The sequence below is a fragment of the Peromyscus californicus genome, unplaced genomic scaffold, assembly GCF_007827085.1.
Source record: "Peromyscus californicus insignis strain IS unplaced genomic scaffold, ASM782708v3 Scaffold_15__1_contigs__length_86483966, whole genome shotgun sequence".
Lineage (NCBI taxonomy): Eukaryota > Metazoa > Chordata > Mammalia > Rodentia > Cricetidae > Peromyscus > Peromyscus californicus.
The window spans coordinates 5316486-5460664 of record NW_026294447.1 but is presented as its reverse complement, the minus strand read 5'-3'; the positions used below and the strand labels follow the sequence as shown (position 1 = coordinate 5460664).

Genomic DNA, 144179 nt, shown 5'->3' with positions numbered 1-144179 from the left:
TTGCTGCCTTTGCTCTGATCCCTGTCCTGGAAAGATTAGACATCCTCATCATCATCACTCGATACACTGATAACGACCAGAACTCTTTGCCAGTGCTGGGCTTGTGTTATTTTAGACTCTTGTATGCTCATGTGGTGTCTGCCTGCCTGGACATTTCTAGCTTGCTCCCACTGAGCATGATATACCATGTCCTGGTTGGCTCTTTGTCAACTTGACATAAGCTAGAGTTATCTGGGAAGGGGACACTCAATTGAAAAAATGCCTGTAGGTATAGTCTATGGAGCACTGTCTTGATTAATGATTGGTGTGAGAGGACCCAGCTCACGGGGGACATTGCCAATCATGGTCAGGTGGTCTGAGATTATATAACAGAGCAGGCTGAGCAAGCCAGTAAACATTGATCCTCTGTGTCTTTTGCTCAGTCCCTGCCTCCAGCTTCTTGCCTTGAGTTCCTGTCCTGACTTCCTTCAGTGCTAAAATATGATCCAAGAGTCCTAAGCAGAAATTAACCCTTTCTTTCCCAAGCTGATTTTGGACACAGTATTTTATAACAGTAATAGAAATCCTAACACATGTGGGAATCCATTTGTGACAGTCCTAGCCATACCACATGGGGTCCAGGCTCCAAGTACTATTCCTTAACCAGAGCTAAGGCCAAACCTCACTCACCCACAAGAGCACCTCACTGGTAGGAAGGATATTCCAGTATTATACGGAGTCAATGTGGTAAGATCAAGCATGCTTTTCCTAGTCTGAGCTTAGAGGAAGTTCTTATGTTTTCACCATTAAGCATGTCATCAGCTGTGAGCTTTACTGTGTTGATATACTTTATTTCTGTACCTGATATGCTGAAGGTTTTTATCATGAGAGAGTGTTGAATGTTATAAATAATTTTATTGTATTTGTAGGGATTGTCAAATAATTTTCATTCTTCATTTTCTTAATGCGACATACTGAATTTATTATTTTAATTTTTTCTTCTCTCATATAATGCATCCCGAATGAAGCTTCCCCTTGCTCTACTCCTCTCAGTCCTGCCACCTCCTTTCTCACTCAGATACACCACTTCTCCATTTCCCTTCAGAAAAGAGCAGGCTTCCCAGTGATGACATCTCACAGTGATAGCATTACAAGATGGAACAAGGCTAGGCACATATCAAGGCTGGATTAGGCAACTCAGTAAGAGGAAAAGGGTCCCAAGAGTAGGCAAAAGAGTCCCCACTCCCACTGTTAGGAGTCCCACAAAAACTCCAAGCTGAACAACCACAGCATGTATGCAGAGGACCCAGTGCAGACCCATGCAGGCTCCACAATTGCCACTTCAATCTGTGTGAGCCCCTGTGAGCCTGCTTAGTTGATTCTGTGGGCCATGTTTGCCTCGTGTCCTTGACCCCTCTGGCTCGTACAATCTTTCCTCTCCCTCTTCTACAGGGTTCCCTGAGTTCTGTCTAAAGTTTGATTGTGGGTCTCTGCATCTGCTCTCATCAGCTGCTGAAGGAAGCCTCTCTGATTCTGATGTCAATTGGACTAGGCACCAGTCTATGAGTATAGCAGAATATCATTAGGAGTCACTACATTTGACTTGTTTTGTTTTGTCTTTTTAGTCAGTCATGTTTGCTTCTACCCTAGGTCTCTGAGTTTTCCACCTTCTAGCTCTTGGCCGTCCAGGCACGACTGGACATGGGCTCTCTCCCATGCCTAGAGCCTCAAGTTAGCAACCATTGCCCCAGCATATCTTGCAAGCAGGACAGCTTTTGGTTGAAGGTTTTGTAGCTTAGTTGGTGTCCCTGTCCCATCACTGGGAACATACTGAGTTTATTAATTTGCATATATTAAATCATCTTTATATCCTCAGGGATGAACATCACTTGAGTATAGTGTTTGATCTTTTCAGCATGCTGTTGAACTAAGTTTGCTGGCATTTTTCAGAGTATTTTTCCATGTATGTTTAGGAATGTTGTACTATAATTTTCTTTCTTTCACAGTATCTGTTTTCAATGGCTCTTAAAAGCCATATTTGTAAGTGTTTTTTCTCTTTATTTTTTAATAAGAGTTTCTAAAGACTGACAATACTAAATCTTCTTTCAATGCTTATTGGAATTTTCCAGTAAAGCCATCTTTTGGGGGGATTTTTAATTATAGAATCAACCTTTTTTATTGGTCTGTTCAGACATTCTGCTTCTTCATGATGCTAGTCTTGGTAAGATTCACATTTGGGAATGCATCCATTTTTTTTTCTGCAAAAGTGGTTTTCCTTTCAAGAATAAGATATATAGTTTGTAGAGGAGATATGTACAAAGTGACCAGATCTACACAAACAATAAAGTTTCACAAAGCACTGGCATCTGAGGCACAGATCGCCTGCTGTGTTAGTAGCCCTGGGGTCTTAAATACAGATGCCTAGAGTGGCCAAGGACCTAGGGTTCAGAACTGAACGTGCTCTGGGATCTCGGGTGCACATACTGCTGAAGTGGCTATGACGTCTATTGTTCCTGTGCTTGTGGAGTGAGTACATGTGAAACTCTAGTGCCTCTGGGGTTTGGGGTACCGGCTAACAGCCTGCAGCAGTGCAGCTAGCCTGCAGCAGTGCAGCTACTCCAGTGCATGTGTGAAGTACGACCGTCAGTGTGGAAACATGTGCAGAACAGTCACAACTCCTGGCCCACGGTACACACAGAGCGGGGCAAGAGGAATGGACTCCATCCTGGAGCTGCACTGTAATGGCTCCTCTTTGGGCAAGGGGTGGAGACCCAGGAGCATCTTTCTCTTCTGGCGGGTCTGCAGTGCCTGCCATGTTGCTGACATTACTTCTGTTTCACAGGTAACCAGTAAATTATATAAGGTAACATTTATCAAACCAACAGGCTGATTTTGTATCCCATTCTGATAAATAGAAAAATTAGGAAGATTTTCAGGAAGGAAAATATAGAAATGTGGTCTATTAACCTTCGTTGAACAAGTAGATTAGTCGAAATCAAGTACAGATCTAACTACAGGCAGTAACATTTTTTTTCTTTTTTTTTTTGGTTTTTCGAGACAAGGTTTCTCTGTAGTTTTGCGCCTTTCCTGAAACTTACTCTGCAGACCAGGCTGACCTCAAACTCAAAGAGATTCGCCTGCCTCTGCCTCCCGAGTGCTGGGATTAAAGGCGTGCGCCACCACCGCCCGGCAGGCAGTAACTTTTAAGTCTCTAATCTTGTACAGTACAAGATTTGAAGGACTGAATGTTTGTGGTAGAGATTATGATCCCTGTGACACATCTCCTGAATCTACATTTACTAACATCTCAAGAAAATCAATACCAGGCAGACAACCCATCTTAGTTACCATTCTATTGCTGTGAAGAGACACTATGACCAAGGCAGCTTATAAAGGAAAGCATTTAATTGAGGGCTTGCTTATAGTTTCGTAGGGTTGGGTCCTTATCATCATGCTGGGAAACATGGTGGCAGGCAGGCAGACATGGTGCTGAGGCAGTAGCTGAGAGCTGATATCTGAAAGATGGAAGAAAACAGGACAGGGCGTGGCAGGGACTTTTGAGACTTTAGAGCCCACACCCATGGACACATATTCCCTAACAAAGCCACACCTCCTAATCCTTTCAAAAACAGTCCACTAACTGAGAACCAACTCAAATACATGAGCCTATGGGGGTCATTCTTATTTAAACCATCATGCCATTCATTCTGGAAGGTGTGTTTAAAATGACCCCATCCTGTTTGGTCACCTCCCTCTGTACTGTTCAGAGATTTCTTTGTCCTCATTCTGGATCAAATAGAACAGTCTCCACCCTGGAACCCACTTTTTCTCCCCTTAATCAGGACTTCTCTTAAAATACAGATTTGACCTCATTTTTACCTTTTTCTTTGCTTAAATACTCTAGTCAGCAATTACACGAGGCCCTTTTTATTCAACTCTTTCCACAGTGTGTCACCCTTCCCCCAGTAATATTGAATGGAAACATCCAGAAGCAGCAACTCTGTTTCATATTGTATGCATTCCTAGTACGGTGATAGGATACTGAATCACCTGCTTCTTGCCACTCAGGACATAATCATTCCTCTGTCTAGATTATCCATGCTGTACGTGCTACCTGCCCATTAGAAACAGTGACATCTTAGTTGTCAGAAGAACTCCCACAGTATTTCAGTGATTGTGTCCAAGTAGTCCTTACATGGCCAAATGCTACGTCACAATGCTGACATTACTCAGCTCGCTGTGTGTCACCCACAGGCATTGTCCCAAATCACATCATCATAAGGCAATGACTGCAGGGTGGTATATTTGCAAGAGAGACTGTATTCACGTATCTCAGTTACAATGTCTCTTTATAATTGTTCGATTTTGATATTGGCCATTATCAGTCTCTTCTCATGACTAATTTATCACTTAAACCTTATCACACATGTACATATACACATAGCAACTATATGACATATAGCAACTATAAGACCTTTATAGTTATGATTTCAGGCATCTATTAGGAATCATAAACACAAGGAGGATCCGCTCTAATACATAAATAATAATATCAATATTCTTTTTATTTAAATTTTTTATTAAAATATTTTCCATACTATATATTTTTATCATATTCTTTCTGATCCCTGATCTCCCAGGTCCTCCTTGCCTCTCTATCCACCCAATCTCATGTTTTTTTCTCTCTTTTAAACAACCCACCCCCAAATAAAAACAAATGAAACCCACTAAGACAAAAAATACCAAAACAAAACCAAAAAAGTACGCCAAAAACCATGCACGGCATTTCTTTTGGGTTGCCAACGCCTCCTGGGCATGGTTGATAAACTTACTGACACTCCAATGGAGAAAAGTGGTTCCCCGTTCTCAGCAGGTATCAATTGCACATAGCTTCTCGGTTAGCAGTGGGACTTTGCGTCCACTTTCCCTTCTCCGTGCTAAGATTTTGTCTGGTTAGAACCTAACATCTGTAATCTTGTGGTTGTAATGTAGCTTTCCCTACTAGGAGCTCTTGCTTTATGCTCTAGCCTCGTTTCCTACAATGACGTTCTCTCCATTCCCATCTACATCCACAGTGTACCCATTCTAACTGCAAGGGTTCAGACATTTTCTTGCCTTTTACTACCTCCACAGATAAAGAGTTTGGTGTTTTATTTGTTTGCTATTATTTTTATGTGTTATGCTGAGGACAAAATCCAGTGCCTGGCACATATTATACAAGTACTCTACCACTGTGTTATATACTCCAAGCTCTCAGCTGTATTTACAATTTTTAATGGGAAATTTAGAGTTTTACTTATCTTTCATTAATACTGACTTATGTCATCAATTTCCTTCCTTTTGATTTCGGACTCTTTTAAAACAGGAAACTAAGATGTATTACTTTATGAAGTAACTGCCAGAGTCCAAAGAAAATAATGGGAATTACTACCTCATAGATATAACTATGGCAACTCCTCTTCCCTATAGACATTTAACTCCTGCAAATGGTCAGTTTAACTTTATTAGTCTCTCCAAAATCTTACAGTCATAGATCCTCAATAGAGTTGTGCTGAATTGAACCGGAACATTCCGTGCATTAGGCTCCCACAACTGATTAATGAATATATACTATTAAGTGTTTACATAATGTAGGGTGATAGAGGACAATAGAATCCTCAAACCCTTCTAAGGTACAGATGATATGGATGAAAACTCCACTTCCATAGCAAACATCCTGTTTTCAAATATTTAATTAGGTTAAGGGAAGCAAGATTATTGTGATAACTTTTATTAATATAACATATCTTATATTGTTGTTGATAATAATCACATTTATAAGAGATCTAGAGATATGCAAAGATCTGTATGATATTTAAAGTGCCAATAGCCACATGGTAGACGATTCTATACCTTTGCAATTGAAAGGCCATATGAGATTTAGCATCTGGAAATCCCAGAAGTTTGTCAATATTTTCCTTCTATTATTATTGATTTTTATCATCTTAAAACAGGACACTACTTTATGCAGTAACTCTTGGGGTCACATGAAAATAATACCAAAAGTTGCAATAAAAATAAAACAAAACCTAAACCCTGAATGGTAGAATCTGAAGGAAATTTGAGAAAAGAAGAGACAATTGCCTTCATTTGCTCTTGTCTTCTCTGGGGTATTTGTATCACACTTGTCTTTTTGGTCTTCACAGGTATTTACCACATAAAGGGAGACTAGAGACCATGGACTGAAGGCTAAATATGTTCTCTTGTCCTTACAGACCATCAACTATCATACATTATATATATATGTTATATATATAATGTATATGTATATATACACATACAAAATCATTCATCAAATATAATCTAAATATATTTATTTTACAAATGAAACAACCAAATCATCAAGATGGTATAGAATAACCCAGTAGCTTCAATTCTGTGATGATCACATTGGCAGTTTGTGGATGAATTTGACAGTTACTTGCAAATATGTATTTCTCTAGAAAAGCAGCTACCAATTCTGTCTTTAGTGTTGTCTCAATCTCTGAGGGAGTCTCTGGAATGTGACAGGAAATCCTTTGCCTCGTGCTGTCAATGATAGCTCCTGTGCTTTGTCAGCTAAGGTAGCTGCAGTGATTTCAACAATAGCCCAGTGCCCTCTCAGGGTTAATGAGCTTCCCAATGCCTAACCTGCCATGAGGGAGTAGTTCAGAATGTGGGGAGATTAGATTCTTCTTTATCATGGCAGTACTTCTTTATTTGTTAACCTAATGCCCTTGACATTTCCCACAATTATATTTCTTTCCTACGTTTTATGTGCCACATCTTTAAAAAAGTAGTGTGTGCTCACCTCCTCCCTTAACTTCACCTCCCACTGCTTAATCAGCTTTTGGCTACTTTCCATAAGCCAAATTCTGTGTTTGGGGCCTTTTGTTCTAGACTAATTCAAAGGTCTTTCTTAAGTATCTCCTCTTGATTCTTTTGTTTATTGAGAGTTTAATTATTGACTTATTTAAAACTATTTCATCATTTGGTTGGCAATTTAGACTAATAGAGGCCAGTCCTGAAAATCTCTCTACCTCACCCCACCCCCATCCCTTCCTTGAAGGTGTTCTTGACCTTGCTGACTTTACTTGTCTCTCTTGGTAAATCTATTTCTAGTGATTGCTTCCATGATCATGTTATGGCAACGAGTCCTTAAATCATGGTCTTTAGACTCCTTGTGCATGCACATCCATGCCTGTGCACCCCCAACACACGCATATGAACACATACACAAGTATAACACACGCATGCACACAAGCAGATAAACTCCTATCACATTAATTAAATTGTGCTCCTTCCCAACCTACCATGAAAATATCCAATAAATTTCTATTTTTCATGCTCTAAAGATGCAGCAAACATTATTTCTGGTTAAGGATGTAATTGTAGAACTATGGTATTACACTAATCATTATGCATGGTCTTCATAAAAATTTGATTGTTTCCTCCTCCCCTTTCCCCCCTCCTCTTTTATCTTCCTCTCTGCTCTGAACACAGAGCCTTGCACACACCAAGGGCTCGCCCTCTGAGCTGCATCCTCAGCCACAAGCCTTCAAGCTTGCTGTCGTCACCTTACATTATCCGTGCCTCCACCCACCTCCCGGTCCACAGCTTAATCTCCAGACAAACCTTCACCCTGTGACTGGTCTGTTCAGAAAGGCCTCTGAGCCAGTTTTCACATGGTAACTGTATGAAATGTTCCTCATGGGACTAAACCACCGCTCTTCCCTGACTTCCCTCTAATAAATCAAGCACGGTGCACCCAAGGTTGTGGTCTGTTACAGAAGGGTGGGAGGGGGAAGGAAATGTGAAGGGTGGCATCGGTAAACCCTAAATCAGATGCTCTAGTTCCTTTGTTTGTTCTTATTTGGGTTGGCAACTAATCCCTGAGGAATAAAGGAGGTGGAGGAAAACAGCTGCCCCCAGGACAGAGTATTCAAGAACGCCCTTGCTTTTAAGAAGAATTAATTCAGAATCTCTAGTTGTCATATCTAGCCTTTGCTAAAGAGTTACACTGCTTCCTATAATATGGAGTGTGGCTTCTCTATATAGAGGCTTGCTTTGTCTCAGTTCATCTTTCAATCTGTGGACTTCCTAGCTGTGCCTCTTTCAAAGGCCAGACTTGGGTGAGGGTGTCAGGAACAGGGATCAGCGTGTAAGCCTGGAAGAATATTTGCAGACTGCACCATTTTTAAGGCTCACTGTTTCTTAAGTGTACGGTTTCTTTAGAGATTCACCACTTAACAGAGATTGGTGAACTGCTGTTACTAAATGTCCCTGGGTTGTCAGATTGCCTCTGAGAATGCAATGCTATCCACGGCAGACACAGGCTGTGCTCTAGACTATGAGAAACAGCAATTACCAAGAATTTGGAGAAGCCTGGTAATAAGGGAAGTGTCCAGTTCTGTGGAAGCATGTGGTATTCACAGCATCAGCAGAGTTCCACTACCTGTTGCCTGGGAGATCACAATAAGTCACTTAGGGACAGTTGTAGCAGCAATAACAGCTGCTTTAAGGATTCGTTGGGACAGTTGAATTTTTACAAAGCATTTCATAATTGACATGTAGTGAATACCCAGTAAGTGCCACTTGCAATAATAGCATAAGTAATTTTATGTTGTGAATAGTTTTATTGTTTTGAGTTTCACTTCTTAAAATTCTCTTTGCTTCAACTCTCAGCAACTATGTGGTTCACTTCTGACTCAAAACTTCTGACTCAGCCGAGTCAGACAGATAAACATTAAACAAATCATCACAAAAGGAGCAGCGGAACAGCACTGCATCACAGACCGTCTCAGCATGTGTATAAATACATTTAAAGAGAAAGGTAATGGTCCTTTAACATAGCGAAAGACAGCCTGAGTCAAGCTGTGAAGCTGGAACCACCTAATCCCAGGATCATGGAAATGTCATGCTTCTCTCTAGAACCCCAGATTCAAAAATAAGCAGAGAATAAAAATTAATCTTCAAATTTAGAATATATGCGTCTGGTAAAAATTTCTTCTCTTGTTTTATTAAAGTAGATGAAGAATACCACTTATGATTTTACAGTGGGCTGTAATAGTAGTTCCAATGCAGTCACATTCCTTAGAATGCAAGTTATGCTAAGTGCCTGAAGCGTTGGAAATACTTGGATGCGCTTCGGCCTAACAATCAGGTCTACGTGGCAATGTCTTTCTTCTGTCAATGAAGGAAGCAGGCACACCAATAAACATACACGATTTATTTGATTCACTCTAGACATTTCTGCAAAGTCCTCTGGACTCTGCCTTAGCTTGAGATCTGGGGCCACTTACTAATACTCCCAGTTTCTTTGTGACTGAAGTGGGGCTGGTAAAAGTATCTCAAGTGACGGGAGGAAATGTAGCACATGATGATAATCTGATAACGTCAGGGGTGACATGGTAGCAAGGGCTATAAGTATTAGTAAAAAAAAATGTGGGCTGGGGATATGGCTGATGGGCTAAGAGTGCTTCCTTACAACCACAAGGACTGGAGTTCAATCCTTCACACTGCTGTAAAAAGCTTAATACGGCCCCACATATGTACTAGGGAATAGAGACAGGAGGGTTGCTGGAGCATAGCTCCAGGTCTAGTGAGAGGCCTTGTTAAAACTGGACAGAGGAGCCGGGCGGTGGTGGCACACGCCTTTAATCCCAGCACTCGGGAGGCAGAGCCAGGCGGATCTCTGTGAGTTCGAGGCCAGCCTGGGCTACCAAGTGAGTTCCAGGAAAAGGCGCAAAGCTACACAGAGAAACCCTGTCTCGAAAAACCAAAAAAAAAAAAAAAAAAACTGGACAGAGTAGGAGAGTAAGCAAGCAGGACACCCGGTGTCTCCATCTGGTCTCTGTAGACATGCCTATATGCACATGCAAGTGCAAACACATGTGCACACATACACAGAGCAAGAGGGGAAGAAACTGAGTAAAAAAAAATACATTTGGGGTTTGAGTTATGTGGTGGTTTAAATATGCAAAATTCCCTATAGGCTCATATGTTTGAAAACTTGGTTTCAGCTAATGGCACTGGTTAAGAAGTTGTAGAACATTTGGGAAGTGAAGCCTTGTTGGATGAAGTGGGTCACTGGAGGCAGGCAGCTCCTAACATCATACACTCCCTTTCCAGATGGACTTTGTCCTGCTGGGGAACAGAAGGGCAAACGCTCGCTTGATCTTGATTTTCAGTATGAATACAGACCGTGAAAGAGGAGCCTCACAATCCTTCAGACCTTTTGGGTTTTAAACAGGAGGTGTCAGAAAAGTTACCACAGGGTTAACTGGCTCATGGCGGCCAAGCATTCACAGGGATGTCGCTTTTTTTTTTTTTTTTTTGGCTTTTTCGAGACAGGGTTTCTCTGTGTAGCTTTGCGCCTCTCCTGGAACTCACTTGGTAGCCCAGGCTGGCCTCGAACTCACAGAGATCCGCCTGGCTCTGCCTCCCGAGTGCTGGGATTAAAGGCGTGCGCCACCACCGCCCGGCTGGGATGTCGCTTTTTGATCCTTCCATGTCGGCTCTTCTAGATGGGCTGTGTCCTGCTGGAACGCCGAAGTCAGATAAACCTTTCCTTGTTTCCATTGCTTTCTCAGGCGCTTTGTTACAGCATCAAGAATGCATATGACTGTGCAGCCAGCTTGAAGGGTTTGCCCCAGACTGAGGGTTTTCACTGGATACAGGACTTGGAACAAGTCACAGCAGGCCAATGAGGAAATCCTGATGAACCAAGGGTTGTGCTCAGGCTTTCCTACCCTCAGGTCTGTTCCCATGTTGATCTACATAGAATTTCCATGTCTTGATTATCCTATAAACCTTGACCCTCAATAGGCTATTTAGCAAATATTAGGTCCTTAACAACAAAATTTGACAAAATTGAATATTCGATGAGACAGAAATTATTTTCTAAATATTGCATTTTTTTCCCTTTACAAACACCTTGTGTAATGATCCAAGGAGAACTGGAAAGTTATAGTTAGTTGTCTGAGGGAGGGATTTTCAGGTTGACATTTATGCATTCTAGTATCAGTATCCATTCTTTATATAGCCACCTTGGGGCTCTGACAGTCTGTTTCCCACTGCAGACACCATTATTGCCAGTTTCTATGATGTTGACATGGAAAATGCAGCCACCGTGTTTAGCAGCTGTTCCAGCAGAACGTTCCCCGGCTGTCTGGGATTCACACTCCGTAGTCTGAAATAGATGTGCTTGTCAGCAGCTACATTAGTTTCAGGCTTTATGTGTCACCTGCTGGTTTGGGGTTTGGGAAACTTCTTTCTTAAAATGCATCTTTTAAAAAAATGTGTAATCTCCTACTCTGCATTTGTCTCACGAATTCAGAATCCACAATTTGCATTTTAATGCATACTTTATCTGTAAGGAAGATCGGCCTGGGGAGTCAGTACAGGACACACCCAGACACCTAATTCTCAGCACAAAGGAGATTTATTACCCCAGAGGGGAAAGGGGGGGGGGGCTGCAAAGGCAGACAGCAGGCAGCAGCAGCAGCAACAATAGCAAGCAAGCAGAAAGCAGAAATCTGGAAAAAAAAAAGGGGGGAGTCTGTGCTAGGGTGATCTGGAAAACCCTGATTGGATAAATTAGCCAAAAAATGAATTTTGATTTTGGATCTTAGTGTTTTGTCTCAAGAACAAGTCAGTGGCCCACAAGGGAGTAGGCCTTGGGAGCTAGCTTTAGGAGTGTGGTGGTATTCAGCAAGGGAGACGAAAGGAGGTAAAAACTAGAATCCTGTTAGCACCCTGTTTGCTATGCTAGGGCCTGCTGGAGCCCTTCATTATCTGTTAAATTTTTATTCTAATCCAGATTTGTCCTAATGCTATTAGAGATGATAGAAGTCTTCTGTCTTACATTTTCTAGTTGCCTCTGAGCTGGAGTATAAGAATCTCTGACGATTGGAGAAACAGTTTATCTCCAGCAAAGTGAGAGACGGCTCACAGATTATCATATCCTAGAGAAGAATAAAGACAAGTAGGCCAGGCACTTCTCAGCCTGAGTCATCCAGTCTGTCATAGTCACTGGTTCCGCACGCTGGGATAAGGCTCGTTCAGGTCATGGGCTGACCATAGACAGTCTTCTTCTGTGTTGTTGGCGTCACTGCTTCTCTGTACTCTTCATCTGACAAATGGTTCGATCTAAGTTGAAGATTTAGTAGAGCTCAAAAGTGGAATCAACATTTTTTTTTCTTGGTTCAGAGCTCTGAGAGTGATTTTTAAGCTCTAGAATTTAAAAAAAGAAATCGTTTAGAAAATTACAGTCTCATACATAGTAAGTTACATCTATTTCCAGTACCATCTTTACTTAAAAGTCCACGGTCTAACACTGAAGTATAACCTTGTAATGCAATTGTGTTTCATCAACATGATGTTGGCTTGCAGTTTACAGTGTTCTAAGGACAGCTTACTGTAGTCGGAAGTTTTCTCTGTGTCCCACCCAGCCACACGGTCCCTTGGCTGCTTATAAAATAATTGCTCACTCAGAAGCTTAATATTAATTATAACTGCTTGACCACTAGCTCAGGCTTATTACTGAGTAGCTCTTACAATTAAATTAACCCATAATTCTTATTTATGTTTAGCCATGTGGCTTGATATTTCTCAGCTCAGCCTTGTCATCTTGCTTCCTCTGTGTCTGGCTGCCGACTCCTGGCTCAGCCCTTCCTCTTCCCAGAATTCTCCTTGTCTCTTATCCCACCTATTCTTCCAGCCTGGCTACTGGCCAATCAGCATTTTACTAAACCACTGTACAAGGGCATTATCCCACAGCATTTCCCCTTTTCTGTCTAATCAAAAAAGACCACCCATCTCAGCTTTTCAACATGGTGGAGATAATTCAGTGCCAGCTCCGGGAGCCATGCTGTCTGCTGACTCTGGAAGGCAATGGGTCTATGTTTCTATCCAAGCAGCGTGTAGCCCAGAAACCTCTTTTTTTTTTTTTCTGTACTAGCAAAGGCTAAATCCACCAAGCAACTTAATGTGTGGCTTAGAGAACCTGCCATAGAGTAGCTCAAGCCCGAAGGCTAAGCTAAGTAGCTGTTTTTAGCTCCATTTTAGAATTTTTTTTAAAGCTTTCTTGGGTTTTAGGTGGAAACTCTTGCCCCACATTTTGGTGCCATTTGTAGCTGAAAGTTTTCCTCTGTCCCGTCTGGCCCACCGTCAGGACAACTCTCTCTTACCCACTGGTCCTGTAGCAGCTCAGACCCTGATAAACACACACGGCTAATATTATTTTTAAACTATGGCCATGGCAAGCTTCTTGTTATCTATAAATCTATAATTTGCCACATGGCTTGTGGCTTACACATACTTTTACATCTTGCTTCTCATGGTGGCGGCTGGCAGCATCTCCTCTGCTCTGTCTTTCTCCTTCCTCTCTATCTGTTTGGATTTTCTGCCTGCCTCTAAGCTGCCTTGCCATGGGCCAAATGGCTTTATTTATCAACCAATCAGAGCAACATATTTTCACAGCATACAGAAAGACATTCCTCCATCAGCTTACAAGCTTAAAATGTTTCTTGCAATACTTTCATTTTGTACTATTTTTAGTTTGATGGTTTGTTTACTCAATGTATTTTTTTGAGAACTGGTGGAGGGAGCAAACTCTACACAAGAAACACTGAGAAGACTCCCTCCAAACCCAGCATCACTTTGCTTTCTCTTGACACAGTCTCTTTACTAACTTGTCATCTGCTTTCCTAAGGTATGAAAGGAAACACAGACACATTTCTACTCAAGGGATATGATATATAGAGCATATGGGCTGGAGAGAGGGCTCAGTGGGTAAGAATCTGGATGCTCTTGCAGAGGACCCAGGTTCAGTTCCCAGCACCCACATGGCATCTCATAACTCTGTAACTCCAATTCCAGGGGATCTGATACACTTTTCTGGCATTCATGGGCACCAGGCACACATGTGGTACACATACATACATGTATGTAGAAACATTTATACCCATAAAATTAAAATAAATGAATCTTTTTTTAAAAAGATGTATTGAGTACAATAAAATACTATTTGAAGAGTGCATGGTGAATGGTTTCCAAGTGTGTTATTAGCTGAGAATGAAGAGAGACTTTTGGCCTGGTGTCCTTAGGGAAGGCTCCACAGAGAGGCTGGCATTTGAACTAATTTTGCAGTCTGTGAAAATTATTGGATTTGTAGGGAATTTCAGCTCTTTCCTTTTTGTGTTCATAGTGTATTGAGAATCATGGCACCCAGTGCAGACAACTAGATACATGCCAGTTACCTGCCTACTGAGTTCCCTAGAGATGAAATGTTTGCCTCTGGAGCAAAACAGTGTGGGAAGATTATGTTCCATACTTTCCCCAACTTGTTTTTGGAATAGCCCAAAGAGCCAAAGTCTGCCCTTTCAGAGCAGAGTGCCCTGGAAATGAAGTCTTGATTCTCTGTTGACCCAGTGGAGAACATAGACCAACAGATGTTACACGTTCTCACAGAACTTGTTTTCCCTTTTTCCTAAGAGGAAGAGGTGGAGCCAGGAATGTGACTCCAGTTATTGTTCTTGTTCAAGGAAATATAAAAGGAGCAGAAAAGAAGTCACTTTGTCCTTAGACATGTAAAATGTAGGATGTCTGCAGAACCCATGTCTTGAAACACATTCTCTCTTTTCTGATAAGAGAATGTGTAAGATATCAGTGTAGTCTGTCTGGTAATAGTATGACCCAAGGAAACAGTGAATCAGACAAGACATGGTGAAACCAGGGACACAGATAGAAATCTGATGAATTAGAGAGGGAGGGACTGAAGAGGAGGAGGACATACCAGGGGAAAGGCTGGGCAGGCTGAATGTTAACTGGGTCTGCAGTGGGAGAAACAGATTCCAGAATGAACTTTTTCCTCCTTTTCCAGGACTCACATATTTGTTGTGCATTATTTTATCATTTCTTAAATCAGAAGTTCTTGGGGTGAATCTATGGTGCCCACAAACACCTAGCACAAACCAAGCATTTCATGTAAATCATCCTGCATACATGGATTTTCCTTGGAAAATGAGGTAGTTGTGGGAAATTTTAAAAGGTGGGAGCTCAACAAGGAAAGCATCCACTGCAAGTTGCCTCCTCTGTGTTAGAGACAGTGGAACACGGGGTGAAGGTCTATGTAGGCACCAGCTCAAGCTCTTCATGTTGAATGAGTTGTGTGGGTGTTGACTTCTGCAGTGGGGCCTCGCTGTCAGTTTGTGGAGAGAAACCTATTGTCTTGGCAACAGCCTTGTTTCTTTGGGCCGACAACCCAGTCCTGGCACTGTAAATGTCATTTGATGATGAGAGATAGCAAGCAGGAAGGACTTCATTAGGGAGGATTGCCTCGGTATACTCTAGGAAGTTTCTACTGCACTAGGCTTCCATGCCACCCCTCAAGTGCTCTTCAGTTCTAGCTGACTCTCCCCTCAATTCCTCTATCTCCTCCCCCATCCCATCAGATCCCCCTGTTCTCATCCCCCCTCCCCTAGCACCAGTCCACCCATAAAATCTAGAGAAAAGTAAACACCAACCCGACCACAAAACCTTTAATCTACAATCTGTCCAATCTGCAAAATATACTAGTGCAACACAAACTCTGTGGGAGTAGCCAACCCTGATTTAACTTAAGGGCAACTCCAAGAAATAGAACCCACACCCGACACTGCTTGATGACCAAGAACCAGAGACTAGTTAGCTCAGAGACCTAGGGCAAAACCAAATTACTGTCTAAAAATAAAAGTAATAATAAAATGACTCCTAATGATATTCAGTTCTCATAGATTGGTACCTTATTCAGCCATCATCAGAGAGGTTTTCTGCTGTACCAGATGGGAATACATAGATTCATAGCAAAACATTATGCAGAGAGAGAGAGAGAGAGAGAGAGAGAGAGAGAGAGAGAGAGAGAGAGAGAGACCTTGGAGCACACAGTTCCAAAATAGATATCTCCATCAACTTCCTCCCCTCAGAACTCAGGGACCCTGTGGAAGAGGAGGCAGAAAAATGTGAGGGAGACAGAGGGGATGGAGCCCATCAGGAGAACAAAGCCCTCTAAAGCAACTGGGCAAAGCTCATAGGAATTCACAGAGACTGCAGCATCAGGCACAGGGCCTACACAGGTGTGTACCAGGTCTTCTACATATATACTATAGCTTCCTGTTTAGTACTTTTATAGGATTCCTGAATATGAAAATGAGTATGTCTCTGATTCTTGTATGTAGCTAAAGTTTTTCTGGTCCCACCCGGCTCCTGTGGTCCCTCAGTCCTACATCCACTCAGACCCAAATGAATACACAGAGGCTTAATATTAATTAAAACTGCTCATCCATTAGCTCAGGCTAACTACTGACTAGCTCTTACACTTAAACTCAGCCCATTTCTGTTAATCTATGTGTCTCCACGTTTTTCTTGGCTTTACCTGTGTGTCATTACATGCTGTTCCCTGGATGGCGGGCTGACATCTCCTGACTCAGCCTTCCTCTCCCAGAATTCTCCTTCTCTGATAATCCCGCCTATACTTCCTGCTGGCTATTGGCCAGCATTTTATTTATCAACTAATCAGAGCAACACATTCATAGCATACAGAGCAGCATCACCCATCACTTGTAGCTTCTCTTGGAGCTCTTTTATTTTTTATGTTGGCTTGTCTTGTCCAACTTCAATATGATGGTTTTCATTTTATCTTAGTATATTTTATTTTGTTAAAATATTTTTAAAAACTTGCCTTCTCAAGGAATGCTAACAGTTGGAGAGATAGTCCTCTCCAATTGGTTATCAAATACCAAATGATCAGCTGTGAAAACATATATATGAGTAATATTTAGAAAAATGTGTGTGTGCGTGTGTACATTTTTGCATGTAACAATAATTAAAAGATGTCATGAATTTGAAAGAGAGAAAGGAGGGATATATGGGAAATTTTAGAGGATGGAAGGGAAAGGAGAAATGATATAATTACATTATAATATCAAAAATAGAATAAAAAAGGCTGCCTTCTCAACATTTCCTCCTGAGTAAGATTCTCTTTTTATTATTTTGCTCTGCATGTCTACCCTCTACAACTGTCAGAGCTTCATTTGCTTTCTACATCTGAATGATAACCCGATCAGAGTTGATGACTAGCAACTTCATCTTGAACTCTAGATCTGTATTTGTAAGTGCTCCTAAACTGTTCACTCAGTCAGTCTAATCTGATTGAAGGCCAACATACCATATCTGACACTGGAGAGACAAGGAAGTCTTTGCTTTCAAAGATTATTTTATGATTTGTAACTATTATTTACTGAGCATGCAATATAACCTAGAAGTGTGCAAATGGCTTTTCTATATCATCACATCTTACAATATACCTATAAAGTTTTGATTTATGGAGATGATGATGTCACCCAATTAAAGTCAACTAACTACTTATCTGAGAAGGCTGAATTTGACTTGAATTTTCCAGGCTCCAGGGTCTGAGTTTTTGATCACTATAGTGTGCTGCCTCTCTCATAGCAGTTCACACTTAGAAGCAGATCTTGGCAAAAGCAGCACACACTGTGAGAAATATAGGACAATGTCCACTTGAAAACTGTGATTCTCAGTGGTCTACATGATCAAGTCCACAGCTTTAACCCCATTAATGTTTGCTCTCGGTTTTCGATTGCCAGAACATTTCCTATCTCATTCTGGCATCTAGTCACACCAAACCACTAATCTTTCTCCCAGCATATTGTGCTTGCTTTTCTTGAGTTATGATTTGAAACGGAAGTGCCTTGGACATGGTTATATTTTTAATGCCTGTTCCCCAGATGGTTGTCTATTTTGAGAGCTGCAGAACTTTTAGGAGGTGGGGCCTAGCTTGGAGAAATAGGCCACTAATGCGGGGCCTTTAAAGATTGTATCTAGGCCTTTGCTTCCTCCCTTGCTTTCTGCCTCACAGTCCACCACGATGTGAACAGTTTCTACCACACACTCCCACTGTCATGAACTGAACTTCTCTAACATGTGTTTTCTACCATGAAGACAGAAGTCCCTGGGAACCATAATCCAAAAGACATCAGTCCTCCTATCAGGCACTCTGACCACAGTGATGTGAAAGCTAACCCACACACCCCCTTTAAATTATCCCAATCAGGCATTGTGACTGATGACATGTGAAAGCTTAACTGACACACCTCCTTTTCTCGGCCTTTCATGCTACCTAGCAGGATGCTTGCACCTCCATCTTATCTTCCTAAAAGAGCTTTATTTTCAACGCCTTTTCACATGGTATACTTTATGTGGTAGTTTGAAGAGGTGTGGCCTCCAAAGACTCATGTGTTTGAATGCTTGGACTATTTGGAGTGGCACTATTAGAAGGTGTGGCTTTGCTGGAGTGGTTGTGGCCTTGCTGGAGGAAGTGTGTCACTGTGGAGACAGACTTTGAGATCTCATATATGCTCAAGCTACATTCAGTGTGGGACAGTTCACTTTCTCTTGTCTGTGAATCAAGATGTAATACTCTAAGCTCCTTCTCCAGCACCATATCTGCCTGTCACCATACTTCTAGCCATGATGATAATGGACTAAACCTCTGAAACTGTAAACCAGCCCCAATTAAATGTTTTACTTTATGAAAGTTGCCATGGTCATGGTGTCTCTTCACAGCAATAGAAACCCTGATGAAGATAATTTCTATGTACCTCACTGGGCTAAAATGAATTACTCCTTACTCTTCTGTGCCCTCACCATAGGGATTTGATATGGCCACTTATTTCCTGCAGTTTCTTTATTCCATAAGTGATGCTGATGCAGTGTCTAGGCTCACTAGTGTGTGCATAACAAGGGCTACTCAAGTTTCCTTTGCCTTTGAGGGTGGGCTTCACTGTACAGCGAAGAAACCACAACAGAACACCTTTGGACATGGACGTGGCCATGTCCTCTAGACATATGTGATTTAAAGCATATTATGTAAGGGGTCTGACTATCATTATATTTAATTTGTCATTCATGGTTTTTGTACAATCTTTTAGAAGTTTGATTTTTTAAACCTTTGATTCTTTGACAAGTTGATACACATAAAGAGAAAATTGTTCTGTTGAGGATATAAGTGAGGTGACTTTCCTAGATTACCTCCTTGATAAAGATTTGTTTTATGTAATAAGTGTGATTTTAAAAAATCATAATTGGAGGATAGAAATGACCTGGAATCCAGTGATGATCTGCTTCAAAATATGGTGGCAGTGAATAAGCTTGACCTCAGGAAACCTACAGCAGTTAACACAAAGTAGAGAGACAGGAGTCACTGGTGGCTCGGTGCAGAAAGGCACTTGCCAACAGGCCTGATGACCTCAGCTCCATCTCTGGGAACCACATGGTGGAAAGAAGAACTGTGTCCCACAAGTTACCCACTGACATTCACATACATGCTGCTCCATGTACATGTCATCCCACTCACAAAAATGTAGTAAGAATTTAAAAACCAAAGCTATAATAACTAGAACTATGAAACTCTTAGCAGAAAACATAGACAAAATGTTTGAATCTCAGATTTGACATTTTTAGCAGTGACACTACAGGCATAAGAAACAAACTAGGCAAATGGGGTTTTATTAAAGTTAAAAATGTTTGTACATCAGGAGACATTACCAGGAAAGTAAAAAGACAGTCAAGGGATGACAAATTATTTAAAATCATTTTTATAAATTTAATAAATAAACACTTTTTTATAAATATGTTTAATACCAGAATATATATCTATATTATATATAATATACTCATATATAATACGCATGTATATATATACACACATACACAATTCAACAATAAAATAATCCGATTTAGCAATTGACAAAGGATTTGAGTAAACATTTCTCCAGAGAAGACATAAAAACTACAAAAAGGTGCTTAGATCCTTAGTTATTAGGGAAATGGAAATCAAGATCATAGTAAAATATTACTGTACACTCATTAAATGACTATAGTAGCCAGGCTATGGTGGTGCACACCTTTAATTCCAGCACTTGGGAGGCAGAGGCAGGCAGACCTCTGAGTTCGAGGCTAGCCTTGTCTATAGACTGAACTCCAGGCCAGCCAGGGCTACACAGAGAAACTCTGTCTCAGAAAAATGTTTATAAAAAAGAACAGCAATGAGATTTGGCAAGAATACAGAAAACTGTGACCCCCTCTGATGCTAGTGGGAACACAGAAAACTGTGACCCCCTCCGATGCTGATGGGAACACAGAAAACTTAACCCCCTCTGATGCTGGTAGGTGGGAACATAGAAAACTGTGACCTCCTCCGATGCTGGTTGGAACACAGAAAACTGTGACCCCCTCTGACGCTGGTGGGTGGGAACACAGAAAACTGACCTCCTCTGATGCTGGTGGGAAAGTTCTCAGTGGTTCAGCCACTGAGAAAACAGTCTGGCAGCTCCTCAAAATGTTAGCCATCGTTACTAGTTACTAGAACCCAACAACCTTACTCCTACACACAAACTCCAGGAAATGAAAAGAGAAGTGTATATGTTGCTTTTCTTTGTACTATGACAAACTTCTGACAAGACATGACCATGAAGGAGCTATTTCAGCTCATGGTGGCTCAGTGGCTGTGCACAACCTTTGGTGAGAAGCTTGCACCTGGTCACCTGTAGACAGGAAGCACAGAACCCAGCTAGGCTATACCCCATAAACCTGGTGACCCATAGATGCCAGGCAGGACTTACGTCTTAAGGTTCCATAACCTCTCAAAGCAGTACCTACCAGCTATTCCATCATAAAAGCCTATTGGCGACATTTCACAAGCAAATCCTGAAAATAAGCTCACACAAGAAACTTGTACATGAATATTATTCAGAATGTCCCTAAACAGAAACTACCCAAATGTTTATCAACTGATGAATGAATGACAAAATGTGGAATATGCACACAACTAAATATTATTTGCATATTTCACTTTTTGTCTATTCATGTAAAAGAATGAAGTACTGATACATGCCATGACATAGATGAACTTTGAAACATTAAAGTAAGCAAAAGAAACTAATCATGCACACACACAATTACTGAATCCCTGTAAATGTGTTGGTCATTACACCACATGAAAATCCTATGTAACCACAATAACTATGCCAGAATTTCATATCATTATTAATGGAGCTTTAACTTACAGCATAAAAAAACCTTTCAACTGTGAGAACTAAATCATGCCACCCCATAGCATCCTGCAGACATAATATGTAGCAAGGAGCCTCTCATTCCAATCAGTGCTACAGCATGTTGTAAAGGCACCTTACACTGTAAGAAGTGTGTGTGACTATTTTTGGTTCTGCATTCCCGAACATTGCACATGCTGCACTAAATGTTTAAATGCCCTTGCCCAAACACAAATGTGGTATTAATTTGTTCTGTGACAGGTTGACACAGTATTCTCAGAGGTGACTTAGTGAGTCACAGTTGCTTCAGGAAATTCTGCTCTTCAGCATATGGGATTTCTGAGGAATAAATAAGTCTTAAGACTGTCACTTCAAAGAACATCCACATTAAATGGTTTCCCAAGTATTAACTGAACAATCTCCTGATAGACACAATCTTTCTTTTCAGTTTTAATTTTAGTTCCCAACACCAGGAAAGAGAGGAGAGGGAGGGCTGGTGTGAGAGTCTCTTGGTTCCATGGGTACAACAACAAATGGAGTTACACATAAACTGATGGAAGAAAAAAAGAGGATGGTTTTATTCCTTTAGAAGATGCAGAGACAAATAATACAGAACAAAATGTTCTGCACCTTCCCAGTCTCTCCACACATGGAGGTGGGTGTCAGCTCCCTCCCACACGCAGAGTTATCACCATATTTCTGATGCTGTTATTATAGAAAATGGGTCCAGAAACAAAAAAATATAACTCAGAAGTAATCTCTCCATTTCAGCCATAAAAATTATGTCATATAAGCACATGACTCTTCTTGGCAAATGGAAGCCTTGTAATATCTGGACACTTTGAAATATGCAATAATTTGTTTTGTATTATGTGCCCATAATTTTATGAAATATGTTTATAATATATTATCTTGTTAACATTAATAGTAACAGAATACAATGAGGTAATTCAACAGCTGCTGGTTGGCAGATGTGGCTATTTTTTCAAGAGTGTATGTATACCTGTTTGGTCTTCTCAAAGACCTAAAAGAATAAGATTTACCTGTATATCAATTAGAACTCATTGGGAGACAGTATAATCTCTGGGCATTTTAAGTAGACAGAGATTATCTACAAGGCATTAAAAGCTTACAAAATAATTGGAAAGGCTAGAGATAGAAACTCTAGGCTGGGCATAGAGAAATGTTCCCAGAATATTCTGCAATTGACTAGTAGGGGGACTACTGTTTCTGCCTCAGTGGGGAAGATGGCAAATATAGAAGTTCTTATAAAATCATCGTAAAATATCCCACCGCAATAGAATGAAAGGACCAGGGGCCATCGCAGCTGTCACTCAAGAGCCTCTCGGACTAGTGCAGAAGTCAGATGCAGAAGACTGTTACAGAAGAGCCTTTCCTCTACAGGGTCACTTAGCAGGAAGCAAGCAAGTGGCAGGAAGATGACTTTCGCCTCTGAATCTTCACAAGTGCTTCTAACTGAACCTAATCTGCTTTCTGAGACTTCAATGGAAATCTGGAATTCTATTTTCAGCCCTTTGGTCTCTGTAGTGTAGAAATGCACTTTATAAAGAAGCAAGAATGGTTACAATTGACCATACCCATCATCCAGAGATTCAAAGTTTTGGGAAATTTCTTATCTGAGGTCACGGAGCTGGCGAATGCCACAGTAACCAGCTTGAACTCCAAGATTCTGGCCCTTTGCCCAGCACTCTTTCCACTCCATCAGTCCGCAGTTCTGATTGCTCTGGAGACATTTGCCAAAGGAGACATATTTTCAAATCTTGTGCTAATTATATTTTTCACTGAAGCATTAATTCAGGCATCTGTGAATATTGTTACCTTTTAGTCTTCTGTCAAACCTAGTTTTCCTTCCAAACTTGGACTTAATCTCATTCTACAGTACTTACAGTTAAACCAACACTGCTGGGCTTTAATACCTCTGAGCATTTTTCTCAGCAGGCTTGCTGTTTAATCCTTTTAATGTCAGCACTACACGAGCTCCTTATTAGCAGGGGAAAGAATATTATCACAAGCTGCGTTAGGGGCTTTCTTTGTGCCAGTGAAAGCTACCAAGTGGCAATGTCTGTCGCTTTTTCTTTATTTTAGTTTGTGCTGTCTGCTGACCATACCCAGAAAAAGGAAAGAGTTGAGATATTAAATTGTCTTGAGTTTTAATCCTGCACAACAGAAAATAGTATGTAAGATTTCAAAATCAAATTCTCTTAGATGTATAACTTAATGTTAAGTATTATGTAATCTGCAAGTAAAACATATGGATAAAATGGAAAAATTGAGTGGACATGTAATATTCATTTTCAATTACATCATACTTTTTTGCAAATACATCTTAAAGCAACTTGTGTGTGTGTGTGTGTGTGTGTGTGTGTGTGTGTGTGTGTGTGTATGTGTGTATATGCTCAATGATGTAAGTATAAAATTTCCTAGTCTACACCTTAAAAGAAAATGTGAATTCATAGTATGCTTCTGTTTACATTTATAATCAAGCTGTTTTTGTTAGTTTGTTATATTTTTGTTATATTTAAGGCTGTTTCCTTTATTAATATATCATGGATGCCATGTTCATAGGTAATTGGGGAAATTCTGTTTAGACTTAAGTGAAATATTAGGTTAAAATTCAAGAGATGCTGGAATTTATATAAGGATTCAGTCATTCAAGTTAGCTAACAATGCATCAGTTTCCTCTCTAAAAACAAATGGTATTATTGACCTTAATTTGTTGGCAGGAGTGTATCTATTGGCTTTGTGCTATAGAACCCTTGACAGAGGAATCCCCAGTTTTTAACAATGTATGTGCTGTTAAGAATGAAGTGATAGGGCATCAAGTCACCACAGTCTTGAGTTGATTAGGTCATTTATACATTGGAGTTTTCCCAAAAACTTTAAGCAAATTGCTACTTAGTGACTTGGCACTTTAGATATAATGACAGAGCTTTTAATTGAAAAGTGTCTCATTTCACTTTCAGCAATAGTGGATTTTTCTTTTTTCTTTTGGAGAATTTGAAAATACAAGGAAACAGCTATTAAGTGGCAGCAGTTATGTACTTGTTCATGTTGCTGTGACATTTGCTTTCTTTCAAATGACTTATAATGAAGGCTTTGAAAATAAGGAAGGGTTTTGTGCCAGTAAACCACAGCCAACTTCTAATCAGTTGGTACATTGAATAAACTGTCTAAAGTATGATCCGTTTTATCTAAGGCTATTTCCTTTATGGATCTATTGTGTAGGATAGGTTTACAAGTAATTGGGGGGAAGTCTATCAGAATGTCAACTTTTATTTGCCACCCCCAAAGACAGGTTTGACGAATGAACCCCAGTGATTGGGGCGCCATGCTGCCTGACACTGGCTTCCTTTTGTCATGAGGCTCCGCTAATGCCACTTTTGCTGAGGTTAGTTTTTCACTCTGAACTCCTCTAGGGCAGCCCAAAAGAATCACAGTTTTCACTTTACCTCTTCTACAATCAAAGCATCCCAGAGGGATTCAGATTGGGGATTTTATATAAGAGTGTGTACTGACTTTTCCTCCCAATGGTGATGCGCATTAAAAAAGTCTTTTGAATATTTGGCATAAATATGACACAAGCAAGATGTGCTTCTATAGGTACATATTATGGGAAAATGACATACAAGTGTTTTAAAGTAAATATTCAAAAACTTGATTTCTAGGTTTAAATAGGTTCACGTTACCAAAAAAATTGATTTAATGTTTTTTAATATAGTTTTAATTACCAGTGTGTTGTTACTTAACTTTATGGTTTGTATGATTTTCGCCTGTGGCACATTTTCTCAATGTAAATCTATTTACTTGCTCATTTACTTATTTTCTGTAGTAGTAGAGATTGAACCCAGGGCTTTGTGCATGCTAGGCAAGCGGTCTACTGAGATGAGCCCAATCCTATGTGATTCTTTAGCATAACCAAAGAGATTCGACTCAAAGCAGAGATGGACAGAATGTCAGATTTGTCTATGGAGCAGAATAAACTGAATCCTCTAACTCATTTCTGTTAGACCTCCTCTATACATCTGGAAACTCCATCTGTGTGGAGGCGGGGAAGTCACTCAGCTCAAATTCAGAGTTTCACAGGGGAAATTCTTGCAGCTTGATTTGGAGAGAGGGCTGAGAACATGCTGCTTTTTGGAACATTTCGCTTTGGCTGTATCCTTTTCCTTAAATATGTAACTAGATCTCCTCTATCGTTAGACTTACCAATCAGGTAAAGGCAGATGTTTTTTGGATGCCTTATGGCACCTTCTTTGCATAGGACTTTTCCCAAAATGGTTACCAAAACCTGTCATTTTAATATGTAAGTATAAATCCTGACTACATATGTATGATAAAGCCTTGTTAACAAGGAAAGTACATAAAAGACAACTGACCAGTAGTTAAGGACTAATGACAAAGTATTTGTATGAAATACCGTCGGTGTTTGTTTTAGGATATTTAGATACATAAATATGAATAATTTTGCTTAGCTTGTTCTTGAATTACCCAACCAACTATACATATGTTCTTCGGCTCTTTCTGGTTAGAATAGTATGTAAAACAGATTAAGGATCACTGTCTGCAAGACTGGTTAATGCAAGTTAAATATTTCTCAAGAATATATTGCTGTGTCATTTACTATGCATAAGAATGCCTTAGTCTTTTCCAGTTTAGCAAACTTAAAAACATAGATTTTTAGATTCAGTTCCATTATCATTTATCTTTCCTTAACATCTCGAAAGCTAATACGATTTTTTTAGAATAAATTTATCTTCTTTTTATTTTCTTTCTTTTTCTTGGCTTAAATTGCAGAAAGCACATGTTATTATTTCAAGTTCAAAGGCATTATCTCTGAAGTTGAATATCTTTACAAAAATTTATCTTTATACATATATTTAAATAAAATGCTTACTAAACAGAAAATAAATCTTAATATGTGAAATATAAAGCTTCTTCATCAACTTCCCCATGATTGAAATCATATATATTAAAATAAGAGGCCCATAAAATAGAACATTAGCATTTAAACTGAAGAATGTTGGGCCAGCAGGGATGCTGGTAGGTAAAGTTCCTCACGACCAAGCCTACAGGTCTGAGTTCAGTCCCTGGAACTAACAAGGTGGAAGAAAAGTACGAACCTCCCACAAGTTGTCCTCTGACTTACACATGTATGCTCTGACACATATTTGCTTATATATATCCAGTGCCCTCTTCTAGAGAGAGAGAGAGAGAGAGAGAGAGAGAGAGAGAGAGAGAGAGAGAGAGAGAGAGAGAGGTGAATAAAACCCCTTGATTTTCCCTAAGGTAAGGAAAATAATTTTGAATGATAACAAATTATTCTTATATTTTATTTTAGGTTCTTTGTCAAGCATAATACCAATTACCATTGTCAGTCTAACCCTTATTTACAGAATACCTGAACCTCTGTTTATCTTTGTTCGTACCTTCTGACTAAGACATTGTAGTGAATACCCAAGCCAGTAAAGAAGAAATTACACATTTAGACATAGATGAGATACATAACTGCATCCTAGAATCTTCAGTGTTGCATTACAAATAAGCAATGTATAAACTGACTATGTTTAAGAAATGAATTAAAGCAGATTAGACAGCAATAAACTATATTTGAGCTGCAGTATGATCGACAAGCCCTAGAATCTAAACTTGTCTTCCTGGGCCTGAATTTTCCAGCTTCTTAAATGAAGAGTTGAACTATGTCAGGGTTTCTACCCTTTCTCTTTTTACTATATTTTAGTGTATTGATAAGTTTTACATGATTTGTAGGAAAAAAAGCAGTTGCATTTATTAAGTAGTTAGGTTCAAATTTATACATGCTTAAAAGCCTACCAACTTAGAAGCTATTTAAAAAATCATAGGCATACCTGAGATGTTTTATTTCATTCTTAATGGGATATTCATATATGTGGCATTTTACTTATAATCAGATTGGAACCATCTTTATTTTGTGTTCCACAATAATTCCCTCATTGTATTTTATGATAGCAATGTATAGAAATTTAGCCTCACACCAACAGGTCAAGAGGAACGGAATAGTTAAATGTTGAAGTTCGGACTATCTCATGTCAGTTGTGTATGTGGTATGCAAGTGATGTCTCTGATGTTGGCCTTCAAAATTTAAATGTCTATCCATTACAGTCGCCCTTTGAATTGTCATTTAGGTCACCTCAGTAGACAGTTTGGAAGGTATGGACTATGATCCTTAAAAACAAGACCAAAGAAACAAAAAACTTAAGGTGTGTCGCCTGAGAAATAGAAGGGTGTGGTCAGTACTTCTGAAGGCAGGTGGTAAAGAGCTACAGAACTGGAGGAGGAAAAAAAGCAAGTGTTACAAATGCTGGTCTGCTTGAAATAGCCTTCCTTCCCCTCTACACTTGCAAAATACCCATTCTCACTGTGAGACTGAGCTTAGCTGCTTCAGAGTGACTGCCCCAGACGAATCAAGCACACCCGTGACCCATTCCGTAGTATTCCTCAAAGCACGCATGAAAAACGCAGTTGCACAGTTACATATGCAACTCCTTGATTAGTTGTTTTCGCTTCTATTACAAGGTGGGCTCTCTGAGGGAGCCTGTCTGTCATTGCTCCTGTATCACAGTGTCTGGCTTCTTGCAGGAATTAAATACATTAGTGACAGGGATGGACACCAGTATTGATACAGAATTGGCTTAGGATTATTTATTTTAGTTATTTTCCTTCCTTCATAGAATAACTATATTTATAATATTCCTAAAGCACGCTGTTCTCATACTGGGCAAAGGAGTTGGGTGTTAATGAATTCTTATGAACAAATTATTGCAAGAAAAATATCATGTTACTTGATGACAGGCAACTGAAAATCTTTGTAGGTGGCCACAAATGACAATTTGAGAGCCATACTCTGCAGTGGTAACTGGAAGCACTGTTTTCGAGAAAGTGTCAGCTGTTTTATACTGTTGTTCGTAATAGCTCTCGGTAAAGACTGGCTTTATTAGAACACAAACTCTTAAGGAGACCTTATACTGTCATTACTGAAAAGAAATGGATTCCTGAAGTTTGGGTGTGAACATTAGACTGCTAATTTTGGCTATACAAAAATTGATGACCTAAGACTGAATATGAGAACATAGCACGATACGACTCCTAGATAATGTTTTAACCCAACACAGAAAGTATGATAGGAAAATAACCACCATCTTAAAATGACTTAAAAAACAAACAAACAAACCACCAAGAGTTTAGCACAACCCCTTGCTGTAGAGGAGCTGTGACCTGTCCAGTCAATAGACTGCTTCGTGTGGTTTACACTTTAGGTTGCTGTTTTAAGAGGAAGTTATTCTTTTCCACTTAATACATGTTGGGATAGAATGATTGTGTTCCATCTATGCAGGTGAAGAAATGGAAGAAAAGGTAACATGGAGATGTTTTGTCTGTGCCCTTGGTTTGCTGATCAATGTAAATGGTCTTCTTTCTTTGTCTGTCTATCTATCTATCTATCTATCTATCTATCTATCTATCTATCTATCTATCTATCTATTCATTCATTCCTTCTCCATTCACCTAATTCATTGCTTTAAGTAAAAGGCAACTCTCAGTAGGATAGGTCCCCCCACAGTGCCGTGTTGCTTGGGAGGCTCAGGGACGCATCAGGGACGCAGCGCTAATGCCCATCTTCCTGTTGCCACTTCCCAGATCACTTCTAATGCAAGCTACATTAAAAAAATGAAAACTACCAACCACAGGGCATACCCACCCTCCACAGCTCAGGCTAAATCCCCTCCCTGTAGCATTTCCATTATAAACTTTACCAGTCTACTCTGTCTCACTCATGCATCCTCTCTCCCTCCACCCACTACACAGGACTCAACCTCAAACAGTTGGATCACCTGCAAGACCTTATGAAGGTCATAGTCTGACTCTGTAAGGACACTGGACACTCAGAGATTCCACATTTCTTTTTGTGCCCCTCCCCTCTTAAGATAAAAACCATACTCCCTTGCTTAGACTGGCCTTGAACTTGTAGCCACCATCCTGCCTCAGCACAGCAGGTGCTGGGATGACAGGTGTGAATCACGAAGGCCCTGGTTCCCATGAGAAGATATGGAGGACTTTGAAAAGCACCTGAAGCGTTGGTCGCCTCGGCCACCTCGGCTGTCAGCAGGTCCGCTACAGCCCTGATCTCGTTTTGGTACTTTCCCACTAATATCTACCGTTCCTTATTGCCCTTTGTCTTCCCTACAGTCAACTTCCCTCCCCTTTTCTGAAGAAGTAGCATTCACTAACCTCCCCATATTATTGCTAATTAATAATTAATAATGGGCCCTCACAACACAGTTCAGACTGGTCCCTGAATCTGGGTTCTCTTGTCTGTCTTCCAAGCAGTTGAATCTACAGGCCTGCTTTCATCTTCTGCTCCCCCTGGACCCAGCCAGACCCAGCACTCCAGTGTGGGGCTCCTGAGTCCCCAGTCCTGGCGGTCCTTTTGCAGTTTTCCCAGGGCAGCAGCACTGTGCTCTCTTCTTCACTGTCCACCCGTAAACGACTTCTAAACCATGGCTCCAGCTTGTGCTTCTTGAGTTGGCCCACTCAACATCTTTTCTTAGATGGCTTAGATATATTTCAATCCTAAGAAGTATGAAGCCAAGTTTATAATTTCTTCCTGGTAGTGTGTGTCCTTATTACTCAGCCAGAAACATGGCTGGGAAAACTATTACTTTTAACTCTTAACCTTGTTCCTAAACTTAGCATACAAATCAATGGGCTTAATGAAATGCATGCATTTTCATGCTCCGGTTCTGTTGACTCCCCCAGCTCCTCGCCCCATGCCTGCTGCTCCTCCTGTCCCCCAGGAGTCCCTCTTCTGCTTTCAAGTCATATGTATTTATCCTCTTATTTCCTCTTCTCACCCCACCACAACAGCTCCTTTTCCTTTCTCATTTCCCTCTTCTAGTTTCATGTATAAACATCACAATCTAGGACCTACAAGAGAGGAAACATGAGGCATTTGTCCTTCTGTGTCTACCATGCTGAGCATAGTAATTTCCGATTCCATTCATTTACCTGCAAATGTCGTGATCTCTTTTTCCGTATGGTCCAATAAAATTCCACATTTTGAAGCGCATCTAGCCTAGGTCCACATCTTAAGCTGTTATGACTGAGAGTCCTTCAGGTATGTACACAGGAGTAGTATAGCTGGCCATATTGTAGCTGTTTTTAATCGGTGGAGAAACTCCACACAGAGTTCCATGGTGGCTGGACCAGTTTACACAACCATCGCAGTGATTAACAACCTTTCTTTCTCTACAACCTTGCCACCATTTGTGCGTCTTAGTTTTCCAGATACATCCTTTTCCCTCGCTGTTGTATAGCCTCTCTTCTAATACCTCCCCAAAATCTATAAAACAAATCAAACTTCCTCTCCATCTCCACCATCACCTCCCTGACTCCCAAATGCACTTCTCTGCCTCTGTTCTCTTGAGGTTAACAACTATCTTCCCTCCTTCATCTCTGCTCTGTTCGTCATCCCCACTGCGGTCTTGGACCTGGGACCACTTCATCAATTTTCCAACGACTCTTTCTTCATCCATTTTGCTCCCCAGTAACAGAATTTTCAGTTTCCCACAGGAACTTTCCTGAGACAGCAGGAACATCATCTTCCAAATTAAACCTTTAAAAGCCTTCCATTGCCTACAGACTGAAACTCAAATTCTTTATCAAGGCTTTAGGAATTTTTTCCTAGAAATTCTGGATATCCACTCCAGTTTTTCTCCCCAGCTCTACCAGACTACCAACAAAAGCCCCACTGATCACACCAGACTTGGTGCCCATCCTCCAATGCCTCAGCACTCCTATGCTACTTTCGAGGAAAAGATACTTTATTGTCTACTGCAGAGGTACAGTAAAAGTGGGAGGGAAGGACTATAAAGCTCTAGCTTAGAGGCCTTGACTTTGCAGGGCATTTCTGAAGCCTTCCCCACTAGAACGCTCTCTGGTCGCAGTATTTATCTACCAGCTTGTTGTAATCCTTTGCCAAAAATGAGGTGACTCAGCCCTAGGAGGAGCTAAGCTCTTTGCCTGGTACATCTCCATGTCTGGCTACAGGGGAATCTGCCTAGGCCTAATCTGGCCTCACACCCCCTTCTAGGCTGGAAAACAGGTACAGGGCGAGGACCGGCCCAAACCCAGAACCTCTGCAAGATGGCTAAGGCAGGGAGTCACTGCGTCCTGCGTCATCACGTGCTGGGATGAGGGTGGGGCCCCCCTGGGAGCCGCGAGGGGCGGGGCCGAGCAGGTGGGGCGGGGCCGGGGGCGGGGCCGGGCCGCGCAGGGTCGCGGCTGCGGAGGAGCCGGTCCGCGGCGGGCGGCAGCGCGTGTGTGCGGTTCCCCTCGACGCGCGGTGCCCCACGCGTGCTCCGGAGAGGCTCGGCCCGGGGCGAGCGCGCGGACGGGCTGGTGGACGGGCCCGGCGGCGGCGGCGGCGGCAGCGGAGCGGGGCTCTGCGCGGCGCGGCGGCGGCACACGGCGGGAGCCGGGAAGCCCCTGAGCTCCGCGGCCGCTGCCTCCTGGCCCCCCGGGACGCGGCGCGGCGAGGGTGCGGGCTCCTCCTCCGCGGCCAGCCCCCGCAGCCCCGCGTCCCCTCGGTCGGTGGCCCGCACCTGCGCGTCGCGGTCGGTCCCGCCCTCGGCAGCGGCAGCGGCGGCGGCGGCGGCGGCTCACCTGGGCGCAGCGCGGGCCGGGCGCCGCCTCCGGGACGCAGGTGGAGCGGGCAGGGCGCGGGCACCATGAGCAGCGGCGCCAACATCACCTATGCCAGCCGCAAGCGGCGCAAGCCGGTGCAGAAAACGTGAGTGACGGCGGCGGGCCGGCCGGCGCGCTCGGCGGGTGCGGGAGGTCCCCACGCGTGCTGCCAACCGGGAGCCGGGTCCAGTCCGTGCATGTGAAACCCATCCCCGCTCCGGGCACCGCACCCGCGCAGTTCGGTGACCTTCGCTGGCCCTGATTCGTTGACAGGTCTGACCTACCTAGTGCCGCTCTGGATTATTTAGCTAAGCCTGTCTTGAAATCCTCCACTCGAGATCGCCACCTTGGTGAGCTGTAGAGGACATGTAGGATCCTTGGTAGACGACAGCTCGCTGCGGCGAGGTGCTGGGTCTGAAGGAGGGGGGTCCTGTGCCTCTGAAGGAATTCCTTTCTGTTCTCAACAACTAGCTTTCTGTTTTGCTATCTCGTTTACTTACTAGGCAGCCGTTTTGCAGCGCTCTGTAGAGGAGCAGAGTGTGCAGCGGGCAGGTGTCCCGGTGGCTTGGTGGCATTCTTAGCCACCCTTCGGTGAAGCTTTCTTCCTCCTTTTGGAGTAGGTTTAGGGCCTATAAAATTAAAAGGAGAAGAAAAAGAAGAGGAGGAGGAACTGGACTTACTTATAAATTATTCTCAGCGTCTACCTGTAATTCATTTCCCCTCACTTAAAAAGTCTTGCCAATTCTAACAGGGTGATTACAGCCTTTGGACTTTGTTTCGATGTGTGAGTTGGGAAATACTTCTAAATAATTTTCCCCAGAAAAAGAGACCCATGCTTGAGACAGGTTTCCATTTAGGAGTTGGCTGTATTGTATGCATTTATTCACAATATCTTGCAGTTTCTACAAGTTTTACCATTGCCCAGTTTTTCATAAATAGTTTTAGGAACACTACCAGACAATCCGTAATGTGCATTTTGCTTAAAACTTGACTTATCTATCACACAAGTGAACCAGAAAAATAACATTTTAAGATTTACATATTGTTTACAACCAGTTGCTAGCTTAGAAGTTGTTATTTGTGAATTTTAATTTCCTTGAAGAATTTCACCTGTCCTAGTTTCTCATATTGTTAGGGTCTGCCAGAAGTCCCCTAAAGACCTCCAGTCACGATGCAGTCAGTAAGAGCGTTTATTTATACTGCGCTCATGTGGGGCCGCTCACCTGTACAAAATGGCCACGACCCAGGGAGGAACGTGTGGGCTCCTTTTAAGCACAGCTAAGGGGAGTTCCTAGGGCAGTTAGGTCATTTTAACTACAATTTTTTTTTTTTACTCAATTGGCAATCATATTAGTATGTTTCTAATTGGTTAGGGATTGCAGGGGTGGGCTAAGGCTCTAGCTTTTCCATTCTTGGGCAAGTCTGGACAAACCCCAGGTTCTGTCCTTATTTGGTTATCACCTGTTGGGGAGTGGGGGAGGTAGAAGTTTGGCACAGGCTTAGTACCTGCAGAAACTGAGGCCTAGTTCTTAACTAGGTTCGGAGCCTGTCATGATATTTGCCTGGCCCTCTCAATATCTCGACTTATAAGTTAGTATTGAGAGAAGATGTTTGTGTGTAAATAGTCGGACCAGAATTTGGAAGTTTTACAGTATAGGGGAGCGGATGCCAATATTGCTGACTCAGCAGTTTTCTACCTCAGTAGTTCCGAGGACCCTGGCTTCCAAAGCTTTGCTGTTTCGTAAAATGGTTTCTTTTATTAAAATGTATTTGCTCAATTTGACTTTGTTCCTGATGGTTAAAGTTTGAGAGGCATTCAAGTGCCTGTTCCCTGTTTTCAGTACTAACTCAGCACGAGGTGAAATGGCCGTATCTCCGATTTTATGTAGATGGACATAAAGATCTGAAGCGCCTTGTGGGTTTTTAAGTGACCTATTTTCATTGTGTCACTTAAGGACATAAACTGCTTTCTATACAAAGTTTGTTATCTTAGTTTTTCTTCGTGATAACGTTTGATGTTTTTTGTTTCTAGTTAATAAAGAGAGCTTCCTTTTTAACAACACTTCCCTTTAAGATACAACTTTTATTACTGTCTCAGTATTTTTCTTACATCCCTCACACTGTGATATACTTGTATTTGATAATTTCTTATAACTGAACTGTTGCCCCCACTCACTTAGGTTTTTTTACTTGGTTGGTAGCTGCAGTTTATCCGATCTTGACTGAGCACTGTGGATTGACTGTAACCTTTCAGGGCTTTAAAGGTCACCAACTTGCTTTGTACAAGAGCTCAGTGTTGGGAGTTAGATTATCTAGTCAAAGTTCTTACGTTTTCCCCTGAATGGAAACTAGTTAACTTTATAATGCACTTAATCTAAGTTCACTCTTAACAGTTAGGTTATTAAACTTTAGTGTGAATCTTTAAGTTAACATACTAGGTTGTGTTCAGTGAGGCTCCAAATACCCCTCAACTTCAGGGAAAACACATCTTTGGGTTGGCCATGCTTTCTCATTTTACTTAACTTGGACCCTTTACAGGATAGCTTTTTTTTTTAACTCAGAGAGCATATGCACCATTATTGTACGGTTTTTAAAAATGCCCCTTTAAATATGCAGTTCCGTGAGAATTTGGAGTAAAGTAGGTGACATGATTTTAACCTGAAGTCTTCTAATGAGGATCTGGAGGCAAAATGAGCGCCCTCTAGTGGCTGGTCTCACCATGGCAATTATCTTTAGTAGGAACTAAATTTGAAATGTGTTCAGTTTGATCCCAGTACAGTGTCCTGCATGCAGTTGACTGTGAATAATTGTTTCCTTCCTCTTTGGTGCAATGAAAGTTAGAAAATTAAAAGACTCGGAGCAGCCTTGTATCCAGCCCATATCTTCATCTTCAAGGACAAAATGTCAAAGACTGCCCCAAGAGTAGAATCTTCTGCAACATTTCTTAGCTCGCTGTCCCATACTTAGTAAGTCAGCTCCAGAAAATGAACAAATGTTTTCATTTAAATCCTGTTCTTGCTTATTCTCTTTGAAAAGGAAAATGTTTTGTGTATTTGTTTAGTTTTTCCATCTCATGAAGATGGCTGAAAAAACCTACTGTGCAATGATTATTCTTTAAATATATTTTTTGCAGCTTTAAGACAGAAATGGTCTTACTGCTATTTTAGCTTGTCATGTTTCTAGAAAATCAGTAAAACTTGTTAGCAAATAGTTGTTCAGTAAGGAAAATCTGCATTTGAAGATGAGACAGTAGTGGTGATAATCAAGACAGCCATCATCGGGTGTCAGGATAGTGGCCTTCAAGAGTTCCACGAGCTGCCGCCGAGGCTCGTCAATAACAGCTTTTACCTTATTGATGCGCTGGTGATGCTGAAGGAATGTGGAAGCCCTTCACTCTGTTAAGACACTGTGGGCCTCACCTATGTGCTAACCCTCACTGAAAGTTTGTTACATTATGTAATACTAATTTTTCCACAGAACTACGGTGTGGTGCCCTCTTCCAGAGAGCACTGAAAATTAAAAGGTCCTTCCAGATCTTTCTCTTTATCATTTTCTCTGAAGTAGTGTTATTGCGAGAGCGTCTGTGTTGAGGCTGTGGATACGCCTCACATTAATTAACCCATGGCTGGATCTAAGCGCAGGGGCTCACATCAAACTGAACAGAAGCACCCACAGATCCAAACTATTAGAAAAGGCCTAGTTTCTCACTGATGTTAGTCGGGTCAGAGTCTTTGCTGTTGTTAGTCTGTGTTATTTCTTTTCATACTGTATATTTTGATCTTATTCTTCCCCTCCTGCAGCTCATCCTGGGTTCTCCCCTGCCCCCCACTTCATGTCCTTTCCCTCTCCCTTCCCCAGTCAAGGTTCTTTTAAGAATAGCAGGACCGTCTCCTCCACTGCTGTCCTCAGCTAAGCCAGAAAACAGAAGGTCTGCTAAACTGGAAGGCTGCGGAGACCGAAGTGAAGGCCTGTTCTCTTAGTGCTGCTGGCGAGGAGTGAAGGCCTGTTCTCTTAGTGCTGCGGAGACCGAAGTGAAGGCCTGTTCTCTTAGTGCTGCTGGTGAGGAGTGAAGGCCTGTTCTCTTAGTGCTGCTGGTGAGGAGTGAAGGCCTGTTCTCTTAGTGCTGCTGGCGAGGAGTGAAGGCCTGTTCTCTTAGTGCTGCTGGCGAGGAGTGAAGGCCTGTTCTCTTAGTGCTGCTAGCGAGGAGTGAAGGCCTGTTCTCTTAGTGCTGCTGGCGAGGAGTGAAGGCCTGTTCTCTTAGTGCTGCGGAGACCGAAGTGAAGGCCTGTTCTCTTAGTGCTGCGGAGACCGAAGTGAAGGCCTGTTCTCTTAGTGCTGCTGGCGAGGAGTGAAGGCCTGTTCTCTTAGTGCTGCTGGCGAGGAGTGAAGGCCTGTTCTCTTAGTGCTGCTGGCGAGGAGTGAAGGCCTGTTCTCTTAGTGCTGCTGGCGAGGAGTGAAGGCCTGTTCTCTTAGTGCTGCTGGCGAGGAGTGAAGGCCTGTTCTCTTAGTGCTGCGGAGACCGAAGTGAAGGCCTGTTCTCTTACCCGAGGCGGCACTCACAGACATGGCTGACTCTCCCATTCCCAGCCAGTGAACTCAGTGCAGGCTTCTTCCTCTGTTTAGCTAACACCTTTCCTAGAAGTGGACACTGCAAATCTTAACAGTACTCTTCTACTTCTAACCTCTTTAAAAATTTTGTTTTGCTTAGCAGTGTAATATAGCAAAAAAACAAAAAAACAAAAAAACCTGTTTTCTTTTTTCAGTATCCTCTGAGAGGAGCATTGAACACATAGTTTTCCATATACATTCTAATTTCATTTCTAAAGTAGTGCTATGGAAATAGTATTATTATTTCTGTCATGTCACTGGGACCTAAGGTTCGCATTCAAAGTTGGTTCATGTAGTAAGTGAAAAACCAGACTTTGGGCATTGAATTTCTAGTTGTTGGCTCCACACATAATGTTCTTACCACAGGGCAGGACGGCCTAGGTGAATAGGTTGATCCGTGAGCATGATGGCCTCTGCTGGGGATGGCTTGTTACCCTCTGCGTCTTTCTGAATAGCATTAAGGCTGAAAACACTTAGCTGCCATTTCAGGACTTGGGCTGCGCTTGTTCATCTCTGACTTTTGTGTTCGTGTCTTTTCTTCTTAGACTCTTCCCCCAGCTTCCTGCATTGTTACAGACCTCTCCCTGGAAAGCGTTTTTAATAACCGTGTGGTGTTCTGTGGAGTAGCTTCAGTGTCTTCCTTTATAGGGGGCGTATGCCACTTCTAACATTTCAGTAATTTAACTGGTGTTTCAGAGAATACCCTGGATATTTGTAAATTCTTATATAAATGTGTTATTGCCATAGGACAAACCTCTCTAGGTAGAATTTGGGGGCACAAAGGTGTATAGATCCTCTTAAGGTTGAACCATGTGTTACACTCAGATATAGGGTCAAATTATAAGATTTTTATGAATTACTTCCATTGGTTATCTATGAAACATGCCTGTATCTGTGTATTTTACTTAAAAATATTACCATGTTTACAGGCAAATTATGGGGGTGGCTGAGCTTGCGTGCTGGGACTGTGCTTGTGTGCAGTGGTAGGATGTGGTTTTTGGATTTTCTCCTTTCCATATTGACTGACTTTGTCTAATTCTTCAGCTTCTTAGTTGTTCTTTCTCTCGTTTTGCACTGAATCCCTCCAACATGCATGCACATTTAAGAAGTCAGTAGCATACATGCAGTGGCATCTGGCACCCAGTGCACTGGGCATTGCCTGTGATGCTTTAGGACTTCAGCATCCCAGCTCTCCTGAGTTCTCCTCATCTCCCCTCACCTCCAAGTTTGGGATTAAATATGTTTTCAGCGCTTCACTCTTCGACTGTGTGAAAATTCTTTGTTGCTGCGATAAGTAATGTTCTGTGGTTGCATTTTCCTCCACTGGTATCCATTGATAACTCTCACCATTTCCATCATCACATCCTTTTCCATGTGTGTACAATGTCTTAGGTTTATGAGAGACAGTTTCTGCCTTTGCTTTCCTTTTTTGTCTTAGTTCTGAAAGCGGATGATAGTTGCAGAAAGTGCTGTATTCTGCCGTTGTGAGTCCGGAACGTCTTGCTTCTGTTTAACCCTGATTTAGAGGCCGTCATCTTTATGAACTCTTGACCATCGCTGCTAAACCACCTGCATCACAGAGCGATGCGTTAGACCTGTTTGCCTTGCTGTAGAATATGTTTGCTCCTGGTAGGAAAAGCAGAGCTGTTACATTTGTCTTCACAGGGACCAGAGCTTCCTACATAGTAAGTGTTGAGTTTTACTCAGCTACCAGTTGATCGCCACTTACCAGTTTCCAGGTCGTGTCTTGGTGATGGTGGTGTATTGGATCTGTTATGTGGGCTTTCGGGGTAATACTGAAAGAGAATGTGCATATGCTTGAGAGAGAGAGGAGAGAGCATTCATCCTGAACTCACGATCACCTGCGGAATCATTTCTCATTTCTAGGACATATCTCATTTTCCTTTTTTTTTTCTTTGCTATGTATTTCTTGTGTGAGCACCTGCTTTTTACACATAAACCTCTCTTTAACTAAAGCCAACAGGAAAGTACAGAATCCAGCACAACTGGAGAATGGCACAGTGGCCAGAGAACTGACTCAGTGTGACTTCTCAGAAGGTCTTGGATGCCTTTTGTCTCCTATAGGAAAATAAAACAGCAAGCTGAACTAGGCTAGCAATGAAATTCGTGCCATCTATCTCCCTGTCATTTTGAATTAGGCACATAGTTTATGATGGTTCACATTTGAAATTCTCATTCAGAGACCAATGTCCATGCACTGGAGCTGGGGGAGCACACTGAAGAATGCATGGGGTTAAGGGCTGGGTGTGTTCTCTTCATCTGAAATTGTTCCCCCCCCCTCTGTGTGTGTGTGTGTGTGTGTGTGTGTGTGTGTGTGTGTGTGTGTGTGTGTGCGAGGGCGTGCGTGCGCGCCATAGTCAGGTATCTTGTTCACTTGCTTTCCACTTTTTAAGAAAATGTTTTTCTCCAAGAATTTGATACAATGTATTTTGACCATATTCATCCCCTCCCCAACTCTTCCCCAGGTCCTCCCACCTCTCTACTTGCCCACCTCCCCCATACCCTCTCTGTCTATACCTTAAAACCCATCTCATCTATTGTTTGGTCAACTACTCTGGGTGTGTGTCACTCCAGTGTAGAAAACTTGACTTTTTTCTCCAAGCAGCAGTCAGATAACAATAGCTTCTCAGCAGGAGGTGGGGACTTCAGGCTGACCTCCTCTCCTTCCTGCTGGGGTTTTGTCTGGCTTGAGCTTCTGTAGGCCTTGGAAATTGTCACAGTCTCTGTGGGGTTGATATGTTCTCTGCCCTGGTGTCACCCACAACCTCTGACTCTTAGGATAGTTCCGCCCCTTCTTCCATGTAGATCCTTGAACATTGTGGGGAAGGGTGTCATATAAACCTCCGAATTAGAGTTGAGCATGCTTTTTATCCTCTTTTTCTTTATTTTCTACATGTTTGCTAGTTGTGGGTGTCGGCTCATGGCTATCCACTAAAACAAAAAGCTTCTCTGATGAGAGGTGAGCAACGCTCTAATCTATGGGTGTGGCAATAAGTCATTAGGAGTCATTTTATTGCTATGTCCATCGAACAGACTAATAGTAGTAGGTTTTCCCCAAGGACCCACAATCTATCTAGCCACAGTTTCTTGGGCTCATTGACAGTGTCAGGTATGGATTCCATCTCATGGGGCAGGACTTAAATCTAATAAAAAAGAGAAGATTGTGGTTCTGTATCAAGGCCATAAAAGTAACTGTAATAACAGCACAGTTAATCTTAGTCTGTGTGAGAGGATAAAGGAAAATCTTTAAGGAAGATTAAGGAAGTAGAAATTCGAGCATCAGTGCTAACCAATATGTAAATGATTGCTATATAAATCAATAAACATTATACATTCTAAAGCCAAAAGCATGTTTAATAATTTTCTAAGTAAAATTTGCTTTAAAATAAATTTTTACTTAAAGGCTCTTTCAATTATGGAAATACTTCTGTTTTAATTGTACAACTCAATGGTTTTAGTGTATTTATGCATGGATGTTGTGGACCTCTTTATATTTTTGGAAGTATTTGCTATTATCTGACTTTTTATCATAATTATGCTAGTCAGACAAAAGAATACTTGGGTGTAGCTAGTGTAGTAGAGAGGTTTATTGAGAAATACTTCAGATTTCCTGGGTAGAGAGTAGCACCCTACAAGATAAGGAGACGGGGAGCCTAGGTTCCAGGAAGTATGAAACAGGACGAGACTTAGAGCTATGTAAGCACTAGTGAGTAGACCGAGGCAGTAGGAGTAGATCAAGACGCAGAAGAAAAAGCCAAGAGAGTGAGCTTGGAATCTAGAATGGTGTCAGAAGACGCCACGTTGTCTAGGATTACTGAAACCATATGTTTGCATTGCCAAACACCTCCAATAACATTAACTTATGAATAAATCGAATTGTTCATTTTTCTCCACTTGGAGCCTAACAGATGCATATTAGACTGGTAAGTCCTTAGAGATTGTAGACACTCTGGCATTAAAACACAGCACCAGGTACCGTGAGCTGGACTTCTGAAACAAGCTTGCTTGCCTGCACTCAGCTGGAGCCTGTGATTGACAGGTGGGGACAGGATTTTTAAGGTTAATCTTTAAACAAACCATGAATTGTGTCTTTGCCTCATCAGCATCTTGTAGTCTCTCTGTCACATGTCTGAACTTCATTTCTCCTTAATCCAAGCGTACAGGTTATTCTCTTGTGTGGAACAGCTTTTATTTAAGCATCTAACGGTTGGCAAGCATGGCAGTACAGATTTAAAGACCACAGAAGAGTAAATATGCTAGCATCCCCCAGGTCTGTGCTGCTGTTACAGGATTACTGCCTCTCTATGTTATTCTGGGTGTCTTCCATATGTATGAAAATGTATGAGATATCTTTATAAAATAATTTTAGTAAATTTCTCATTATCAGTGGAAAACTAAGCCAAATGTATTGTGTCACCTGCCTGATAGTTCAAGAGCTTCAAATCCTGGGGAAACATATCATAGAGTTGAATTACTGAATCAAAGGTCCCCTTTGTAGCTGGAGAGTTTTCTTTCCGGGTTCCACCAAGCCCTTGCAGTCCAACAGCCCACTTATAAAATAAACACACAGACGCTTATATTATTTAAACTGTTTGGCCTAATGGCTCAGGCTTCTAGCTATCTAGTTCTTACATCTTAAATTAATCCATTTCTATCAATCTATACCTTGCCATGTGACTCATGGCTTACTGGCATCCTCACATGCTGCTTGTCATGGTGGCGGCTGGCAGTGTCTCCCTCCGCCTTCCTGTTCTCTCAATTCTCCTCTCTGTTAGTCCCGCCTATACTTCCTGCCTGGCCACTGGACAATCAGTGTTTTATTTATTGACCAATCAGAACATTTGACATACAGCCCATCCCACAGCACCCCTTCTTCACTCAAACTTTCTAGACCTTTCTGTGCATTTGACTTTGCGCTGGGACCTTCATATATGCTAATCTTGTCCTTTTCTGTCTCTTCTCTTGTTCTCTTTGCCCATCCCTTCCTTAGCTCCATCCCTAAATGTCAGTATTGTTCAAGCCGCCATTTTGTTCAGTGGACCTCCCATTAGGAATCAGTTCTTTTTCTAGCCTGCAAGTCTCGAAGTTGTTTACAGTCACTCTTTACTCTGTTTTCCTTACCCTTCCATTGCATATCAGTTTGGCGTAATTGGCCAATATTTGAATCTGGCTTAAATCTCTCTTTAGGTACTCCTCACTCCTCTAATCACAGCCTGGGGTCAGACTCTGATTACTTCTCTGAACACTTCTAGCTAGCAAAGATTCTTTAGGAGTCCAGTCTGTATCAAGTACTATGCTGAGCACTGAGAATATAGAAATGATTGTGTTTTCACAGTAAGAGCAACATGTGAACAAGAATATGCTGTTTGATTTAATTCTAACTTTAATAATTTTGGGAATTTGGTCCCATGTTAAACATTACATAAGGTACATGGTAATGCTTTAAATGGTAGACGCTTTTGATTTGTGTAAAGAAACAGTCTCAGAATCTAGTACAGGGTTAATGACTGCAAGGAGCCATCCCAAGACAGGGAGCGGCGGTGCTGTGTGGGCTGTGGCTCTGGGTTACTGTTACTTCTCTGTGTCCTCTCAGGGATCTTGCGACTGTTTGTTATTCTCCTGATTGTTTCATGGTTGTTACTGCAAAGCAATTAAGAGTGCATGACCAGATTGAGTATAGACTTTCAACACACATGTAGTTATTTATATGGCTTATTCCTTAATGGAATGTTGCCTAATGATTTTGGGAAAGGTTCAGCAGATAGGGGCTAGGATAGCAGTCCATTGAAAGGCAGCTCATAAAAGGCTTCTTAAAAGTCTTCCATTGTAGACTTGAAGGGAGTGAGTCAGAACGAGGAGGTGCATGAGAGCACCAAAGTACTTGCTGATAGCTGTAGGGACTTCTTAGCTCTGGAGTATAATGGTCAAAGGAGACTGTGGCCAGATAAAGCAGAGCCAAAGGGGCAGATACAAGCCAGAAGATCACCAAGGGCTCTGTTAACCAGCGGTCCAGTGCTACTAAAAGTTATGATAGAGAAACAGCGTTAGATCCATGGTTTAGAAAGAAGTTTCTCATGACGGAGTTGGAACTTAAGTGAGCCCTGCCCTGTGTCCATATTCTCTGTGACCAAGGGCAGCTTGGTCAAACACAGAACTGATAGGGTAGATCCCAGCTCAGAGCTTAAGATAACTTCAGATGTCAGAATCCAGTTTTCTACCATGGCGTTGAGGAAGCTTGCTGCTTCCTCCGTTTTCAGCCACGTGATGCTCTGCTTCATCTCTGAAATGTCTGTGCTGAAACGTCAGACAGACTCCCCTGTCTGTTACAGTCGGCACCTCCACCGGTCCTGCCTTCCTTTGCTTTAAACAGACACCAGATGCAGACATTGGATGTGGGGGCGCTGGTTTAGTTGCCTGTCCCCCAACTGCAACACAAGAATGAAGGAAAGGTGTTGGGTGCTAATTTCCCATCTGAGTGGTCAGCATCTGTACAAGGTAGGTAGACCTGGCTTCACATGTCACCTCAGCCTCACCTGAGGTCTGGGTCAGGTCCCACTGTGTGTGAATGATCCCTTTTCAAGCAGTTTCACATTTTATGGAGCTCCCACATAGCTTTTAATGTAATAGACTAATATCTTTCTAGACTGTCCAAGATAGGACATAGCTAAATAAATAATGGCAAAGTCTCTAATTAACCACTAGAGAGAGAATTACAGAATGAGGTAGATACACATTATGAATAAAGATTGAAATTTGGCTGGTTAATTGAGAAATATGGTAATTAGCTGTAACTTGAAGTTGATTGTATGCGTATGACTGGGAGAAAGAAGTAGGGAAACAGTCACCAATTTCTGCTTGATGAAGAATTATACAAACACTTTAAAGAGAGGATTGACTTCTGTCTGCATACCTCTTTACTCTTTTTTTTTACAGAAATAGTATGAATTCTAATATAAGAAAGACATATTGTTGAAGAAATTTTCTAGAGCAGTGTAAAAAGCATGTTAAAATTCTGAACTTTCGTCATCTTTCTATATGAAATATTTCTTTCCACTTATATTATTGAAGATATAAATGATCTAAAAATGCCTTTTCAATCAAATTAGTGCTATTCTGCCCAGTCAATTTCTGCTTTGTATGACACTAATTTCATTTGTTGTGTCTAAGTGGCTTTTGTTATACGGATCTTATGGAAAGGTGTAGAGATGTGGTCTAAAATTTTATTTGGTTTTCTAATTTTATTTGGTTTCTTTTAAAATGTGTGTGTGTGTGTGTGTGTGTGTGTGTGTGTGTGTGTGTGTACACACATGCAGGCCATGGTATGCCTGTGGATATCAGAACAGCATAGGGAGTCAGTCCCTCACCTTTTTCCACTGTGTGGATCCTGGAAATTGAACTCTGTTCCGCAGGCTTGGAGGTGGGCACGTTTTCCCACCGAGCCATCCCACCAGTCCATTTAATATGGTCTCTTTTAGCATGGGTGTCTGCTGATCTGTCAGTTGACTGTAAGTTATTAATTTTTACTTTGAAATCTCAGATTAGGCCTTTCTGTAAAACTCAGGTTCATCTCCTACCCGTGTCTACCTCTTTTCTTTGTTTCTTTGTGTTTTGTTTTGTTTTTTTCTCTAAAAGGAACATCATACTACATCATCAGGGACTCCTTGGCTTTTTAATTGAGATGCACATTATAAAAGCTAATCGCTATATAGATTTAGCCTAGCCGTGAAAGTAGAATATTTGACATGTAACAAACATGAATACCTGAATTCAGATTTATTCTTGTTTGTATTTAAGGACCATATCAGTAGGTAGTGGGGCATCTTCAGGTTCCAGAAGGGTGGGGGAAGCCGTTTTTGAGTGGGATGTGTACAGGAAGCAGCCAGTCCTTCTGTTTTTGGCTTTTCTGCCATCCTTGGAAGCAGTGCTAGGCTGCTTATCTGGAAGACTGCAGAAGTGTGATTTCAATACACTGTAGTAAAGAAATTTCCATTCCTTTGGCAATGACTAACTACTGTTTTTGAGGGGAAAATAAAATCTAGTAGACTTGTTCATTGGCGGTTACTACACTACAGATATGTGAAGTGAGTAAGCATTTTTGTAAGATGTATTTAACATTTCCCCATGAGTCTATAAGCTTTTAATGACACACCAATGAAGGGTTTCCCCTTCCCCTGTTTTTCTTAATTAAGATATGGAAGGAAGATTTGGGCATGATCTTTGCAAACTCCAAGTAGATCTTTAAAGTTCATTCTGCTGGAGGCATCTAAGGAGACATTTTGCTGTGTTTTCTAAGGGCTTTTGGATTCTTTGTTTTTCAGAGTAAAGCCAGTTCCTGCTGAAGGAATCAAGTCAAATCCTTCTAAGCGACACAGAGACCGACTGAACACAGAGTTGGACCGTCTGGCCAGCCTGCTGCCCTTCCCACAAGATGTTATTAACAAGCTGGACAAACTCTCAGTTCTCAGACTCAGTGTCAGCTACCTAAGGGCCAAGAGCTTCTTTGATGGTAAGATAGCAGGCAGGGTTGACTTTTCCAGCAATAACTTGTAAAATACTAATGTTAAATAGACTTCTTTTAATGTTGATGACTATAAAAACTATCCATGAGTGAAAATGTTTTAATTTTTGTCATTAAAAAAAAAATTGAGTGACAAAGCTAAATTTGTAACTATTGTTAAATTAACTCTCCTGTCTCATTCTTCAGACAAATATAGCCATTTGAATGCTATATGGTATCATTCTTTGAAAGTCATACATTTAGACGTTATATTCAGGCTTCATTTTTAGAAAGAAATAACAAAATACTTGAAGACTGTGATTAGGGCTGGGCTCTGACTGAGTGGATAAGAGGGTATTCGCTGTACAGACATGCAGATCTGGGTTTAAACCTCCAATACCCACTGAAAAGCTTGGCGTTGCCTCACAGGCCTGTATCCCCAGTACGGTGGGAGACAGAGACAGATGGGTTCTGGGCCTTTCTGGCAGCCAGCTTATCTACAGGGTTGTGAGCATCCTTGGGAATGAGGCATACATTGATAGGGAAGGACAAACAAGTCTCCCTCTGGCCTCTGCATGTGTGCACACACAGATGTGTACACTTGTATCCTACACACACACATACACATTCTCTCTTTGACACACACACAAAACAGTAATTAATATATTGTTCCCATATTTTCTGTTTTTATGGATGTCAATTCATCTAGTCTTTCAAAATTATATAGACCTCTGCTGATTTATATTAGTGTATGTTTGCATCAAGAAAATGTAGTTAAATGGTTTACAATTAGAAAGAACACTTTTTTTTTTTTGAGCTGAGGATCGAACCCAGGGCTTTGCGCTTGCTAGGCAAGTGCTCTACCACTGAGCTAAATCCCCAACCCTAGAAAGAACACTTAAATTTGGCAGTCACCAGTGCTGGATTTCACACTTCACAGTGCATTAACACTTTTGCCTTTGATCGTTCCAGGGAGCTTCCTGTGCTTCAGCTGTAACTCAGCTGCGAGGCTGGATGTGGGGCTAAGCAGCCCGGGGATGTCTGTGACATTAACCATCCAGTATTTCATCACCACAGCATTTTTAAAATGGCATTCCTATTTGAAATTAGTGTTCTAACATTTTTTTTCCTGTAAAATAATTCCTCCGTTATCTTTTGCGTGCGTTCTGGGGATTGAAACTAAAGGTGTCGTGCTTAAATGGCAAGAGTCCTTCCCTGCAAAGCCGTCCCCGAGCACCTTATTTTGTTTATAAATCAAACATTGATTTCTTAAGGAAATGCTTTTCAAAGCATCATATTCTTTCACGAACTTTAGTGAATGGGTTGATATCGAGATCTCAGTGGACAATACCTCAGCTTCTCGGCCGGGCAGTGGTGGCGCACGCCTTTAATCCCAGCACTCGGGAGGCAGAGCCAGGCGGATCGCTGTGAGTTCGAGGCCAGCCTGGGCTACCAAGTGAGTTCCAGGAAGGGCACAAAGCTACACAGAGAAACCCTGTCTCGAAAAACCAAAAAAAAAAAAAAAAAAATACCCCAGCTTCTCAAACTGCAGGGTGCTTATCCCTCACGAGGCAGCATGTTTACTGCAGTGTGCTTATCACTCGATAGGCATCATGTTAAAATGCAGATGTTTTCCCTTCTGCACACTCAGATGGTGCTGATGATGGCCGTCCAGGTCACCAGGCAGCACCTGCTCATATCTGCAGTGTGTCTAAGAAGATTGCCAAGAAAGTCACTTCCCTTCAGATTTATGTTTATGGGATTTGATGTATTTTGTTTGAGCAACTTTGATTGCATTGCATTGTTCTTTGTGTGTGTTTTAATAATTGTAGTCTGTCAATGTACAGTAGTGATTCCATGTGGTCTGCAGTGCACACTGACCCCTACAGTAGTGATTCCATGTGGTCTGCAGTGCACACTGACCCCTACAGTAGTGATTCCATGTGGTCTGCAGTGCACGCTGACCCCACAGTAGTGATTCCATGTGGTCTGCAGTGCACACTGACCCCTACAGTAGTGATTCCATGTGGTCTGCAGTGCACACTGACCCCTACAGTAGTGATTCCATGTGGTCTGCAGTGCACAGTGACCCTACAGTAGTGATTCCATGTGGTCTGCAGTGCACAGTGACCCTACAGTAGTGATTCCATGTGGTCTGCAGTGCACGCTGACCCTACAGTAGTGATTCCATGTGGTCTGCAGTGCACACTGACCCTACAATAGTGATTCCATGTGGTCTGCAGTGCACACTGACCCCTACAGTAGTGATTCCATGTGGTGTGCAGTGCACACTGTCTCCTACAGTAGTGATTCCATGTGGTGTGCAGTGCACGCTGACCCTACAGTAGTGATTTCATGTGGTCTGCAGTGCACGCTGACCCTACAGTAGTGATTCCATGTGATCTGCAGTGTACGCTGACCCCTACAGTAGTGATTCCATGAGATCTGCAGTGCACACTGTCTCCTACAGTAGTGATTCCATGTGGTCTGCAGTGCACGCTGACCCCTACAGTAGTGATTCCATGAGATCTGCAGTGTGTACTGACCCCACAGTAGTGATTCCATGTGGTGTGCAGTGCACACTGTCTCCTACAGTAGTGATTCCATGTGGTGTGCAGTGCACGCTGACCCTACAGTAGTGGTTCCATGTGGTGTGCAGTGCACGCTGACCCTACAGTAGTGATTCCATGTGATCTGCAGTGCACGCTGACCCTACAGTAGTGATTCCATGTGGTCTGCAGTGCACGCTGACCCTACAGTAGTGATTCCATGTGATCTGCAGTGCACACTGTCTCCTACAGTAGTGATTCCATGTGGTCTGCAGTGCACGCTGACCCTACAGTAGTGATTCCATGTGGTCTGCAGTGCATGCTGACCCTACAGTAGTGATTCCATGTGGTCTGCAGTGCACGCTGACCCTACAGTAGTGATTCCATGTGGTCTGCAGTGCACGCTGACCCTACAGTAGTGATTCCATGTGGTCTGCAGTGCACGCTGACCCTACAGTAGTGATTCCATGTGGTCTGCAGTGCACGCTGACCCTACAGTAGTGATTCCATGTGGTCTGCAGTGCACGCTGACCCTACAGTAGTGATTCCATGTGGTCTGCAGTGCACGCTGACCCTACAGTAGTGATTCCATGTGATTTGCAGTGCGCACTGACCCCTACAGTAGTGATTCCATGTGATCTGCAGTGTACACTGACCCCTACAGTAGTGATTCCATGAGATCTGCAGTGCACACTGTCTCCTACAGTAGTGATTCCATGTGGTCTGCAGTGCACACTGTCTCCTACAGTAGTGATTCCATGTGGTCTGCAGTGCACACTGTCTCCTACAGTAGTGATTCCATGAGATCTGCAGTGCACACTGTCTCCTACAGTAGTGATTCCATGTGGTCTGCAGTGCACGCTGACCCCACAGTAGTGATTCCATGTGGTCTGCAGTGCACACTGACCCTACAGTAGTGATTCCATGTGGTCTGTAGTGCGCACTGACCCCACAGTAGTGATTCCATGTGGTCTGCAGTGCACATTGACCCTACAGTAGTGATTCCATGTGGTCTGTAGTGCGCACTGACCCTACAGTAGTGATTCCATGTGATCTGCAGTGTACACTGACCCCTACAGTAGTGATTCCATGAGATCTGCAGTGTACACTGACCCTACAGTAGTGATTCCATGTGGTCTGCAGTGCACACTGACCCTACAGTAGTGATTCCATGTGATCTGCAGTGTACACTGACCCTACAGTAGTGATTCCATGAGATCTGCAGTGTATACTGACCCCTACAGTAGTGATTCCATGAGATCTGCAGTGCACACTGTCTCCTACAGTAGTGATTCCATGTGGTCTGCAGTGCACGCTGACCCCACAGTAGTGATTCCATGTGGTCTGCAGTGCACACTGACCCTACAGTAGTGATTCCATGTGGTCTGTAGTACGCACTGACCCCACAGTAGTGATTCCATGTGGTCTGCAGTGCACAGTGACCCTACAGTAGTGATTCCATGTGGTCTGTAGTGTGCACTGACCCTACAGTAGTGATTCCATGTGATCTGCAGTGTACACTGACCCCTACAGTAGTGATTCCATGAGATCTGCAGTGTACACTGACCCTACAGTAGTGATTCCATGTGGTCTGCAGTGCACACTGACCCCTACAGTAGTGATTCCATGAGATCTGCAGTGCACACTGACCCCACAGTAGTGATGCCATGTGGTCTGCAGTGCACGCTGACCCTACAGTAGTGATTCCATGAGATCTGCAGTGCACAGTGACCCTACAGTAGTGATTCCATGTGGTCTGCAGTGCACGTTGACCCTACAGTAGTGATTCCATGTGGTCTGCAGTGCACACTGACCCCTACAGTAGTGATTCCATGAGATCTGCAGTGCACACTGACCCCACAGTAGTGATTCCATGTGGTCTGCAGTGCACGCTGACCCTACAGTAGTGATTCCATGAGATCTGCAGTGCACACTGACCCTACAGTAGTGAGATCATGCATAGCACTGACCCCACAGTAGTGAGATCATGCATAGTTTCATAGCAGTTCCATCTACTCCGCCCTTCATCCTGGCTCCCTGTGCAGTGCTCAGCGGTGTGTTGGAGCGTCCCTCTCTGTGGTGGCCTCCCCTCTCTGCAAAGTCCGGAGAACTTGTGCTTATCTCTGACTCTTGAAAGTGCCGTCTCCAGACACGCAGCATCAGCCCTGACGGGGCTTGTTAGGAGCCCTGGACCTGCAGGATCGGTCACTGACTGAGGGCAGATACTGCGGCCACTTTGGAGCCACCGCTGTGTAACCTTGTGCATGTGCCACGGCTCTGCACCTGACCTCAGTGTCTGCATGCACCCCGTCCTCACGGCTCTGCACCTGACCTCAGTGTCTGCATGCACCCCGTCCTCACAGCTCTGCACCTGACCTCAATGTCTGCATGCACCCCATCCTCACGGCTCTGTCCCTGACCTCAGTGTCTGCATGAACCCCGTGCTTGCTGCTGCACCCGATCCCCTCACTCATCCCTGACCTGGGAGGTATCTCTGCCCTTGGAGAGTTGCATGTCCAGGGCAGGGGGCTTGTGTCTCAACTCCGAGAAATGGTTGGTGTGTGTGTTTGTAAAATAATGTATGTTTGTGTGTGTATATGTAAGAAAAAATATATATTGTCCCCTGTTTAAAAGTAGGAGATGACACTAAAGCTACTTAGATTAATTACTATGCCATGTAAGCATTACATAATCACTATCTTTAAGATATATGATTGCTTAAGATATATTTATGTTTACACACATGCATGTGTAGACATGTGTCTTGTTACCCAAGTCTGCCGTATTAGCAAAGCTGTAGTGTGCCAGGCATGTTTAAAGTATTTTTTCAGCCCTTCATTAATTAGTTGGGTTTTTATTCAGGTTTAATACCTATTTATATTATTCCTCATCAATTATATTATCCTTAATTTTAGACCATCTTACTGGTTTCACACTTAAGTGTGCGTAAAACTTAGCTGGAAATTTTGTTAAAATATGCCTCCTAGAGAATGCTTGTTCTATGCTGATTCGGTCACTTTTACCAAGGAATCAGTATTTGAGCAAATGTACCACAAAAGTTGTGACAGTGTTTTAGTTTGGCCTCCACTATGCCCAGGGCTAGTTTTTAAAAGTTGTTTGCTTTGCCTTTGAAAGGAAAAACCAAAATATACAAAATTTCAGGAAGATTATAAAGTGTGTATGTGTGTGGGGGTGGTGGTGGTTAAAATGGTGCGTATACACTTTGAGCAGTATCTTGAGCTGTTCCGTATAGGAACACAGTTAGATGGAAAGTGAGGGGCATAAAAATCAGTTAAAACCAAGATGTCCACACATCTTCTGTGGGCCATCAGGGGTCCCGCAGTGTGTCAGAGTAGAGCTTAGTACCTGCATGCACAGAACAGTGCTGTGCAAACCAGGTGATGTGGAGCTTCCGACCGTCCTGAGGCTGCCGGTCCATGGTTGGTCTCACCGTCCCTCTATTAAGGAAACTGTGTAGCGGAGCGAAGGGAAGCTCAAATGAATAACAGGATGCAAACAGGGGGTGTGTAAATTCCTGCGGAAAGAACAATATAAACGAGTAATCATACAATCTTGCTAGAAAGGAAACTCAAGTTTTACTATAACAATAGATATTTTTCCAAGAAAATACATCTATTTATTGCAAGTTCAAATAATCCGGCTCGAATTGATCTTCTTAAACTTGGGAGCCATGACTGCGCTGTCACTACTGTCTGTAAAGCAGCAGTTGGATGTTAGGTAAACATTAATATTTATCCATTCCTAGTTAGTGGAAACATCCCAGAGTTCAACTTTTAAGTACTTAGTACTGCTTAGTCATGTTGTAGGTAGGGTGAAGTTTGAAGTGGTTTATTTGAAACTATTATCTATTATGTCTGATGCAGAAAATATTCAAGAAGTTCAATGACTGTGATCACTTGGAGTTTAGTTCTGGAGACTAGGATTTGAGTGGCTGCATCCAGGTCTTGGAATTGACTGACTTTAACAGGAAGGTGTTTCTCCTGGTTCATATCTCTTACACAGTCACCAAACAGGAGATACTATGATTCTTGATGACCAACTCATTAAGGGTAACAGTTTATTTTTACTTATTTGTCTATTTAGGTTTTTCGAGACAGGCTTTCTCTATGTAGCCCTGGCTGCCCTGGAAATTGCTCTGTAGACCAGGCTGGCCTCCAACTTAGTGATGCGCCTGCCTCTGCCTCCTGAGTGCTGGGACTAAAGGTGTGCACCACCACCACTCCAGGCTAACAATTTATTCTTAAGAAGAATAATTTTGGCATTTATAGTTTGAGTGAAGTTTTCTTACTACCTATTAAAAATTTCAAGATAAATAATTTGTTCAAATTGCTCTGCATTTAGACATTGTCTTAGGGTTACTATGTATGTGATAAAACTTCATGATCAAGGCAGCTCATAAAAGAAACATTTAACTGGGAGATTGCCTACAGTTTCAAGGGTGAGTCCATGATCACTTTGGCCGAAGGCAGCACCATGACTTTTGAGCAGTGGCAGAGAGCTCACACCTGATCCGTAAGTTGTCATTAGAGAGACAAAGACTGGGCCTGGTGTCGGCGTTTGATACCTCCAAGCCCTCCTTCAGTGACCCACCTACTCCACCACGGCCACACCTGCTCCACCAAGGCCACATCTCCTAATCTTTCTCTAGCTGTTCCACCAACTGGGGACCAAGCATTCAAATACATGAGCCTATGGGGCCATTCTCATTCAAACCACCACAGTCCACTCCCTGACCCCCATAAGCTTGTAGCTATAGCATAATCCAAAATGCATTCAGTCCAACTTCAAAAGTCAACCTAGTCTTTCACAATGTCAACACTATTTAAAAGTCCAAAGTCTCCTCTGAGACTCAAGCTAATATTTTAACTGTAACCCTCTTTAAAATGAAAACAAAAAGGCAGATCTCAGACTTCCAACATACAATGGTATAGACGATACACCACCATTCCAAAAGGGAAGACAGGGAGTGGAGTGAGGAAATGGTGTTTAATGAACCTCAGTTGTCCACTGTGAACTTGTTTTTCTTGCTTCACATTTTCCTACATGATGTGGGGTGCGTCTTATTGTCGTGTGACAGAACATTCCAGTGATTCCTGGTCATGTCTCCTCTGCCCCGTGGAGGAAGCACACAGCAGAGGATCTGTGCCTTAGGATGGGAGTGAGCAGGCTGAGGAGGCACACGTCACTCGTCACTCCGTGGACTAGTGTTTTCTTTGGAGAGGACCTTTCATCTTCCTGTGCCACATTGTGGACAGTCACAAGGCTTTCCTGCTCTGAGGTCAGAAATGGCTTGAGGCTGAAAGGAAGGACTCTGTGAGTGAATTCTATAATTAAAATTGTTGTCATGTAAACTATACTCATTTCTTATGGGATATGGACAGTTTGTTTTAATGGAGAACTTCCTTGTTGTGACTGAATATGTCTAGAGACCTTTAGGGACCCAGAGTTAATGTCCCCTAAGAACTCCTGTGTTGAAGAGATGCTGCACTTTAACTCAAGTGGGACTTGGCTAATGAGCTCTTCACAATCTCTTAGTGGAGTAGGTGGCCATACCTTGCCCCTGATGTTTTCTCTTGTTAGAAATGGCACATTGCTCAAGTCTAGATATGCTCAGAGAAGAGAGCTGTTACTTGTTTGGGAGGCTGTGAGCCATGGATAGTGTGTTTGTGTATTCACCCCGTGGGTCAGCTTTAATGGGGTGCTGCCTTGGTAAAATTGTTGAGGTTATCTCCGAATGTTCATATTAGTAAATGTACGTGCTAAGCCTATAATAACTTCAGAAAAAATGGGAACCCGGAAGATTTCTAAACCATTTCCTAAGTCCAGATAGTCTGTCACTGGTCTTCAGAGAGAGGCGTGTGGTGTGTAGTGTTGCCAGGGAATTGTCGGTGCAAACTGTGGATGCCGTCTTCGGGCTCCTGAGTCCGAAGTTGACAAGGACCAGTCTTTGAATTAATATGCTTCCAGGTGACTCTACTGTCTGTGAAAGTTTCACAGTAACTGGTATAATTTATTAGTCACATTCTGCATTTCAAAGTCGTGTTTAAATTTCACTCTTGTATGTAAATGACAGTGTGACACAGTAAGGTTAATGGCCCTATCAAAAGCCCCAGACTAACAGACACTTCTGCCTTTGTTGCATTAATGCAGGGAGGGACTACACAGAAGAACTGCATCTAACTGAATGGGTAACATGAAGTGTGATACCTAGATCTTGGGAAATGAGTTTTCACTTGAAATTCAGAATGGAACTAACTTTTAAAGCCATTTGCATTTTGAAAATGATCTGCTAAAAAACAGTAACTTTCCCAAACTGCTATCACAAGCACAGATGTAGTCCCCACCGTGCCTCAGAGGAACACACTGTAGGGGTGCAGAAATGGCTCTGTAGCTAACAGCACTTACCGTTCTTCCAGATGACCCAGGTTTGATGCCCAGTGCCCACATGATGGCCACAAATGTTTGTAATTCAGTCCCAGGGGATCTGAGGCCTCTGAGAGCACCAGGCATGCTTGTGGTCCACAGACACACCTGCTGCAAAAACACCCATACACACAGTAATATATATATTTAAAAAGAACACCCTTCATATACAGAAGAAAACTTTACAATGTATTAAAGTAAAATGTATCTTCTATCTCAAACTATATCGAAAACTGCCTTTAGGTATACTTGATGTATTATTTGGAAATTTATTGATTCATACAAACTAAGGTGGGGGTATTTTTCTTAAATTAATAAAAACCGTGTTTCTTAAACAAGTCTATTATGTATAAGCTTATGTGTTTTGCTGATTTTAAGCTTATGCTTACATCAATATTGGGATGGAATTTAACTTTCCCAGTCAAAGTAATAAAGGAAATAATAAATATTGTAAAATACATTAAATTAATAGCAGTTATTAGAATAAATAAAACACATATAGTTTTCCCTTACAAACTGTATCATACTACATTTCAATTTAAAAGGAAATTTGTAAGAATAGAGTTCAAGATGTAGTTTACCACAATCCAGTATTTTGTCTTATGACTTTTCCTTCCTTAACAATTCAAAATAATATACAAAAGAGGAAAGTACTATGTTAGAAAATGTAAATTGGGTAAATGTTGGTTGGATTAAGATTGGAGTCCTGGGTGCTGGGATCTGGCTAAGTACGTATACACACTAAATTCCATCACTGAGTAAAATCAGTTCTTTGTGCTATGTAATTGCTTCAGATACCTCCAAATGGAGACATACTTGAAATACCCTGGCATTTGCCTGTCTTTATTTTGTGCTCTTTTTCTATTCCTGTCACTCAGAAGGAGGTATATAACCTATTGCTGAGGAGGTCTAACAGATGTCTGTTAAACTTCGGCAGGTGCTGCTCAGGTGGTACAATCAGTGACATTTTGGGATACTATGTTTCATTTCTACAAGCTGTCACATATTCCAGAGCTGTTAAGTTTCAAGGATCAGATACATTGGATTATATACATAATTTGTGCACCACTTAACATTTGAAAGATTTCAGGTGCCATATAGTCATCATAGGAATTCTAGTTGATGTTCATCAGTGTTCTCCATTAAAAGGTGTGGAAATGGTTAGCCTCCGTGCAGTTTACTGTAAGTTTTTTGTAGTGGTCCCAGCATCTGTAAACACAGGGAAGGGTTTATTATCTCTGCCCTTGACTGTCCCTGAGTAGGCTGCATGTTATTTTACGCTCACCAGAATTCATCTCAAGTGATAGCATTGCTCTCATTTACAGGCAAGAAAACTAGAGGTGAAAAGAAGTTGGCTCAGTGTGAGAACTGGGGGACGAGTAGGTCATCGCCTGCACACTGGGGGCAGGCTGCCTGGATTTTCATCCAGCTTCACCTCTTTTTTTTTTTTTTTTTTTTTTTTTTGGTTTTTCGAGACAGGGTTTCTCTGTGTAGCTTTGCGCCTTTCCTGGAACTCGCTTTGGAGACCAGGCTGGCCTCGAACTCACAGAGATCCACCTGGCTCTGCCTCCCGAGTGCTGGGATTAAAGGCGTGCGCCACCACCGCCCGGCTCAGCTTCACCTCTTAAAGTTTGGCAACTCGTACCAAGTTTCTTCATCTCCTTATGTCTTAGTTTCATATCATATCAAACAAACAATACCACTCGCATAAGGTTGTTATGGAAATTAAATGGGACATAATAGTTTGGAAGTGCTAGGCATAGATTATAGCCCCAAGATCATACATTATTATTCAGTAAATAGAGTAATTTGAATGGTAGGAAGCAATTGCTGTCTTCCGTTGATTTCTTAAATTAAGCAACATGAACACAAGAAGAAAGAGTATTAATATAGAGTATTAATATAGCATTTTTTTTTTTTTTTGGTTTTTCGAGACAGGGTTTCTCTGTGTAGCTTTGCGCCTTTCCTGGAACTCGCTTTGGAGACCAGGCTGGCCTCGAACTCACAGAGATCCGCCTGGCTCTGCCTCCCGAGTGCTGGGATTAAAGGCGTAATATAGCATTTTAAAAAGGGAGAGATAATAGTTATGAGCCTGAAACTTCCAGGGATACATCATAAAAGGTTAAAATGACTTAGTCTGGACTGAGAATTGTAGGCATAAAGGATGTTTTCTAAAATGTCACAGAGGTGTCTTGTGGGGACCTTGGGAAGTGAGTGTGCACACTGTTTCTGGACTTGCGTTTGTGTAGTTGTACTTTAGGCCTTCACTAGGGGCTAAACAACAGAAGTATCAGTCTGGTCTGTTTCATCAAATATTGTGCTTCCAACATTTAAAACTCCAAGAGTTACTACGCCTTTCGAAAAGCTTGCTCTTATTTTTATCATCGCAACACTTTCTGTGATGCTTTGTGAACCTATTCTGACTCTTGACTCTGACGTTCTCCTCTAGTTCTTTATTTCTGTAGCTTGTACATCATCCTTAAAGACTGGCCAAGTCTAATTTCCTTAGTTACTAACCTCAATACAAGCCCATTAACAAGTGGTACATGACTGAGACAAATATCTCTAGTTCCTCAGTCACTATTCTGGTGATTCAGAATGTATGTAAATGCTGAGCTGTTATTTTCTCCTGTCGGTGACTCTAGTTGGTACTGACATGACTTCTGTTGATTAAAAAAATTAATGTGAAGAGATTCCAGTTGATAATCAAGGTCTTTTTGTCTAACACTATATCTGTCCTGGTTTAGACTGCTACTGCTTATTTTGTAAGAATGTGGGGGTTTGGGTTTGGGTTTGTTCCCATCTTTTGACAGTGGGTCTTACTTGGTAAAATCCTACACTGTTCTTTCTGTGGAAGCACTTGGCGCAGTAGCCGAGTCTTTATTTAACATTGGCGTTGTGCGCAGGCCGTGCTTTCCCGTAAAGTTCCCCATGAAGTAGGCAGCAGCAGCAGCTGCTGCAAAGACCAGAAACGGCCATTCCCTGTCTGCGATTCAGTGAGAAGCACTGAAGCATTTCCTTTCAGTCTTGATTAACAGCTAGATCAATTTAACTTACACTATTTTTTGGCCTGAGGAAGTCTGTTCTGTGGCCTTTTGAAATTTTTACACACAGAGGCCACGCCCTGGCCTCTTCTCTCACAGCGATATCTGGCAGCTTCTGCAAAAGCAGGTGGGAGCTTGGCATGAGATCCTGGTGTGACACACGCCTCACTGATGATTTACCAGAGAGTGTAAATGTGAGAATGGTTCGTGTGATGCTCTGCTCACTAAGAAAGCTTTCCCCGAGCCAGGGGAACATAAAAATACAATAAAATAATTCTTGAGGACTGTGAGTCAGTATTTAAATATCACAGGTTAGAAAGGGATCAGGAAAGATAAGAATTTGAGGCATTTAGGAGATTATTCTTTCTAATAATGCAATCCTTCAGCTCTTGTAAACACTAATTAGAGAGACTGTTTATTGAGCTGTTGGTCCGCCGTGTCAGGAACTGCATGTACATTCTCATTGCTCTTCACCGTAGCTTTGCAGGATGGACTGTTTTAAACTGCCCTTTCACAGTCTAGTTAAAGCAGGCTCAGGAGCTGAGATGTTTGACAAACGGCAGAACTGAGATTTGCAGCTGACTCGGCCAGATACATGAGCCACGTATTTTCAAATGAAACTTGTTAGTGCCTGATGAAATGCTGAGGTGAAGGGGGGCCATAATGATTCTGTACAGTTGTGTTGCCTCTCACTACCCACGCTGCACACAGTGTTTCAGACCGTCCCTTTGATGGTTTTTATTCTAGTCTTTTAGTGTTGGTTGTTTAAATATGTACCTTTTGTACCATTACTTCTTCCTCTTTCTCCCATAGTTGCATTAAAATCCTCCCCTGCTGACAGGAATGGAGGCCAAGATCAGTGTCGAGCACAATTCAGAGATGGGCTGGACTTGCCGGAAGGAGAGTTCTTATTACAGGTAATCCTAGTGATGCAGTTCCTCCCAGTAGTGCTCACAGGTGGGAGGTTCACTGGACCTGATTCCTCGTCGTTGAAGACTCACTGTCCACTTTCATGTGAATTGCACAGTGGTATTCTCCAGTACCTGGCAGGTGGGATTATGAGAAGTGGATTGATCAGGTCTGAGCACCCTGGGACTATGGGGACTGGATTGATCAGGTCTAGTCATCCTCCCTGTTGCTTGATGGATCTGTGTGCCCTTTCAAGAATGTTGCCCATGTAGAGAATTAAAGCATGTGTTCAATATAAAAACATTGTTCTTAATCTGAATTTTATTTTTAATATGCAATATTGTAACATATTTCACTTTAGCAGTGATGTGAACATGTTACAGATTTCCCCAACAACTATAGGCCCTCATTTTGTGCTTTAGAATTTGGGAGTTTCTAATAGGTTTGCTGTGGATACATTCTTAAAAGCTTGAATTGTATCTTCTTAGAGGGTACACTGTGCTTGGTTCTTACAGTGTGAGCAGATACTCAGTGATTTTGTGGAAATAAAATGGAAGGCTTGAGTGTGCTGTGATAGTGCTGGAGCCGTTCCCCGACTGTGCTCAGCCCCAGCCTATTGGTGAAATTATAAAGGCCACTCCACGTAGTTAAAAGGGAGGTTTATTTAGTGGCGTAACTCACAAGTGAAGGGATAGGTAGGTTGCAGGGTCTGGGAAAGATGTAGTGCAGTCCTGCTGTGTTCCCTGGAGAACTCTGCTCGGTCTACCTCCAGCATCCAGGGTCCAGGAACCAAAAGAGCTGGCACATCCGGATCTTGGGTCTTCAGGGCTCCTGTCTTGGCCCCGCCTTGTAGGCGTGACAGTTACCGAAGCCTCAATGGGGGTTGGAACTTCAGATCAAAGCTGGAATGGCTACCCACTACACCAGCCCATGAACTGAGCCAGCCTGGTGGAGGTTCTGCTAACTTTGTTGCTGGAATGGGGCTGTGGCAGTTCTTTTCTGTTGCTGTAATGAGACACCATGACTAAAAGTGACCTACAGAGGGAACAGCTTACTTGGGCTCCCAGAACCAGCAGGCTAGAGTCCATCAGGGTGGGGAAGAATGGCAGGAAGCAACGGGCAGGTCTGCGGGTGTAGCTAGAGCTAATAGAAAGAAGGAGCATATATAAGATAATGCACTGAAACACGAAAATATTCACAATTAGATTCGATGTTAATAAATTTATGTGTTTTATAGCTGAGAATTATATTGATTTTTTGGATGCTACATTTTATATGCATTGTGCTTGCCAATAAAAGTTTTAATATCTTTAAAATTCTTTGAAAGCATCTCAATTTCAGTCAGTGCCTGAGGCGTTTTGGCTGGAAATCATGCTGTCTTCTGCTTAGATTTCTCCACATCAGGTCCAATAAGCCGTTTTTCCTGCTGTCCTCCCTAAAAAAGAAAGGCATGTGATTATAGTGAATGTTTTCTGTGCAGTTTATTTTATCAAAAATTAGACACAGTGTATTTAAAAGAAGAAATCTGGAGTGTAAGGAAAATGGAAGACCTGATATCTTATTCATGTACCTGGTTGGACTTTAAATTTAGCTGTAATTTTCCCTCAGCCCAGTGGAAGGGATGGGTAGGTTTGCCCCGGTCCGTATGCCGTGAGCCTGTGTTTGGGGAGTGTAAGAATCCTACTCATTTTGAGGAGAAGGTGTTCATAGATAAAGAGACAGCTTCTACCTGACAGTGGGTATTTCTGAGTGACCGTTCTATACTTCCTGTCCTGCAGGCGCTGAATGGCTTTGTCCTGGTTGTCACCGCAGACGCCTTGGTCTTCTATGCTTCCTCGACTATCCAAGACTACCTGGGCTTTCAGCAAGTAAATACATTTCTCTTATACCATTTAAAATGATTACTTATAGAAAGCGAACTTTCTACTGTTTTATCTGTTTTCCAATGTAAGATCAAAGTTGGCCATTTCTACACAGAAAGTCTTGACTAAAGTGTGTGCTATAAGAGTTGAAAATATATTTTAGGCTATTGCATTTTTTCCAATGTTGATAATGTGTAACACTGATGTTTTGTTTCATGGTTATTGTGTTTCTTTTGCATCCATCAATAATCATATATATATGAAACTTTCAGGACCCTGCCAATGTATCTCTGTGCTGTATAGTACCTGCTATACTAGGTTCAACTGTTAGCCTGGCAGGAGCGGCCAGGGGGGAAACTTTAAGGTCAGGGTTCGAAGCAGACAGAACATTTGCCATTAGATGGCATGAGCTACAGAGTAAAACGGTTACGAAATTATTGAGATGCTATGAGGAGGCACATGTAAAATGCTGTGGTGTATACTTTTAGTTCTGATGCATCTGGATTATGAGTATTGCCTTGAAAGAAGGGTATTGAGAGTGAGTGAAAGCATGTAGAGTGCACAGATGGTTGGTGAGGGAGCATAAGGGAAGAGAGAAGTGTGTTAGCAGTAGACAAGAAGTTCGTGAAGGAGGTGAGTGCTTCCTATGCATAGGCAGTCTTGAATGGATGGTGTGTGTGGTGGCCCCCAAGAGAAAAGTAACAAGGCAGTGTGTTAATAGAATTATGAAACGTTGGTGTATTTGAGGGACGGGAACATCCGATATGATCTGAGAACAGGCCAGAAGTACACTTGAATGCTTGCTGTTCTTATGTATCTGGTTCTCACATTGTAATGTCATAAGCATCACCTGAAACACTCGATAAGATCTTTGGGCTCCATTCCCAGATACTCCATTTCAGTAGGTCATAGTGTGGCCCATGAGTTTGCATTTCTGCGGATCTCACAAGGCTGCTGGCCTGCACACCCCAGACTGTTTCACACACATGTGTAGACTCGAGGTGGGTGCTTAGCTTTGTCCCAGATCACCCTGGCAACTGTGTAATGGCTGCAGAGAGATGACTGTAAATTTAGTTCCCAGAGACTTAAGGGAAGACGATTACAGTAATGGAGTTTGGCCACTGTCACAAGCCTGAATCTTAGTTTTCTTCATTTTAAACACTGTACTGTCTGTAGAAAGCCTGTTTGAAACATAGTGAATCACTTAAGGTTTTAATGAAGATACTATGATTTCTATCAGTTAAAAAAATCTCAAATAAAAGAAATTCAGGTGTGGTGACGCCTTTAAACCCCAGTACTAGGAGGCAGAGGCATGCAGATCTCTGTGAATTTGAGGACAACCTGCTCCACATAGTGAGTGCCAGGACAGCCAGGCTGTATAACGAGACTCTGTCTCAACCACACAAAAACATGCAAATGAAAATAAACTAAGAAATGAGCTATGTTCCAACTTATTTTTCTCATATATATGCATACCTTGTATATTCTCTTTCTGATGTGGGATTAAGAGTCCAGTCTTAAAAATTAAAAGTTGTGACATATTAGTGAGAAATAATTCAGGCAATACAGTGGATAGGAATCGAACTTCCTCTTTCAGAGCTTAGTATGCAATCAAGTAAAATGATAATGTTGGGTATTATTACAAATAAAGATGTTACCTGGAACTTTTCTGCATGTATATGTTTGTGTAGGATGGATGGAAAATGCATTAGATGCTGTGAGTTTCAGTGGGAAAGATAAAAGAAAGATTCTACCAAAGACCAAGCATTCAGCACTGAAGTCAAGGCTGAGAGACATCAGGGGTGAGGGGTGAGGGGTGAGAGGGGCAGGTGCCATAGAGGCTGTGTCTCTTGGTGCGGAGTCTATGGAGTCTACTTGGAAAGAAAGTTACTATAAAGAAAACACACATGAAACTGCCAAGGAGATACTAATGAAATGCTGTTAAGATTAGAGAAGACAGAATGAGATGCTAAAAGAGGGATTCGTGGGTGACATAGGATCTGGAGCAGAGGTTCTCAACCTTCCTAATGCTGTGATCCTTTAATACAATTCCTCATGTAGTGGTGACCCCCAACCATAAAATTATCTTGTTGCTGCTTCATAACTGTAATTTTGCTGCTATTATGAATTGTAATGTAGATATCTGATGTGTGACCTCAAAGGTGTCACAACCTACAGGTTGAGAACCACTGGGCTATAATGTCATCAGCTGGCATGAAATGGACAAGGAATGTGAGCAGATCTTAAACTGGTACATTTGAAGAACAGAAAATGCCTTATGAACCAGAGTATTCATGTCAGCAAGTGATGGCAGATAATTTGTTGAATCAGTTACAGGGCTGGTCTGTAAGTTTTCCTATTGTGAATGACTTGGGGGCTCTGCAAACCATCATTTGTATTCAGTTCATCATCACTAACAGGTGCCTACTGATCTAGACATTTTGAAACTGTTTACTAAAGCTTACCATGGTTTAATCAATACTTTATTTTCTCATGCTCCTTTTATTTAGTCTGATGTTATACATCAGAGCGTCTATGAGCTTATCCATACAGAAGACCGAGCTGAATTCCAGCGCCAGCTTCACTGGCCTCTAAACCCTGCACAGTGCCCAGACTCTGCACAAGGAGTGGATGGTAAGAACGTTTACCAGAAGGCCGTGTTGATGCTTTCTGAATATCTGTGAAGGGAGGCTGAGAAGGTGTATTGATGCTTTCTGAATATCTGTGAAGGGAGGCTGAGAAGGTGTATTGATGCTTTCTGAATATCTGTGAAGGGAGGCTGAGAAGGTGTATTGATGCTTTCTGAATATCTGAAGGGAGGCTGAGAAGGTGTAGGGCGTGAAGCTCCATGCTGAAGAAAGGGAACTAGTCAGGTGGTGGGAGCATGTAGCCATAGATCAGAGCTGGACTGCAAGAGGATCTGGAACTAAGGAAAATTTAGCAGATGAGAGAGCCATGAAGAATGTCAAAAATCAGAGGGTTGGCACTGCCAGCAATGTGTGTGTCTGTGCCCACTTGTGTGTACATGTGTGGAAGTCAAAGGTCACCGACGTTGGGTGTCATTCTTTGTACGCCCTCCATCTTATTTTTCTTAAACAAGATCCTTCATTGGCCTGGAGATCACCCAGAAGTCCAGGCTGATGGAGCCACAGGGACCCTACTGTCTGCACCTCCCCATCACTGAGATTACAAGCATGTGCCCCTGTGCTTGGCTTTTCTTGACATGGGTTCTAGGGATCAAACTCAGTGTCATGCTTGCATTGTAAGCCCTTTACCAATTGAGCTATGACCCGAGCCCAAAGCAGTGCTATGTTTTATAAAACCAACTGGGGTACCACGTGAAAGATGGAGGAATATACAGGGTTGCAGCTGAAGAGTGCAAATCATCCTTACCAAAATGTATCCATAAAAACATACACCAGCCTGTGCAAAAATCGAAGGGTTTTCCTGACGTCAGCGTTGTTTTAAGATATCTGTGCAGCTGGGAGGAAAAGAGAACCACTGTTAGAAACACAGACATAGTTGGCAGCAGCAGCTCAGAAATACAAATAAGAAATATGTCAAGTTCTCCAGCATGGATATGTCAATAAGTTTGGGCTTTTGAATTAGTTTTGAAATGGTATTTTGAATTCCAAATATAGACTCCAGTTTAAAATTTGTCACAGTTTCAACTATAGAAAATCTTAGTTTTACAGCACATGTAAGGTTGACTGCTGTTTCGTTTCTACAGAAGCTCATGGCCTCCCACAACCACCGGCAGTCTATTTCAAGGCAGACCAGCTTCCTCCAGAGAACGTTTCTTTCATGGAGAGGTGCTTCGTGTGCCGCCTGAGGTGTCTCCTGGATAATTCATCTGGTTTTCTGGTGAGGTGCAAAATCTTAAAACACCGGCTTTTGAAATGACTTAGTATGATGAAAGAAAGCAACCGTGAAAAATTAACATTTCAGGGCCAGTAAAAAGGCTCAGTTGGTAAAATGTTTGCTTTGCAAGAATGGGGACCTGATTTGGACCCCAAGAACCCGTGTAAAAGCCTGGTGTGGTGATCTGCACCTGTAATTCAGTAGATGAAAGGAGAAAACTGGAGCATCCTGGAAGATTATACCCAAACACCAGAAACACATATGTATTCATCCACATGCACACACACACACACATAGACACGCACCACAAACCCACACCACATATGCATACACACACACAAATTAGTATTTTGGGTTTTGCGGGGGGGGTGGGGGGGGTGGCGTCTTTTGTAGCTCATAAAACCCTATCATTTAAGATGAAGTTGTAGAAATTGAGTAGCATAGCATGGAACTTGTACTTTGAGTGTTTTGAAACATTTTTTAAGTCTAAGAATTAGCTAGCCACTCTTCAATAGAATGCCTAGCATTTGGGGGTTGTATGCGATCCACACAGGAAATGCATAGATGTATCTGTGTCTGGGATAAGTGCAAATAAAATGCTCGTATTTGTGGTTCGGAGTTACCATCTCATAGGAACGCTGCTACAAGAGGTAGCCCTGGGGAGCCACCTGGCAGGGTCCAGACAGCAGCACCATCTCCAGCCATAGGCCGAGAGGGGTGACATCTTAAGTTAAGCCTCACGAATCGGTGCTTTTTGCTAGTGTATTATGCTTTAGAATTGTTTTGCTGACCTGGAGTTAGAGCTGTGTACTGAGGTGACTAAGATCGGTTAGCGGGGTTAGATGAGATTTCTGTGTGCGAAGGGTTTCTTCTACCATGTGCTGTATCAGAAGTGTGTTCGAGAGTCTCACGGGCTCCTGGGCCAGCTAAGTTTATCACACCCGTGTTGAAATTCTCTTTGGCCTGTCTTCTAAAATCATGCTTTATCTTTGATCTCTGCATTTATACAGTTTTATAAGGTTCATTCTACTGTTTTAATAAAATTGTATTTTTTTCTCAGGAAAGATTATGGCGAGCTATGGCATATAGATCATGAAAGTCTGAAAATTACTATGCACCATGTGACTTGATCACACTCTTCCCTTTAAGATACATGTTGAGTGCCTGGTGTGCAGAGAGCCGTGGAGGGGAAACCGGTCAGGCAGTCTCAGGCACCAAGAGGACAGGGCTCTCCTGTCATGACGCTGGGGCAGGGGGTCTTCACTCAGCAGCCCTCACGTCCCCACTCTGCCCTTGGAATTCTCATGGGCTTTCTGTAGAGAGCAGAGTGGAAAGGGGTAGCAGTTCTAAGCCTTGGGAACCGCCCTACAGTACCAAGAACCCCAGAAGAGCCAGAATGGAAACTTTGAAAATGAAACTGTTCTACACTGTTAATTTTCATGACTCTTTAAAGGCGATGAATTTCCAAGGGAGGCTAAAGTATCTCCATGGACAGAACAAGAAAGGGAAGGATGGCGCCTTACTTCCCCCACAGCTGGCTTTGTTCGCGATAGCGACCCCGCTTCAGCCACCGTCCATACTGGAGATTCGAACCAAAAACTTCATCTTCAGGACCAAACACAAACTGGACTTCACACCTATTGGTTGTGATGCCAAGTAAGGGAAATCTTTTCACTCTTATTTCATGAAATGTGTACTTTATTTTAGCAGTTCTCCGATTGTGTGGAACGTTTGGCTTAGATTCTAAGGTTATTTACTACTATGTTAGCAATTACTCGTTTTCTTTCAGTATAGCCTACTAAAATAAGGTAATTTCATCAATCTGACAATAATCTTACTATTTTGTATTATTTATCATAATGTAAGACTTAGTCTTAGGACATTGGTTTATCTTACATTTTGTAAAAATATTGTTTAATTTTTAGATTTAGAAATGAAATCACTATCTATAGTTAGTTAGTTAACTAACAGGAATTTATATCAAAGCATTTTAATTTTTCTCCTTTCCTGTGGGGAATGCAGTGCAGTGACTTAGCAGACCCTCTCTGAACTCAGTCTGAGCACCCATGGTTTTAGTTTTAGAATGTGTTTTACTTTTATAGTTAACGCTGCTGGATTCATTTTCGACCATCCTAATTTTAATGGCCTTATTCAAAAGAAGAAAATAGGCTAACAATGAAAATTCATAGCTAGAAGTAAGAAAATAAATTAAAATTAAAAGGGATGTTTTCTATGTACTAACGTGAAAACTTCGAATGTCAGCTACACTGTTTGTAGAAATAATGTATAGCTGGTGACTGTGTCGTGATTCTGTTACAATGTGATGCTTTTTTAAACAGAGGACAGCTTGTTCTGGGCTACACAGAGGTAGAGCTGTGCACAAAAGGCTCAGGATACCAGTTTATTCATGCTGCTGACATGCTTTACTGCGCAGAATCCCACATCCGAAGTGAGTTGGAGTTCTTACGACCTGCCTGGCAAATGGCACATGGACTAGAACATGTTAAACTTTTTAAAACATTTACTCATTCTTGTGTGTGTGTGTGTGTGTGTGTGTGTGTGTGTGTGTGTGTGTGTGTGTGTGCATGAGGTGGTCAGGGACAACTTGTAGGAGTCAGTTGTCTTCCACTTGGTGGATCCCTAGGATCAACCTCCAATAGTCAGGCTTGGTGGCAAGCACCTTTACCTGCTGAGGCATCTCCCCAGCCCTGTGATTCATTAACCAGCTTTCCTTTTTATTTCCTAAATCCTCTCAGCTGCCCTGCAGTAACATAGTGGTCTAATGAGTATGAAAATAACTATTTTTGCCATTGGTTTTGCTCAGAGGATCTTTAATGGCATCTTTAACTCATACATGTATGTTAATATAAAGTCAGGACATACTAAAAACATTGTTCATTTAACATGAAAAGTCCTCATGTTTACTTTTCTCCCAAGCTAAGCTCTTCTCATGTGTTACCAAAACTGTCTGGCCTACTCTTGATATTACTCTTTATATTTTTACATGCTAACCTTCATCTAAAATGGGAAAGCACCAACTCTGAAGAAATGTTTCCTTGCCTTTCACTGTGTTTACTGTGTTTAAAAGTTTTTGAGATATTATTATAATTGCTGGTTAATGAAATATGTCAAAATGGCTTCTTAAAATTTTTGTTTTATGTTTTAATTGTGTATGTGTGTTTGTCTCTGTGGGAGTATGTACACATGGATGTAGATGAACTTAGATGCTGTAAGAGGGCTTCCATTCCCCTGGGGCTGGGTTATAGGAGGTTGTGAGCCACCAGTGTTGCTGCTGGGGACCAAACTAAGTCCTCTGCAGGAACAGCAAGTGCCCTTAACCAGTGCGCCATCTCTTCAGCTCTGCAGAGGGGCTCTGTTGCAGGAATTTTCTATATTGATATGGGGTGTAACCTTGTTTTAAATGTTCATTTTTAGTGATTAAGACTGGAGAAAGTGGCATGACAGTTTTCAGGCTTCTGGCAAAGCACAGTCGATGGAGGTGGGTCCAGTCCAATGCACGCTTGATTTATAGAAATGGAAGACCAGATTACATCATCGCAACTCAGAGACCGCTAACGTAAGCTTGCTGAGGGCATGTCCTGGTTTTGTGTTTTCATAACTCTCCTTCCATGTAAAATTAAAAACAATCTTAAGGCAGTTGAACCTGTAACTAAAGTTAAAAAGTTAAAAGAATGTATCCAGAGAGAACAGGGCAAAGGTGAGAAATGCTGAAAAGCAAAAGCGACAAGCTTCATTGAGCAGCCAAGCAGATAAAGCCAAAGAATCCGACTCCTCTTCCAATTTAAGGGGAGATGACAAGTCCAAGACATCTTTACAGTAAAAAAAAAAACTTACAAACACTATGGTGTGTACCCAGTGGTCTGGAAGATTCTCACGTCTTCCAGAAAGGAGTCTTTTGTGAAATGTTTGCATTGTGAGGGCTCTATCCATGAGAATTGCTTCTCTGGGTGCAGCTGAAGTAGGAATCCTGACCGATCTTTTCCTTTTGAATATCAAATTGACCAATAGAATTTATTAAAGAGACAAACTCTTGAAGACCTGTCTAGGCCCACTGCTCTGCCTTGTCAGAGTGGCCTTTCTTCTTGTTTCTTGAGTTGCTAGTCCCGTCCCTCTGTCTGTCTCTGTTATCACATCACCTGAATGTCCTGTCTTTATTAGCAGTTTTGATTTGTGAATGCATGTCTTTATTTTGTTTTTGTATAGATGTTATTCTCATTCATGATTGTTGACTCTTCATTACACTTTGTTTCCAAATGCACTTTAGAATTCATTGTAAATTCCCAACAACAATGAAACTGATGGGATTTTGATGACATAGTTCTTTGGGAGAAGAATTAACATCTGTCCAGAACTAAGTCATCAACCCATGGCCATAGTGAATGTTTGTGTTCTCCATAAGAGTACATGGACGTGTGCTTCACAGATCCATTGACTGAGAGAGCAAGCAGACCTCGGCCTTCGTTAGTCTCTTCCAGGCTCAAGCATTTCGTTTATTGATTTTACTATTGTCCATTTGTCTTCTATTTCATTTATGTCTCCTAGTTATTACTTTGTTTACAATTTTTCAGTATTTATATATTTTTCCTGTATAGTTTTAGCTATATTCGCATAACAGTAGTCATAAGAATTCGTTTCAAAATAAAATCCATGTTTTGTGTTGTCAGGCTCTGCTCCAGTACGTTTTAATTATTTTTTTTCTCCTTTTAAAAATACCTTGCTTAACGCATGTCTGATGCAGTGTTAATGTATGCGGACGTTCTTGCCCACCCTGTTAGGGAGGAAGAAGGAAGAGAGTACTTACAGAAGCGAGGGACGATGATGCCATTCACGTTTGCTACCGGGGAGGCTGTACTGTACGAGATCTCCAGCCCCTTCCCGCCCATGATGGAGTCCTTACCAACCCAGACCAAAAGCAGCACGAGTGGGAAGGACTGGGCTCCCCAGTCAACCCCAAGTAAGGATTCTCTCCACCCCAGTTCCCTGATGAATGCCATGATCCCACAGGATGAGTCCGTCTATCTCTGCCCTGCTTCAGGTCCTGCACCGTTAGATGGCCATTTTCTCACAGACTCTGCGAGTGAATGCAGTGGCTGGCAAGACAGCATTGCACCGATAGGGAGTGAGGCTGTGTGGAAACAGGAGCAGCTTGGGCATGCTCAGGACATGAACCTTGCACTCTCTGGAGGCCCCCCGGGGTTCTTTCCAGACAATAAAAATAACGACTTGTACAGCATCATGAGAAACCTAGGGATTGATTTTGATGATATCAGACGCATGCAGAGTGAGGAGTTCTTCAGGACTGACCTGCCTGGTGAGGTTGACTTCAGAGACATCGACATAACAGACGAAATCCTGACATATGTGCAAGATTCTCTAAACAAGTCGACCTTGCTGAATTCAGCCAGCCAGCAACAGCCCGTGACTCAGCACCTAAGCTGTATGCTGCAGGAATGCCTGCATTTAGAACAGCAGCAGCAGCTACAGCAGCACCAAACTCAGGCAGTGGAACCCCAGCACCAGCTGTGTCCTCAGATGGAGCCCCAGCAACAGCTGTGTCCTCAGATGGAACCCCAGCATCAGCTGTGTCCTCAGATGGAACCCCAGCATCAACTGTGTCCTCAGATGGAGCCCCAGCATCAGCTGGGTCAGATGGAGCCCCAGCAACAGCTGTGTCCTCAGATGGAGCCCCAGCATCAGCTGGGTCAGATGGAGCCCCAGCAACAGCTGTGTCCTCAGATGAAGCCCCAGCATCAGCTGGCACAGATGAAACCCCAGCAACAGCTGTGTCCTCAGATGGAGCCCCAGCATCACTTGCCTCAGATGGAACCCCAGCAAGAGCTGGGTCAGAAAATGAAGCATATGCAAGTCAATGACATGTTTGCAAGTTGGAACCCCACCCCTCCTGTGCCTTTCAACTGTCCTCAGCAGGAACTGAAACATTACAATGCCTTTTCAGACTTACAGGGGACTGTTCAGGAGTTCCCCTACAAATCTGAGGTGGACAGCATGCCTTACACACAGAACTTTGCTCCCTGTAATCAGTCTGTGCTACCACAACACTCTAAGTGTGCACAGTTGGACTTTCCTGGAAAGGGTTTTGAGCAGCCCCTGCACCCCACTACTTCTAATTTAGAAGATTTTGTCACTTGTTTACAAGTTCCTGAAAACCAAAGACATGGGATGAATGCACAGTCAGCCGTGGTCCCTCCTCAGGCCTACTATGCTGGGGCCATGTCCATGTACCAGTGTCAGCCAGGGCCTCAGCCCACCCCTGTGGACCAGATGCAGTACAACCCTGCAATTCCAGCCTCCCAGGCTTTTCCAAACAAGGTAAGGGCTTTTAGAGCTGAATAGATCTGTCAGGCCTAAGCATCTCCATGTTGTCTGTTATGTTGAAACATATTTTCAGAGCCTTTTAAATAGCAAGTGACTTCAGAACTGCATTTAGTATATTTATGTTCACATGACTAACTTCATTATAATTTACTTAAAATAGCACAAATAAATTATTTAAATAATTTTCTTAAAAATAGGTTGATGTTAACATAATTTAATAGCTGTTCTCTGTTGCCACTCAAGGTTATATCATGCTTACCACTAATTAATTTCTGTTAGAGAATATTAGTTTATTTGAAAATATACTGGTTTAGCTTCTAAAAATATCTTGACTAACATTAAGTTCATTGCCCTGTTTGCAGTTTGAGTGTGGCTTGAATCTCATTCCTGATTGTTTCTTCTACTTTATTAATATGTCTGCTTTATCTGATTGTGTGGGATTTTTTTTTTTTGGCGGAGAATGATGATGGTTTTTCTTAATATTTTTCCTGATAGCCGTCAAGTCCATTCAAATTTAATATTTATCATAAAGAAAATTGATTAATCGTGCATTGGATATACTTTGTCATAAAAGAATGGAATGTTATCATTTGCCCTAAAGCGGTGCCTCTGGAGGCCATAGAACACAGAACAGAACTGCTTAGTACATCCATGTGTGGAAACTCCCACGACTGATTCCTCAGACACTGGAAATGGCAGCAGAACCGTGCTGGCCGCTGGGTACTGATAAACAGATAACAGGAACACACAGTAGGACGACAGTCGTCAGCAGTAATTCACTGGGTACTGATAGACAACAGGAACACAGAGTAGGACGACAGTAGTCAGCAGTAATTCACTGGGTACTGATAGACAACAGGAACACACAGTAGGATGACAGTCAACAGTAACTCACTGGGTACTGATAGACAACAGGAACACATAGTAGGACGGCAGTCAGCAGTAACTCACTGGGTACTGATAGACAACAGGAACACATAGTAGGACGACAGTCAGCAGTAACTCACTGGGTACTGATAGACAACAGGAACACATAGTAGGACGACAGTCGTCAGCAGTAATTCACTGGGTACTGATAGACAACAGGAACACATAGTAGGACGGCAGTCGTCAGCAGTAATTCACTGGGTACTATTAACAGGAACACACAGTTGGATGACAGTCAGCAGTAATTCACTGGGTACTGATAGACAACAGGAACACATAGTAGGATGACAGTCAGCAGTAATTCACTGGGTACTGATAGACAACAGGAACACAGAGTAGGACGGCAGCAGTCAGCAGTAACTCACTGGGTACTGATAGACAACAGGAACACATAGTAGGACAACAGTAGTCAGCAGTAATTCACTGGGTACTGATAGACAACAGGAACACATAGTAGGACGGCAGAAGTCAGCAGTAATTCACTGGGTACTGATAGACAACAGGAACACATAGTAGGACGACAGTCAGCAGTAATTCACTGGGTACTGATAGACAACAGGAACACATAGTAGGACAACAGTCAACAGTAATTCACTGGGTACTGATAGACAACAGGAACACATAGTAGGACGACAGTAGTCAGCAGTAATTCACTGGGTACTGATAGACAACAGGAACACATAGTAGGACGGCAGCAGTCAGCAGTAATTCACTGGGTACTGATAGACAACAGGAACACATAGTAGGACGACAGTAGTCAGCAGTAATTCACTGGGTACTGATAGACAACAGGAACACACAGTAGGACGACAGTAGTCAGCAGTAATTCACTGGGTACTGATAGACAACAGGAACACATAGTAGGACGGCAGCAGTCAGCAGTAATTCACTGGGTACTGATAGACAACAGGAACACACAGTAGGATGACAGTCGTCAGCAGTAATTCACTGGGTACTGATAGACAACAGGAACACAGAGTAGGATGACAGTAGTCAGCAGTAATTCACTGGGTACTGATAGACAACAGGAACACATAGTAGGACGGCAGTCGTCAGCAGTAATTCACTGTGTACTGATAGACAACAGGAACACACAGTAGGATGACAGTCAACAGTAATTCACTGGGTACTGATAGACAACAGGAACACATAGTAGGACGACAGCAGTCAGCAGTAACTCACTGGGTACTGATAGACAACAGGAACACATAGTAGGACGACAGTCAGCAGTAACTCACTGGGTACTGATAGACAACAGGAACACATAGTAGGACGACAGTCGTCAGCAGTAATTCACTGGGTACTGATAGACAACAGGAACACATAGTAGGACGACAGTCAACAGTAATTCACTGGGTACTGATAGACAACAGGAACACACAGTTGGATGACAGTCAGCAGTAATTCACTGGGTACTGATAGACAACAGGAACACATAGTAGGATGACAGTCGTCAGCAGTAATTCACTGGGTACTGATAGACAACAGGAACACATGGTAGGATGACAGTAGTCAGCAGTAATTCACTGGGTACTGATAGACAACAGGAACACATAGTAGGATGACAGTCAGCAGTAATTCACTGGGTACTGATAGACAACAGGAACACATAGTAGGATGACAGTCGTCAGCAGTAACTCACTGGGTGCTGATAGACAACAGGAACACAGAGTAGGATGACAGTCAACAGTAATTCACTGGGTACTGATAGACAACAGGAACACATAGTAGGATGACAGTCAACAGTAATTCACTGGGTACTGATAGACAACAGGAACACACAGTAGGATGACAGTAGTCAGCAGTAATTCACTGGGTACTGATAGACAACAGGAACACATAGTAGGACGGCAGCAGTCAGCAGTAATTCACTGGGTACTGATAGACAACAGGAACACATAGTAGGACAACAGTAGTCAGCAGTAATTCACTGGGTACTGATAGACAACAGGAACACACAGTAGGACGACAGTAGTCAGCAGTAATTCACTGGGTACAGATAGACAACAGGAACACATAGTAGGACGGCAGCAGTCAGCAGTAATTCACTGGGTACTGATAGACAACAGGAACACACAGTAGGATGACAGTCAACAGTAATTCACTGGGTACTGATAGACAACAGGAACACAGAGTAGGATGACAGTCGTCAGCAGTAATTCACTGGGTACTGATAGACAACAGGAACACAGAGTAGGACGACAGTCAGCAGTAATTCACTGGGTACTGATAGACAACAGGAACACATAGTAGGACGACAGTAGTCAGCAGTAATTCACTGGGTACTGATAGACAACAGGAACACAGAGTAGGACGGCAGTCAACAGTAATTCACTGGGTACTGATAGACAACAGGAACACATAGTAGGACGACAGTCGTCAGCAGTAATTCACTGGGTACTGATAGACAACAGGAACACATAGTAGGATGACAGTCGTCAGCAGTAATTCACTGGGTACTGATAGACAACAGGAACACATAGTAGGATGACAGTCGTCAGCAGTAACTCACTGGGTACTGATAGACAACAGGAACACAGAGTAGGACGACAGTCAGCAGTAATTCACTGGGTACTGATAGACAACAGGAACACATAGTAGGACGACAGTCGTCAGCAGTAATTCACTGGGTACTGATAGACAACAGGAACACATAGTAGGATGACAGTCGTCAGCAGTAATTCACTGGGTACTGATAGACAACAGGAACACACAGTAGGATGACAGTCAACAATAATTCACTGGGTACTGATAGACAACAGGAACACATAGTAGGATGACAGCAGTCAGCAGTAATTCACTGGGTACTGATAGACAACAGGAACACACAGTAGGACGACAGTCAACAGTAATTCACTGGGTACTGATAGACAACAGGAACACAGAGTAGGATGACAGTAGTCAACAGTAATTCACTGGGTACTGATAGACAACAGGAACACACAGTAGGATGACAGTCGTCAGCAGTAATTCACTGGGTACTGATAGACAACAGGAACACACAGTAGGATGACAGTCGTCAGCAGTAATTCACTGGGTACTGATAGACAACAGGAACACATAGTAGGACAACAGTAGTCAGCAGTAATTCACTGGGTACTGATAGACAACAGGAACACACAGTAGGATGACAGTCGTCAGCAGTAATTCACTGGGTACTGATAGACAACAGGAACACATAGTAGGATGACAGTAGTCAGCAGTAATTCACTGGGTACTGATAGACAACAGGAACACAGAGTAGGACGACAGTCAGCAGTAATTCACTGGGTACTAATAGACAACAGGAACACATAGTAGGACGACAGTCGTCAGCAGTAATTCACTGGGTACTGATAGACAACAGGAACACAGAGTAGGACGGCAGTCAACAGTAATTCACTGGGTACTGATAGACAACAGGAACACACAGTAGGATGACAGTCAACAGTAATTCACTGGGTACTGATAGACAACAGGAACACACAGTAGGATGACAGTCAACAGTAATTCACTGGGTACTGATAGACAACAGGAACACATAGTAGGACGACAGTCAGCAGTAATTCACTGGGTACTGATAGACAACAGGAACACACAGTAGGACGGCAGTCGTCAGCAGTAATTCACTGGGTACTGATAGACAACAGGAACACAGAGTAGGATGACAGTAGTCAGCAGTAATTCACTGGGTACTGATAGACAACAGGAACACACAGTAGGACGACAGTCGTCAGCAGTAATTCACTGGGTACTGATAGACAACAGGAACACATAGTAGGATGACAGTAGTCAGCAGTAATTCACTGGGTACTGATAGACAACAGGAACACATAGTAGGATGACAGTCAGCAGTAATTCACTGGGTACTGATAGACAACAGGAACACACAGTAGGATGACAGTAGTCAGCAGTAATTCACTGGGTACTGATAGACAACAGGAACACAGAGTAGGATGACAGTCAGCAGTAATTCACTGGGTACTGATAGACAACAGGAACACAGAGTAGGATGACAGTCAACAGTAATTCACTGGGTACTGATAGACAACAGGAACACACAGTAGGATGACAGTAGTCAGCAGTAATTCACTGGGTACTGATAGACAACAGGAACACACAGTAGGATGACAGTCGTCAGCAGTAACTCACTGGGTACTGATAGACAACAGGAACACATAGTAGGACGACAGTCAGCAGTAATTCACTGGGTACTGATAGACAACAGGAACACATAGTAGGACGGCAGAAGTCAGCAGTAATTCACTGGGTACTGATAGACAACAGGAACACATAGTAGGACGACAGTCAGCAGTAATTCACTGGGTACTGATAGACAACAGGAACACATAGTAGGACAACAGTCAACAGTAATTCACTGGGTACTGATAGACAACAGGAACACACAGTAGGATGACAGTCAACAGTAATTCACTGGGTACTGATAGACAACAGGAACACATAGTAGGACGACAGTCAGCAGTAATTCACTGGGTACTGATAGACAACAGGAACACACAGTAGGACGGCAGTCGTCAGCAGTAATTCACTGGGTACTGATAGACAACAGGAACACAGAGTAGGATGACAGTAGTCAGCAGTAATTCACTGGGTACTGATAGACAACAGGAACACACAGTAGGACGACAGTCGTCAGCAGTAATTCACTGGGTACTGATAGACAACAGGAACACATAGTAGGATGACAGTAGTCAGCAGTAATTCACTGGGTACTGATAGACAACAGGAACACATAGTAGGATGACAGTCAGCAGTAATTCACTGGGTACTGATAGACAACAGGAACACACAGTAGGATGACAGTAGTCAGCAGTAATTCACTGGGTACTGATAGACAACAGGAACACAGAGTAGGATGACAGTCAGCAGTAATTCACTGGGTACTGATAGACAACAGGAACACACAGTAGGATGACAGTCAACAGTAATTCACTGGGTACTGATAGACAACAGGAACACACAGTAGGATGACAGTAGTCAGCAGTAATTCACTGGGTACTGATAGACAACAGGAACACACAGTAGGATGACAGTCGTCAGCAGTAACTCACTGGGTACTGATAGACAACAGGAACACATAGTAGGACGACAGTCAGCAGTAATTCACTGGGTACTGATAGACAACAGGAACACATAGTAGGACGGCAGAAGTCAGCAGTAATTCACTGGGTACTGATAGACAACAGGAACACATAGTAGGACGACAGTCAGCAGTAATTCACTGGGTACTGATAGACAACAGGAACACATAGTAGGACAACAGTCAACAGTAATTCACTGGGTACTGATAGACAACAGGAACACATAGTAGGACGACAGTAGTCAGCAGTAATTCACTGGGTACTGATAGACAACAGGAACACATAGTAGGACGGCAGCAGTCAGCAGTAATTCACTGGGTACTGATAGACAACAGGAACACATAGTAGGACGACAGTAGTCAGCAGTAATTCACTGGGTACTGATAGACAACAGGAACACACAGTAGGACGACAGTAGTCAGCAGTAATTCACTGGGTACTGATAGACAACAGGAACACATAGTAGGACGGCAGCAGTCAGCAGTAATTCACTGGGTACTGATAGACAACAGGAACACACAGTAGGATGACAGTCGTCAGCAGTAATTCACTGGGTACTGATAGACAACAGGAACACAGAGTAGGATGACAGTAGTCAGCAGTAATTCACTGGGTACTGATAGACAACAGGAACACATAGTAGGACGGCAGTCGTCAGCAGTAATTCACTGTGTACTGATAGACAACAGGAACACACAGTAGGATGACAGTCAACAGTAATTCACTGGGTACTGATAGACAACAGGAACACATAGTAGGACGACAGCAGTCAGCAGTAACTCACTGGGTACTGATAGACAACAGGAACACATAGTAGGACGACAGTCAGCAGTAACTCACTGGGTACTGATAGACAACAGGAACACATAGTAGGACGACAGTCGTCAGCAGTAATTCACTGGGTACTGATAGACAACAGGAACACATAGTAGGACGACAGTCAACAGTAATTCACTGGGTACTGATAGACAACAGGAACACACAGTTGGATGACAGTCAGCAGTAATTCACTGGGTACTGATAGACAACAGGAACACATAGTAGGATGACAGTCGTCAGCAGTAATTCACTGGGTACTGATAGACAACAGGAACACATAGTAGGACGACAGTCAACAGTAACTCACTGGGTACTGATAGACAACAGGAACACAGAGTAGGATGACAGTCAACAGTAATTCACTGGGTACTGATAGACAACAGGAACACATAGTAGGATGACAGTCAACAGTAATTCACTGGGTACTGATAGACAACAGGAACACACAGTAGGATGACAGTAGTCAGCAGTAATTCACTGGGTACTGATAGACAACAGGAACACACAGTAGGACGGCAGCAGTCAGCAGTAATTCACTGGGTACTGATAGACAACAGGAACACATAGTAGGACAACAGTAGTCAGCAGTAATTCACTGGGTACTGATAGACAACAGGAACACACAGTAGGACGACAGTAGTCAGCAGTAATTCACTGGGTACAGATAGACAACAGGAACACATAGTAGGACGGCAGCAGTCAGCAGTAATTCACTGGGTACTGATAGACAACAGGAACACACAGTAGGACAACAGTAGTCAACAGTAATTCACTGGGTACTGATAGACAACAGGAACACACAGTAGGACGACAGTAGTCAGCAGTAATTCACTGGGTACTGATAGACAACAGGAACACATAGTAGGACGGCAGCAGTCAGCAGTAACTCACTGGGTACTGATAGACAACAGGAACACACAGCAGGATGACAGTCGTCAGCAGTAATTCACTGGGTACTGATAGACAACAGGAACACATAGTAGGACGGCAGCAGTCAGCAGTAATTCACTGGGTACTGATAGACAACAGGAACACATAGTAGGACGGCAGTAGTCAGCAGTAATTCACTGGGTACTGATAGACAACAGGAACACATAGTAGGACGGCAGTCGTCAGCAGTAATTCACTGTGTACTGATAGACAACAGGAACACACAGTAGGATGACAGTCAGCAGTAATTCACTGGGTACTGATAGACAACAGGAACACAGAGTAGGACGACAGTCAGCAGTAATTCACTGGGTACTGATAGACAACAGGAACACACAGTAGGATGACAGTCAGCAGTAATTCACTGGGTACTGATAGACAACAGGAACACACAGTAGGACGACAGTCAACAGTAATTCACTGGGTACTGATAGACAACAGGAACACATAGTAGGACAACAGTCAACAGTAATTCACTGGGTACTGATAGACAACAGGAACACAGAGTAGGACGGCAGTCAACAGTAATTCACTGGGTACTGATAGACAACAGGAACACATAGTAGGACGACAGTCGTCAGCAGTAATTCACTGGGTACTGATAGACAACAGGAACACATAGTAGGATGACAGTCGTCAGCAGTAATTCACTGGGTACTGATAGACAACAGGAACACATAGTAGGATGACAGTCGTCAGCAGTAACTCACTGGGTACTGATAGACAACAGGAACACAGAGTAGGATGACAGTCAGCAGTAATTCACTGGGTACTGATAGACAACAGGAACACATAGTAGGACGACAGTCGTCAGCAGTAATTCACTGGGTACTGATAGACAACAGGAACACACAGTAGGATGACAGTAGTCAGCAGTAATTCACTGGGTACTGATAGACAACAGGAACACACAGTAGGATGACAGTCAACAGTAATTCACTGGGTACTGATAGACAACAGGAACACATAGTAGGATGACAGTCAGCAGTAATTCACTGGGTACTGATAGACAACAGGAACACAGAGTAAGATGACAGTCAACAGTAATTCACTGGGTACTGATAGACAACAGGAACACATAGTAGGATGACAGTCAACAGTAATTCACTGGGTACTGATAGACAACAGGAACACATAGTAGGACGACAGTCAGCAGTAATTCACTGGGTACTGATAGACAACAGGAACACATAGTAGGACGACAGTCAACAGTAACTCACTGGGTACTGATAGACAACAGGAACACAGAGTAGGATGACAGTCAACAGTAATTCACTGGGTACTGATAGACAACAGGAACACACAGTAGGACGACAGTCAACAGTAATTCACTGGGTACTGATAGACAACAGGAACACATAGTAGGATGACAGTCAACAGTAATTCACTGGGTACTGATAGACAACAGGAACACATAGTAGGATGACAGTCAACAGTAATTCACTGGGTACTGATAGACAACAGGAACACACAGTAGGATGACAGTAGTCAGCAGTAATTCACTGGGTACTGATAGACAACAGGAACACATAGTAGGACGGCAGCAGTCAGCAGTAATTCACTGGGTACTGATAGACAACAGGAACACATAGTAGGACAACAGTAGTCAGCAGTAATTCACTGGGTACTGATAGACAACAGGAACACACAGTAGGACGACAGTAGTCAGCAGTAATTCACTGGGTACAGATAGACAACAGGAACACATAGTAGGACGGCAGCAGTCAGCAGTAATTCACTGGGTACTGATAGACAACAGGAACACACAGTAGGATGACAGTCGTCAGCAGTAATTCACTGGGTACTGATAGACAACAGGAACACAGAGTAGGACAACAGTCAACAGTAATTCACTGGGTACTGATAGACAACAGGAACACATAGTAGGACGACAGTAGTCAGCAGTAATTCACTGGGTACTGATAGACAACAGGAACACATAGTAGGACGGCAGTCGTCAGCAGTAATTCACTGTGTACTGATAGACAACAGGAACACACAGTAGGATGACAGTCAGCAGTAATTCACTGGGTACTGATAGACAACAGGAACACAGAGTAGGACGACAGTCAGCAGTAATTCACTGGGTACTGATAGACAACAGGAACACACAGTAGGACGACAGTCAACAGTAATTCACTGGGTACTGATAGACAACAGGAACACATAGTAGGATGACAGTCAACAGTAATTCACTGGGTACTGATAGACAACAGGAACACAGAGTAGGACGGCAGTCAACAGTAATTCACTGGGTACTGATAGACAACAGGAACACATAGTAGGACGGCAGCAGTCAGCAGTAATTCACTGGGTACTGATAGACAACAGGAACACATAGTAGGACAACAGTAGTCAGCAGTAATTCACTGGGTACTGATAGACAACAGGAACACATAGTAGGACGGCAGCAGTCAGCAGTAATTCACTGGGTACTGATAGACAACAGGAACACATAGTAGGACGACAGTAGTCAACAGTAATTCACTGGGTACTGATAGACAACAGGAACACATAGTAGGACGACAGTCAGCAGTAATTCACTGGGTACTGATAGACAACAGGAACACATAGTAGGATGACAGTAGTCAGCAGTAATTCACTGGGTACTGATAGACAACAGGAACACATAGTAGGACGACAGTAGTCAGCAGTAACTCACTGGGTACTGATAGACAACAGGAACACATAGTAGGACGACAGTCAACAGTAATTCACTGGGTACTGATAGACAACAGGAACACATAGTAGGACGGCAGTCAACAGTAATTCACTGGGTACTGATAGACAACAGGAACACATAGTAGGACGACAGTCAGCAGTAATTCACTGGGTACTGATAGACAACAGGAACACATAGTAGGACAACAGTAGTCAGCAGTAATTCACTGGGTACTGATAGACAACAGGAACACATAGTAGGACGACAGTAGTCAGCAGTAACTCACTGGGTACTGATAGACAACAGGAACACATAGTAGGACGACAGTCAGCAGTAATTCACTGGGTACTGATAGACAACAGGAACACAGAGTAGGATGACAGTCGTCAGCAGTAACTCACTGGGTACTGATAGACAACAGGAACACATAGTAGGATGACAGTCAACAGTAATTCACTGGGTACTGATAGACAACAGGAACACATAGTAGGACGACAGTCAACAGTAATTCACTGGGTACTGATAGACAACAGGAACACAGAGTAAGATGACAGTCAACAGTAATTCACTGGGTACTGATAGACAACAGGAACACATAGTAGGACGACAGTCAACAGTAATTCACTGGGTACTGATAGACAACAGGAACACACAGTAGGATGACAGTCAGCAGTAATTCACTGGGTACTGATAGACAACAGGAACACACAGTAGGATGACAGTCGTCAGCAGTAACTCACTGGGTACTGATAGACAACAGGAACACATAGTAGGACGACAGTCAGCAGTAATTCACTGGGTACTGATAGACAACAGGAACACAGAGTAGGATGACAGTCGTCAGCAGTAATTCACTGGGTACTGATAGACAACAGGAACACACAGTAGGACGACAGTCAGCAGTAATTCACTGGGTACTGATAGACAACAGGAACACACAGTAGGATGACAGTCAACAATAATTCACTGGGTACTGATAGACAACAGGAACACACAGTAGGACGGCAGTCGTCAGCAGTAATTCACTGGGTACTGATAGACAACAGGAACACACAGTAGGACGACAGTCGTCAGCAGTAATTCACTGGGTACTGATAGACAACAGGAACACAGAGTAGGATGACAGTCGTCAGCAGTAACTCACTGGGTACTGATAGACAACAGGAACACACAGTAGGACAACAGTCAACAGTAATTCACTGGGTACTGATAGACAACAGGAACACAGAGTAGGATGACAGTCGTCAGCAGTAACTCACTGGGTACTGATAGACAACAGGAACACACAGTAGGACAACAGTCAACAGTAATTCACTGGGTACTGATAGACAACAGGAACACAGAGTAAGATGACAGTCAACAGTAATTCACTGGGTACTGATAGACAACAGGAACACACAGTAGGACGACAGTCAACAGTAATTCACTGGGTACTGATAGACAACAGGAACACATAGTAGGATGACAGTCAGCAGTAATTCACTGGGTACTGATAGACAACAGGAACACATAGTAGGACAACAGTCGTCAGCAGTAATTCACTGGGTACTGATAGACAACAGGAACACACAGTAGGATGACAGTCGTCAGCAGTAATTCACTGGGTACTGATAGACAACAGGAACACACAGTAGGACGACAGTCAACAGTAATTCACTGGGTACTGATAGACAACAGGAACACACAGTAGGATGACAGTCAGCAGTAATTCACTGGGTACTGATAGACAACAGGAACACAGAGTAGGATGACAGTCAACAGTAATTCACTGTACTAATACACAAATAACATGAACACATAGTAGGATGACAATAGTCAGCAGTAATTCCCTGTATGATTCAACATTACTAGAAAAAGGAAATGTTCCTAATGTAAGTGATAAATGAATGTACATATGAATCATTATGTGACGATTATAAAAACTAACATTTTGGACCTGGAGAAATAGCTCATCTATTTCTTGCTTGTTCTGCTGAAGGTCCTGTATTTTATTCCCAGCACCCACACGGGCAGCTCACAACTGTCGACAATTCAGTTCCCAGGGATCCAGTGACCTCTTCTGCCTCCTTGAACACTGCACACTTGTGTCACACATGTATACATGCAGGCAGAACACCCATACACATGAAATTTTATTTTTTAAAAGTTTCTTTTTTTGAAATTAAAATATAATTACATCCTTTCCTCCTTCCCATTCCTTCCTCCAACCTTTGCTGTCTATCCCCCTTGCTCTCTTTCAAATTGATGATCTCTTTAATTGTTGGCATGTACAGTTGTGTCTGTGTTCCAAAATATACAAATACAACCTGTACAGTCTGTACATTACTTGTAGGTATATAAAACCGTGACCAACAGTTCAAAAGGGTGCTTCTCATGCCTGGTGTTGGGGCTATAGAGTGAGTTCAAAGGCAACCTGGAAAACAGTGAGACAGAATAAAATTGCAAAAAGGTCCTGAGTATAGCTCCATGGTGGAGCACTGAACTAGCATGTATTAGCTGGATCTAGAAGGTTGGCAAGGCCCTTCACTGGATCTCCAGCACTACAAAATAAATGAGTTAATTGAAGCAGCTCAGGAATGATTTTATGACTTATCTTACTTTATTTTATTTCATCAACTATACACTATAATGTGAGGGTTCAATAGACTATGAGCTCTGTGGGGGCCCACAGAGGCTCCCTAGTAAGGAAATATAGAAGTAGATGAAGAAAAAGGATAGAGATGCAGGATAGCTTTGGGAGGACCCTGGGTCAATACCCAGCAATCTTGAGTTTATTTCTAATGAGCTTTCTATAAACTAGCAAGGGGAGAAGCAAAAGACCTCCCCTTTCAAGATCAAAACAAAATGTACAACCAAGTGTAGACCCTTCAAAACACCTGGTAACTACGCCTTTGGCCAAATCATCCATTGTGCAGCCTTGCTAGGTAAAGCAAGCTCAGACTTTCTGACCTTGAGTAAGGCCTTACTAGGGAGCCTCTGTGGGCCCCTACAGAACTCTTATATTTGTCCTTCCTTTTTTCCAGCAGTCCTGAAAATGAGTTTTGGTGTAAGAAGGCAAGTGTCTTAGTTATGGTTACTATTGCTCTGGTGACATGCCATGACCAATAGCAACTTGAGGAGAAAAGGGTTTATTTCACTCACAGTTTCATATAACAGTTCATCATCAAAAAACAGGGGCTGGAACTCAAGCAGGGCAGAAACCTGGAGACAGGAGCTCATGCAGATGTCATAGAGGAATGCTCCTTACTTTCTTGCTTTCCATAGCTTGCTCAGCCTGCTTTCTTATGGAACCCACACAAAGGGCTGGGCCCTCCCACATCAACCACTAATTAAGAAAATGCTCTACAGGCTTTTGCCTACAGCCAGATCTTATGGAGGCAATTTCTCAATTGAGGCTGTCTCCTCTCCAGTAATTTTAACTGAGTCAAGTTGACATAAAACTAGCCAGTACTGACCTTTGTCAACTTGACACACAAAACATCACTTTTCAGTCAACCTTTCCTTTCTCATTTATCCCCAAGATGGCACATTAATATTAATATAAAATAAATATAAAAGATATATAAGAGATAAATGTAAAAGATAAATGACTTTAAAAGTCCCATGATCTTTACAAATTTGAACACATTAAAAGTTTGATTTCTTTAAAATATCCAATATCTTTTAAAATCCAAAATCTCTTTTAAAAGTTCAAAGTCTTTAAGCTGCGGAGTCCTATAAATCAAAATACAATTAAATACCCTCTAACTTCAAGAGGAAAGAGCCAAGGCACAATTACAATAAAATCAAAGCAAAACCATACTCCAACTCTAAATAACTCACTGTCCAATGTCTGGGACCCACTCCCAGTCTTCTGGGCTCCTCCAAAGGGCATGTTCCGCCTCTGCAGCATAACAGTTGATCTTCTAGGATCCAGCGGCCCCACTGTAGCTGCTGCTGTTCTTGGTGGTCAACACATGGTACTGACATCTCCAAAATGCTGGGGTCTTCTGCTGCAACTCGGCTGCGCTTTCACCAATAGTCTGTCCTGGACTCTCTTCATGGTGCCAAGCCTCAAGTTCCCTCCATGACCACATTTAATTGTGGGCTTTCAACTGCCACTGAAGCTGCACTTTCACCAATGACCTCCTGGCCTCTCACAGCACCAAGCCTCAGCCACTCTCCATGACCCCTTCATGCCTTCAAAACCAGTACCACCTGGGTGACACTAACACTACCAGGTTCAGCTGTCAGCACAAGGTGCCACCTTGGCTGCCTCTGGAACACAGCTTCTCTGTGCTCTCAGAAAACAGCTGATTCTTCAGCCCCAGCTGGCCTACCATCCAATCTTTGGAGGCATTTTCTAAATTGAGAGGTTTCCTCCTTTCTGATGACTCTAGCTTGTGTCAAGTTGACATAAAACCAACCAACACAGCAAGCAAGCATTTTCCATTTGGTAACTCGCAGAAAAGTTAATTAAACATGTATTACAAATAAATTCATTAAATCATACCTATCATGTTATTGGAACAGCAAGAATCATGCAGATTATGATGAGCGTTCTTTTAAGGTGTTGTTTAGAGCTCTAACAAGTCACTCTGCTGTTTTTGTTTTCAGTTTCAGAATCGGGGAGTGTTAAATGAAACCTATTCGTCTGAATTAAACAGTGTTGGTCACACTCAGAATGCTGCTCATCTTCATCATCCAGCAGAAGCCAGGTCTTTTCCTGATATCACACCCAGTGGATTCCTGTAGCTTCAAGCCCAGGATGAAATTCATTCAGGAACTGTCAATGCTGGGCATCAGCACTCTTTTTCCAAACCAGATTTGAATCTTTGTGTTTAGAAAAAGAGTTTAAAAACATATTGTCAGTCACCTGTAGAATGGGAAGCTCCCTGGGAGCGTAGGGAGAGACCACATGCATTTACATGGCTTCCGTACCTCGGGGTGCACAGTGCTCACTGCGAAGAACTTTAGGACTCTGGAAATTTGAACTTCTCTGCTCAGTGACTTCAGCCAGAAAAACAGTGAAGTACTTTGAGCTTTGAACTTCAGGATTCTTGTTAGTATACCAAATACAGAGTTACAAGACTAATTGATTTCCTGTATTTTTAACTTGTTTTTGTCTCAGATGTTAAAATAAATGGTTTGGTGCTTTTATCAAAAGAAAAATCTCAATGTTTTCCTTCTGCACTGTTAATACAAGTGCCTCACATTTTTTTCTATCTACCTGTAACACAATAGGGTGTCTATTTTGTATAAATATTCTTTATCTTTTTTTGAATTAATATTCTTTCTGCACAATTATTACTGGAGTCTCCTAAATCCCATCATTTTTATTAATTCGGGCATGTTTTTACTGCACTACTTGTCCTCTTTCTTCAGATAAAGGGCAAAGATGACTGAGAGATAACTATTTATTATGTAATATACTTGCTCTGGACTTTAGATGTTCCTCTGTGCCTTACGTTGAAAATTTTGAAAATAACATGTTACCAAAATTATTTAATTATTACATAAATATTAAGACAGTAGCACTTATATTTTAACAGTGTTTTCAGAGAAGTGGCATTCTGAGAACGCCACTGTTTGCTTTCACTGACACCTCTATATTGATAACAGAATACCACCATGTAAAGTGCTCAAGGCAGCCGTGTTCACCAAGCTGCAGGGAAGGGAAGTGGAGTTTGTCTAGCTCTGTAGTTATTAAGCAAAGCACTCATTTCATTGTGTATAAATTGTCTTTAAAAGCTATGTTGGGTCTGCAATTCTTTTCATTATGTTGACCTTATAAATTTCACTTCTTAGACTAGTGGAAGCTATTAGTTTTTCTCATATTTGAGGAGTGTTAAGATTGAAGATGCCATGTTTGGTGCAAGGTATTTTAATGAATGAAATGAATGGTGCATTGCATAAATGTAACGAACAAAATAATCTGTAAAATATTTTCAGTTTTCATTGAAGACTAGTCCTTACCTCATATGCATATTTTTTTCAGTGTATCTTGTTAAGAAATCAAATAATGAGTTGAGGCTTTTGAACTGGTATTAAGATAAAGATAAATATAATTGGTTCACCTCCATACATTGTTTGTATAACCTTTGCTACCAATATGGCAAATTTGTCACTCTGCAAAATTTACTCTTCTAAAATGGCTTAAAGAAAAGAAAAATGCTAGGGTCTGTCATTGTTTTTGCCATTCACTTAGATATAATATATGAAGGACATGGACCTGTTTTTCATATATTGTAAAAAAAATCTGATGAGATCCCAAACTGAGATGGAGTATTAAAATACAGCAGTGGTTCTCAATCTGTAGGTCTTGACCTCTTTGGGGGGGTCACACAACCCTTTCACAGGAGGCACCAAAGATCATCAGAAAACACAGATATTTATATTATAATTCATAACAGTAGCAAAATTACAGTTACAAAGTAGCAATGAAAATAAATGCATTGTTGTGGGTCACCACTACCTGGGGAACTATATTAAAGGGTTGCAGCATTAGGAAGGTTGAGAAACACTGAAATACAGGCTCTTTTATTTTTCTTTTAGAAAATGAAGGTATGTAAACATGGCTTCAGGTAAAAGGATTTTTCAATTCCATGCATTTTCAGTCAAAATTCTGAATCTTTAGGATTAAGCATTGAGAAACGACTGTCTAAGACATTTCACAATTTGCTTCCAGCATGAGGTATCACTAAGGGTTTAGACCAGTGGTCTGGGTTTATGTTCCATTTTTATTAAAAGTTGTCATAGAAACCATTTTGTCAATCTCTGCTACATGTTAACAAGTGTTCAATTAAAAATAACTTTGGACATTATAAGTATGCTATCATTTAATTACGCACTTATAAAACTGAAAGTTTTAAAGGCAATATAGTGTGTTTTTATCTATATAAAATGACTAAAACATCTAAGAACAATAAAATCACATTAAATTGAATATGCATTTGTCTGTATTGCTAAATGCCAAACAAAAGGAGTTATTAAAGCACTACTGGACCGAGGGATTAACTTCTAGATGAAATCCACATCTAAGGCTGTGTGTGAGACTGGAGTTCTTCCCATCCAGCTGTTCTTACACACCTGAGTACTTACCAATATGCCATTGTGTTAACCTCTTCCAATTGTTACTCTGCACAAGCTAGCTTGTTTCAGTGTGAGTAGATCTTAGGTTTACAGAGCTGCCTGCTACCCTTCAGACTGTTATTGCTTACATATGCCATGCAGAGATTTTTGTTTATAATATCCTTAAATGTCAAAAAGAAAATGTAAACAATGATATATGATAATAAAATAACCAAGTATGAGTAATGTTTTCATGCAAATTCTTCTTTCTGTCTGTATAAAGAAAACAGTTCCTGTACCCTCACATGATTGCTAGGTGGAGGTAGTCTTTGTATGAAGGCCAACACCAAGTCTTTCATGTAAAAGTCTTTGAAGTTCTCTCTCAGTACTTCATCTGAGCAAATTCAAGCTTTAAAGTGATGTCCCTAACCACTAGTGTGTTTATGTTGGTGACCATACATGACAGCAGAGTTGTGCAGTGGACCGCACCCCCGAGGTTTGGATAGTACACTCGGTGATGTGATGTGTGCGCATCAAAACAGTCTGCATCACATCTCTTACTGTATATCACTGCATAATGATACATAACTATAATCTTTCTGACCTCTGCACTCAGTTCAATGGCTTCCAAGACTGCTGACCCAAGGGTGTTGGACACTCTGAGGAACTGGGTGGTAGTTGTAATTCCTGTCTTACATGTTGCAGATGACCTTGCTTCCAGTTTTACTGATAAAATCAGTAACCTCACCCAGTGTTTCCCTATACCTTTATCTCTTCAGCACTACCATCCCTAGCCTTTGCTCTCCTGTAATACATAGGAGGAGAGGTTCCTAGACCTAACTATTTCTTTTTATTCTTTGGAGTTAAAAATAGGCTTCAATGCTTTCTTCTTTAACTTCCCGACTTCTGTAGACCTCCCTGTGGACAGGTTACCATCAAATTTGAGAAAGCATGGTCCTCCTTACCCCTAATTTGTTTGCCTTGCTCGGAAGTTGCTTTTGTCTCCTCACATCCACAGTTCTCCCCTTCTGTGTTACTGGGTTGTCATGGTTCACATCAGTCCTTTGCACGTGCCTTCTAAGGGGATGATCACATCATACCTTCAGCGAACTCTTTCTTCCCCTGACTTCCAGGGCTTTAGTTTTCCTCCTCACACCCCCTTTTTATCCTCTCACGCTTTCTCAGCCCTCTCAGCTCTCCAGTCTCCACTCACTGTCTCTTCCCCAGCCACTCTTCCATCTTGATAGGTCTTGGTTCTGGTTTGGGTTCTGTACATGCTCATCCATTCTACTGTCTTACCTGCATGAGGAGTACCCTCAAATTTCTGTCTTACTCGTGACTGGCCCTCATCATCTCTTGATTCTCTTGATTGTAAGTGACTTCCAAATAACAGGACAGAAAGGCAGAAAAATAATTCGTGAAAAAATTCACACTCTTAGAGATGAGGAGACTGCGGCCAAAGAGGAAGCATGGCCTCATATTCAGTGATAAGGAGGGGTATCTGAGTAGACCTGCTGCCGAAGAGCAGAGCTGCTGGCTCTGCACAAGGCTTTCCTCTATCTTTCATTCCACCTGATGCTTAGTTTAGACCATTTACATCCCCATGAGGCAAATTTAATGATTCCATTTTAATAAACTACTAAACTAGATTTCTACAAAGCAATTGAAATCTCCAAATGGTTGTCATACACAGAATAATGGTCAAGAAAATATGTTTATATTTCTTCAGAACCCCTGCTTATGTTAATTTGGTGGCAAGGGATATTTTGTAGCTGTTATTGAGTTCAGGACCTAGGGATAGGAAGGTGCTATGGACTGGATCTTAAACATCCTCCAAGTCTTGCCATTCAGTTACACTTTATTAAGAGGTAAAGGAGCCTTTAAAACGTAGGACATGTGGGAGGATATTAGGCATTTAAGTTGTGTCCTGAAAGGGGACTTGAGACTACAACCGTTCCCCTCTTTGTGTTTCCTGAGCTCAGTGAAATGAACAGACATTTCTACATTTCCTTCCTGCAAGGTGTACTGACTGCGCAGTGACATGGCCAAGAAACCATGGATGGAAATCCTGGAAACCGCAACTTATTCCTTCTCTCTTAAGAGAAGTCTGTTAGCTGGGCACAGGTGGCACATGCCTTTAATCCCAGCACCAGGGAAGCAGAGGCAGGTGGATCTCTGTGAATTCGAGGCCAGCCTGGTCTACAGAGTGAGTTCTAGGTCAGCTAGAGCTACATAAAGAAACCCTGTCAAAAAAACAAAACACAGAGATGATTGAGATAGATAGATAGATAGATAGATAGATAGATAGATAGATAGATAGATAGACAGATAGATAGTAGACAGATGACTGACTGATTTACTGACTGACGACTGACAGACTGACTGACTGATGACTGATGGACAGATGGACGGACTGACTGACAGAGACATATAGACTGTCCTGGATTACCTGGAGAGACTCAATGTAATCACCAAAAATTCTTTCAAGAGGAAGATTGGAGAGTCAGAGGGGAGGGAGAACAGAAACAAAGAAGTACAGGAAATATTAGAAGACACTATGCTGATACTGTTGAAGATGTAAGACCACGGCCAAAGAATTCAAAATGGTCCAAGAACCTAGAAAAGGCAAGAAAGTAGCTCTCCCCTAGTGCTTCTAGAAGAAGCCCAGCCTTGTTGATGCCTTGATTTCAGAGCTAGCATCCTCTAGTTCATAAGTTCTCAACCTGTGGTGGGTCATGACTCCTTTGTTCACATATCAGATGTTTACAGCTTATAACATTAGCAAAATTACAGTTATGAAGTAGTAATGAAAATAATTTTATAGTTTGGGGTCACCACATGAGGAACTGTATTAAAAAAGCTCATATTGGGAAGGTTGAAAACCATTGCTCTGGTTCTATTAAAATAACATTTGTATTATTCTAAACCAATAAATGCAGTAATACATTATAGTAGCCATTAGAAATCAACACCAATGTTTCAGATTTTAAGGAATGATGCAGTTGGAATGGAAACATCTCCATTTTCATAATTTCTATAGGAAGAGTTACTCTGTGCATTCTCCCAGGCTACAGCGACTTTGCTGTTTCAGAGAACAGCCAGAAAGGTTTGGTAATGCTTCCTGTTGATCCTCTTACCTTTAAGTCCCTCTGGACCAAGAAAAGAGACTGCACTTTATGAGCGAGACAGTAGTGCCCGGGAGGCTCCAACCTTGCTGTAGAGAGCAAGCTTATGTGGAAGAGCACACTGCAGCCTTGCCTTCTCCAGATGTTTGCCTCATGTTAGGAGTCAGGAAACGCATTGCTCACAGTCTCACACATGTTTCTAAGGAAGGGTCTTCATAATGTGTCTGCTGGTTGCAAATCACCATACAAATTGGCCTGATTCCTAGAAAAAAAAAATGGCTTTCCTGAAGGGGGTTAGACATTATACTCACATACACATCTTCAAGTAGTTTTCTGCATTTAAAATTAACACAGGTATTTTGAGGGTAATTTTGTAACTCTGTAACTAAAGTGCTTGTGTGAAAAAATAGTAAGTTTGTTTTTTCAAACCTCTCTCAGGATATTATCACTTCATGGAGTCCAAGGGAAGCCCACTGAATGAGAACAAATCACAAGCTGTTAAACTATTGTCCTTTAGAAACACCTTGCCAGGTACTGATTCAGTGTTTTATTTGAACAGAAATTTCAACTCTAATATTGGAACTGATTTGATTATCATACAATAAGGTCAGTTTATAGTCCTGTGGTTTTCTATTTAGTGTCTTGAGACCACGGTTAACTGTGAGTAACAGAACCACAAAAGTGAATCCTTGCATGGGGGTTCTGCTGTATTTCCGGGTGGTTTTCTGTGGTAGGACACAATGAGGTGTGAATCACTGATTTAAATATATGCCTGACTTGAGCATTTACAGTTTTCCTCAAAGATTTTACACTGGATTCAATTCAGGTTATTCTTGCATTTATTGAAGAATTATCCCTCTATCTGATGGAGTTAAGGCTAAAATGTAAACTGATGTTTAACTGAAATGCTCTTTTAAATATACAAAAGTATTATAAACATATTTTAGAATGATTTGGCCATCTTGCCAAGTTTCAGGTTTCTCTCCTTGATTCAAGGAAAGTGTGAAATGAAGGATAACCCACTGCACACTCAAAGCAAGCATTCTCCTTTCCACATTCATCTAGAAATCAGTATAAGTCCCGCGGTACAAAGAACACTTGCAAAATCTCTGTGTATGTGTCAATAAAAAAACCTTAACTGCAAAATGGACATTTTATCAGTTAAAACAAAAGTACTAGAACATTCGGAGAATAGACTATTGATTTCCCTTGAATTAGCAAACTGCATACACACACATTCGCAAGGCTCAGGAAACATCTCCAAGTAAAGGACAGGAAGAATGTGAGAGCTGGAAGATGGGCAGGAGTGCGAGGAAGTGCTGCTTCTGGTCTTGGCCGTTGCTCTCGTAGCTCTCGTGAACTCACAGCAGCTGTGGTTACCTACACGCGATCAAGCCAGTCAACACCTCAGCATGCATGGGGAGGGCTCGAGTGGGAGAACAGTCATTTTTCTTCAGGGATGTGGCTACTGGAGGTTGCTCACGCCATTTGAGCACTAACCAGACATAGTGGGTTATTAAATTATCCAAAGGACTTACGTGTGAGAGGAGGGACTATTGGCGGAGTCCAGGGAGGTGAGAAAGATAATTTGCCTTGCTTCTGAACATGGTACATGCATGAAATTGTCAAATAATAAATAAATAAAAATATTCAAAGATACAAAAATGAACATTAATTTCACAAGGGAGGTAATTAACAGATTTCATGGTGTAGCAAGGAATGCTGACATACGAGTAGCTCTGATGCTTTCAACGTGTAAACTTTCGGTGGGTTTTGGGAATTTTGAGGACTCCTTCCTTCCATTTACATTTGTTTGAGGTAAATCAGAAAGAATCTCATTTAGGCTGAAAGGTATCCAAGAGCTTTGTGTTAATGTCTACTGTTCTGCTTGCCCTAACCTTCTTCACGATGACATGTTCTTGGTGATTTCATCTCAATAGCGTGTTGAGTCCCTATTTTCAGAATCTAGCTACAAGGTGTTTAATATTCTATTTACAAATGTAAGTGACATAAGATGTTGGTATGGAGACCTTGTGATCAAATGAGTTCAGGAAAAACCTGGGCAAAAAGAAGTTAATTAGTTCCCTTTGCTAAACATTTTTTAGTGTGTTAGAGCAGATTGTAACTTTCAAAAGAACTGGTGTGCAGATTATTTCAAACTTGACACCTGAACTCTTTACAAAAATCTTTCACATTTTGCTAGTGTTCCTAAGAAAACATTGAAATAGTCTCTCTTGTGGAACGAAATCCCAGGCTCTTTTCTCATGTTTCCTTGTGGCTCAGTTTGTATTTTCAGATACAATTCGCAACACATCCCCTGCGTTTTCTAGCCTACAGGAATGCACCATCTTCCCACAGCACTCACAGTGTAAGAACTTGCTCCCCTCTGCCTCCCATTTCCCAGTCAAGTTTTTCACTTTGTGAAGACCTTAACATTATCTCTGCACCTGAAGTATTTGCTATGGTCTCTGCTCCATATCATTTATAAATAGATCCCAAAGTTTCTTTTGTTCAAACTTGAGTATCAAAATACTCCTTGTCAGCTATGCTATTTTGACAATCTGTAGAAAATTCCATTGTCTTTGTTTTTGTTTTTCAAATCTTAGTTTCATAGAGAGTTAGTACTAAAAGCAGTCTGTGAGACATATGAGTCAATTTACTGTAGCGATCACATTTAAATCTTTTAGGTAAGACTCACATGCTTTTGTTTTTATGGTTAGAACTAGGAAAAGAACATGTTTTCTCTTCATCAAAATACAAGTAGCTTTCTCTTTTATTTGGAGCACCAGGAGGCTTAGAACACAGGGCAGAACTGGGATAATGCTTGGTGACATACTGCATATGCAGTTGCTGTATTCCCACTCTCTCTGGCTTACATTAACCCATTCCATTTCATCTCCTTTTATTAAGTTATTTTTCCTGTGCATACTGTATTACTTTACCTCTTGTCATCAAACTCAAGTCCCCCTTTGTTACCAGCTCTCTTTGGTATAATTTGCACAAAAGTAATGAAATAAAATAGAGCAAAGCAAAGAATGTAATGAACAAAAGAAAATCATTCTGCCCACAACTCTGATACCAGACATCAATCACTACCGCTGGGAGAGACTGATAATATTCACAGTTCAACCTGTAACTCATGTTCACAAGTTCATAGAAGCTGATTCTCCCCCTGTTCTTTTAGTGCTCACATTGTAAATAATTGAGAAATCCGATCCTTAAAATGCTTCAATTAAAAGAAAAATCATCAAGGGTCTGGAGGATATGACATGAACCATCAAAATCATTATGAATTATGCCAGCTGGCCTTATGAGATGTAGTCAGAAGTTTTCCTGTATCCTGCCTCTCCTGCAGCTGCTCGGACAAGTAAACACACAAAGGTTTATATTACTTACAAACTGTATGACCTAATGGCTCAGGCTTCTCGATAGCCAGTTCCTATAACTTAACCCATTTCTATTAATCTGTAAGTTGCCATGTGGCTGTGGCTTACCAGTACTTTCACATCTTGCTTCTCCTGGCAGCGGCCGCTGGTGTCTCCTCTCTGCCTGTGCCTCTCCTTTTCCTGCCTCTGTCCTGGATTTCCCACCTGCCTATAAGCTGCCTTGCCATAGGCCAAAGCAGTCCATTTATTAACCAAAGGGAACAACACATATTCACAGCATACAGAAAGACATCCTCCAGCAATGAGGGAGGATAAAGATTCTCCACAATTTAAATGCAGTTGAGTGGGTCCCATGGTGTGACACAATCTGCAGAGAACCCTGTGGGCCAGGCAGGAAGCAGAGTGTAGATGGGCCCTTGATGCCACCTAGCCATATGTATGTCAAGCCTGGCACCAGGGCCTACTATGGGTTTACATTTCATAATCAGTCAGGATAACTACTCCAGGTAGGTGCCCAAGGAAGCAGACACAGATCTCTGAGGTCTTCAGTGACTCAAGAAGCAGAAATCAGGCTGGACTTGCTGCCCCTGGTGAATGGCAGCTGAGCTCAGGTGTAACTCACAGAGGAGCATTCATTGACAACCTCATAATAAACATTTTCCCCATGCTTGGTTAATGACACAAAGATATTTTATTATTATACTTTTTCAAATGAAACAGCCCCACATGCCCCTCCAGGATGTCACAGGATAGAAGGCAGTGGAGGCTGGCATCATTTTCTCTCACCTTATTCTCCATTTTCTTTTTTTTGTTGTTGTTGTTTAGAATAAAATTTAGCCAAACAAATATTAATTGGGTTGTACATAATTCAGCATTTTTGCATTTTCATATATAGCTTATACCCATTTTATTTTAAGACCGAATATCTCTATGTAGCCCTGACTGTCCTAGAACTCACTATGTAGACCAGGCTGGCTGGAACTTAGATATCCACCTGCTTCTGCCTCCTGAGTGAAAGGATTAAAGTGAGTGTGCAGCACACACCCAGCTAGGCCACAGCCTTATTGAAGTATAATTAACAGAAAAATGATAACCATTTCATCACCTCAGCAGGTTCCGTTCCGATTTGGACGTAGAATTGCAAAAGAATTAAGCGATTGTTAATTAGCATAGATTAGCTAGCATATATGACTAGTGTGTGTTAGTTAATATATCTATTGGCCAGTGACCTTTTGCTTCTCACACTGATAGTCACCAGGACAACCCCAATAATTATGGGTTAACATTAGGAAGAAGCCACTTAGCAATCCTCTTGTCCTCACTCTTTTTTGTTTGTTTTTTCTTTTGGCCTCTGTAAATGAGATTTATGATGTCCAAAAGGTAAACCAACGCTCTTCATACAACACAGTGGCTCTCACAAAAGTGCACATAAAACTGAGGTCCACATTACTAGGAATGAGAAGTACCAGCAATGCTTTTTGATCTTCAGGAACCCCTTAGGGATCTGTTGTCATCCAGACTGATTCAGTAGCTGGGACAGGTCCTAAGAATCTACATTTCTACCAAGCTCTCCCATGCTATGCACCCAACAGGGGCTGGCACCTTGAATATTGAGGATTCACAGGCAAGGCCTGGGGTTTGCCTGTGTATACTGAGTCTTCAGCAGAAAGGCATCCAGGACTTCCCACTGTAAATTAATTACTTCCTGATACAGACAGAACTCCAATCAGAGAATTCTTCTCTGCAGAGCAAGTAGAATTCCTCATGGGTGCTCCTTTCAGAAGTAGACCAAGAAGATGAGGCATATAAATCTCTGTTTTGTAGACAGAGGGGCTGTACTCCTGAGCATTGCTTGGTGACCGAACCACCATGGGTTCACATCTGTATCTCCCGTTCAGCAGGGACACAGTTCTTGCTCTTCAGTAATAGTTAACGTTGCAAATTTGCAGCTAGGAAATCAGCAGAAGGCTTTGTAGGAACAACAGCCCTTGTTTTCTCTCACAGCAAGTCTCCTATCCCCTGTTCATCATTCCCTCATCTGGTGCTGTCCAGCAGCCTTAGTACCATCGCCATTTCTGAATGTGTCATTCCTTGCTGTGCTGGGCTGTCCTGGGCACAGCAGGATGCTTCACAGAATCTCATTTCTCTCCTTACCAACACTAGCAGCATTCTGTAATGGCTCCCAACATCATGAAATGGCCCCAGGAAGCAAGAGCATCCCCAGTGAGAATACTGCTTTAAAACGGTTCACACAATGTTGAGGACAGCTAGCTGCAAACACAGCAAGAGACCTTTAAACTCCACTGCACTGGCCGGGGTGGGGGTGGGAGGATGTCACACACTGAGTTAGGTTAGAAAGACTTATTGACTGCAAATCTTCCTGTTTAGTCAGTTCTAGGCACTACCAACGCTCCATTTCTGTCTGAGTGGTATGGATTTCAGTTAAATAAAATGTCTCAAATTATGTGGATGTGATGGGCAGTGGGAACAAAACAGAACTTCTCCCCACTGTCTTCAGTGCAGGCCTACAAGTGTGAGATCAGCACTCTACTCTGCTTCCAACAGATCAGATCGTGGCTGGAGGGTGAGATGCCTCCAATCTGCTATGAAGTGTAAACTCGTCATCAGAGTCACTCCAAAATGAGTTAGTCTGCATGCTTGTCAGTCACTAGCTAGCTGAACTCTGGAACAGCTTCTCTTGACAAGCAGTTATGGTAGGCCATAACTGGTTATATGCTCTGTGTGGTTTTGAGAAAGGTTTTCTCCCTATAGTATTAGTGGGAAATATTTTACTGATATTCAGTTGACAAAAATGAAGAGATAGAAAGCCATCAGGCATTTTGCATAAAGATAAAAATGATGTTCCAGAATAACCACTTGTTTTCATGCTACCTCTTTTTTTTGTTTGTTTGTTTGGTTTGGTTTTTCGAGGCAGGGTTTCTCATTTTTAAGAGAGTTCTGAAGTAAAATACATATGTTTGAAATTCATGGTTCTTGCTCACGGATTCTCTAATATCAGTAAGAAGTGATTGCCCTGGAGGCTATCTGGAAGACATGAGCTATTAATGGAGGCCCAGGCACTAGGCCAGAGGGAAGGGGCCCTCTCCCTGCTGTCCCGCTGAGAGAGATGAAAGGCTGCAATCTGTCAGCATAAGCTGGGGACGGCATTAGCTGGGGACAGGTCTATGGCTTTCCTGCAAACACTGCTGGCCCCTGTGGCGGCTGCCAGTACCTTTATTCACTCTGCCAATACTTCTTCTATACCTGCCCCAATTCAGCCCCCTTCAGAGAGTTTCATCGTCATAATTTGGTACACTCTAGAACTAATTCAGAATCTAAAGTAAAGCAGATGACCCAGGATGTAGACCTATTCCAGAGATGTTTATGCTCAGAACAGGGACTAGCTGAACAAAGGTGAAGCCTTCAGGTTGAACACTCAGGTCTGAAGAGTGGGTACTTGCATGAACAGTCAGGTCTGTTTCTTACTTCTCTGCTTGCTCCCGCATGAAGTAGATGCACTGCCAGAATTTGGAACTAATTTGCAATTTCAATAGTTGGCTTACTTTTGAAGCATTTTGTGTGGTTTCAGAATTTTTAAAACTCATGTAATCATTTTGTTCTTAAACAAAACATCCTTTGGTATATGGTCAGCCACCCATTATCTGATTTTTTTAATTCTAACTTTTAACTTCATCATTTTCTCTAAAGTGGCTGTATATAATCCTTTCTCAGGTCATCATAGGCAGTCTGAGCCAGTGGCAGATTGTATTTTGATAACAACGTGTTCCATTTACAGTAGTTGTGTAGAAATCAAATATTAACCCCAGTAACCAGACAAGTGAGGTGGCACATACAGTTATATATTTTGAACATGTCTGTTTATGTCTGTTTCCTGTTGCCTTTGTAAGAAATTACCATCCACATGGTAGCCTAAAATAACACAAATTCCCTATTTTCAATTCTGGAAGTCAGAGATCCAAAATGAGTCTCATGGATAATGTCTGTGTGGTTCCAGCCTCTTTTTCTGGGGAAGGCAATTCTGTTTCCTTTCCTTTGTCGGCTTTTAAATGTTGCCTGTATTTCTTGGCTTGTGGCCCCTTCCTGGTGTCATTCCCACCTTTTGTCTCCTCTAACTCTCCTGCTTCCCTTTTCTTAAAACTGTAATAATTACATCAGGCCCACTTCAATAATTCCCCCTTTCAAGATCCCGGGCTGTATGTGCAAAGTCCATTTTAGTCCACACAGTTCCATGCACACAGGACTCAGTATCTTGAAGTCCATTTAAGTATGCATAGTTCCATGAATATAAGACTCAGATATCCCGGGAGGGCATTATTTATTTTATTATAGTGTTGAAGGAAATCACACAATAAACTTAGTACACAAATAGTTCCTTTGTTTATAGGAAACAAACAGGTATGTCTCCCTTATACACTGCTTTAAACCATAAACTTAAAATAGCATCAGAGACATTTAATGTTTTGAAACAACAAATTCATCTAAAAGAACAATAGACCAAAACATTTAAGGAACTGTTGTACAAGCTTTCGTTTTAACTATTGTCTCTGTGCAGTGAATCCCTTTGGATGCTGAACCTATTCTGCTTTTCATTAAAAGGTAGTGTCTAATAGAACTTCAGAGATACATGCAAAAAGTCCCATAGGCAGAAACAAACTAAAGTCCACAATTATGTGGAAAATTACTTCCCCCTTCTTGGTCTTCCTTCAAAGCAACAATCCCTCCTTTTCTATATCCCCCAAGGCATAATTTATCCAAACCTCACACATATTTAATTTTGATTTTATGGTGCAATGGCTCATAAAAATTTAGCCCAGCAGAGGTCAAAGCCTCTCCCTCCTTTTCTCAAAGAACATTTGCACTGTGGACTTCATCATATTATCCTTCTGTGTCTTTAGTGAGCTAACCAGCCTGCCATGGAGTTCTAATCACACTGCTTTCTGCTGCCATGAAAAACAACCGGTGTGTGGAGATCAAATCAAATTGATATAATTGAAAAATGTATCATTGAGATGAGAAGCTCTAGTATGTGATTTCAAATGAGCCTTTTCCCTGTGATCATTTGTTAACCTCTTATCAGAAAATAGACTGAAGCCCAAGGATTTATTTCACTGGAAAGATATTCGGTGATTCAGTGAGTTGCTCCCTACATAATCAATAGAAAGCAGATGTCTTATTGGTCCCCCACCCCTAACTACTGCCTAGAAAGTCATGCTGGTACTGGAATGTTCCATTTGTAAGGTCAAGTCTAGCCGGTCTGTCTTTATTTGTGGATTTGTGTTACTGGAAGTCATGTGAAAAGGATAGCTGTTTCCTGCTAATTTCATCCTTTTATTTAAATTGTAACATAAAGACCACATTTTATAGAACATTGTGATGATTCACATATTCATTGTAGTGTGATGTTCAAGGCAGGTAAACATCGTAAAACTCAATGTAAAGGGACCTGGAGCATAGTTTAGCTGCAGACAGAGGCTTGGGAAAGTAGGAAGGGGAGCGGCGGGCAGGGGGCTCTCAGCTACCATCAGTCCTGCTGTGCCACAGCACAGTAGGGAGGCTACTGAAATCATGTACTGAACATTTCAAAAGGCCAGAAAAAAATCCTGAATATTTCATCATAAAGAAAAGAGAACGGGGCTGGAGAGATGGCTCCGCAGCTGAGTGTGTACTGCTCTCTCGGAGAGCTTGAATTCTATCCTAGGTACCCATGTTGGGGGCCCTTAGCTGCCTGTGATCCAACACCCTCTTCTGACCTCTACAAGCGACCTGCACTCACATACACATAGCTTCACACACACACACACACACACACACACACACACACACACACACACACACTTGAAATTTAAAATACAGTAAGAAGAAATTAAACAAGTGTTTAAGGTAACAGATGCAGTCACTTGTTTTTAAGTGGGAAATCACTTTGTCATAATTTTGTAATTTCCCCTTCTCTGTCCAGGCCACCAGGCCAGGCTGGGCTAGTTTCTTTAGTGAGTTGCAGCTTCAGACTAGCCTTATTCTTCAGCTGCACATCTTGCTTAGGTCAATTTACTACTTCCTAGTAAAGCAGAGGACTGACCTAAGAACCATCTGTGACATAGACTGCTGGAACAGTAGGTGGTAGAATGAGGCCCACCCCCTGTCCATATCAAGATCTCGCCTTTGCTACTGTAAGCAAGCATTTTGGGAAACTCCCCCCTGGTGTATATCAACGAAGGGGCAATTCACTACTTACGTTTTTATTCTTTGTTGAAATAAATCCATGTCAATTGTAGAAAATACAATCATATATTATAACTACAAGAAGACATGTCTGAATTCCTGTAGTCGGAGTAGCGTGACCAACATTCCCATTAGCATAGACACAGACCGTCTCAACCTCTCCCTCTGCAAACCCTTTACATTCTTCCTTTTGCTTGAAATATGATCTGGGTGTGGGGGTGCACACTTTTAATCCTAGCACTAGGGAGGCAGAGGTGAGTTAATTGATCTCTCTGTGACATTGAGACTAGCCTAGTCTACATAGTGAGTTCTAGGCCAGCCAGAGCTCCATAGTAAGGCCATACTGAAAAAAAAATTCTTCCTCAGACCTACATGTGTCTATTCATTTAAAATGTCACCTCTAAGGAACAGTCTAGAAGAGGAAGAAGAGCCATCACATCCTTCCAGTTTCTCTATCACAGTTTCCTATTTTATTCTTAAGCCTTAACATAAATTGAAATGCATCCCTGTGTGCCAGGGGCCATGTCAGAGGAGCAGCAGGTGGCAACTGAAGTTCAAGGTGTCGGCCCACCAGGAGGAAACTCTCTGGGTCAACCTCTGGTAGGCAAGGCTGGAGACCCCGGACCCTGGAATGTCGTTTGCTTCTGCTGTGCCTTTGCTTGGTGGCGGCTGCTGCTGTCTTTCTCTGTTGTCTGACATGGTGTGAATGGATGGGGGGAGATCCCCATTGTAGTGTGTTTATCTCATGGAAACATCCCGTTCTACTTGACATTTTTACCTGTGGATTATTATGAAGATGGTTCCTTCCTAAGCTGTACTGTCTAATGATAATAATAATGTTAGCTTGTGTTAGTTTTGTTATGTTAGTTTAGTTATGTTAGTTCTGATGAATAAAAATAAAACAAGGAAGTGTCACACAGCTAGAACACATGAGTGTCTGTCGAGGAGCCATATAGACTGTGGCGTAGGTTAATGATTAAGGAAAACAATTGAGTCCCAGTAAGCCCAGCTAGCTTAAATTCTTTTAACCTTAATGTTGGGAGATGTGTTCATAGGTTTCAGAGTGCATAATAGCTGAAATAAAGCTTTGAAAGTAACTTAAAGCTAGACTAAGATGATTTCATCAAGTAGCTTTGAGGTAAAAAACCCAAGAAGTTTTAGAAAGGCACGTAGTTGAATGTGAAACTCTTTAAGGTCAGGGAACAAGAACAAAGCAGCCCGATTCTTACTAGCTGATGCACTTTCCTTGCTAGGACTGACTGGTGACCAAAGGTGATGATTAATTCCTTGTACCCATTTCTGCCCTCAATCTCCCGATGTAAGAAACTATTGATGAGTGGGTATGCACCCTAAAGATTTAAAGTAGAGCTGACTGATTCTTTTTCATATATAAAAGTTTAGGTTTGTGATTCCTTTAAGATTCCTTATAAGATTACCTTTCAAGATAAGTAATAAAGTAATCGGCCCTTTCTTTGTAACTACAAAATGCAGCCTGCCAGTAAAAGACCTGACTGAGAAGAATACCTTGCTTGTTCACACAGTTAATCTATAACAAGTTGCTTGGGTATGAATGTATGTGGGTTCTTGGGATAATTTGTTTTTCACCTGTAATACATAAAATGTTTAATCATGTAAGGGGTATGGAAAACATGCTGTTTTTTACTTGTATTCACTCACTTGAAAAACAGAATGTAACTACATTGTAATTTTTATATTGTCTGAAAGATTTTGCTGGAGTATATAAGCTGTAAGAGAAAGACTAGAGATAGAGTTGGAGAGAGTTAAAATGTGTTAGAAGGAAAACACCAAGAATGAGAGAGTTAGAAGGAACTAGAAGGGAAACATCAAGAATCAAGATGGAGTTAGAAAGAGAACATCAAGAATGAGAGAAGGAAATCACCAGGAAAATGAAGAATGCAAAGGAAGAATAAAGGTCTGAAGGAAACCATCAAGAGTGTGCGTGAGTATCTTTTTCCCTAACCCCCTCAGATAGAAAATTCCTATTGTACACCAAAGCCATGGGTTCCTTTCGAGCCCTGCACTATCTGGAGACTGCCTCCTCCAGGTGGCAATACCTGTATGTTTGCAGCATGGTCCTTGTCACTTCTGTCATCTGCCGTCTCCAGAGAACACTACAGAGTCAGGGCCTATTTATTTGTGTGTCGCTGGAGGTATTTGATGGCCTACTGACTTTTCTATGAACCTTTCTCCATGTCAATAATTATCTCCCCAGAACACCCAGTTGTGGTTACCTCCAGTGGCTATGAGTAAACAGAGGTAGGAATGTGTGTGTAAACCATTTTAATCAATTGGTGCTTTTCAATTTTCTGCTGTAGTGACTGTACAGTGATAGGTACACTAATTGCCACTTGGAGGTGCACAGCCAGGAAAATCACCGAGAAAAATTCCTAGAAGTAGGATGGCTGCAATAAAGAATATACACTTTTAAGGGACTTTGATGATATGTATTAAATTCTGCCACAAAAATATGGAACCAGTCAACATTCCCACCAGCAATAAAGGGGAGTGTTCCTAAGGCACATCCTTGCCAATCCCCGAGATCTGCTGTTTACAAATGCTCGCTAGTGTTACTTTTTCATGTGAAAACTGAATTGAAATGACAAATACTTCATATACTTGCTGCATCAAACTAGAGCTGAGGGGATGTGATTGGCACTGCTCGCCATATTGGCCGTGGCATGCGTTTAAGGACCGAGGCCTCGTCTCATCTTCAGGCACCTTTCCTTATTAGTTGCAAATCCGAAAATGACTGTAACTGTCTCCAAATGGGCTGCTCTAAACTGTAAATAATCCCCAGTACATTTTAGTCTGTGTGTTCTAAATTTAGATCTTGTCATTTCTGGTTACATCTAAAAATCTTCAAAGAGAAACAAATCTTGGTCCAGAAACCAATTTGGTTTGGCTCTGGCACTAGGAAATTATTGCTAAATATCTAAAACTCTTCATAACAAATTTAGAAATGCTAATGGCATCTTAAAGTTAGAGAAATTTAGTCTACATCTGACAACTCTGAGCAGAAACAGAATGAGTTAGATGGAGAGATTTTCTGTACATCTGGGCTATCTACACATTCCTTTCCTCAGTAGATGATTGACCCCATCCACATGGGTGGCCTTGACTGTTGTAAAATGTACTGTGGTACAGAGGACCCAAGCTCATATCCAACCACGTCTGGGACACAGGCTCTTTTAAACTCCAGGCAGCATAAACAAAAACAAAGCAAAGATGAAAACCATTTCAAGACAAGAATCTTGAGCAACCTGCAGAAGGCCATAGCTCAGTTTCCTTAGTGGAAAGCAAACAGGGGGCACAGAGGATCAGAAATTAGAACTGAGCTGGGTATGGAACTCAGGGTGGTGTCAGGGCCAGGCAGGAGGGCAGAGGAGGTTTTTAACCAAAGCTGTGAAAAGCAGAAGAAATTAGGAGGTGAACTGGAAATGGCTGGGTGTGTGTTATCTCTGAAGGAGGGTTGAGGACATAAGATGCAGATAGAGTCCTGGCGGCCTCAGCTACTAGTGTGAGCAAGCTCACAGAGAAGCCTTTTCTTTACGAAAAATCAAACGGTTGCAGCAATTTTGGTTGTGTTGCAGTTGAGGTAGAAGACTATCTCAGTAATAATGGAAAAACCTCATTCATTCGCCATAGAAGGATAGACTCGGTAGGCATCAGACACAGCTCAAATCTGGAGTTTGTTTTCAGACCTTCCATCAAGGATCCTATGAGCCTAAGGTGTCAAATGTTCTAACTACTGCCAACAACGTACTGGTTCATCAAACATCCTCTCCTAGAAGTCTTTTCCTTCACTGTCTTCTCAGTCTGAAAGTGTAGATTTTTCTCATGACTGAACACCACCTGTCAAGATAGTCCAGCCTTGGCCAAATGCTACCTGCTTATACCTCTGCAGCATCCTGCACTGTTCGGTATCTTTTATCTACAGCATTGAGCCTTCCTGACTGTGCTAGTAACCTCATACTCTGCCTGCATGCCTTGTTTCTCCTATTCATGATGCCCCAGTGGACTATCAAACTGGTGACTGTTAATCTGCCCATTGTTGAAAATCACAACAAACCAATTCATTATAAAATGGTAGAAATATAAAGTCAAAGACTACCATGCAAATGCATCTATTGGGAAATATTTAATTCCTGCCTTTTGTTCCTATGTGTGTCACTGGCCTGGCCAAATATAAACATACATATATAATATATATTATCTATTATACAATAATAATAGTAGCTAATATTTGTTAAGTTCTGAATAAGCAGACAGTTCTTTAAACTCTTTCCTATCATAATTAAATGTCTTCCTGAGAACAACATGAGGAAATTAGCATTTTTCTCTTCTATGATGAATGAAGAAGCTAAGATGGCCTAGAGAAATCCTGTCATGTACCCAAGGACACAGCCAATACCTAAGGATTTGAAAAGAGATGAGAGACCCAATGATACCAATGGTTTATAAAATATTCAGCTATCTATTAAGCAGGGACAAAATGTTCCATCGGGATGATATACCTTTATTTACTTAATCATTTCCCTGATGCTAATATTTGAAATGTTTTTTCTTTGTAATTTGGTACTGAAAACATTTGAATTTAAATTTATTTTTAAGATATATAAAATAAGAACATCATACCTATGTGTAAGATGCCATGAGATGTTTTGAAGCATGTGTACAGTGTATAAATCATGTATACAGTGTGTAAAGCAGGTTAGCCTGCCCATAAGCAAGCCTTTTTCATTCCCTCATGATCAAAACACTCAGACTCTTTTCTTTTAGCTTTGTGAAATGTACAGCTTAATGCCACTGTCTTCAGTCTTTCTCTTAGTTACTAGCACGCCAAGACTTTTTATCCATCTAATTAGGATATGGTAGCCACTGCTCAGTTCCTCCCAACCTGTGCCTTCCCAGTAATCAGCCCCTGGTAAACAGAATTGTCTTCTCAACCCCTTTGAAATTAATTTATTTTTATATCTCACATATGAGTGAAATTATGTCATTTTTCCCCTTCTGTGCTTGGCTTATTTCATACAGTACAGGGACCTCCAATTCCATGTTGTCATGAAAGATTGCGTTCTCAATTGCTGAATAGTTTTTGCTTGTCTCTTTTCCATAGTCACTGCCTTTATTCCATCTATTCATCAGCTGATGGGTGCTTGGGTTGTGTCCATGTCTTGGCTATTATGAATAGTGCTACAGTAAGCACAGGAGTGCAGATGTCTCTTCTATATGCCAACTTCATTTCTTTCTGATACATATCCAAACAAAAAAACAAAACAAAACAAAACAAACATATCCCATATGTATAGTCTATTTTCAATTTTTTGAGGAACCTCCATGTTATTTTCCAAAATGGCTGTGCTTATTGTCATTCCCTCCAACCGTATGAAAGTGGTCACTTTTCTCCACATTTTCACAGGCATGTTATCTCTTGTGTTTTTTCTAATAAGCATTCTTGCTGGAGGAAGATACTCTTTCATTGTGGTTTGCCTGGTTTTGTAGTGTATGTTGAAGCAAGGCAGCATAGGGTTTCTAGCTTTATTCTGCTTTCTAATAGTTCACCTATTTTTTGGGTAGTGCCATACAAATTTTAAGATTCATGTCTAATATCATTGTTATTTTTGATGGGGATTATACTGAATCTTTTTATGTAGTGTAGATATTTTAATAATACTGATTTTTCCAATCTACAAACATGGATGTCTTTCTTCTTTGTAGGTGTCACTTCAGTTTTCCATTAATATTCTTGAGTTTCACTACATAGATTTTTGTCTTTTTTGTTAATGATATTTCTAGGTATTTATGCGGTTATTGCAATTGGGATTGCTTCTCTGATTTCTAGTTTAGAAAATTCACTCTTTATATATAAGAGTTCTTACCAGTTTTTGTGGTTGTTTTTGCATTCTGCAGCTCTGTAGCACATAGGGCTTTATGGTGGAGAGTCGACACTTGCTGTATATAAGATCACGTCATCGAAAAACACTGGTAGTTTAGCTCCCTCTTCTCTAGCTTACATTCCCTTATTTCTTTCTCTTGTCTGGATTGCTTTAGCTAGAACCTGCAGCTCAATGCTGAATAAAAGGGTGCAGATGACCACCGTCATCTTGCTAAAAAACAAAACAAAACAACCCAACAACAACAACAACAACTTCAAGCTTTTCTGTCAAGTACTCCTTTCAGTATATTAGCTGTTGAAATTGGATATGTACCCACCCTTTGCCAGCTGAAAATGTAGCAGCAAATAAGGCTGGAGGTAGTCCAGATGAGAAGCAGCCAAGTGCCTCCCAGTGCCCAGTACCAGTCCCAAGCCTATGGAAGAACGGGAGCTGTAAGTGTGTGTGGGGGGATTGCTTTGAATTTTGATATTACTCTGGACAGCGGTTCCTCAATAATACCAAAGAGTCCTCCCTGGAGTGGGAAAGGGAGTTACAGAGTTCTCAGAGCAGATTCAAAGCGACAGACTTTTGAAGTAAAAGTTGCCTTCCTCTGAGACATCGGAAAGGCCTCTTGACCATGAGCTCAAATGTAAATGTTAAAGACTGATGGACAAATCCTATCAAATTTATTCTATCCTTCTCTTCCTGGCTTACAGTATGACCCCAGCCTTTCTGCTTTCACTGTCTCTCTTGAAACATTTGCTTTTATTTTTCTTTTCCTGCCTTGCAAGACCACACAAGCTTCTCCCCTCTGCTGCGCACTGTAAACGTGTGGGCATGTCTTTCCCTGTCTAGAACGTCATCTTCTTAGGTCTGCCAGGTAGTCTTTCTTGACTTTTTAGGTTCACGTCTGAAGCTCTTTTATAAAGCGCACACACAAAAAAAGAAAAAAGAAAAAAAGAAAGAAAAGAAAAGGGGAGAGAGAGGGAGAGGGAGGGAGGGAGAGAGAGAGAGAGAGAGAGAGAGAGAGAGAGAGAGAGAGAGAGAGAGAGAGAGAGAGAAGCAGCTGGGATATCAAATCCTCAAATCCTTTACTAGCTGCCGTTGGTATACGACACCACTTCGCTCTCTTTTGAGAGTAATTTTTTTATTGGATTCACTGAAAGGATAGGGAACTGGAGGGAGACAGTCAGATTCCTACATAGAAAGTAACTAGAAATCTCCAGCATTCTGCCCTAGTACACATAACTAGGCCATTTTATACACTCCTCACACTATAGTAAAAAGTGCCCCCCACCGTCCAAAAGGCCCCAAGTGGATGCTGCTTCAGAACACTGGATACAGCCCCAAACCACACTGGCCATGTAAATTGGAAGAGGGTGCAAGAAGAAAAAAAGCCATCCTCCACCTCCCAGCGGGAGAAGGCTGCACATTATCCAGTGTCTTAAATATGTGCGTCTGAGGACAAATTTCTCCATCTTGCAAACATTAACATTAGTCTCTGTCTTTGGACAGGTAGCTCTATTTTTAATTTATGCTTTATTATTCATTGTATGAATGGACTACTGAGCTCTCCCTTAGGGAGTAGAAAGTGGTATCAAAGTTTCCCCCCTGACTCCCCTCCTAGCACATGGAAGTATTTTACTTTTATAACACTTAAATTACCATGCCTCACAGAAGTGCTGTTTGGCCGAGGGAGACCATGAGAACAGAACTTCTACAAAGGCATGCTCTGTCTTTCTCAGCAACATTTGGATCCCCTGGAGAGGTCAGGACATAGGCAGATTCATTAAATATTTACCAATGGTCATGTAACTAAAATATTGATATCCAGCAATCTTTCCTATCACTTAAGATAAAGTGGAGCTTTCTTGAGTGGCGTGCAAGAAGTTTGTGTCAATGTCCTGAAGATCCTTCTCTGTAAGAGTTGCATCTTCAAATGTGTAATTGAGGGCGCTAAGGGTATTCCAGCAGGACTCGACGCGGTGAACCATCTAGTACTTCACTGAGTATTTCTACATTGTGAGAGTTCTCGCGAGACGCATGGACCAACTTCATTCTGCAGCTCCTTGGCCAAGTTCAAAACCACAAATCCTTAGCCCTTACTTCTCTCCCAGAACACCGTAAGTCATGACACCATATTCCACACTGCATGTTTGCCGAAGTATCTCTGCCAGCTTTCTTTGTTTTACAAGCAAAAGAGCATCCAACACTAATAAACTCCCAGTTTTCTTTTCATTTTCATATAAATCTTTTAAAATGCACATTTTATGTCCTTATGTTTAAAAAATCACAAATTTTCTAAAAAGTGTTGTTCTAAGTCAAAATTATTAATTACACAAATGACAGGTTTTTCCCTTCCAGGTAAAGTACCTTGTACTGTACAACTTTTATAACAATTTTTTGAGAACATCTCTGAAAATGATTGCTTCATATATTTGACAGAGAGGACCTCTGCTTGTGTGCTTGTTTGCATTTTATGTTTGAATTCATCTTTTGCTTTTCTCTTGTGTTTGCGACTTTTAATCCTGTGTGTCCAATTATTTACAGTTGAAGTACACACACAGCTATTTGAACAACAATTCAGAACATTTTCTGAACGTCTAGAAAGCTAGCATAGATTGTTCCTTTTTCTATCCAGAAATGAAAGTTTTGCACTAGTGACCTCGATCCTGTCAGAAGAATCTGAATCCATTTTCTAAGGCTGTCTGCTCTCTAAATTGACCCCATCATGTATCTTTTAAGATGAGAAGGTACTAGTTTTTCCTTTCTTTTTATTTATTTATTTATTTTTTTATTTTGCAATACAATTCAGTTCTACATATCAGCCACGGATTCCCTTGTTCTCCCCACTCCCGCCCCCCTCACCTTACCCCCAACCCGCCCCCCATTCCCATCTCCTCCAGGGCAAAGCCTTCCCCGAGGACTGAGATCAACCTGGTAGACTCAGTCCAGGTAGGTCCAGTCCCCTCCTCCCAGGCCGAGCCAAGCAATCCTGCATAGGCCCCAGGTTTCAAACAGACGACTCATGCAATGAGCACAGGACCCGGTCCCACTGCCTGGATGCCTCCCAAACAGATCAAGCCAATCAACTGTCTCACCCATTCAGAGAGCCTGATCCAGTTGGTGACCCCTCAGCCATTGGTTCATAGTTCATGTGTTTCCGTTCGTTTGGCTATTTGTCCCTGTGCTTTATCCACAACAGACTGATGGCAATGGTCGAGAGACAGCCCGAACTGACCTACTCTGGTGATGGGATGGCCAAACACCCTAATTGTCATGCTAGAAACCTCATCCAACTACTGAGGGATCTGGATGCAGAGATCCGTGGCTAGGCCCCGGGTGGATCTCTGGGAGTCCAATTAGCGAGAATGAGGAGGGTTTATATGAGCAAGAATAGTTTTTCCTTTCTAAGACCTGCACATCAACTAGGATTACCACAAGACAAACGATCAAGTCCACAGGGTTGTACATGGTAGGAGAGGCAACGGCAGACATGCTCTACTGGGGAACAGGTTGGTGTTATGGGAAAAAATGGATCTGTAGTGTATTAAGGATGATTTGGAAATTCTGGGGGAACTTCTCAGGGGCTATAGCTCAATGTCAGAGCACTAAGCATGAAGTCACTGGTCCTGTCATCAGCCCTGAGGGGAAGAAAGTCACCACTACCAACCACTACCGTCACTACTACAACCAACCACCACCTACAACAACAAAAATAGGAGTTTTTTTTTCCTTTTTCCAGAAACTTACTCAAAAACATTTGTAATGTTGTGTGAAATGCAATTTCTGTCTGTAAACAAATACAATAATTGAATATGTAAACTGATTCAACTCACACTTGAATGAAATGGTTGAAACATTCTCTAAGATTCCTGAGTCCCAGCAAGTAAGAACACAAGATGTTCTTCCCTGTGCCTTAGGTTGCAGCGGTCACTGGCCCAGCCATTTTGGAATGTAACGCTGTAAGAGCAACCATTTCAAAGACTGCTAGAGGGCAGGACAAAATGGCAAGCAAAAACGCAGTCTGGCTTCCTGCTCCTTCCTATGGAAGCAAGCGCCAGTTGGACTGGTTCCGTGAAAAGTCACCGCTGGTGTGGCCATGATGGGGTGAGAGCTTCAGAGTTATAAATTCTGTTCAGCCACCACGGGCAGTAACCACAAGACTGCCCAAGATGCACCTGCAATTTTGTGCTGCACACTTTGAAATCTGATCGTAGGTACTGTTACTTATTTCCTGGATATGTTTCCCACAAGGGAATGTCCATGACTTGTAGGGTAATTGTGTTCCCTTCGATTTTGCCCATTCTATTCTGAAGCATCTGCAAGCACGTGATGTTTTATTTTCAAAACCTTTGTGAAGATTTACAAAAGCCAAGTTTTTGAGCTATTTGATAAGAAACTGAAAGATAGGATTTTTTTTGTGTGTCTTTAGTCCATTACACTTTATCTTGAGGGTAAATAATATCACATTCAAAATGATGGGTATGGGGACTCTCTTTTGCTGTCAGCATGTGTGTGTGTGTGGGGGGGCTTCTCATGGATCCCTGGGCTTTAAAGACAGAAAGAAATGAATGAATCCTACAACATAAGACTTACCCATTATATTCTAAGGAATATATGTGTGTGGAATAGTCCTGAGTAAAGAGGAAGTATTTGTCACCTCTAAACCCTTTCTGGACACATCTCTTTAGGTGGATGCTCCCAAAAGACAGCATTATAGTTCCCAGTGAAAAACTTATCCACTAAATTCAAAGATATTATTTTAAGATATATTATCAATGAACGTGCTTTAAATATCTAGGTTTATGTTTTACCACCCAGAAACCAAAGTTGGCACTTCAGTTTTATTTTTAGAGTACTGTGCAGTATACGTAAGTCCAACAGATCCTTTGAGGAGGAGCTTAACATCTATGCCTTAGATGGTTGCCAGCTTCCATCCAAACACTACCTTACTACTGGGAAATCTGTGTCTCGTGCCCCAATATACTGCTTGCCCTTCTCATTTTCCCTCCTCTCCTCCTTCCTCTCCTGTTTCCTCTCCCCCATTACTTAATACACACAGACACACACCAAACAACAACAAAAAGCCTGAGAGACAAATAAGAATTTCTGAGTCAACCCGTCTCTGAAGGTTGTGTGACACTGTGATGGTCAACGGTTTTGCCTAAAATATATGCGTTATTTACTTTAAGTCGACCTTAACATATAACCATAACTGAAATGCTAATCTTTCCACTGCAGTTATTTCATTTTTAAAAAATTATTGTAAATACAAATCTGTGAGAAAAAAATTACTGCAGCACCCGGAGACACCCCTCTCCTATGTACTGCTTAGAGGGAAAGAGAGCAATATTTGTAAAAAGGAATAAATCAACAAAATCTACCTGTTCGTTATTTTGATCTTACATGGGATTCAAGTAAAACCAAGTAGAAGGATTACTAAATTCTGCCTGTCTTTGAAAAGGGAAAACAATCAGCAGTCCCAGGCACTCTGCAGCTTCCTTTCCAAGGGTGCTGATAGTGGAGCCACGCCCCCTTCCTGTTACCCCAGGTGCTAAAGAGATTGATGCTGAAAATACCGAAACACTTGGAAATCCTAAAGACATCCTCCCAGCTGGCTATAAAAAGACCGCCCTCGAGGTCTGCTAAGGTATACTTCCCTTTTATTTTATTTTATTCTACTGCAAGAGGAAGTTTGGTGAGTTGACTTCTTGCCCCTGCCCCCATACCTCAACCTTTTCTCTCCTTTCTTACTATGCACAACATTTCCCACTTTTGTCTTTCATGGATAGGTTGGGTTGTCAATGAGATTATTATTTCTGATGTTTTTACCTGAGTGTAAGCTACCTCAATAATAATAGAAATGTCCCCATTCTATTTTCTCAAAAGGCATGAAAACTATTGACTAGAGTTGTGAGCAGGGAACTGGCTGTTGTACAAAGTTGCCAGAGGAGTGGTAGAAAGTTATGTCTTCATTGATTGAAAAATAATAACTGCCATTTGTGTTTTGACCATGGTGATACAGGGACAGCAGTGCCTCAATCTGGCTTCATCTCTGAAGTGGGCTCAGTTGTACTCCTGTTCATGTCTGTATACCTCAGAGATGTACTACAGGTTTCCATATTCACCATTGCTCTGAGTTTTCCTAATGCAATTCTATTCTGGAGACTTTTGTGTTTATGAATATAGGTATGCTGTTGAAATGAGGCTCTTAGCAATGTTTGCCATGGAGATAATAACTGTGAAACCAGAGTTAGACTGAATCCATCAAAAAAGAGGAATTTGGAAGTTACAAAACATTTTTTAACTTCCTTATTTAGAGTTGAATGGAGCATCTTTTACATCAGCAATTACCAAAGCTGTAGGCAACATTACAACTGATGATTAATCTATATAGGTCATTTTTTGACTATGTGTGGGCTTCCCTTTGTTTCATGAAATAGTGTGGAAGGAGTAATCTTGTGAGAGAATATGCTGGATGCTGACACAATGAGAATTCATAACTGATGTATAGGAGAGGAGCTTCAATAATGTTGAATTTTAGGTCTTTTTAAGATGATTAAACCATTTAAGATCATGCCTTAAACTCAGACGGACATGGGGGGTAATCACACATGTATGCAGGCATCAACTCTATTAGCTGATTGAGGCCAAACACAACAGACACATCAGGTAACATGAGAGGAATGACGGGGACAACACACACTGTGGGAAGAGCAGCACTCCAAGGATGCAGAGTAATTGACGCATAGGCCTGGGAATGAGGAGTAAAGGGAGGAGAGACTGGAAGTCTCTGCAGCACCCACTTCATACACGGCCCAGCTGCTAACTCCATCTGGGCCTTATAGAGCCGTATTCACTGACATTGCTTCCTTCAGCTGAGATGAGGAGGCATTTCCACTCAAGTACCAGTTGAACACCTTTATTTACATGCTTTGATTCAAACGGTATTTCACAACAAAGCAGAGAGAGGCAGTTCTCATAGGGATATTCGGAGTGGCACCAGCTATTTTAATTTTTCAAGTTAGTAGAGAAAATTGTACATTTTTGAAATATACATTGTTGTGTTGCACGCATGTGTGTGCATGTACATGCATGTCTGCTGGTGTTTTCTATCAGCAATTTTCAGGCATCCAATACAATATTGACTATAGTCACTATGCTGTACATTATATCTCGACAACTCACTCATCCTATATATCTCAAACTTTATTGTCTCTGATTGATGTCTTTCCATCCTCCTACTCTTGGGAACAACATTGTACCTTCCAATTCTGTGAATTTGGACTTTTGGATTCCATATACAATCTCTCCTCTTTACTAACCATGGCTGAAGAGATCTTGGCAAAGCTGTGTCTTATCTCTGGGTACAACTGAAGTCAGAATTTGATCTGGTATTCTGTAGTAGAGGTCTCCAACCATTTAACACTGTGACATGGCATTGTGTTCTGTAGTGATTGTTATAATGATCCTGGGACACATGTTGCCCACAGGCCACAGGGGGGGATGCTAGCTAGCACCATCCACCTCACTCATTTTCTAAGGCTGACTTTTATGATAGCAATAGAAGCAGAAACATACCATGAAATGGCATCTAGTCATTTATTCACTAGTAATTCTAAGAAAATGAATCTACTGTGAGTCAGGGGTTCAATAATGATAAAATCATAGGCAATAGGCAATGTCTAAGGTTGGGTTGGTGCATTTTTATATTAGATCAACATCATTGCAAATTTAAAAGGGCAAATGGTTCTTACAATAAATCAGGTTACTAAAATGTGTATTCAAAACCTCATTGGTAGAAAGAGGACATAGAATATCTCCCTGGTTTTATGATATTTCTTAGTGAACATAATTGGAGTCAAAAGCACTATAGAATAACAATTAAGACTGGTAATGGCAAGCAGGCATCACGTTAGTGCTTGTAAGTTCCCGTGGTAGTGCTTGTATGATCATGCATATCTGTGTGCATATGACACAAGGGGGGAGAGTGACTCATGAACTATGTGAACAATCATTTCAAAAGTTCAATGGCAAAATAAAGCTGATGAGTATTTACTTTACTTAGAAATGATGATGTCAGTGGTGACCTTAACAAGAGCAGATTCTGTAAAATGTTCAGGGCAAAGCTTGGTGACAGGAAGGTGAAGAGGAGACAGAGGTTTCCTTTTCCGACAATATTGGCAGAGCAAATATCCTGAAAATCTATCATGCTGCAAAGCACCCAAAGTTGTAGATACAAAACAGAAAGCCTGTTTTAGTATATGTCTGAGACAGAAGAGGAACCCATTGTACTCACAAGAAGTATTTGTATTTTAAAGAGAGAGAGAGGGAGGGAGAGGGAGGGAGGGAGGGAGGGGGAGAGGGAGAGGGAGAGAGAGAGAGAGAGGCACGAAGTTAAGTGGTTGAGAAAGTGGAAAGGATTTTAGAAGAATTGGGAGAGGAAAAGTGTGATCAGAATATATTGTGTGGATTTTTTCCCATTAAAAAAAGAATCCTGGGAGGAACCAAATGATAAAACTCTAAGCTTTGAGACCCTATGTCAGTTCCTGTGACTTGCAGCTTCAATCTGGGCATAGAAAAACTCAATTCTGCAGGAGTACAAGCATTGGTTGGATTCTAGGACCTACAAAGAACTATGTCTTTAGTGACAGTGTGAACTAGAAAAATAACAATATAATCTGCCTTGAGTGAAGGAACAAACCAACCTCCAAAATGCTTCCCTTCTCCCAGGAATTCATCTATCAGAGCTGGTTCTCATGCAGCCCTGGGTTACAAGGTCAAGGCCAGCTCATTTGGGTGTGAACCTGACTGTACTGAAGAGCACTCAGCTGGTAAAGCACCATTTCTGGGTGTGTCTTTGGGGGTGTTTCTAGAGGAGACACTAGTAAGGATGCTTTGCTTTCCAGGTGTTGGCTGGTACCGATGGGCTGAGGTCCTAGACAGAGTAAGAAGGGAGAGGATAAGCCAGTGAGCATCCCCTCTTCTTCTTCTCTTTTTAAAATGTTACTTGTATGTATGTTTTCTTTCTTTAATATTTTTATTTTATAATTAATTTAATTTTACATCCCCTCTTCTTAATCCAGACCCTCATTTCCCATTCCCACATGTTGGGGTTCTGCATTTGTAGCCTTTGGACCAGGGGCTTGCTCATGGCTATCAGGCTTGCAGGCTTGAACAGAGGCGCACCAACACTCTCCCCAGTTTTCCAGCTTGTTGCTGCTTTATTGTTCAGTGTCTCAGCTTTCATAATGGCATGGGCCATTTTCCTAAACAAAGCTCCTCTCATTTCACTGCCTGGACAGTCTAAAGAGGGTTCCAGCAACCCTGGTTCTGACACTTCCTTAAGTATCTATCAGAAAACAGAAACAATAATTTTCCCTAGAAGAATCAACTGTCAAATCAAACTTCAAAGAATTTTCATGTGTAAATTTCAAGCATGATTTCAGAACTTAAAAACAGAAGACAAAACAGGAAAGAAACAACACATTAAATTTGAACAGAAACAATAAATATGGTAAGGTCTGAGTATTGAAATTGTCACATGTGTAAACTGGAATTTAACACGAAGCAAAAAATTGTTTTGCAAAACCAAATATGAAAGAGAAAGACATGATTATGAAGGAGATTGTGTAGTTCCTGTGAAAATAAAAAGTAAATTATACATCTGGAAGTGAAATGCGTGCTGCTTAGCCTGTTAGATATCATAGAGGGACTGGAAGCTAGACCTGAATTAACTGCTCCAAGGAGCACAGAAAGGCAGATGGAATATTAAAGCAGCCGAGAAACATGAAGGACAGCTAGATGTGAAACATGTCAAATCACAATTCATTGAACAAATACCAAAGAAATGGAAAAAAGATTAATTCTGGAAGGGACAAATGTCTGAGAAACTCTAAAATTCCAGATGGTACTAATCTCAGTAAATGAAAACTGCCTTCACCAAATTATACAACAAAAATGGAAAAAATGCATTTTAAAATACATTTTATGTATAAACACACACACACACACACACACACACACACACACACACACACATATATATATATAGAGAGAGAGACAGAGAGACAGAGAGACAGAGACAGAGAGACAGAGACAGAGAGGGAGTTGTCTATGTATAGAGACTGAGAAAAAAATATTACCACCAAAGAAACAGAATGATAGCAAAAATGCTTGAAGCCAGAAAATAGATATTAAACTGATTCAAATTTTAGCTCTATCATTAAAATGTAAACTAGCTTGATATTTCCTTCAGTTGAAAAATTAAAAACAACAAAAAAAAAAAAACAGAAAGCTTATAAAGAGGCTTGGAGCACAGCTCAACTAGAGTGTTTCCCAAGCATGCCTTGTGTTGGATCCCAAGCACTATATAAACTGAGTGTGGCGGTGCACACCTGTGATCCCAGCACTTGAAAGGTCAGGTGAGGACATGAGTGTCAGGCTGACCTTTGGTGGCCAGCCTGGGCTTCATGAGACATGGTCTAAAAACTAAAAAACACAACAAACAACAGCTTGCCCAAAGAGGCCCTCCCTATGAGAGCTCTTAAGATACAGGGAGTCCCTTGTTCTCCCCCCTCCCGTCCCCCTCACCTTCCCCCCAACGCCCCCCCCCCCCATTCCCATCTCCTCCAGGGCAAAGCCTTCCCCACAGACTGAGGTCAACCTGGTAGACTCAGTCCAGGTAGGTCTAGTCCCCTCCTCCCAGGCCGAGCCAAACAATCCTGCATAGGCCCCAGGTTTCAAACAGCCAACTCATGCAATGAGCACAAGATCTGGTCCCACTGCCTGGATGCCTCCCAAACAGATCAAGCCAATCAACTGTCTCACCCATTCAGAGGGCCTGATCCAGTGGGGATCCCTCAGTCATTGGTTCATAGTTCATGTGTTTCCATTCATTTGGCTATTTGTCCCTGTGCTTTATCCAACCTTGGTCTCAACAATTCTCGCTCATATAAACCCTCCTCATTCTCGTTAATTGGACTCCCAGAGATCCACCCAGGGCCTAGTCATGACCGATATGTAGAACTGAATTGTATTGCAAAATAAATTAAAATAAAAAAAAAAAAAAAAAAAAAAAAAAAAAAAAAGGGGAAGATATAAAAATGACAAAAGGTAGATTACTGAATCTATTATGAAAAGAAAAATACTTTTAAAAAGGAGCTACTTGTTTTAAAATAGGATAAGTAATGAAATTTTTTGAGTTTATCAAATGTTACTGGACTGGACATTGTTATATATTAATGGAGTTTTTTGTCTGAATCTGTCAAATATTAATGGACTAGACATCGTTAATGTAAAAAAAAAAAAAAAAAGATACAGGGAGTCATGAAGAATAAATCAATAAAGTTGTAAAGGTAAGGAAACTAAACAAACATGGTTGAAACAGTAACAATGAGGTCTGTTTTGACAGTATGTTAATTTTATTTCCATGTAACAAGTTTCTACAAATGTAGTGCTTGAGAAGTACATGTGTATTAGCTCCACATTTCCATGTGCCCTGGATCTGGGCTCAGCTTACCTGGATCTACTGGCCTGGGTCTGAGTCAGGAGCTGAGATTAAAGTGTGCAAAGGTTACTTTCCTATTGGAGGGAGTACCAAAGAAATCTGTGCTTCCAGAATCATTCAGGTTGTTAGCAGAATTCATCTCCTTGAATTCCTGGAGAGGTAGGCCCAGGCTTCAGATATAGGCTCTCTTTGGTTCCTCAAAACCATGCCATTTCACGGACCTTCCTGCAATATGACAATTATCAAACTAGGTCAGCAAGGAGAGTCTCCCTTTTCTATGGACGTTCCTGGAATGGCAGCTATCATCCTTGTTATACAAGGTGCCCTAATGAAGGGAGTAGGATCCTACTGTCTTTGCCAGACACTGTTGCTTAGGAGCAAATAACCATGCCATGTTCTCCCACCTACACAGGTGGAGATCACCTTGTAAGGATGTGACTCCTGAGTCATCTTAGAGTGTCTTAACCACAGAGGCTGGAGAAACAGAATTGGAATTTAAGCAGTAGATAGGACACACTAAGAGTTAAAGCACGCTAAAAGTTCTTGAAGGAGATACAGCTTAAGAAGAAACCATTTTCCTGACCATCCACAGATACACATGTGCACAGAATTTTCACGGAGAAAACAAACTACCAATCCAAGCTATGGGAGGAAACCCCATAGCTATTATAAGGGAGGCATTGTGGCAGCACATAAGAAAATTACAAACAGAAGCAACTAAAATCCATAGTAGCCTGTGGTCTCATAAGCCTTGCTTGACGAGTTTCCTTCATCAGAGCTATTCATCTAGTGGGTTGATCTTATGAATATCAGTTGTCATCTGCTGTATTTTTTAAAGCCTCTGGCATGAAAGATAAATTGCAAAAATTTGAAAAATGGAAAATAAAGCAAGGATGACATTCAACATGACCATATTTTCTTTTTGAGACAACAAATGAAATATAGCTATTAATCAGATTGACCAAGAAACAAGAGGGAAAGACACCAATAGTGTTGGTCAAGTGTGAAGAACCACATCAGAATAAGGACCCAGAACCATGGGTGGTGGAGGTATCCTGTTCCAAAATTCAAGGGAAATCCAGCAATATATTCACACACACACACACACACACACACACACACACACACACACACACAAATTATTAACTACTAAGTTAGCTTTATGCAAGAATCAAAAGGCTGGCTGATGTTTTACAGCTCTATTAATAACTTAATAAAATAGTGGCTAAAACCCATAAAATAATAGTGCTGGCTAATTTCATCAACTTGACAGAAGCAAGAGTCATCTGAGAGTAGGAAACCACAATTGAGAAAACATCTAGATAGTAGGGAGCTCAAGGCAAACTGTATGGAATTTTCTAAGTGATTGATGTGGGAGGGCCCAGCCCACTGTAGTGCTGCCACCCCTGGGCTTGTGGTCCTGAGTTCTAGTAAGAAAGAAGATTGAGCCAGCCAGTGAACATTAATTCTCCATGGTCACTGTAAGTAGCTTGGCAGGTGACAATCCTGTGCCCTGCATCGCCTGGCTGCTGTTAGCCCCATTGCTAGCCCGGTGGTTGAATTCAGCTGTAGGCGTTTCCTGGTAGAATTTGTGGGGTCACTTATGTAGACTATTATCATCTGCAAACAATGATACTTTGACTTCCTCTTTTCCAGTTTGTGTCCCCTTGGTCCCCGTCAGTTGTCTTATTGCTCTAGCTAGAACCTCAAGTACTATATTGAATACATATGGAGAAAGTGGATAGCTCTGTCTTGTTGATAATTTTAGTGAGATTGCTTTGATTTTTTTCCATTTAATTTGATGGCTATTGACTTGCTGTATATTGTTTTTATTATGATTAGGTATGTCCTAGCATTCCTTATCTCTCCAAGACTTTCATCATGGAAGGGTGTTGGAATTCAGGAGGAGTTCTAAGTGTCTGTATTGCATTTTGGCCCTGTCCTTTGCCAAAACTGCCACTGCTTCTTCATGGATGGTAAACTCAACAGCACCCTCTCCCATCATTCTTTCTTCTGGACCAGTCTCCTTTATGAATTCTCACAGGTTTGAGTGGAGAAAAGATGTAAGAGTCACCATACATTGCTTTGTAGGGCAGTCCCCTCATGTGGACACAGTGGCCTGTGGTGCTCTGCGCTATGAACTTCTGTTTCCATGTCTGGGGTCATACATCTCTGTTGTTGGCTGTTTTTACTCTTTTGGTTTTTTGTTCTTTGTGGGCCTGCCACCCAGCTCCCAAAAAAATCACATGGAGGCTAATTATTACTTATAAATATCTTGCCTTAGCTTGACTTGTGTTTTGCCAGCTTTTCTTAAATTATTCCATCTACCTTCTGCCCCTGGGCTTTTTACCTTTCTCTATTTCTGTATATCTTTTCTTTCCTTCTTATCCTGTATCTGGCTGTGTGACTGTGTGGCTGGCCCCTTCTTTTCTCACTCCTTGATCTTCCTTGAGCCTAGATCTCTTCTCCCATTTATTCTCTCTGCCTGCCAGCCCCACCTATCCTTTCTACTGCCTGGCTATTGGCTGTTCAGCTCTTTATTAGAACAATCAGGTGTTTTAGACAGGCAAAGAAACACAACTTCACAGATTTAAACAAATGCAACATAAAAGAATGCAATATACCTTTGCATTATTAAATGTTCCACAGCATAAACAAATATAACACATCTTAAAATAATATTCCACAACACATCCCTGAGAGACAGTAGCTGCAGATTTTTCCAAACAGGTCAGTAGTGAGGCCATAATGATCACTGAGACTGCTGTATTCTTCACAGCTCCCATAGCCCATACTTTAGGCACCAGACCTCATTCTATCCAGGCCTCCCTGTTTTGTAATGCTAATGTGATGTGCAAATCTAACTAATCTTATCAATAAAAACCAGGAGTTAAATATCTGGGTAAAACCTGAAAGATCAGAGAAGCAGGGGAGCAGCCACAGTTGATTCTTACCTTTTCAGTTACTCCAGTCCAAAAGGGCTGAGATCCTGTCTGTGACCCACCTTATTACTTCATATTTCTCTCTCTACAGTCCTCCATACCTCTTTGGTTAGCTAGTGGCTACTTCTGTCCTCTGATTCCAAGCAAGCTTTATTTGTCAGAACACAACAAAATATCACATAAAATTTCCGCTTTTGTCTAGATAAAAAGCTAAGGTTTTAACTAACATAGTAAAACTATATACAATTAGTACAATAACTATATACAAATATATACAGGCAATAATATATATATATATATTTTAGGCAATAATTACATTAACAATGTCTAGTCCATTAGCATTTGATAAATTTAGAGAAAATGCTCCATTATCTATCCTATCTTGGTGAGTCCAAAGTGTGGTATCTAATTCACTTTCTATCCTAAATTGCATTACCAACCCAAAACTATCTTTTTATGTCTCTCAACCTTACACACTTTATACCTCTTTTGTGAATTTCTTTTCTGAATTTGTTAACAATGAAAACTATAACTATCTAGTCTTCAACTCCTTCAGAGACCTAAGAATGATATAATATTATCTGAGTAAACATGAAGTGCAGAGCAAACAACTTCCAAAACAAGAAATGAAAGAAACAGCTGGCTGCCTGAATGGTCACCCAAAGTTCCTCTGTAATGTTGAGGCATCCATCATTGGCCTGTAGCCCTAGAATATCTGACAGACTTTTCGGTGAAGCAGGAATTTTGAAGGACTGTCCTGCCTTATCTTGGCAAAGTTCAGCAGTTACTTGCTTTTCTGTCCTGCTTGTCCAATTCTGACAGCATACTGTCAGCAGTTGAGGGAAAGAAACTATCTTGCCCAGGGCTAAATTTTGCCACAAAGAAAGTAAACTCTATATGGGGTTTCTTTGATGCCCATCATATTCTCTGAAGTAGATTGATGCTGCCAGGAGCATACATGTCTCATTATCATAAAAAAGAACCTTATGTTATTAAAACATCTTAAATGCCATATTCTGGAGATCTATGAAGTGTTTGAAGATCACCTGTCTGTCTAAAATATATTTGTTTGACCTTAAAAACAAACCTAACATGACTACAAGTTTGACTGTAATAGGTGACTAACTGCTAACCTGCACTTTTTTATTATCCTAAGTAGTTTGTAATAATAATTTTCAAGGACTAGCAATTTACATTACATTGTTAAATAAGTTGTATAGGTACAATGCCTTGAGTAAGAGTAGAAACATAGGTACAGTAGGTTCTAATACAAATAACCTTAAATTTGTATCAATATACAAAAATATCTTAAACAAGAATACAAACATATATGTAGTATAACAAAAATAACCTCAAATTTGTATCAATGTACAAAAATCCAAACCAATGCAAACTATTTAAGACTAGACTAGTAGTTGCTTTTTAGGTTTAAAAGTAGATTCAATAATCTACCCTTTTATCCTCTCATGTCTATAGCCCCTCTTTTTCTTTTCAGAACAAGATCCCTGAATCTGCTCTCCTTTTTTCAGCCTTTGTCCTGATCATTACCAATAACAACTTGTAACTAATCCCCCTAAATGATGACAAATATCCTTAGCCCACTGAATGACCAAAAACCACCCACCGTACCTCTTGGGAATGTGGGCATTGTGTTCTTAGAATTACTTCCTGCTGTCTGGATATGACAGCATCTTCAGGGGTCCCTGAAAAAAAAATGGTATAATTGTCAAGTCCTGGGAGAGCTAGCTGTATCATTTGTTGTCTAGTCTCTGTGTAATGGAAAAGTGCACAGCTTGTCTGAAGTCCTGGCTAGAGCAGTCTGTGAGGCTGGATCGTTTCAGCTAGCCACCTTGAAATTGTCCTGAGCAGTTTGTAATACAAAGCTGATTTTTGAGTGGTGTTTGTCATCTTAGTGGAGTTACCATAGTCCAGGTGGAATCATCATTGTGGGGCCCTACCCTCCTTTTGGGACTTCAAAGGTCACTGTTAGGCATGGTCATGGTTCACTGCAGAAAACTTATACATTTTAATTGTCATATGCAGCAGATCTCAAAGAGGTTAAAGGACCATAATTTGTTATGTACATCTAGAGTACAAAAACTTAATTCTTCCTAGTTAACTGATAGAGATTCAAACTAGAAGTCATGTACAGGAAGCCAGATGAAGACTTTTTCTATAATTAGTACTCTATATGACCATTAATATCATGACAAAAAGTTTGTAGCATGTATCTTTTAATTTTATAAATATTTTAAATAATACTTATAACTTAAGAAAAAATTTAAAGACTCAAAATAAAACCAAAAGAGTAGGAGATTAGTGGCAAAAGAATAGTCTTTTAATTTTGGTTTTTATTCTGTCATATATCAGGTGGCTCTTCTGACATAAGACAGAGATTTTGAATTTTCATTTTAACAAGCAAGCTTGGATTTAGCAAAGGAGAAAGATCTGCTTTAATTTTTAATTGAACTGGGACTGCAGAAAGACCATTTGCATTATATGTCTATAGATAACAGCAGAAACAATCATTTGGGAAGATATATGAAATTTTGTCCTGTGGAAATGTGATATACCAATAGATCAATTTATACTTCCTCTTGGGGCATTTTCTCTGCATAACTTGTCCTTTTTCGTCAGATGTCTCATTTGTCCAGTGGTCTTCAGATTCCTTAGCTGGATGCCTTCATTCACCTGGAAAGACAAAAAAACAAAACAAAATAAAACAAACCTGCCCCAACCCTAACTTTGGGGAGTTTTCCTTTTGAAAAGTTATATCTGATTAAATGAAAAGCATTTGTTAGTTGTATAAATTAATTTAAATTGGATGATCACTCTGGTTGTTGAACTATCATCTCTTCTAATCAAGAGGTCTCCCTTGTTCAAATCAAACCTTTATCAATTTGTTTCCTGTAGAAACAAAAGCAAAACCTCTTCCCCAGTGTAACACATATCCTGGTTTCCATTCTGAGGTCAAAACATCTTTAAAGTATACAGGCTGATTTAATTCAGTAGTTTTTTTCTATTATCCAATGTCTCTCTGCAGCTGCCATTCCTTTCTCATTAGCATTCAGAAAATTTAAAGTTAATAAAGTTAAAATAAATGTGCAGTCTATCTCTGGGGATATTTATTACCCCTTTCTGCTTATTAAGCATATCTTTTTTAATTCAATTAGAACTTTCTATAACTGCTTGCCCTATAGGATGGCGTGGTGTATCTGTAATATGCTTTATATTGTAATAGGCAAAAAACTGTTTCATTTTACTAGAAACATTTGCTGGAGCATTGTCAGTCTTAATTTGTACAGGTATCACCATGATGGCCATAATTTCTAACAAATGTATGATTACAGAATCAGCCTTTTCAGAACTCAAAACGGTTGCCCATTGAAATCCTGAGTACGTATCTTTGTTTAGTGTGGTGTACACATTTTGATTCTCCAAACTCTGAGAAATGAAACATGTTCATTTGCCAAATTTTATTTCTTTGAGTACCCTTTGGGTTACTTCCTGCAGGTAGTGGAGTTTGGTTACATAAGAAACAAGTAGGGCATTTATTTATAATTTCCTTGCCTTGTTGCCTGGTGATGTAAAAAAAATCTTTTTTCAAACCCTTGCTATTGATATGGTATTTTTTATGGAATTCTAAGACTTCTAGCACATTTCCTCCCAATAGTTCATCAATTTCATCATTATCTTGTGCTAGAGGGCCTGGTAGACCCGTATGGGATCTAATATGTGTTATATATAAGGGATGGTTTTTATTTCTGATTATTTCTTGTAACTGAAAAAATAACAAAGTCCATTCTGTATCATCTGGAATAAATTCATCAGTTTCAATATGTAACACAACTCTTTCTGCATATTGAGAGTTGGTAACTATATTAAGAGATTCTGGAAAATCTAATAATACTATGAGAATACCATATAGTTCTGACTGTGAACAGAATCATAAGGGCTTCAAGCCACTTTACTTAAATTTCCTGATTTATAACCTGCCTTTCCTGATTTGCTTGCATCAGTATAGAATGTAGGGACTCCAGAAATTGGTGCTCCCCATACAATATGAGGAAGAATCCAATTAGTTCTCTTCATAAAATATATTCTCTTGCTTTTGGGATATTTGTTGCTAATGTATCCCCTGAAATTACTGCAAGCTCTTTGCCAATGTTCATTTTCTGTTCATAAAGAGGAAATTTCAGCATTAGTAAAAGGTACTACAATTTCTGCTGGGTCCATTCCTATCAATTGACAAAGTCTTAATTTTTCTTTTAGAATCAATTCAGAAACCTTTTCTACATAGGTCTTTAATTTTTTACTCAGTTTGTGTGGTAAAAATATCCATTCTAGGATATTATCTTCTCTTTGCACTAAAATCCCTGTAGGGGAATATATAGAAAATAAAATAGCCAGAATGCAATCAAGCTCCAGATCCAAATATTCCACATGTGCATCCTGTAATTTCTTTTCTACCAAAGCCAATTCTCAGCTGACTATTTAAGTTCTTGTCACCTTGTAAGGTTTGAAACAAATTACTCAGCTCTTGATTGTCCATTCAATTGTGCTAATTAATGTCTCCCAGCAATTTTTGAAAGTCATTAAAAGTTTGCAATTGATCTCTTCTGATTTGTACTTTTTGGAGTTGAATTTTTCATAAGCCTATTTTATACCCTAGGCAATTAATAGAATCTTCTCTTTGTATTTTTTCAGGAGCAATTTATAACTCCCAACAAGGCAAAATTTTCTTTACTTCTTCAAACATTTTTTTCTAAAGTAACTATATTTTAATCAGCTAGTAAGAAACCATTCATATAATGGTAAATTATAGATTGAGGAAACTGTACATGAATCATTTCCAATGGCTGTCATATAAAATATTGGTACAGAGTGAGGCTGTTTAACATCCCTTGTGGGAGAACCTCCCATTGATATCTAACAGACTGAGAATTATTATAAATAGGCACAATGAAGGCATTTTTTTCTTATCCTTCTCTTGTAAAGATAGAGTAAAGAAAGTCTTTTAAATCAATAACTATAATAGACTATTCTTTAGGTAATAGAGAAAGTAGGAAAATTCCAGTCTGTAAAGAGCTTATTGGCTAAATCACCTCATTAATGGCTCTTAAATCTGTTACCATTCTCAATTTTCCAGATTTCTTTTTAATAACAAATACAGGAGAATTCCAAGAACTGGTCAATTCTTCAATATATTGAGCATTTAGCTGCTCCTGTACCAGATCTTCTAAGGCCTGTAATTTTTCTGATGTCAAAAGTCATTGTTACACCCAGAAAAGTTTTTCATTTAACCATTTTAGAGATAGAGCTGTTGGTAGCTTTGAAAGATCAGTAGTTGTTGTGTCCTGTTTTTGTACAACCTGAATGGTCAGTGACTGTTCTTTATAATACCTTTTATTACTTTCCCCAGAAATATATGTTAGTTTATGGTTTGTTTCTAAGTTTGGAGGAATGTGGGTATTCCATTGCTGTAACAAATTATATCCCATAAACTCATTGCTATATTAGCCACATATGGATTTAATTTTCCTCTCTGTTTTTCTGGCACTATACATTTGACCCATCCATCTCTTGCTTTGTTTTATCTGAGAGGAAGTTCCAGTCCCTAAAAACTAAACATTTACCTCCTGAAGAGGCCAATTTGAATGCCAAGATTCTGGTGCAATTATTGTTACATCTGCCCCTGTGTCCACAAGACTTTCAATTACAATGTCATTTATTTGTATTTTTAGCTTTGGTCTTTGATCATTTATAGAAGTTTGTCAAAATATTTGCTTTATAATTTCTCCTGAAATTTTTGTTCTATATTCTAAAGTGCCCCGGCCAGCAGGGTGTCAATGGGGGCGACCCATCTGCGGGAAAGAATGAAAGGGATGAGGAGACACAAAAGGAAGACAGCAAGACAGGTTTCTGATCAAGCTGCAAATTTTATTTTCCTCAGCAAGGCTTATATAGCATGAGAGGGTGAGGGGGCAGGAAGGAGGGAAGGGGTGCATGACGTGCCGTACGTGCAGGTGAAGGGAGATGTGCAAGTCGTGAGGCTGCAGGGTGTTGTGCTAGGTGGTAAGGTCACTGGTCAGGGCCCATTGTTCTGTTGCTATGCTACCTGACCTACCTGACCTGTTCTTTATCTTTGGGGGCATCTGGTTTAGGGCCTGTGGCTTGTTCTCTGGCCTAGCTAGTACTTTTCCATGGTTCATGTTTGGTCCCTGACATTAAAGCTGTTGTGTCATTCAGAGCAGTCTGGTTTTTTTACAACAGGCATTAGGTCCTTTAATTGCTCTGGGGAAGAGTTTTTCCCATGGTGACAGGGAATGACTGAAACAAATTTGACATGGGCGCTTTGAGAGCCCCCTCCCAAGGCATTTCCCAATAGCAAAGGGTTACCTTGTCTATCTCTTGTTAATCTGCACTCATTGGTCCAATGTCGGCCTTTGTCATATCTTCTGCATACTCCAGAAGGCAAGAGACTTCTGTTTGGATTAGAAGAAACATTGTTTCTAGGACTTCCCTGTCCACTATCCCTTTTTAGATGACCTTGTTTGCCACAATTAAAACCCCTGGCTTTTATATTTTTCTTCAAGCCTCTGGAAATCACCTCTCCTATCTAAGCATCATCATGGTTATAAGATTCAATATTGACTGTATCTCAGATCCATTCCTCTATGGGTGTTTATCTTGCTTTCAAAGAGCTAATTGCCCCCTTTGCATTAGGAATTAGCATTTTTAAAAGCCAAAGATTCAATTATTATTTGTCTAGCTTCTGAATTTGGTATCATTCTATTACAGCTGAAGTCAATGTTTGTAAAAAAAAAAATCAATGGTTTCTTTTGGGCCATGTATAACTTTAGTAAATGACTCAGTTCTCTTTCCAACTTCTGAAAATCTGTTCCAAGCATTCAAAGCTATTTCATGGCACAGAGCCAGGGTGTGGTCATCATATGGAGACTGTCTTTGTACATCAGCATAATCACCCTCTCCAAGAAGTTGGTCTTAGGAAATTTAAATACCTCTAGCCCTACACCATTGTTCAATGGTCCTAGCCTCATCTTTCTACCAGCTCCTCCACTATAATTGAGGACCAGTTTCCAATACTGCTATAACCAAGTCTTTCCAGTCTTGTGGGCCAATTTGGTTACTAGTTGAGCAAGAATTTAACATTTGCTTCACAAAAGGTAAATGCATACCATATGGGACTATTGCTTCTTAAATCTCCTCAAATACAACATTTCCACAGGAATCCAGGCAGCTCTTACACAGCCTTGGGGATACCTGTCATTTGGAAATTGTTCCTGTAAGGAGACTGGATAAATTAAAGTAGGCTGTTTGACAACCTTGGGCTTTTCCTCTCTAATTTTATAATGTAATGGTGAATTTAATTGTCCTTTAAATTCCTCTGTCTGTGTCTGAATGTCTCTATTATCTGTTTTAATAAGCCTTTCTAAGGCTTATAAGTTATCAATCAAAATTCCATTATTTTCTTTAGCAATTAGTTGTAGGGCTTGCATATTATCAGTAGTAATCTTCTCTAAGGCCTGTATCATATCAACCAACTTTTAAAGGGATAAAACAAGAATTATTAAACCAATAATATTTATAATTGACATTATGTAAATCCCATGTAAGTTAATTATTCCCTCATTTAATTGTTCCCCTTTTAAACCATTCAGTGTGTAATCATACAGAGACCTAACTCCCTCCATTGTAAGAGTGTTTTTCATTTTTTAACGTGGGGAAATTTTTTTTTATTAATCTAATTCCCCCTTTAAGAATTCCCAATGGTCTCATCAAATCTACTGACAATAACAGTGAAGTGTAAGGCTGGCTGGTACTGCATAGCATGTCTGAGTGAAGAACACAGGTGGTACACAGCCTGGCTGAGGACAGCTACCACTGATCATGTGTTAACAACCTGAGGAGGGGGTTCAGGGAAAGCCTACAACCCATGGGGGAAAGGGAGCCAAAGAGCCAGCTGTCTTCACAGGAAAATGTGTAAAAGCAGCATGTGTGACCAGCAGGAAGTGAAAGCACAGAGTTGCCCAAGGCGGAGCTGGCTAGTAGTTAGGGGATCACTCTGGTGGCATTCAGAGCCCAGGCACCTATGGAGTTTGCTGTAGAGAGACTGCAGCAGAAAATTCCCAGACTCCCTCAGAGCACTCGGGAAGAAAGGGAAAGCCAGCCAGCGGTGCAGTGACTCCTTTGGATGCAATTCCCATGTTTGACTCTGATGTGTGCTGGTGGCTGCAAAGCCACAGGGAAGCAGCTTTTTTGGTGAATTTGTGCCCCAAAAGTTGGTTGCCAGATGATGTATAAATTTAATTAATCTTATCAATAAAAACCATGAGTCAAATATTAGGATAAAACCTGAAAGATCAGATAAGCAGGGGAGCAGCCAAATTGCTTCCTACCTCTTCCATTCCTTCAGTCCAAAAGGGCCAAAATCCTCTCTCTGCCCCATCTTATCACTTCCTGTTCCTCTCTCTACAGTCCTCCAAACTTCTGTGGTTAACAGTGGCTAGCTCTACCCTCTGACTCCAAGCAAGCTTTATTTGTCAGAACACGATCAAAACATCACACATCACCAATGTACCTCCAGGCTGTGCCAGGTCAGTCATACAGCCCAGGCCTCTGCCTGAAGTCATAAAGACGTGAACTTGAGAGGTGGATCTGAGTATGACTTAACTTCCTCCTGACTGCTCTTGAACACTTCAATACCTGTGCTTCCCTAGAGATTTCTCAACAAACTCTTGTGAGGCAAACCGAACAAAGGCCTCCGCTGTAATCTTGCCCTTCAGGTCCACAGGTAATTTCCAACCCTGAGAAGATCTGAAAGATTTCCACTGTTGTGCATCCAAACAGGAGTCCCTGAAGCCTCACATAGCCATCGTTGGCACTGTCCCTGCTATTTAGATCACTATGCTTCAACACCCAATCCATCTTGGGTCTGTGTGACTTGAACACCTCAATATAATGCTGTCTCATACTTTCCCTGTCCTTTTTTCAGAGCCAGTTTTACTTCATCTTCTAACTCAAGTTTAACAGAAGCCTCACCACCCTACCTGCCTTCTCTAGTATAAATGAAATTAATAAATTTATCCTTAATGAACCACTGCTGATGCCTTCATAGGAGACCCTTAAGAAGGTAACAAGTTTTCCAGGAGGAGGAAAGATGTGACTTCTACTTTAAAAAGCATCATGGCTTATGAACCCCAACTCTACCCAACACCTCAAAATGCAGAGAACTTTGGGGAAAGTCCAGGTGGATCGTTTTTTTTGTTCATGAAATGGAAGTTCAAAGGGGCAAGTGCTTTCTGTGGGAGCCAAGCCCCCAAAGACCCCGGTTTTGGTGGGAAGCAGTGCCCCCAGAGGCTGATCTCAATAGGCAGGCTGGCCAGGTAGGAGTAGTACCCAGTATTTTTTAAAGAGAATGGATTCATGCATCACATTTCTCATAAAATGCTATATATAAATAATTGAATATAAACGTCAAAATTTCAAAAGTTTTAGATAGAAAAGCCAGAAAATATTTAGATGACCATGGAAGAGGGAAAACTTTCCTTAAAAAGAGAGGAAAGAAAGAGAAAATAAATTTATAAAATTGAGAATTGGTTAGCACAAGCCTTCCTACATTTGTGTTTGGTGGCACGTACCCTGTAATCCCAGCATTTGGGAGTCAGAGACAGGCTGATGTAAGATCAAGGCCAGCTTGGACTGCATAATGAAACCCCATCAAAGTAAATAAATATATGAAAGTTAGGGATGAAATACATGCTACAAAGGAAAAGATACATTTGCCATCTATATCAATAAGACACAGTAATTACAAATAACTTATTAAATAATTTTAAAATTAAAAAACACGCAAGAAATTAATGAAGAAGAAGGAACAAGTTATATGATATATAAAAGCATAAAATAATGTTAAATTTCATCACTAATAGAACAAAACTTAAAAACACAATAAAATATAATAATTCTTATTCTCATGTACAGGTTTCCCATAGGAAAAATACATGACAATATTATTGAGGACATGAAACTGTCATGAAGGAGAATCTTCTGAGCCAAACCATAGCCATCATCAGGATTTGTGCCGGGCCTGCTGACCAAAGATCATCACAGCTGAGCTAATTCATTATTATACTTTCCCTGCTGGAGAGTTCAGGAAGGTCGTGGTACCCTCACCTGAGTATCCAGCTTTCACTCCTAACTGGTTGTATCCAATTCTTCCCTGATTGCATGTGGTCTCTTGGTCTCGGTAAGGCTAGATGATATGGGTAGGGAGGATTAGGGGAGGAAACTCCGTCTGCCCCGCATGGGGAGTCATCATCCATGCAGTGTGCTGTCCTTGCAGTGTAGCTACATAAAGTTGCCCATGCTCCTGACCACAGCCCCTTGGCCATTGCTCTGTAAGTATGCCTAATCAGCTCCTTGTTTTCCCAGAGTGAACTTTGGTAGAATCACACTTTGTTCTATTATTGGGACCATAGGAGGAGGGGCAGGCATTGTTTATATCTCTCAAAGAGAAGAATTGTAACAACAGGAAAAGCAAATATTTGCATTTTTACAGTGAAGACAGATCAGAATTAACATTCTAAAAACTAATTTAACATGCTGTAGTAAATATGAAGTTGTTCCTGGGTTCACAAGTTTAAAGCAACTCAAGGACATAAAGAGTCATGTACAAGAATGTCGGCAGCAGCACTTAATTACTGAAGTCAGGTATTTAACTTATAAAATCCATGGTTTCATGCAATAATAACAACAACCTGAAAAAAGTTGGTGTACAATATATTTAATGACATTATGAACCAAAGCTGTTCTGTATGATCATAGGTATATCTCACACAGCTGATCAGGTACAAAACTAACAAAGCACAGAATTTGACAGTGTTAATGGAGTTTATGAACCTGTGTCTATAAAGTAATACATGTATTGTTTAGGCATGTACAAATTAAAAATAAAAATAAAAACAAGGGTTGGAGAATTGACTTAGTAATTAAGAACATTTGTTTCCCTTCCAGGGGATCTGAGTTCAGTTCATAGCACCAATGTTGAGCAGTTTACAATCACCTATGACTCCAGCTTTAAGGGATCCAATGCTGTCTTCTACCTGCACTCATGTGACACACACACACACACACACACACACACGACACATTAAATAAATGAATTTTAAATAAATGAAAAGCAAGCAAAAATTCACAATTACCTTTATCTGGGGCAAGGTTATTTTGAAGTTATTGCTAATACTTTGTTTCAGTGGATACTTTTCAATTATTTATGCTTGTGTATGCACTTTCGCTTACATGTATGAGAGGTTTTATAGTCAGTGACTAGTAAAGTGGGGGCTAACAATGCATAATATTTTGTTAGCAGATAGTTAGAGTTAAAAAGATGGGGAGAGAAAAAACTAGAAATGGAAACAATCAGAATGGGCTCTCATTTTTAGAGAAGTTTACATATGTTAATTTGCTGAAAATACAAGGGTGACTTCAGAACAGACTGGGTGGTTGGTGCATTGGGTGGAGAAGGATACAGGAGTGGGGTTGGTGACTGTGTCAGCTTGAGCAAGTTAAGGAAATGGAGCAGCACCACCCTCAGCCCATGTGAGCAGCTGCATCCATTGTAATAACGAGGGTCTGGGTAAATTAAAAGACAGCATAAGGAGAATTTGCAAACTCCTAAAAGGGCATCTGTCTTCCCTTCAGCAGTCAGATCTGGTTCACCTGCCTCAGACCCCAGGATTTACTCCAGTACCTGCAGTAGTAGTAACAATCCCCACAGTCCTCAGTCCTTTGACCTCCAGCTGGGAGGTCCATCATCAGCTCCTCTGCCTCTCAGACCTTGGGGCCTGGACTCTCTACTCCAGCAGCTCTAGAGGCTCTCCAGCTGGCAGGTAGTAGGTCTTGAGACTTCATACTCCATAATTTGATAAGTCAATTCCCCGCACTCTCTTCTCTCCTCTCCTCTCCTCTCCTCTCCTCTCCTCTCCTCTCCTCTCCTCTCCTCTCCTCTCCTCTTCCTCTCTCCCACTCTCCCTCTAACTCCTCCTCATCCCTTCTCTCCCTCTCCTCACCCACTGATTCTGTTTTTGTTGTTGTTGTTGTTTTTTAGGAAGCCCTGGCTAGCACAAAAGAGGAAAAAGAGCCAGAGTGAAGGTAGACCATCATTGGAGGCAGAGGCTGCTCTTTCTGTTATAACTATATGGGACAAGCAAAGATTCATGCAGATCCATGCATGCTGGAGGTGAAGAATCCAAAACAATACTCGTCTGATGCTCATTGCTTTCCTGTGAATTGGTTCCATCATCTGTTGAAGTTGATAATTAAAACAGCTAGTAATGACACCTGTGGACACTGTGGACCTGTGAAATGAGTCTGTGAAAATGAAATAATGACAGTCACCCTGAGGAGCTGGGTGGGGCTAAATCGTAACTATGCCATCACACCTGTTTGTTCCTTCTCTGCAGGTATGTCAAACTCCTTGAGAGTAAGAGGAAAGTGATAGTTTGGACTGAGATTAACTTCATGTTTCTTGCAGGGCCTACAGGAGGCACAACTGGGCTCATGTAGGTATACTGATGAGCCTTGAAGTTTAAGCATTCACAGGTTCAGGAGTGAAGACAAGAAAGGCTAGAAAATAGAAAATAAACATAAAATGTTGTGGCATTGATATAGTTTTAAAAAACTGACATGGTGAAAGCTGGATTACATAGAGAAATGTACTACAAAGAGTTTGTGAATCTAGAATAGAAAATGCGATGCACTGAAAGGCCCAGGAAGTAGTCCTGGTGTGTGTGTGTGTGTGTGTGTGTGTGTGTGTGTGTGTGTGTGTGTGTGTGTTTACATAAAGATTTAGGTTGCTGGTCCTGCAACTGAGATCAGAAAACTGTAATGGAACTTTACCAATGTCTGCATTGACATTGATATTGGCTAGGAAAATGACTAGAAAAGGATTGGAATGGGAATGTTCTTTACAAGTATGGCAGAGGTCTAGGTGTGAGGAAACAGTAGGTAGACCGTGTGAATGGATGGATGGGCAAAAGCACTGTTTATACAGAAATTGTGCATGATGGATGTGGAATGTATATGTATAGGATAAAGACTATGTCATGTCTAAGCTCCCTCACATTTCCAATTATGGCCACACAAGCCTCCACACTTCGTCATTATTCCCAATTTCCAAACTATTTACCATCATTGTCTTTTTTTTCTGAATTATCTTTACATCTGTGCCAACCTCACTGTCAGTGCTTAATCACAATGCACTATGATGCTTGGGAGTATGTCTGTCTAATCTACTAGATGGACTTTGCTTCGTGGAGAAAACTTGTAATGTCTACGTGTGTGCTGATAGTACCTAGCATAATGCTCAGAGTATAAAATGTGCTTAGAGTGTATGTGTTGACTAAATAATGGAAAGACCTGGAAGCATATTAACAAGTGGAAAGGAATATAAAAATGGTAGGTAGTACCTCATGCTTATTTCCGTGGATATATATGTTTCCTGTATGAATTGACACAAAAGAAAGAAAGAAACTCTGGAGAACCTAGGAAAGTTTGGGGTAAGGAAGTCTGTAGTGGTATTTGCTCCCCCCATGACCTTGGGCTATAGGGCCCAAAGGAGGTGGTGCTTACTGCTGTTGTATATGACCTTTTAAAAGGAGAAGGGGAAGGGTCACATGCCCCTTCTCCCTGCTCCTGCCTTTGAGGTGGATTCACTCCCAGTCAGATCAGAGGAAGACTTCAGCTGTCTACTCTGTTCTGTATTCGTGAGTGTATTTCCTCAATTTATAGCTTAATAAATCCCTATAACCCATTAAATAGACTCATGTGGACTGATCATAATAGAAGTCATTCAGTCTGAAACTCAGATACTAGAATAGTAAACAAGCACATTCAAAAGGAGGAAAAACAGCAATCTCTCTGTTGATCACACTGTAGGGGAAGTGTTGCTATAATCCTCACTGGACAGTATGAAGTTGATAGCCATCAAGACAACAACTACCAAGTTCTTCATTAAAGACATAGTCCACATTCTCAAGTGCCGCTGCTTTTGAGACCAGGAAAGCAAGGCTTGCTTACAGTGTTGATTAGTATCCTATGGCATCACTTGTTCCTTTAGATGTGGGTTTAAGAAATCTAAAGCACTTCACAGTATGAAGGGAAATAAGTGACAGGCATCTCAGGTAGGACCCTGGAGAAAGTTGTATTTTGATATCATGCTAATGAAAAAGGGGGTATGATTTCTGAGATTTATTTTTGTTTTATCTTATTTCATATGTATGAGTATTTTACCTGAATGTATGTCTCTGTACCTCGTGTATGTCTAGTGTTCACAGAAGCAAGAAGGGGGCATCAGATCCCCTAGAACTGGAGTTATAGATGGTTATGAGCCACCATGTGGGCTCTGGGAATTTCTCATCCTCTGGAAAGCAAGCTGGTGCTCTTAATAGCTGAGCCATCTTTTCAGCCCTCATGAGATGTTTTATAAAATGCATTCATGTTGTAATATTTAGAGTACTGCTTATTTTGAGTCTCAAAATCTGCTGAATTTTTTAATTAATCTGAAGGTGTTTTGAATTTAGATTTAGCAGGTTCTATCTTTACCAACAACACTAGATGAGGGTTTGAAAGTATAAATCTTGCTCTTTGTTCACTAGCACATTTCTCCTGAAACAATCGGTTCCTTGTAAATGAACCTGCAGGAAGGTATGCCCAAAGAGATAATAAATAATCTAATGATATATCTGATGTGTAACAAAAACTGCGAAGTGCTCCATGGAGTCACAACATTAATGTTCCGGATATACCACAACATTTATTTATTTATTTATTTATTTATTTATTTATTTTCTCTTTTATTTATTCTTCTCTTATATATTACATCCTGAATAGTTTCCCCTCCCTCTTCTCCTCCTAGTCCATTACCTTACTTTCCCTCCCCCACAAAACTCTTCCTCTGTCTTCCTTCAGAAAAGAGTAGGCCTCCCTAAGATATCAACAAAACATGGCATATCAAGTTATAATAAGATTAGGCACATCCCCTCATATTAAGGCTTGAAAAGGCAAACCAGTAGGAGGAAAAGGGTCCAGAAATCAGTCAGAAGAGTCAAAGACACTCACTACCCCGTCCCCACTATTAGAAGTCTCACAAAAATACCAAGCTAAACAACCACAACATGTATGCAGAGGACCTAGGTCAGACCCATGCAGGCTCCCTAGTTGTCAGTTCAGTCTCTGTGAGCCCCAGTGAACTCTAGTTAGTTGATTCTGTGGATTTTCTTGTGGTGTCGTTGACCCCTCTGGCTCCTACAATCTTTCCTTCCTATCTCCCACAGGCTACCCCAAGGTCCACCTAATGTTTGACTGTGGGTCTCTGCGTCTGTTCCCTTCAGTTGCTAGATGAAGCCTCTCTGTCTGATGATGATTATGCTAGGTTCAGGTCTACGAGTATAGCAGAATAGCATTAGGAATCATTACATTGACTTTTTTTTTTCTGGTCATGTTTGGTTCTATCCCACGTCTTTGGGCCATCCAGACTCTGGTTCCTGTTCATGCAGGCAGTGTCAGTATTGGGTTCCCTCTTATGGCATGGGTCTCAAGCTGGACCAGTCATTGATTGGCCACGCCCACAAGGACTGAGCCACCTTTACCCCAGAACATCTTTCAGGTAGGACAAACTGTACATCTAAAGTTTTGTTGCTGGGTTGATGTCCCAATCTCTCCACTAAATCCTTGCCTGATTACACAAAAAGACCCACTCAGTCTCCATATTTCCCATTGCTAGGAGTCTTTGCTAGGGTCACCCTCATGGATTCCTGAAATATCCATTGCACTAAATTTCAACCTCACCCCCTGAAATGCTTTCCCAGTTCCAGTCATCTCTCCCCACTTACCTACCTGATTTATCCTATTCCCATCCCCAGTCTCCTCCAGTCCACCTGAGAAATCTAATCTATTTCCCCTTCCCAGAGAGATCCATGGGTCCTACCTTGAGCCCTCCTCGTTGCCTAGCCTCTCTGGGTCTGTGTATTATAGCATTATTATCCTTTGCATTAGAACTAATGTCCACTTATGAGTGAGTACACACCGTGCTTGTCTTTCTGGGTCTGGGTTACCTCACTCAGATTTATTCTTTTCTAGTTCCATCCATCTGCCTGCAATTTTCATGATGTCATTGTTTTTAATGCTGAATAATACTGCATTGTGTAAAGTTACCACGTTTTTTTTTTTTATCCATTCTTCAGTTGAGGGATATCTAGATGGTTTGTAGTTTCTGGCTGTTATGAATAAAGCTGCAATGAATAGAGTTGAGGAAGTGTCCTTGTGGTAGGACAGAGTATCCTTTGGTTACATACCCAGGAATGGTATATCTGGGTCTTGAATTAGATCTATTCCCAATTTTCTGAGAAACCTCCATATTGACTTTCAAAGTGACTGTACAAGTTTGCACTCCCACCAGCAATGGAGGCATGTTATTCTTGTTCCACATCCTCTCCAACATGAGTTGTCACTTGTGTTTCTGATCTTAGTCATTCTGACAGGTGTAAGATGGAATCTCAGAGTTGTTTTGATTTGCATCTCCTTGATTGCTAAGGATGCTGAAAATTTCTTTAAGTGATTTTCGGCCATTTGAGATTTTTGTGTTGAGAACTCTTCCATTTAGAGATATACTCCACTTTTTAATTAGATTATTTGGTTCTTTGATATATAATTTATTGAATTCTTTATATATTTTAGATATTAGCCATCTATCAGATATGGAGTTGGTAAAACTCTTTTCTCATTCTGTAGGCTGCACTTTTGTCCTATTGATGATGTCCTTTGCCTTACAGAAACTTTTCAGTATCATGAGGTCCCATTTATTAATTGTTGATCTTAGTACCTGTGCTATTGGTGTTCTGTTCAGGAAGGTATCTCCTATGCCAGTGCATTCAAGACTATTCCTCACTTTCTCTTCTGTTAGATTCAGAGCATCTGACTTTTTGTTAAGGTCTTTGATCCACTTGGATTTGAGTTTTGTTCAGTGTGATAGATATGGATCTTTTTGCATTTTTTCTACATGCAGACATCCAGTTATGCCAGCAACATTTGTTGAAGATGCTTTTTTTTTTTTTTTTGGTTTTTCGAGACAGGGGCTTTCTTTTTTTACATTGTATGTTTCTGGCTTCTTTATTAAAAAAAAAAAATCAGGTGCCCATATATGTGTGGATTTACACCTGGGTCTTTGATTCACTTCTATTGATCAGACTGTATTTTTAATGCCAATACCATGCATTTTTTGCTTCTTTTTATTAAGAAAATGTTTTCATTCATTTTACATACCAATCAAAGATGCCCCTCTTCCCTCCATCTGCCCACCCCCTGCCTCACCCTCCCAACCCACTCCCCTATTCCCCGCTACAAGAAGGCAAGGCCTCCCATGGGGAGGCACATCCAATAGAGGCAAATCCAAACCCTTCCCCTGCCTCAAGGCTGCAAGAGGTGTCCCATCATAGGTATTGGGCTCCAAAAAGCCTACTCATGCACCAGGGATGGATTCTGATCCTACCGCCAGGGTGTCCTTCAAGCAGATCAAACTACACAACTGTCTTGCCATGCAGAGGGCCTAGTCCAGTCCCACGCAGGCTCCACAGCCATTGATCCAACTTTCATGAGTTCCCTCTAGTTTGGTTTGGTCATCTCTGTAGGTTTCCCCATCATGATCCTGATGTACTTGCTCATAGAATCCCTCTTCTCTCTCTTTGACTGGACTCCTGGGGCTCTGCCTGGTGTTTGGTTGTGGATCTCTACATCTGCTTCCATCAGTCATTGGAGAGAAGCTCTGTGATGACAGTTAGAATATTCACTGGTCTGATCACTTGGGTAAGCCAGTTCTGTAGCTAGAGTTTTCCTGCCTTGTCCACAGTCAGGAGAAATCTTTGTCACCCGCCAGTCCCACAGCCACTCAGACCCAACCAAGTAAACACAGAGACTTATATTGGTTACAAACTGTATGGCCGTGGCAGGCTTCTTGCTAACTGTTCTTACAGCTTAAATTAATCCATTTTCATAAATCTATACCTTGCCACATGGCTCGTGGCTTACCGGCATCTTCACATGCGGCTTGTCATGGTGGCAGCTGGCACCTTGACACTCCTTCTGCCTTCCTGTTCTTTCTTTTTCTCCTCTCTGTTAGTCCTGCCTATACTTCCTGCCTAGCCACTGGCCAATCAGTGTTCTATTTATTGACCAATCAGAGCAATTTGACATACAGACCATCCCACAGCACAGTTCAGTTCAGTCAGCCTCTCCACTCTTTCTAGTAGTCCAAGCTTTGGTCATCCTTGGGGATTCCTGGCAACTTCCCTAGCACTGAGTTTCTCTCTGTCCCCATGATATCTCCCACCTCTGAAGAAAGACAATGAAGAAGATATCAGAGAGTGGAAAGATGTCCCATGCTCATGGATAGGTAGGATTAACATAGCAAAAATGGCAATCTTATCAAAAGCAATCTACAGATTCAATGCAATCCCCATCAAAATACCAACACAATTCTTCACAGACATGGAAAGAACAATACTCAACTTCATTTGGAAAAACAGAAAACCCAGGATAGCTAAAAGAATCATGTACAATAAAGCCACCTCTGGAGGCATCACCATCCCTGATATCAAGCTCTACTCTAGAGCTACAGTAATAAAAACAGCTTAGTATTGGCATAAAAACCGACATGTGGACCAATGGAATTGAAATGAAGACCCTGACATTAACCCACACACCTATCAACACTTGATTTTTCACAAAGAAGCCAAAACTGTACAATGGAAAAAAGAAAGCATCTTCAACAAATGGTGTTGGCATAACTGGACATCAACATGTAGAAGATTGCAAATAGTTCCATATCTATCATCATGCACAAAACTCAAGTCCAAGTGGATCAAAGACCTCAATATAAAACCAGTTATACTGAACCTGATAGAAGAGAAAGTAGGAAATAGTCTTGAACACATTGACCATGCTTTTTTTTTAAAATTACCATATCTCTGTAGTAAGCTTCAAATCATGGAGGATGTTATCTTTGGAAGTTCTTTTATTATATAGGATTGTTTTGGATATCCTGAGGTTTTTGTTTTTCCATATGAAGTTGAGTATTTCCTTTCATGGTCTGTAAAGACTTGTGTTGGAATTTTGATGGGGATTGTATTGAACCTATAGATTGCATATTAACCTGTAGTTGGGTAAGATTGCCATTTTTACTATGTAAATCCTACTAATCTATGAGCATGGGAGATCTTTCCATCTTCTGATATCTTCTCCATGTTCTTTCTTCAAAGACTTGAAGTTCTTGTCATACAGGTCTTTCACTTGCTTGGTTAGAGTTACACCAAAATATTTCATATTTTTTAGCTATTGTAAAGGGTGTTCTTTCCCTGATTTCTTTCACAGCCCATTTATTCTTTGTCTAAAAAAAGGTTACTGATTTTTTTTGAGTTAATCTTATATCCAGCCACTTCACCGAAGTTGTTTAACAGCTGTAGGAGTTCCCTAGTAGAATTTTTGGGATTGCTGATATGCGGTGGTATTATACTCCCCAAAATATTGTGCACCCTAATAAACTTATCTGGGGTCAGAGAACAGAACAGTCACTAGATACAGAGACTAGAAAAATGGTGGCACTCACGCCTTTAATCCTAGCATTCCAGAGGCAGAAATCTGTCTGGATCTCTGTGAGTTCAAGGCCACATTGGAAACACCCAGGCATGGTGAAGCATGCCTTTAATCCCAGAAAATGAGCCTTTAATCCCATGGAGTGATGGCAGAAAGCAGAAAGGTATGTAAGGTGTGAAGACCAGAAACTAGAAGCTTTTAGGTGGTTAAGCATTCAGGCTTTCGAGAAGCAGTTCAGCTGAGATTCATTCTGAATGAGGACTCAGAGGCTTCCAGTCTGAGGAAACAGGATCAGCTGAGGAATTGGTAAGATGGGGTAGCTGTGGCTTGTTCTGCTTCTCTGATCTTCCAGCATTCACCCCAATAACTGGCCTCGGGTTTGATTTTATTAATAAGAACTTTTAAGATTCCTGCTACACTGATGTATACTAGCACATTATCTGTGAAAGTAATACTTTGACTTCTTCCTTTCCAATTTTTATATCCTTAATCTCCTTTAGTTATCTTATTGCTCTGGCTGAACTTCAAGTACTATATTGAGTAGATGTGGAGAGAGTGGATAGCCTTATCTTGTTCCTGACTTTAGTGTAACACTTTGAGTTTCTCTCCACTTAATTTGATGCTGGCTTTTGACTTGCTGTGTATTGTTTTCATTAAGTTTAGGTATGTCGCATGCATCCCCGATTTTCCAAGACTTTTATTATGATGGGGTGTTGGATTTTGTCAAAGGATTTTTCAGCATCTAATGAATAATCATGTGTTTTTTTTCTTGCAGTTTATATCATGGGTTATATTGACAGATTTTCTGGAATGAAACCTACTTGATCATGGTGGAAGGTCTTTTTTATGTGTTCTTTATTGCAGTTTCAGAGAACCAGCTCCAAGACCACACCCAGGGTTTGCAGAAAAATCCATGATGTTGGTGAGAACTAAAGTTTTCTATCTGAGGGGTAGGAAAAGAATAGATGCATACTGATGGTAACTTTCATCATTACTCCATCTTGAAATTCCTCTTTGTATTGATTGTTCTCTTTGTTTCTATTTTATTAATTTCAGTCCTAAGTTTGATTACTTCCTGCTGTCTACTCCTCTTGGGTGTGTTTGTTTCTTATTGTTTTAGAGGTTTCATGTGTGCTGTTGTTAAGTTCCTGGTATGAAATCCCACCAATTCCTTTATTGCAGGCACTAAGTCCATCTATGAACTTTCCGCTTAGCACTGCTTCCATTGTGTTCCATAAGTTTGGGTGTGTTGTGCATTTATTTTCATTGAATTCTAGGAAGCCATTAATATCTTTCTTTATTTCTTCCTTGACCCTAATTCATTAGAGAGTTGTTCAGTTTCCGTGAGTGTGTAGGTTTTCTGTTGTTTCTGTTGTTGATATCCAGCTTTAACCCATGTTGGTTTGATAGGATACAGGGAATTATTTCAATTTTCTTTTGTCTGTTGAGACTTGCTTTGTGACTGAGTATGTGGTCAACTTTTGAGAATGTTCCATGAGGTGTTGAGAAGAAGGAGTGTTCTTTTGTGTTTGGGTGAAATGATCTATAGATATCTGTTAGGTTCAGTTGGTTCATAATATCTGTTAGCCCCAGTATTTCTCTGTTTAATTTTTGTCTGGGTGACTTATCTGTTGGTGAGATGGGTATTTGTTGAGGTACGGGTGTATGGGTTCATGTGGATCCATGGAAAGAAGACTCAGAGGCATCCTAAGAATGAATCTAGCCTTTCATGGCTACAGGAGGGTCTAGCCTTTAAGGACTGAAGCACTTTCCCTTTGTCTAGGGCATTTATTTTCTTTCTGTTTACAGTTTAGACAGTTAATTTCTGTATCTTCAAAGAAACCTGAAATGAGCTCCCAAAGAAAAAATGCCAAGTGCAAATTCCTCAATTTTTCAGGTACCACAGTTTTCTGAACCAAGTTTTCCATAGGCCTTTGATCCTTGGGAAACTCTCAGACAAGATTCATATAGGACAACACAAGAAATGAAAGGTATTGGTTGAACAAAGGATGGATTAAGGCGAGGTGTTACTCTCTGGAGCCAGGCCAGGAGTAGCTCAGCAGGAATATAGCCACAGGTATTGAAGTCTCTCACCATCAATAAGTGAGGATTGATATGTGAAGATCGATGTGCAATTTAGACTTTAGTAGACTTTCCTTTACAAACATGGGTGGCCTTGTGTTTGGGGCATAGATGTTAAGAATTGAAAAGTAATCTTGAATGATTTTTTTCTTTGAGCATGAAGTATCTTTCCCTATCCTTTTTGGTTAGCTTTGTTTTGAAGTCTATTTTGTTAGATATTAGAATAAGTACACCACTTGTTTTTAGGTCCATTTGCTTGGAAAATCTTTTTCAAAACCTTTACTCTGAGAGAATGTCTATCTTTGATGTTGACATGTGTTTCTTGTATGTAGCAGGAAGAATGGATTACATTTTTGTTTCTATTCTTTTAGCCTATGTCTTTCTATTGGTGGATTGAGTCCATTGATATTAAGAGATATCATTGCCCAATGATTGTTAATTCCTGTTATTATATTGTTGTTGGTTGTGTGTGGAGGTGGTGAGTGTGTCCGTGTGTGTGTTTCTCTTTTTAGGGTTTTGCTGGTGTGAGATTATTTATTACCTGTATTTTTTGGGGTGTAGTTAAGCTCCTTAGGATGGAGATTTCCTTCTAGTACCTTCTGTAGGGCTGGATTTATAGATGGATTTTGTTTAAATTTGTCTTTGTCATGGAATATCTTGTTTTCTCCATATATAGTGATTGAAAGTTGTGCTGGGAATAGTGGTTCATGGTCTCTTAGAGTCCACAGCACATCTGTCCAGGCAATTCTGGCTTTTAGAGTCTCCTTTGAGAAGTCAAGTGTAATTCTAGTAGGTCTGCCTTTATAGATTACTTGGTCTCTTTCCCTTGCAGCTTTTAATATTTTTTCTTAGTTCTGTATATTTAGTGTTTTAATTACTATGTGTTGAGGGGATTTTCTTTTCTGGTCCATTCTATTTGGTGTTCTGTATGTTTCTTATACTTTTTGCGGGGGTGGGGGTAAGACAGGGTTTCTCTGTGTAGCTTTGCGCCTTTCCTGGAGTTCACTCTGTAGACCAGGTTGGCCTCCAACTCAAAAAGATCTGCCTGGTGCTGCCTACCAAGTGCTGGGATTAAAGGTGTGTGCTTTTATAGACATGTGCTTCTTTAGGTTAGGAATATTTTCTCCTATAATTTTGTTTAAAGTATTTTTTGTGCCTTTGAGCTGGGATTCTTCTCTTCTTCTACTCCTATTATTCTTAGGTTTCATCTTTTTATGGTGTCCCAGATTTCCTGGATGTTCTGTGTCAGGGATTTTTTTTTTTAGATTTGACATTTTTGTTGTTGTTGTTGACCAGTGTATCTATTTCTTCTATCATATCTTCAATAACTGAGATCCTTTTTCATCTTTTGTATTCTTTCAGTGATACTTGCATCTGTGTTTCTGTTTGCATACCTAGATTTTCCATTTCCATTTCCATTTCCATTTCCATTTCCTTCAATCTGTGCTTGCTTTATTGCTTCTATTTTCATTTTCAAGTCTTGAACAGTTTTATTTCCTTCAACTATTTGGTTTTTTACTTGGATTTCTTTAAAGCATTTATTACTTTCCTCCAATTTTTTTGTTTATCTCTTTCTCTGTTTCTTTACGGAATGTATTCATTTCCTCTTTAAGGACCTCTATCCTCTTTATAAAGTTGGTTTGAAGGTTGTTTTCTTGTATTTCAGCTGTAATAGGGTAGCTGAGCTCTAGTGGTGTCATATTGCCCTGGCTGTTGATTGTGTTCTTACACTAGTGTCTATGCATCTGGGGTTGGGGCAATTATAGGTCTAGATGCTGATTTCTGATTTTATGTTTGTTGGACAGGTATTTTACCCCCTTGGTTTTTGTTTCCTCTCTTTTCTTCTGGCTGAAGTAGAGAGT

At 41.2% G+C, this 144179-nt stretch overlaps 1 protein-coding gene and 1 pseudogene across 2 annotated transcripts; one reads left to right on the top strand and one right to left on the bottom strand.

The window, feature by feature from the left end:
* The first annotated feature begins 31799 nt into the window (after nucleotides 1–31799).
* Ahr (aryl hydrocarbon receptor) lies at nucleotides 31800–87707 on the top strand. Of its 2 annotated transcripts, XM_052738343.1 has the most exons (12): nucleotides 31800–31950; nucleotides 44792–44979; nucleotides 57821–57924; nucleotides 59695–59784; nucleotides 62289–62412; nucleotides 63509–63642; nucleotides 65093–65295; nucleotides 65979–66088; nucleotides 67075–67216; nucleotides 68436–68614; nucleotides 68696–69990; nucleotides 85012–87707. In XM_052738343.1, exons 1-12 carry the CDS (start codon nucleotides 31889–31891, stop codon nucleotides 85147–85149), a joined length of 2769 nt encoding a protein of 922 aa, XP_052594303.1. In that variant the 5' UTR covers nucleotides 31800–31888; the 3' UTR covers nucleotides 85150–87707. The 2 variants fall into 2 exon arrangements, with proteins under 2 accessions (XP_052594303.1, XP_052594302.1); XM_052738342.1 differs by having other exon boundaries at nucleotides 68436–69990.
* A 31380-nt stretch (nucleotides 87708–119087) lies between these two features.
* On the bottom strand, nucleotides 119088–132402 carry LOC128110601 (heterogeneous nuclear ribonucleoprotein F-like; annotated as a pseudogene).
* Between the last annotated feature and the right edge of the window lie 11777 nt (nucleotides 132403–144179).

Bases quoted from the DNA above. Each gene is read 5' to 3' on its own strand.
- Ahr (XM_052738342.1), top strand. From the start codon at position 31,889: ATGAGCAGCGGCGCCAACATCACCTATGCCAGCCGCAAGCGGCGCAAG. The intron at 59,785-62,288 runs GTAAATACATTT...CCTTTTATTTAG, and splicing joins ACTACCTGGGCTTTCAGCAA to TCTGATGTTATACATCAGAG. The intron at 65,296-65,978 runs GTAAGGGAAATC...TTTTTTAAACAG, and splicing joins CCTATTGGTTGTGATGCCAA to AGGACAGCTTGTTCTGGGCT.